The sequence below is a fragment of the Clarias gariepinus genome, chromosome 20, assembly GCF_024256425.1.
Source record: "Clarias gariepinus isolate MV-2021 ecotype Netherlands chromosome 20, CGAR_prim_01v2, whole genome shotgun sequence".
In the NCBI taxonomy this organism is placed as follows: domain Eukaryota; kingdom Metazoa; phylum Chordata; class Actinopteri; order Siluriformes; family Clariidae; genus Clarias; species Clarias gariepinus.
The window spans coordinates 4,821,236-4,965,414 of NC_071119.1; the positions used below are offsets into that span (position 1 = coordinate 4,821,236).

General features: G+C 40.5%; 2 protein-coding genes across 2 annotated transcripts; both read right to left on the reverse strand.

Moving 5' to 3' along the window:
- Positions 1 to 23,890: 23,890 nt before the first annotated feature.
- Positions 23,891 to 99,905, reverse strand: LOC128508224 (C-type lectin domain family 4 member M-like). Its single transcript, XM_053479449.1, has 6 exons — positions 99,803 to 99,905; positions 87,751 to 88,225; positions 46,219 to 46,382; positions 45,332 to 45,465; positions 24,561 to 24,685; positions 23,891 to 24,328 (listed from the first exon to the last, which is right to left on the reverse strand). The coding sequence occupies exons 1-6, from the start codon at positions 99,903 to 99,905 to the stop codon at positions 24,187 to 24,189; spliced, it is 1,143 nt and encodes a 380-aa protein (XP_053335424.1). The 3' UTR covers positions 23,891 to 24,186.
- Positions 99,906 to 110,682: 10,777 nt separating this feature from the next.
- LOC128508225 (C-type lectin domain family 4 member M-like) lies at positions 110,683 to 111,452 on the reverse strand. Its single transcript, XM_053479450.1, has 3 exons — positions 111,291 to 111,452; positions 111,059 to 111,183; positions 110,683 to 110,824 (listed from the first exon to the last, which is right to left on the reverse strand). Exons 1-3 carry the CDS (start codon positions 111,381 to 111,383, stop codon positions 110,683 to 110,685), a joined length of 360 nt encoding a protein of 119 aa, XP_053335425.1. The 5' UTR covers positions 111,384 to 111,452.
- Between the last annotated feature and the right edge of the window lie 32,727 nt (positions 111,453 to 144,179).

Consider the following 144,179-nt stretch of genomic DNA (forward strand, 5'->3'; position numbering starts at 1 on the left):
AAAGAATTAATGCCTTTATAATCATTTCACATTATGTCCCTCACTCTAGGAGCAAATACAATAAAATCCATCTCAATCCAGCTTTGCTTGAGCTCAGGCTTCTGCTGATTTAACAGAGACAGAGACACTGAGAGACTCTTAAATACAACCATCTCAATAATACGTTCATCACAAATCTACACAGCTGTAATGAGATACAGTAAAAGACATGAACAGTCTCTGAGCACTTTGTGTCATTGACTGATTACTGAGGGTAACTCTGACAAACCATGAAAGATACACTGAGATACAATTATTATTGAAATGCTGCATTTTATTTATGCAGTATTTCAATAATAATTTTTATTTAGCTTACTTTGTATAGAAATCTTTTTACTATAAAATTATAACCTTCACTGTGAAAGATGTTTCTCACAGATCCAGTTTATATTCTCAGAGCATTTCTTGTCATTCCAGAATTTCCTATTTGATAAACTATAAAACTCAGCACAGTCCTCATCACCACCTCCATCATTCGGTTCCCCAGAAGCCCAGAACCTGAAATCCAGAGAATCAGAATCAGACTCAGATCAGTGTTCAGGTTCCTTCAATTCCACACATTTAACTGAATCCTCTCAGCCTCTGTTTACTGAGATGTACATTGGGACACGACATCAATAAAAATATAATAAGGAATTCTTTGTAGTTTCCCAGCAGGAGAACAGTTTTAACATTGTGGAGTGAACTGCACCTTAAAATGAGATAGAAAGAATCTCAGTTCCTTACGTATTGCTCCGTGCTGTAGTCAGTGGTGTACCGTCCACCCATTTCCACTCTCCCTCTGTCTCTCAGACCAATCCAAGCCTGAACTTTGTTGTTTACCTGTTTAATGATGAACTCCTGTAAATAACAACACAAACTCTCACAAACTCTCACAAACTCTCTCACACACACACACACACACACACACACCTCTCTGCTGTTTATGATCACCAGGTCTGCTCCTCTGTCTCTGCAGTCCTGTCTGTCCAGCTCTTGTACTCATTAGACATGAAATAAAGACTGGAACTGGAGATGAAACACTGCTTGTGTTCTTTGTCTGTGGAGAAAAATTAGATGATGAGAGAGAATTAACAGAGATTAGAAACAACAATTCCTGGTTTATTAATTGTGTACAGCCACGGTTCATTTTTGTACCACATAGGCTATAAAATATGAGAAGTATATATATGAGTATGTGTAATACGTGCATGGATTGAGCTTTTAGGGGTTTGCTTTATTATTATGTAAAATAAGAAAGGTTGTTTTCACCCTATAATACATAAAATGTTGCGCTTTGACTATGCACACTGTGTTTTCACACACACACACACACACACACACACACACACACACACACACACACACACTCTAAAGAGAACTCTATGTGTGGACAATAAGCACTTATACAGACATTTATATTTTAGACACTGGGTGTGGAAACGGCGGCGGTACGTATATTATCTCCAGGAGGAAGGTAAGGTTTAGTGATTGGGAATTAATGTTGAGGTGATCAGTAATTAATCAGGTGTTATTACAATACAGACAAAGTTATTAGTTTTCCAGGAGAAATGTAAGACTGATTAACACTCAGTAATTACTGCACAGTGAACTAATGACTAATGATTACTAATTAGTTAATGAAGCAATTATCTAGTACTTAAGATCAGTAATCCATGTATTAAATGAAGAATTATTCATTCTTTCTCACTCCTTACACTCCTTGAGTTATGGATCAGGATTGCAATGTGTCACCGATATTAATGAGAAATATTAATTAATTCTAAGATCTTGGTGTAATTATATGCAGGAACATGTGAGAGGATGTGAGTTAAATCTCGATGATCCAGTTTTGACATGCCCCATGGATTTCCACCGAAGACATTTAACTGTAATGCAAAATCGCTCTACTTACACAAATCACAAAGTGTCCTTATGTATCTTTCTCTCTCTCTCTGTAACTCATCTCTCTCTTTAGTCAGTGTGTTGTAACTGGTCTGTAACTGGTCTCTCTCTTTAGTCAGGTTGGTGTAACTGGTCTGTAACTGGTCTCTTTCTTTAGTCAGGTTGGTGTAACTGGTCTGTAACTGGTATTTCTCTTTAGTCAGTTTGTTGTAACTGGTCTGTAACTGGTTTCTCTCTATAGTCAGGTTGTTGTTACTGGTCTGTAATTGTTTTTTTTGCTTCAGTCTGTAACTGACTGTATTCTGTGTTTAGGATGTTGTATTTGAACCACAACACTGTGATGGCAGCCAGCAGGAGAACACACAGCAGCACCACACACACTGCAGTCACTCTGTAACACCTGAGGCGTGTCTACCCCTAGAGGTAAATGAAGACAAATATACATTTTTGTCTCTCCTCATATACATCTACTGTAGCATTTAGTTAAGTCTCAACAGCCTCATTAATATCAAAGACCTTCAGCAGTGAACTATAGAACATCTCAGTTACCATCCACCCAGCAGTGTGAAACTCTTCCCGGTTCTCCATAAGGCGTGAGGTCTTACGGAAAAGGAGTGATTTTGTTAAGGATTATGGACGGAAATTGTTAAAACAAGGGAGGAGGAAAAAAGGGTATATATATATATATATATATATATATATATATATATATATATTTATATAATAATATATAATAATATATATATCTATGTTTTATAGTACATGGAGAAGCCAGAGATCCATTAGCTGGCGGTAACTACCAGCCGATGCCCTTTCTCTGGAGTACCTAGTGAGCTCCAGAGTGAGCGAGGAGCGATGGGAGATTTAGACGCATGCCACGATATATATATATATAAAGTATTCTGTATATAAATTTAGAGTGTGCAACATTTTTGGGCCAGACAGAGAATGTTATGTTATGTTTTGTACAGTATAGCATAGTATGTCCTATTCTTCTCACCTAGTGCCATTAAGAATTTAAAACTACTTTCAACCATAATAATTACCAGGTCCGTTAGTCGCAGTCTGTGGAAAGATATGTGTTGGCCGAGCAAATCAACTGGCTAAGTAAAGAAACAAATCATAATTTAGTTGCAAGCAACGATGAGCAGCACCAAGCACCCTGCGCCATTTCCACCTGGGTGCACCACACAACCTGTGGGCTTTTGAGCACAACTGCACACTTCACACAATATGATGTTATAGTTGATTAATACCTAATATATAGTTATTTATATAATTTAATAAATATAATGTGTGTCAGGTGACAAGTGAATGTGTTTGTGCGTCTTTGTACGTGTTGTGTGAGTCTATGACCTCACCAAGACCTCCTTCCCTTCACCACAGCCATCATCAACCATTCCATATCATTTGGTCATGTTCCTGCTGCTTTTAAGAAGGCAAGGGTTATTCCCATCCTCAAGAAACCCTGCCTGGACCCATCAGAAGTTAACAACTATCACCCAAGATCACTGCTCTCTTTTATTTCCAAAATTCTTGAAAGAGCTGTCTATAACCAAATGTCTCTTTATCTCTCCCAGAACAGCAGATGACACCCAACTTGTTCTCTCCTTTCCTCCCTCTGACACCCAGATCTCAGCATGTCTGGCAGACATCTCATCCTGGATGGCTGCTCATCAGTTGAAGCTCAATCTCAGTAAAACCGAACTGTTGTTTATTCCTTCTGACTTATCCCCATGTCAAGACCTTGTGATATCCCTGGACAACAACCAAATCACTCCTTTAGCCACCGCCCGCAATCTTGGGGTAACCGTGGACAACCATCTGTCATTTTCCCCACACATCGCTAACCTTACTCGCTCTTGACGATTTCTTCTTTACAATATCAGAAGAATTCGCCCATTTCTTTCTTCGCAGGCTACACAGGTGCCTGTTCAGTCCCTTGTTATTTCAAGACTGGACTACTGCAACTCACTCCTGGCAGGCCTGCCACTGTCCATGATTCGTCCTCTGCAACTGATCCAGAATGCAGTAGCACGTGTCGTTTTTAACCGTCCCAAGTTCTCCCACACCACCCCACTCCTCCGCTCCCTGCACTGGCTTCCTGTAGCTGCCCGCATCAAATTCAAAACACTGATGCTTGCCTACAAAGCTAAAAATGGCCCAGCACCCACTTACCTCTCTGCGCTAATTACACCACGCACTGCACCACGTTCCCTCCGATCCTCCAGCACTGCTTGCCTCATCCCACCATCTTTTAGGGATCGAGGGCGGCATTCATCCAGGCTCTTTTCTGTTCTGGCACCTAGGTGGTGGAATGAACTTCCTCTAGATGTCCGTACATCAGAGACTTTGAACATCTTTAAACGACGACTCAAGACGCATCTGTTTCTCCGGTACTTGGACTGTGTGTATGTTTGAGTGTGTGTGTGTGTGTGTGTGTGTGTGTGTGTGTGTGTGTGTGAGAGAGAGTGGGAGATGTGAGTTTTAAAATTTATGATGTCTGCGTGTATGGAACTCTGACCGACACAGTGAGGAGCTTCTCTTTTCCTAAACGTTTATCTCAGAAGACATCATGTGATCGAATATTTCCACATACAAATAGCTCCAAAAAAAAAAAAAAAAAAAAAACTCCTGTAGGAAATAATGGTCATCTAATCTATATTCAGCTAAACTTGGGAATTCTTCACAGGCCATGATGCCATCCTAGATGGTGGAACCAGAATGTGTTGGGAATGAGCAGGTCCTTCCAATAGTAATGGAGAAAAGAAAGGATTCTGTTGATCCAGGCAATTTTTTACCAGATTCTCAGTGGCAAGATGAATATTAGGTGTTTGGTGGTCAAACAAATAATAGAAAAACTGGGGATAATTAACAAACACCAGGGACTTGGAATCTATCTTGAAGACAAAAACATTTGCAGCTTGTCATGTTACTGAGAAACAGCAACGATTTTCTAATCATCTTACTATCTCTTCTGCAAAGAAATGTCTGCATGAACTCCAAATCTGGGAATGTTGCTTTAAATCCATATTTGTCACCGTTCTTAAATGCTGAATGGCCTCTGCTCTTAGTGATGGCATCAAACCACAGCTGGAACAGAAATCAGATATTGCAGGTGTTGCTGCTGACGGCTGTTAATGTTTATTTAAGGAATTGGCAGAAGGCAGTGTAGGCCTATCTGTGTAAACTGGTGAGAAAAATTTAGTTGACTAGCTTTAGCATACAGTGGTTACTAATCGGAATGTAGGTCCTACCGTCGCCGCGCTCGGCGGTACCGTTTGGCTTTGTGCGTTTGCTGGCTTTTACCTTTGAGTGGCGCTATATAACTACAGGCTGAAGCCTCATGCCTTAGTTCATTCTCTGCTGGATTAACGAGACACAGAGTTTTAGAACTGCATGTAGTAGCGGATAAAATCAAGTAAAACATTGTAGTTAAAGAAATTTATAATCACAGAACTAAAATGACGATACAAATGTAGAATTTAAATTAAATTAAATCTAATTAGGATCAAATTTAAACAAAATAAATTTTAACACAGTGAGCCTTTAAATTTTATCACGTGTAATTAGAAAAGACGCGTGTAGGGTTTTGTGTCGTCTTATATCTTGTGTTCTTTAAATTTATAGTAGATTTATTAACTAAAATAAATGACCATAAAATTTAAACAGTGTTAGGACGTTCTACTGCGTCAGCAGATGTCGGTCTTTCAGCCCCGCTTGTGTTTTTGCGTTATTATAAGAATGAAATGCAGTAGGCTGTTATGATCTGTAACGGGTTCGACCCATGTTACTCAAACAACTCAGTTCAGGTGTAAGTAAATGGATAGAAAGGAAATATCTGTGCTGTTTGGGGGAGGGACGTGCTAATGATTTGGTCGGCTCTGTGTGTGTGTGTGTGTGAGAGAGAGGGGAGCCTCAGATTCAAGAGGTTTTTAAAGTGGGGAGAAGTGCATTTCAGTTCCTTTGAATGTATAGGTGAGAACAGCCGATTCACACCTGGGGAGGGTGAATAATTTGTATTTGAATGTTGTCTGGCATTGTAAAGCACTATAGTGACACTAAAAGAACAACCCAGGATTAATAGGAATTCTTATTCTGCATAAACATTATTTAGCACAAAAAAATTCCTCGCGCTCGGGAAAACTATGCGTGCGGTTGAGCGCTTTTTAGATTATAGAAAATTAAAACGGAGGGTTTTTATTTTATTTAGACTATTTTTAGGCGTGCCAGCTGCCACTTTTTAGTTAGAAGTTTTCAATACAAAGCTTATAATGCCCACATGACATGACGGAATAAGGCACGGCTGGTGATGATTGGGGATTGTTGGGTTACAGTGGATTTTACTACGCGGTGTGAGTGCAATGGCCATCCGTCTGCTCACGCTGACTCTGCTCTCCGCGGATGGCCGTACCGCCCCCCTCCCACCTCTCGCTCCTTTGAAGTCCCTGGGGCGCGTTCCATTTGCCCTGCTTGCATGCCGCACTTCCGCGTTGTTGCACGCGCGCTGCATACACAGCGCGTAGTTAAATCCACTGTAGCCCAACAAACCCCGAGTATTTTATAGCGCGGTGTGCAAGCCCGGGCAACGATAGCAACGATAGCTCACCAGTCATGTGTAATTCTGCGGTCCCGCTGCTTCGCATGTCTGAAGGGGAGGCCGCCTAACTAGTGAGCGAGGAGCGATATTGATTTGGGCGCACGCCGTGACAGGCTGAAAAACCTGTGTCAGATTAATGTGCAAAAACTATATAATAAAACTATATAAGACTACATGCCTTTATAAGACTCAACTTTTATTTAAGCGCACTCACAATAACGAAAAAACGTTGTGATTTTGTAAGTGTTGTGATTTTGTAAGTGTTGTAAGCTGCACTGCTCTGTATTGTTTTTGGTGAACTTGAGCGCGTCAGAAAATGAACGCAAACGTTTTTTTAAATGGTCAGAGTCAGTCTGCTTGCTGTTTTCCCGACACGTTCATAATCATTAGTCTACTTCTGCCGGTGCGCTCTGGAAAACTCCATGCGTGCGGCTGAGCGCTGATTAAAACTATGGAGTAAATTAAAGAGGAGAATCACGATGCCGAGTCGAAGTCCTGAGCCCAAACCTCGTTTAAATTAAATTAACAAATATTATAAGTAAAAAACAATAGCCCACGTTTAGAAACCGTTTATAAATTCTTTCCGACATGAGTTGGCCCGGTGTTATGCGCAGAGCGCCGGGAGATTTCCTGAAGCTCCGAAATCACTGGGCATGTTTTCTAAATAGCCGCTATCTTTAATAACTGATGGAGGTTTTGAGCTGTATACACACGCATTCCTGCCTAAACAACTCTTAAAACTACACCTGTAACACAATAAACAGTAATATTTAAAACATTCTGCAGGCTGATATTTGGAGAAAGGAAAGAATAATGAATGAACCAGTTGTTGGGTCAAAATAACCCAACCAGGTGTTCATTTGTAAACTACATCTCATATGAGCCAACATGAGCAACCCAACAATGTGTTTAAAGTACCTGAAATAATCCAGAACTTAAATAACAATAAACCGATACAGAGATACGCTGTACAACGGTCACTGTTGTATTTACGGCAACGAGCGAAAATGTCACTTTGCGCCACCTGGCGGCCATTTTACGAATGACTTTGAAATGCAACTGATTTATTTTGGCCGCTGACGTTTTTACGCGGCGGTGAGCGCGACGGTAATAACCATTCCAATTGATCAACTACTGTAGCTTTTGTGTCTCTCACTCTGCATACGCAGGTTAAATACATCAAAATAGGCTCCACAAGCCTTAACAAGAAAAGCACATGCTGTGAACTTGACCAGAAAATGAGATCTCTGCATGTGGAAACACTTTGGCCACTTACAAACCTAAACACTGACCTGTGTGTGGTGCTGTGTCTGGGTCTTTCTTTGTGTTACTGCTTTTAGAGTTTGGGTCATGACCTCTAAAAGCATCTGCACTCTCATAGATATCCACCACTATTTCAATACGCTCAGAATAATGCTGAAACATCTCTAATCTATAAAAGACTAAAACTAAAACACTAAAGTACTGTGTCTCTGAGCACAAGCTGTAAACTTCCATCTTACTGTACGCTAATTCATATGTTCTGCTTTCAGTAAAGGAAGTTACACGTCAGAAAAGTGATATAACTGGCTTCTTGTTGTTGAAGTGGAAAGACACTTGAGCTTCACTTCTCACTCATATATGACATTTTCTTGGTAACGTCAAAGTTAAGTTAAGCCTTTATTTGTCACATATACATTACAGCACAGTGAAATTCCTTCTTCACATATCCCAGTGTAACTGGGGTCCGAGTGCAGGGTCAGACATGATACAGCGCCCCTGGAGCAGGTTCGCACACACACTCTCTCTTTTGTTGTCAGTGTTTGAGTGTGTGTGTTATGTGTGTGCGCGCGTGTAATTTGATACGGTTGCCGGTTCTCTCTCTCTCTCTCTCTCTCTCTCTCTCTCTAAGAGATTATGTTATCTTTTTCACACAGGGCCATGTAGGTTTGGATTGTTTTCTCCCTAAATAACAAAAACCATCATTTAAAAACTGCATTTTGTGTTCAATTATGTTATCTTTGACTAATAGTTAAATGTGTTTGATGATCAGAAACATTTTGTGGGACAAACATGCAAAAGAATAAGAAATCAGGAAGATGGCAAATAGTTTTTCACTCCACTGTGTATATCTATCTATCTATCTATCTATCTATATATATATATATATATATATATATATATATATATATATATATATATATATATATTATAATTATCAGAAATAAATATTATTACAGGCAGCACGGTTCGCAATTTGCACCTCCAGCGTCTGGGTTTGATTCCCACCCTGGGCCTGTGTGAGAAAATGCAGAGGTATAACAAATATATGCATTGTGTGTTGCAAATATATATTTTCTTTATGAGGAAAACTTGGCTTTCTCACACATGTGCAGACAGATTTTCTTACAAATGCACCCAATGTATTTTCTCACAAATGTGCCCAACCTATTTTCTCACAAATGCAATGGAGCAACTTCCTCTTCCAAAACAGCAGATGGCGCTATCAGTCAATTCACTCTATTCTCCCGAGACCTTAAACAACGTGTTTATATGGTTTACCCTTATGTCCCAGAGAAATATGAGCGGGGAACAGGTGAGTTTCTTCCTTTAATTAACCCGTTTTCAGGTGTCTATTATATATCCAGGGCAGTCAGATTATAGAGGAATACAGTTATATCAAACCACCCATCACTGCTTAACCCCGGCATTCGCCGAATGTTTACGCGCCAACTCATGGACCCGGAACAGTTTGTCCTTCAAGGCACAAAAGTAATCCAGCCCAGGCTTCGTGGGTAAATCTGGTTGGGGAGGTGGCCCGAACACCTGGTCCATGGGTTAGATATATGGATTACAAGATACTCATAATGACTGGACGGGGTGTTGAAGGCGGTCTTCCACTCGTCTCCCTCCCTGATTCTAACCAGGTGATAGGCACTGCGAAGGTCCAGCTTGGTAAAGATTTGGGCCCCCTGCAGGAGGTCAAACATCAAGGGTAGGGGATACCGGTTTTTAACTGTAATGTCGTTAAGCCTTCTATAATCGATACAGGGATGCAGGGACCCGTCTTTTTTGGCCACGAAGAAGAAGCCAGCCCCGGCGGGTGACGATAAAGGTCGGATGCTGCCAGCGGCTAATGATTCGGAGATATACTTGTCCATGGACTCCCTTTCGTGTTGTAAGAGTGAGTAGAGGCGTCCCCGGGGTGGACTCGTGCCCGGAAGGAGGTCGATGACACAATCGTAGGGTTCATGTGGTGGAAAAGAAGTCGCTTGGGACTTATTAAAGACTGTTTTGAGATCTGCATAGTCATTTGGTACCAAGGAGATGTCAGGGAACTCCTCGGAGGGGATTGTTACTGAAGCGGGGCTGAGCGAAGACTTGAGGCATGAGGCTAGACAAAGAGAGCTCTATCCCAGGATGGCGTTGTTTTGCCAGTCTATTTGCGGGTTATGGCGAATTAGCCAGGGGCGTCCAAGAACCAGGTGGGCTTGAGCCTTAGGAATGACTAAAAACGATATTTCCTCCGAATATTTCCCAGATGCCCTCAGGCTGACTGGAGCGGTTCTCTGGGTAATTGGGGGGAGGAGCGTCCCAGCGAGAGCTCAGACTGACAACGGTGGTCCCAGAGGAACAGTTGGTAATCCTTATTCCTTAACACTGTCTGAAAAACACTCTCTGGAAAACAGGTGCTTAAACCTGCGCACCTCTGTACTATGGATGTGTGGTTCACACATTTATAAAAATGTAACTACTGTGATTTAACGAGGCATTTGGCAGATTCTACATTCTACCTTGTTTCTGAAAACACTTTCAGAAAAACAAGCCTCGGGTGCGCCGGGCCGAGCTTGGTACGCCTCTATGCCAAGGAGAGCGATACCACAAAAAAACGAAATCATGCACATTGTAAGTTTATAACTGCAACTGCACGCCCCTCCCTGTTCCAAAGAACACTATAAGGAATATGGTTATTAGAATCAATTAATTAATTTATTTTTTAACCACGTGCCTCTACGCCAGGGCCAGCTTATACACCAAATGCATGCTACAAATGCCTCACTAAATCAAGCATACTGCTTATACAGAGTGTAAAGATGGAGCCACTTCAAATAGCCACGATCGTGTGAATGGTGTGTGAATGGCGTACGGCTGCCCTATGGACGCCGTAGTCCCCTCTCCTTTTCTTCTAGAAAGGCGTGTCAAGATTTTACAATAAACAGGCCCATTCAAGCCCTATTTATTTATTTACCTGGTTCCACCACTAGATGGTGCTTTGTTCTTAAGAACATGTTAACACAAGCCAGCAATTTAGCAGCGCTGAGTTGCAATCATGTAATTTTAACAACCTGCCCCCACTCCCGCCTAACTGATGTTACCAAACTGCACTATAGAGATAAAGATGTGGCTTAATGGGACTATTCGCAGTAAGTGGTGTTTTATTTTAAAAATTTGTTCGGGATAGTTTACAGTTTATTTCCCAGTTTAGTTTTTTATTGGCCGTTAAAAAAAACACTGGCAGATGTGACTTTAGAGAACCTAATGATCTGTTTACCAAGTCTGAAGGTAACATTGCGGGGGGGGGGGGGGGGGGCGGGGGGGAGTTTTGCATGTGTGGGGGCTTCAGTACTTGGCAAGTTAGAGTTTGGCTTCAGAGATGAACTAATGCTCATTGTTATGCTCATGTTATATCACTTAACTTATTTGTATGAAAAGCGAATTAAGTAAATTCTCAGTTAATTTAATGCAGACGATAATACATACAGACCGTGGCTAACGCTAACAAAGTTTACTGGTTAACAATAGCACAGGCAGTTTATTTACATTCCAGGAAACAGTATTTTACACACTCTGTGGTGTATGTTTACTGATATATTTTATATTTATTACAACTAGATATTCTGTAAAGTTTATATATCTTTGTCTTCACTAAATTCTCCTGTTCTCTTTAAGCAGAGCTCCGCTGTGGAGAATTGGGGGGTCAGACGGGTGACGGTTGGCTTTTTGAAGATACTGGAGGAGCCTGAACAAGCTGTTGAGGGAGCTGTAGGAGGGATGACATCACAGTGCAACAGCTTTAGAATGATTTGTGGTCAGGTCGACTGTATATTCTGAACATAGAATTGCAAAACGTCTGATACTTTAGGGGGAAACAAAGAATTAAGCTATTCCATTTTTAATATTTTTTAAAATCAATATTTTAATATAAAAGAACCAGATAGAGACTGATAAGCAGCTGGTGTTATCAGGGTATTTTAATGACCTTTAAGCAAAAATACAACATGTATTCACCTGTTTTATACAAATTACTGTTTTAACTTTGACTAGTTTTAATTGTTGGGGGATTGTTCGGGTATTTAAAAATACATTTACTTGAACTAACAACTTCAATGGCAAAAAATGGAAGACGACGTTGTTTTAAATAGTCAAAGAGTTGGGCTAATAATAATAATTATTATTACTGGTCATAGAAACAAATGAAAACAACAGTTAAACACGTGATCATATGTATCTGTGCTAGTTTGTGTTTGAGTTTATGTGACCCATAATCATTTTTTCTCAGTATAAATTTCTTTTGGGATTTTAAGAACTCCATCAAAAGAGCAAAGACAAACTTAAAAGGAGTGAATGGTGAGAAACCTCAGTGGAGAATACTGACTGACATGGTGCTAATTGCTCTGTGTGTGTGTGTGTTTTTTTTTGTGGGGGAGGGGTTCTTTAGACTTACTTGTCTACTTGCGCAAATGTATTTGTGTTAAAGCTAATGGAGAAATGCAGAAGCGCACACACATACCTCTCCACCCACAAATGCTTTAACTGTCGTCTTGTAAATCGTTGATTAAACCTTTGAACACAGCTGTTCAGCATCAGTCCTAAACACAAGCGCAGGGTCTGTTTTTGTCCTTAATTAAAAGACATCAATACGTTAATAATTTACACAATGATAACATTGTTTATTTTGCGGGAAAAGGTAATAAGCAATATTTAAATTAAAACAAACCAGGAAGTAAGTGTTTCATACATTAAAGTGCTGTAACCAAGTGCCCCAAAAAATACAGTACCAACAGTGTACAGAATGTGTGCGCTGTGAGGGATTGGAAGGTGAATGAGAATATTCATTTACAAGACAAAAGAAGTTCAGAGGTATGAAAACGCCCCCTTTTTTATCACTACTCTTCTCTTATGCAGCACGGCTAAAAAGATAATAAAAGTTGCACCAAAGTGCTGCAGGTTTGGTGTCTGTGAGCTTTTCCTAATCAGAGTTAGATGGGGGGCATTTTGTGGCTTAAGCCAGTTACACTCTACTTAAATATTGCACAGAGGGGAGTTCATTTCTGTTCTCTTCATTTTAGCTTAATTTTATCTGAAGAAATAATAGTAAGTTTTAGAAAGTCTGAGTTCATCTTCCCAGCCAGCGTTGTGTATGGGCAGGGTAGCATCATGGCAGGATTGGTGTAATTTTTATTATCATTTTAGCCATCCTGCGTGAGAGAAGAGTAGTGACAAATTCGTTACTTTCGTTACTAGACATGGTCTATGTTGTCCGCAAGTGAAATACATCAATACGTTAATAATTTAAACCATGATAACATTAGTGCAGAAGGACCGTTCACAGTATATTCGAACCGTAGACAGTGTTTATTTTGCTAAATATTACAAAACAGCCATGTCCAATAAAACAGTGCATCTTTAATAAGCCACACTGGATTCGAGTTAGAAGTAAAATTACCGAAAAAATGAGAAGCCCCGTAAACTTGACCCTGACACTAATAGTCGATTGTTTTTATATTTATGTTTTTATATATATTTTTAAAGTAGTAGTAAGCCAGGTTTAAGTAACCTTGGACAAATCACAATATAAGCCCTCTCTCGTGCACACGCTCGCTCTCTTTCTCTCTCACTCTCTCTCTCTCTCACTCTCTTACACACACACACACACACACACACCTGTTCCTCACTGCTGTTTATGATCATCATGTCTCCTTCTTTGTCCCTGCAGTCCCGTCTGCTCTCAGTCCAGTTCTTACCCTTATTAGTCATGAAATAAAGACTGGAGCTATAATTGGAACACTTCCCCTTGTCTGTGGAGTTAAATTGAGAGAATTTACTGAGATCTCAGTTTGTGTATAGATCTGATTTCTTTTTCACAGGATTGATTATATAATATAAGAAAACATTTTAGTATGCATGTGAATTCACCTTCTGTGTGCTTATTATTATTTTTAGTGGCTGTTTTATTATATAAAATATAACACATAACTTAATTCATAACATTTTTATCATGTGCTTTTTCTGGTTGATTTTCTGTCTTAATCCTTTACCATAAACCTATGATAAAAATTATAAACCCTTTATTTCTTTGTAAGTGGGCAAACTTAGAAAATCTGTATGGAATTAAATACTTATACTTACTGTATATAAGAATGCTTTTTATTGATTTTAGCTCTGCCTTTAACAAGTCATACCCTCTGCATTGTTTACCAAGCTGCCGACCCTGGGCATCAGCTCTTCCATTTACAGCTGGATTCTGGACTTTCTAAATTACAGTCTTCAATCTGTTAGACTCAGCAGTTACCCTCATATAAAACACTGGTGTTCCACTAGGTTGTGTGCTTTGTCCATTTCTATACTTCCTCTGTGCTTTTGCATAACTCCAACATGAGCATCAGGTGCTAGGCCATCACGGTTGGATGCCACAGAAACAGCAATGATAAGTTGGCGTAGAGGGAGGAGATTTGTAGCCTGTTAGCATGGTGTTCCTTCGGAAAACCCCTCCCTTAACACAAAAAATACCAAACAGCTCATTCGATGTTTACGTGCATGTTATTCACAAGTTCTGACGTGTATCTTTCTCGTTACACAGGGTTACTCACGACTCCAGACATCCGTTGATTTTTTTGTCTCTTGTTTTATTTTCAACATCAAAGTACAATTGTTGTTAGAGTTTCTTGCAAAAGTCCACTGTAGACACGACAAGTCGTTTGCTGTGTTCTGTAGCTTCGGTAGATTACAGTTACAACTACTCATTTTACTGTATCTTTTAGCTTACAGTATCACGGTCAAAAGCTTGTGTTCTCCACACCTTTCTGTATCCTTCCGTGTCTTAACAACAACTGAACAACTAACGTGCGTGATAGACATGCAGCTACACAACTGTGGGATGATGTCACAGAACAACTTATGAAATGATGTCACGATAAAACTTACGTGTATAATACTAAATGCTTAAACTAATAAACTTAGGGCCTGTCCACACGGAGACTCATTTCGCTGTATACATATAAATTTATCGCATTGGCGTTTCGTCCACACAGATCCGGTGTTTTAGGAGACTGAAACCGCAATTTTTTGAAACCGGGTCCCAAAGTGGATAAATCTGAAAACAACACCCTTGCAGTTTCGTGTGTACAGCCAATCTGTATAAATTGTAAAACAATGATGTCATCACATCACGTGTTGGCTGCGTCACACGTAACAGCAACAACAATAATGGCGGATTACATGATTGTGTTCGTGTTGCTACAAAGCCTACTAGCTTTATTACAGCAAAATCTATTGCTTCTATGCAACTGTTATGAGCAACAAGCGATAATGGACAACACCATCTTGTTCGTATACAGCGCGCAAGGTTATGTGCATGCTCAAAATCTTCTTCTCCGTGTATAGTGTATCTCTATGGTAGAATTACAGCGCCCCAAACTGGTCTGGCATATGTACTGCACCGTTTTCAGTGGTTTCGTGTGTACGCAGATATTTCTTGAGACAACGCCGTGTTTACGCAATTTTTTTTTAGAACAAGGAAAAAGATGATCGGATAGGGAATGCACCGGCTTCGTGTGGACTAACCCTAAGGCTACGTTTACACTGTCAGGTAAATCTGACCCAATTCCGATTTTTTAAATTCCGAGCAATTTTTTGCTTATATGTGACACATATCCGATATGTTCTATGTCCGTGTAAACAGGAAAAAAACGCATGCATTCCAATATTTCGAGAGGGTTTCAGGCCTCCTTTATATGTGGAAATAAATCAGATATAAATCAGATATGTGCTAATGTGATTGTCGTGTAAACAGACAGATCGGATTTCCTGAGTCATTGCGTTCTGTACGTCATTAAAACTGCGACTTCTTCGCGATTTAATGACGTAATGTTATTCTCCGGTGAAAGCGCGTGTGGAATTATACTGTAACATCGCAGGTGACATGGAAAAGGAAAAGCACCCAGCAACCCCCCCCCTTCTTTTTTTAAATGCTTATTAGCGCTAAATAAAATTAAGAAATCAGAATTTGGTGAATGAAGCATATGTGCAGGCTGCAATTATGCAGTTTTTTTCTCCTCAATTTTAAAACCATGGTGACGTTTCGCGAACTTTACATATATCGCAGAGCGTTAAGCCTACTTCACCTTCGTCTATCTTGGCTAGTGTGTAGCTCAAGAACCTCCCTTTAAGTATGCGCAATGTTTTAGATGGCATGGCAAGTGTAACCACATGTATCGGATATGAGTCATAGTTAAAGGACGTGTAAACAGACGGCCAAAAAAATCAGATATAGGCAACAAATCAGAATCAGGCATCAAGACCTGCAGTGTAAACGTAGCCTTAATGGACTTAATGTATAATGCTTAACCAGTAAATTAAAATGAAATAAACACAACAACAAATCACAAGAGTAAAATATGGCCCGTACACTAGGTTTCAGAAATCGAAAATTACTGGACACTTTTCTATTCACACAGGTAGAACTAAATTGGACCACATCCTCAGTTTTCAATTTCCTTAGGAAGATCTGTTCCGTCACCATAACACTTCACATAACACTAAAGCTTCCGCCGACCTACCCAGCGACCTGAGTGAGATAGTCCAAGCCCAACAGGAGGACCCTACTATCTTAAAGCTGCTTTCTACGGACCATCCAAGAAGCACCCTAGATCCGAGGGTCTCATTCAAACATTATCAAGGGGCATTATATCACCGGGTACCAGTAAAACGCGGAGAGAAGTTCCAGCTGGTGGTTCCCCAGGTATTAATTAAAACCTTTCTAAGTTTCTACCACGACAATCCCAGGGGAGGACACCAGGGGCAACTAAAAACCCTGCTGAGGTTGCTAGATGTGGCATGGTGGCCGACGGTGTGAAAGGACCTCTGGCACTACTTGAGAACATGCAGCGTTTGTCAGCGACACAGACCAGACAACCCTAGATCTAGCAGACCACTAGCAAGACGCACCAATATCCCGTCAACACCCACTCATACAAACTACGCATCACTGGACAGACACAGATTCATTACGGAGGAAGTGGAACACAGAGTAAAACATCCGAAAGCCCAACAAGCCAGATATCAGAATACCCGGAGGAAAGAAGCGCACTTTCTCCCGGGAGAACTGGTTGGGCTAAGAACTCACTCACTCGCCTCCCCAGCAAAGAGATTTTCTGCACAGCTAGCGCCCAAGTGGGAGGGACCAGCAGAATTAAAGAAAAGAAAACGACCACTTAACTACACAGTGTCTTGGGGCAATCCACAAAAAACTAATTTATGGAATGTGGTGAATCTGAAGCGCTTTTACGGACGTTCTCCTCAGACGCCGGAGGCTTGGGGGGGGGGGTCTATGTAGCGCAGCCACATAAAGGGGCATTTTTAATAGCAGGGAAAGGGTTACGGAGCTAATGCGGCTCACCTGCTCAATGAAGTATACCCTGTCTGGTTTTACTTGTCCCCATAGACAGTGTTGGTCACAGGGTAAGCTCTCGCGAGCATGCGCGATCGCAGGGCGAGAGAACCCAGAAGCGGCGTCGGGTCACGTGTGCCGGTATAAAGCCGGAACCGGCAAGCGGCTCGACACGGAGAGATGAAGACAGCGCGCTGCAGGTGTAATAGAGACAGAGAGATTGTTGTTTGCCGTGGATTACTTTCCCTTGGACTCACTACAATACCCATCTCATTCCGTTTTCTCGTGCTCCCGGATTAACCATCATATACCGGTGAGGCCGAGCCATCTCTCCCGTACACCATTTCACACACAACAATATCATTGACTCTGGACTATCATACACACACACACACACACGCTTACACTCCACCCCTTTGTTTATATTTGTATATATTTTGTATATATTGGTTTTTGGTGCACCTTGTTTGTTTGTTGGTTTGTTTTGTATAATACACTTTGGTTTGGTTTACATCTAGTTTTTGTGTCGCGTCTTATATTGTCCCGCCTCGGTTGCGCAATACCGGAAGAGCAGTTTACAAGCCCACATTTTGATTCTCGACCCCGTAGCATAGTAACTAGTGGTTTTAATAAATCCAAGTGTTACACACTCGATGCTGCGCGAAAGCGCTATGGGAAATGATCCCTCGTGACCAGTTGTGAAGCACGTCTGTGTCAAACATGCCAAATATTTTGGCATGTTTAACCTCAGGCAGTTGACGTCAACTGATGAAGTGCACCTAGAGGTTATAAATAGGCATGAACCGGAAACACCCTCAGATCATTTTCTCTTCAGGATCCATGTTGTCTGTGTGCGTGTGTGCAAGCATTTTATAACAGAAAGCGAAAATAGAAAATGTCTTACTACTCACCAGAAAGACCGTCCCTCCGTGTAGAAGAATATCTCGCTGAGGGCGATCTTCGCGTTTTCTGTTTGAGTGTTTGGGGGAGGAGCACGCTATCTCGGGCTTCAGGGAGCAGGTAAGTATTGCGATTTTCTCCCTATTAAAGTCCCGCGCGCTCGGGTTCGCCGTCTTAAAGCGAAACCGCGACCCGCGGCGCATTTCTGGTGTGCAAATCTGGCGAAGGCGCACGAGACTTTATTTTCCTTTTCTCTCGCTCTCTCGCCGGATCATGAGTCTTTTACCTTCCACTTCTCCAGCGCGCTTTGGCGCTTCTTGTGAAGGGGGGGAAGAACTTTCTCTCTCGCTTCCGCAGAGATGGAAACTATCACTCCAGAGCGCTCCTCTGGTGATGAGACAGTGTGTTAGTTGGTGTTAGACGTGGTAACGCACTGTCCAACGCGTACACCTCAATTCGCGGTAGAAATAAATAAATTAAATAAATCCCCCAAACGCTCAAGGTCAGCCGACAGGTGCCTGTCAATATGTCGCCCTAGCTCACCTCACTTCTTAGGGCGGAGCCCTAACGCCATAAAGCGTTCTCCTTCCTACACGAGGTATGAGGTTGAGTGTCATGTGGAATCCGAGCGCAATGCTTTTTGTCTGGCCAAATTCATTATAGCATACTCTAAAGGAGTATAAGCTAGTATAAGGTAGGCGAGGTGGTAACCTCACCGCTCCTAGAGTGGTTTCAGTGGTGGCTTAGTGCCGGGGGATTTCATCCAAGGATTTCATCCAAGGGCCAATCCCCAGAGGCATCGACATGGCATCGACATGTCATCGTAGCTCACCTCGTTTTCTTTAGGATTGAGTCTCAACGCCACGGAAAGCGTTCTCTTTTCTACACAAAGCATACATTGAGTGTCATGTGAGATCCGATCGCAATGCGGGCACAGCTGTCTCCTGCGCACGTCGAGTCCATTTTGAACACTCTAAAGGAGTTTAAGCTAAGCAGGAAGTAACTTTCACCACTTCTGTGCCTGGGGATTTCATCCGAGGGCCAATCCCCAGCGGTAATAAGGGTTACGCGCCGGGAGCTTCGTACCCTTTTTATGTGGTTCAGACCCTCGTCCTTGACCCTGGGTCCCACTCTAGGTCCGTCCTGTCGTCGCAAGTTGCTAACGGCAAACGTTTTCCCCTTAGGGGCCGGAGTGCGGCCATAGATGGCCGCCCAACCCAAGGGATCTGGAGAGGTCATCTGCTCGTGCGGCACATAAATTGCCCCGAAACGATGACTCTATTTCTGGCCCTGAAATACTCACTTCAGCAGTCAGGAGGTTAACATGTCCTAGCGTGGAAAACTACACTAGGACATGGCAAAACATGCAGACCCAGTCCACTGCCGAACCGCTTCAGTGCTGGAGCTTCTGCAAGAAAGTTGACCTCAGGCTTTTGCCCTAGTACACTCAGAACATACGTAGCCGCTCCTCGCCTACGTCCTGACTGATGGGGCTGGTGGAAAGCACCCCTTGGTTGCAGGCTTATTCACAGGCCTCATCAGCCTTTTTATTGTGCTTAGGTTTTGCCATTGGCTAGCTAGAGCTATTCTGCATCCTCGCCCAACTATCTTCCGCAGTTGTCTTCAAAGCTTCTGTTCTCCGCCGTTACAGCTAATGGGCAGTAAGACTTCATTAACTGTGTCTAGTTCATGCTCCTTAGGATTTACAGTACACCACCGCACTAGCCAGTGGCGTAAATCAGAGCAGATTTCATATGTCTTGGGCATTCCAGCCCAACTATCTTCCAGAGTCGAAGCCTTCTGTCCTTTGCCGTTAGCTCCGGAGCAGTAAAGACTTCATTCGCTGTGGCCAGCTCATGCTCTTCAATTTACAGCTCACCTCTGCATTAAACCAGGGCCGTAAATTAGAGCAGGGTTTCATACGTCTTGGGGCCGCGCCCGTAGGGCAGCCGCCATTAGACGAGTTGGGTTGGAGATGCTAGTGGCCTAGCCTAGGAGAAAAGGACAAATTCTGTCCTTCAGGATCTTTTACATTTCAGGACATTAAACATGTAGACCCAGTCCACTGCCAAACTGTTACAATGCTGAAAGTTTCTGAAAAAAAAAAAAAAAAAAGCCGTTTTGCATTCTTACCCAACTATCTCCCACAGTCGAAGCCTTCTGTCCTCCGCCGTTAGCTCCGGAGCAGTAAGTCTTCATTCGCTGTGTCCAGCTCATGCTCTTCAATTTACAGCGCACCTCTGCATTAAGCCAGGGCCGTAAATTAGAGCAGGGTTTCATATGTCGAGGGGCCGCAGCCCAAGGGCGGCCGCCATCAGACGAGTCGGGTTAAAGATGCTAGTGCTCTAGCCTATGAGGCGCGTGGCATACTTCGCCTCTAGTGATTAGGGCCCTTTGACCAGGAAGCTTGCCTTATCTATTGCTACGGCAAAAGGGGCTTCCAGACATGGCATGCGGCAGGCTGCCTTTCCGTAAGACATCGGTCAGGCATCATGGTTGGATGCCAGGCCCACAGGGTCTAGGACTCCTGGGGGGTACTGTGCGCACACGACACAACCCTCGGTGTCCAGACACTTGCAGTGCGGCGGAGTAGGTATTCTCGTTCCCATAGCGCTTTCGCAAATCATCGAGTGTAGCTTTTGAAAGGGAACGTCACGGGTTACTTTGCTGTAACCCTGTTCCCTGAAAATTCCCTGAGTATTGTGATGCTACTGTAGTTGGCACACATCCTCTGGTCCCCTTTTTTAAAAACGGGGAATCACCACCCAAGTCTACCACCCCTTAGGCACTGTCCTTGATTTTAGGTAATGTTAAAGAGGTTTGTCATCCAAGACAGCCTTTGCCATTGTAGAGTGTTGGTGCTACCAGAAAGTCCTTCTCCATGGCTTTTCTGTGGTATCTCCATACTTGTACTTTGCCTCTGCTACAGCTGAACATTTATGTTTAAATAACACATCCTTTATCAAAATTAAAGACATCATCTGTTAGACTGAAATTCCAGCCCCCCAACACATAGTATAACAATATAACACTTATAAAACAATTCATTTATTACCCAAATAAGGAGGGGTTCCCTGTTGAGTCTGGTACTGTACCTCTCAAAGTTTCTTTCCCTTCTTCTCAGCGAGTTTTTTCTTGCCACCATCACCCTTGGCTTGCTCATCAGGGAAAATCTAATCATTTTGATTCATACATATTCTCTCAAGTTTCATGCACATTTCCATAATTTTCTTTTGATTCTGTAATGCTGAATTGCAACAATAAATATTGTTAAAAGTGCTATACATATAAAATGTACACACTAAAAAACGCTGGGTTGTTTTTTCTACCCAAGCACTGGGTTGCCGCTGTTGGGTCATTTTTCTGGGTTATTTAAAAAGAGTTGGTTAGTTTTTTTCTGGCCTCTTTTTGGTGTACAAGTTTGGTAGCCCCTCCCCCAAAGTTCACCGGTGTATTCAGCGGCTGTCAGTCAGAGCTTCGTGTCTCTCTTGAGCTCCCACACCGCTGATGACGGTTCATTTAAGTGAAAATGACGTTAAATACAAGGTCTGTATACACATGTTCACTCACCTAAGTCACATATGACTAAAAAAATATTACTATATGTAAGATTTATTACTGTTACCGTGTTAAGGTTACACTCAAACTTTTAGGCTGGTCTGAGGTAAGATAATTTAGCTGACAATAGCTGCTATAGTTAGCCAAAAAACCCCACCTGTGTATGAAAGAAACGGATAAGATGTCTAAGCTTTTTATTTTTCTCTGTAGAATGTTTGCAGGGTGACAAAACTGTAACTGTAGTATTAGCATGACGCTAGCATTTAGTTAGGTTGCTAGCGTTAGCAACCACATTAACATTAGAACTTTATTAATCTCACTGTTTGAGACAATAAAATGCTGGTGTGTTACAAAAACTGACCCTCTCACAAATATACACACCTGTTAACCCTCCCGTTTTTCGCGTTTCTCCCGAATTATAACAATATTTTACACCTTTCCCCCTTTGGCAAGTAGTATGCAAATATGACGGCTGCATGTAAGCTAACCAGGTAGCCCTCTTTAACCAAAGTTGCTTGTGACTAAATTAAGTCAGCTGTACAGATAACTAATAGATGGACCCGCCCATCCATCCGTTAATATTTGGGTGATTGTAATGTGCCAGTATGACCCCAGCTATGACAATGCATCTCCTCGGTAATTAGCTTAAAATCAACGCAGACCACAAGATCAACTAGTCTGACTAATATATATATACTGTATATATTATCCCAAAAGCCATGCTTATTTTGCATATTTTATTTCTGGTAGTAGCTGTCTCCATGTTTTTGTTTCAGGTTACCTATACCCTAGCCTTGTGATTTTTTTATTTAGTATAAATCCTATTACACATTAAATTGATAGTCTCATTCAGTTTAATCTTTGTTATGCAACAAATGTTTAACTTTCTTTCATTTCTTTCTAAGGTTGGCACCAACATGGTGGAATACCTCCAGGAGGCTGAAGTGTCAAGGCCGTACCCCTACATCCTGACGTTGGGAGAGTCAGGCATTCTTTATTCTGGTGGGACAGGCTCTGGAGCAATGCACACTACTTGGGGCGGTTGATGTGTGCTTTAAGTTATTTTATATTTTTGACATTAACTATCCAAAGTAGTGTGCTCCTGTATAGGACTTTTTGTAATGTTTCTATAAAATAGCAAGGCCTGAAAAGTCATAGACAGTGTTTGTATGTTAAAACGAGACCAGGGCTGGATAGTTTTGTTCTGCAGAAAAGATATCTAATGTCAGAGAGATCCTGCTCTGTAGAATCTGCCTCAGCCTATTTGTGTTATTACTCCATTCTGCCCTTGTGAGTAATAGTATAGTAATAATGTTGCTGTTGATTATCTGCTCTTGTGCTTTTGAAAAAATAAATGTTTTTTATGAACATTTAATAGGATGTTGTTTATTGCATATATGTATGGTTTGCAAAACTTTTATTTTTTTTTTGTAATAAACCAGTATATCAAAGTAATTTAACTGTTTTATAGACGTGGGTAGTTTTTTTTTTTTTTACAGATTCACTGTAAAACATGAAAATAATAATAACCTATTTGTGTGGTAGAATTAACCTAACATTCCAGTTAAAATGAACCAACATCTGGGTAGAACATTTAACCAATTCATGTGGTAGAATTAACCCAGCATTATAGTTAAATATGACCCAGCATTTGGGTTGAATATTTAACCCATTTTGCTGGGTTAAAAAAATAACCCATTTTGCTGGGTTAAATTAACCCAGCATGTAGTTAGTCCAATAGTTACCCAGCATTTTTTAGGGTGTAGTTTAATTGAACTGAATATATTTCTTGCTGCATGTTATTATGTATATGACATAGAGGGCACCACTGGAGCCTCAATCAGTTATCAAAGATTGAAGTTACATTAGTCCAACTTATGTGGTTATTATTAAATTATCAAAATAAAAGCACAGCAAAACATACAATAACAAAATCTCTCCAAACCAGAAAACACACACGCACACACGCACGCACACACTCTTTCTCTCTCTCTCTCACACACACACACACACACACACACACACACCACACACACCACACACACCACACACACCACACACACCACACACACACACACACACACACACACACACACACACAAGCAGAAAATTCACCTGTGCTGTGAATGTATAAAAATGCAGTTGATATAAAAATCTAAATTATACATGAAATTGTTTAAAATTAAAAATACAGTATATATAATGAACTATTTATTCCTTTATATACTTTTTAAACATTTGTGTAGAAGTAGAAAAATTTTATTCAAATATCTATTTATCTATTATAATAATAGATAGTAAGTCATTATATATTCTATGGGGCACATACAGTAGAGGTAATAGACATTATTTTTAGTAATTATTTGTCACTGGCCTTGAAGGATTTCTCTAACTCACAATTCCACTGTTGTTTAATAACAGTTGTCTTAATTTAAATTATTTTTATTAAAATAAAATTCTTAAAATGGAATGTCCCTCACAAGCAAAATCAATACAATATACTGTATACAGTATGTCCAATTTGTGAAATGCCTTTCCACTATAAAATAATGAACTTCTACTCTGAAAGATGTTTTTCACAGATCCAGTTTAGTTTCACAGAGCATTTCTTGTCATTACAGAAGTTCCCAGCTGCACCACTATAAAACTCAGCACAGTTCTCACCAGCACCTCCATTTGGTTCCTTATTAGCCCAGAACCTGAAACCCAGAGAATCAGAATCAGACTCAGATCAGTGTTCAGTTTCCTTTAATTCCACACATTTAACTGAATCCTCTCAGCCTCTGTTTACTGAGATGTACATTGGGACACGACATTAATATAAATATAATAAGGAATAATCTTTGTAGTTTCCCAGCAGGAGAACAGTTTTAACATTGTGGATTGTACTGCACCTAAAAATAAGACACAGAAAGTACCTCAGTTACTTACTTAATGTTCTTTTCTGTAGTCAGTGGTGTACCGTCCACCCATTTCCACTCTCCCTCTGTCTCTCTGTCACTCAGACCAATCCAAGCCTGAACTTTGTTATTCACCTTTTGTTTACTGATGAACTCCTGTAAATAACAACATAATAAAAAAGGGTTTACTCTCTGTCTCTCTCTCTCTCTCTCTCTCTCTCTCTCTCACACACACACACACACACACACACACACACACACACACACACACACCTGTTCCTCTTTGCTGTTTATGATCACCAGGTCTGCTCCTTTGTCCCTGCAGTCCTGTCTGCTCTCAGTCCAGCTCTTCTCCTCATTAGACATGAAATAAAGACTGCCGAAGATAAAACACTTCTCTTTGTCTGTGGAGATAAATTGAGAGAATTTACAGAGATTGAAACACAGTTCATGATCTATTGCTTGTGTATACACATGATTTCATTCCCCCAGTAAATAGCCATAATATAACAAAAACATTTGAATATTTGAACATTTGATAAGTAAAGCATTAAATTATTAACTAGTTTAAAACATTTTGTGTTTTGTGTACAGAATTTATTTTCTCTCTTTATTTCTCAGTCCAAATATGAAGAGCACATGGCATTTCTGCAGCACTACAGCTTGTTCTTCTGTATAACTTGATGATAATTTATTGTTGTATTTCTCTCTTTAGACTTTGACTAAATAAATAAAAACAGCACACACACTCTATAGAGAACTCTATGTGTGGACAATAAGCACTTATATAGACATTTAGATGTTAGACACTGGGTGTGGAAACGGCGGCGGTACGTATATTATCTCCAGGAGGAAGGTAAGGTTTAGTGATTGGGAATTAATGTTGAGGTGATCAGTAATTAATCAGGTGTTATTACAATACAGACAAAGTTAGTTATTAGTTCTCCAGGAGAAATGCAAGACTGATTAACTCTCAGTGATCACTGCACAGGTAATACTAAACTAATACAAGCATGATTACTGATTAGTTAATGTCAATTAAAAACTATTTATTCATTCTTTATTACTGCTTACACAATTGAGTTATGCATCAGGATTGTAAAATAATGTCACAAATATTATTAAAATCATTTGAAGGAACATGAAAGAGGATATGAGTAAAATCTTGATACTCCAGTTTTAAGTCGGCTCTGTTGATCAGAAAATGTAATGTTAAATGTACTGTATTTACTTACACGAATCACAAAATGTCTTCAGGCGTTCATCTCTTTCTCTCTGTAACTGGTCTCTCTCTTTAGTTAGGTTTTCGTAACTGGTCCGTAACTGGTTTCTTTCTTTAGTCAGGTTGTTATAACTGGCCTGTAACTGGTTTCTTTCTTTAGTCAGGTTTTTGTTACTGGTCTGTAACTGGTCTCTCTCTATAGTCAGGGTGTTGTTTCTAGTCTGTAGCAGGTTGACTTCTGTCTTCAGGATGTTGAATTTGATCCACAGCAATGTGACGGCAGTTGTCAGAAGAACACACAGCAGCACCACACACACTACTGTCACTCTGTAGCACCTGCTCCATGCAGTGGCTCCACCTAGAGGTAAACTTATATACTGTAAATACACTTTTTTTTGTCTTTTCTCATGTACATCTAGCATTTAGTTTAGTCTCAACAGCCTCATTAAAATCAAAGCCCTTCAGCAGTGAGCTGGAGAACATTAAATGCATTAAATGTATGCAGCAGTATGTAACCCAGCTTTAGACTGGGTTAAAAGGAACATCTGGATCATATTACCTGTTACCTGTTAAATAAACTAAGACACCTGGGACTAAGCTCCCCTCTCTGCAACTGGTGCTAGACTACTATCAAAAAGACCACAGAATGTACGAGTTGGCTAAAAAACAGCCCCCTGTTCTTTACCCTGTGGACACATGATTGTGTACCAAGTTACAGTACCAACCACATCAAGGTTCCAAATGACACAACTTATCATCAAAACAGGCCTCATCACCAACAATGAGGCTAACTATAGGAGCCAAGTCAAGTCAAGTAGCCCTTTTATTGTTATTTCAACCTTATACAGTTTAGTACACAATGAAATGAAACAACGTTCCTCCAAGGTGCTACATACGACATAAATTAACAAAAAAACTAACTAGCTAACAACTATGAAATCTAGTTAGCTGGCTGACTGAGGCAAACCAGATTAACATTATAAATTAACAAAAACTAATCTAATGCTTATACAGAAAAAGATAACAAAGTGCACATGCAAGTGTGCAAACAAGAGTGACAACACAACAACATAATACCTATTCAACATTTTGTGGTAATAATTTGAGGTAGTGGAATAAGAAACAGTAAACATTTACTTGTAGATAGCAGCAGAAACAGAATAGATTTTTAAGCCAACTGTAACAACATCAATCTTTTTCGAAACGTGGGGAAGCCAGAAAAAATTGTGATCGACTTCAGAAGAAGACCTTCATAGGACCGCCCACTAACCATCAACGGTGCTGCAATGGAGAGGGTGAACAGCACCAAGTTCCTAGGGGTGCATATCTCTGAGGACTTCTCCTGGACCATAAAAACCACAAAGCTGGCCAAGAAAGCTCAGACACACCTCTACTTTCTCCACAAACTGAGAAAAGCACAAGTCAAACATCCAAGTATTCCTTCTACTGGGACACCATTGAACGCATTCTCACCAGAACCTGAATTTAAAAAAATAAAATAAAATCTACAGCTTACCACACACATCTTTTATTGCATATGACACTTTATACTTTCTGCAGGACTCTATATAAAAATAGTTTACAGTTATAGTTTTATTATTTATTTAATACATTTCTGCTGTGTCCACTGCACAGCTAGCATTGATGCTGCTTCGTATTCGGGGCCATTGTCCTGAATGTGTTCATGCTTCAACCATCTAGCTGATAGTTTGTTGCTTTGCTGAATAATTCTCCACTCTTTTTAAAAAAATAGAATATAGTTCTAATATATATTCAACGTTCGAGCTTCATCTGTAGTTGTCTAAGTGCTTACATACAGTACCTGGAATGTCAAGTTGTGCTTGACAGTGAGAGACATAAAGTACCTTTGTTCATGACCTGCCCTATAAGACTTTGTTTTTTTTGCTGAAAAGAACCTAGACATACCTGATCAGCTTCCCTGTGACTGTCCTCCCAAAGATTTTGTGCTCCCTTTAAGAAACAAAAGAATAAAGTGCATCCCTCATTTTATCCTTATTATACTGTCTTGTATACTACTTTGTTTAATGATTCCATTAATCCTTGTATACAGTATATGTGCAGAAAATGTAACACAAAATGTGCTATTTTGTTTTTTTCTTTTTTATTCTATTCTATCAAAACTTGGAAGGATAGTGCTAAACCGTCAAATTTGTGAAAGAGATGTGGTTAGAAAAAAAATCAGGTATGGAGATCACTTAAACAACAAAGAGTAAAAAAAAAAACATTAAAAAACATTTGCTATGTTGCACACGGACCCTTTTTTGTCATGATGCTGCTAAGAATCATGAAACAGGTAAACAAGTTAAAAGAAAAGTGAGTGTTCTCAAGAGAAGTTGGGTTGCGACAATTGAAAAGAAGCTATTTGTAAGGGGTTTTTTTTGTGTTTTTTCAAGTATACTCATTCCCTCCTAGTTACAGATCTGGCCTTTAAAAACGCACGTTTTCGGAAAAGGGATCCCACGACTTGCCGCGGCTGCACACGGCAAGCTGTGAAAATGCCCTTTAATACCTGTAGGGGGCAGTCGTGTTTCAGTCTAAAGTATTGTGTGTCTACTGATCCCGAAAAATGTTATGTCTCTTAGGCGCTATGAAACACATTAGCACTCACCTCACAGTTGCTATAATTTAATGATTATCATAAGCAAAAAGTGTAAAACAAAGGATTCACATTTATTACATTTTCACCCAGAGCGGGATTCGAACCAGGGTCTGGACGATTTTATAGGATATACAGATATTATACGAAAATTATTTAAGCAACGCCACACCACGTGGAAAGCGGCAAAAATGCTTCAATTTCATTGGCTGTCACTGAGTGTCAGCTATTCACGACTGGCCCCTGCGGAACACAGAATCCCCGGGCTTTGACTGCGCTTTCTCCATTCGTTGTTACAGGGGCGGACTGGGACCAAAAAGTGTCCCTGGACTTCCTGGCCCACAGCAGCCCACACCATAATACATTGGCTCATTAATGTAAAGATACATTTTTAACACCAGTTACTAGTATAAAAATATAACACAATACAGAAATCAATGCTATTTAAACGTTATTTGAAGTATCACTAAACATATATTGGGTCAAAGAAACAACATATAAATCTATAAAGACAATATTTTAAAAGGAATGGCAATAAAACTGAACAGGTAAGCTGAAATAAAATCAGTAGCAGCAGTAGCTCACGCTAGTAAACTAGTTACTTATTTTAATTATTATGGTAGTCAATATTAACACGAAATAATGCTGAGAAACATTATTTCAATTAATATTGACCACCATCATAATAACTAGCACAAGTTAATGCTGCTACTAATTTTATTCTGTTTGATTGCCATTTTTTTTACTTGGCTCTGGTAGATCAGGGGAGACGTGTTGGTCATCATCAGCATGTATTATGATGTGGGATGTGGTGCGCTGCTGGATCCAGCCTCACTGGTCCCTGACCTGTTATAGGCAGAATCTGTTCATTTGAAGCATTTCACAGCATTTACCTCTAAAGCTTTTTTCTTATTTTCGCGTAACCATTTCTACTTCCTCCTTTTTATTCATGTAAATTATTATTAATTTGCTCAGAAAATTCGCTGCATCGAGAAAGGATCAATATCTAAAAATTTTAAGATGCCCACGTGTATGGACAAAGAATACAAAATATTTAATAAAGTTAGCCTAATACAATATTGTTTCCAATGCTGAAGCAAACATGATTTTGTTTTAGTCTATTTATTGAATACAACGCGACAGCGCGCTCCGAGGTGAAGTGCACCCACAGTTACTGTAATCCCCCATCTCACCTTTACAACTGGTGTGAAGTCATCAAACCGGTTTCGCTGCTGGGGGAATTCACAGAAATGGGGGTTTTAAAACAAATTAACAAGACCGAGCAGACGTCAGACAGGGGGTTTGGTTGGTTAGAAGTGGCGCTGACGGGGGCGCCGGGAGGGAGTCTCGCCCGCGGAGCAATTCAGTGTAGAACCGCCACTGCCTATTTTCCACCACATCACGTACTTCCCTGATCTCCATCTCCGCGCTTTGCTTTTATAATGTGGAGCAAGCCCGAGATTATATTAACGTAGAATTCATCATTCAAAGTTATTCATATCAGTGTATAGTAAGTGTGATTTGAAAAGTGCTATAACTCCACCTGCCACAGTTTCAGCCTAGTGGAACAATCTGACTACATGTGAAGTGCCATGAAAAAGTATTTGCCCCTTCCTATTTTTTTTTCTTTGCATATTTGTCACACTTGTATAGGTGGAATTTTACCTAAACACTTTAGGTGAGAACGTATAGGTTAATATGTATAGGTGAGAACAGCTGATTCACACTTGGGGAGAGTGAATAATTTGCATTTGAATGTTGTCTGGCATTGTAAGCACACGCAGTGACACTAAAAGAACAATAGGATTAATAGGAATAGGAGGCACTAAAGAGGAGGATTTCAATTTAGACTATAAAAAAATTAACCTGCGTCTATTTTTAGGCGTGCCAGCTGCCACTTTTTAGTCCTATAAAGCCCACATGACATGCTGGTACAGAGCTGGACATAGCTTATCCATGCCAATGATCTCGGGCTTGCACCCTGCGCTATAAAATACGAGTACGACGGCCATCCGCGGACAGCAGCTCCTGCCTCCGTCCGCTCGCGCTTGCTCTTCTTTGAAGTCCCTGGGGCGCGTTCCATTTGCCCCGTTTGCATGCCGCACTTCCGCGTTGTGTGCGCACGTCTCACTCACACTGCGTAGTTAAATCCACTGTAAACCAACAAATCCCGAGTATTTTATAGCGCGGATTGGAAGCCCGGGATCTTTAGCAAGGAGAGCTCTTCTTCACTATTCGTGCCTAATTCCGCAGCCCTGCCTCTTCGCATATCTGAAGGAGAGGCCGCCAAACGAGGAGCGATATTGATTTGGGCGCACGCCGTGACAGGCTGAAAAAAAACTATTGTCCTCAAAAATGTAACAGATGAGCACTCTGATTAATGTGCAAAAACTATATAATAAAACTATATAAGACTACATGCCTTTATAAGACTCAACTTTTATTTAAGCGCACTCACAATAACGAAAAAACTTGATTTTATAAATGTTTGAAAGCAAATAAGCTGCGCTGATTTGTATTGTTTTTGGTGAACTTGAGTGCGTCAGGAAATGAACTCAAAGGTTTTTTTAAATGGTCAGAGTCAGTCTGCTTGCTGTTTTCCCGACGCGTTCATAATCATTAGTCTACTTCTGCCGGTGCGCTCTGGAAAACTTCATGCATGCGGCTGAGCGCTGATTAAAACTATGGAGTAAATTAAAGAGGAGAATCACGATGCCGAATCGAAGTCCTGAGCCCAAACCTCATTTAAATTAAATTAACAAATACTATAAGTAAAAAAAAAACAATAGCCCACGTTTAGAAACCGTTTATAAATTCTTTCCGACATGAGTTGGCCCGGTGTTATGCGCAGATCGCCGGGAGATTTCCTGAAGCTCTGAAATCACTGGGGCATTTTTTCTAAATATATGCTATTGTTAATAACTGATGGAGGTTTGGGGCTGTATACACACGCATTTTTGAGGGGTTTAAAACGAATTAGTCCGGGCAGACCTACATGAAAGGTGAGAAGTGAGTAACTGCGCGCGCTGTCGCGGTGTATATACTGTACAACACACATTTATCAACCTACATAAAAACGCTGCCTTTAAAAAACGCTTTATAAAAACGCTGCCTTTTGTAAAGTGAAAGTACTTTACAAAAGACAAACTGCTTTACACAAACAGCAAATATAATGATTATTATAAAAAGCCTGAAGAAGTTCGTGGTCATAAAATAATATTTACTTAATAATATAATATATATAGTTCATTCATGTCTTCTGATGATGTCGACACATTTTTTACGTTTTAAATAAGACATGTTGGCATATTCACGAATCAGGACATTCGCATAGTTAAGATTATCAGATAGCCTACTATCAGGAAATTAAATTAATTTCAACACCATGTAAACCGAGACATTGCCATGTCTTTCACTGTTTTGTCCCTGTTAAAACATTACAAAAAATATATAAGAAACTCATTAAGAATTTTAAAGCACGAATTTGGGCATCTCATTTCATCATTATAAAAAAAAATATGAAGCACATATACACACATTTATTATGAAAGATCTGTTGTAAAGCAAAATATAATTCATGTTTGCTTCAGCATTGGAAACAATATTGTTTTAGGCTAAGTAATTATACACAGTCCTTCGTTGTACAGTACTTGGTCCGGCGTTTAAATAAAGTCCTTCCATGCGCCATCTGGCGGATATTCAGTGAAGCACAACACATTTATTTAAATTTCCGAATGTTGCTTACGGCAAGTCGCGGCGCGCCGCACGCTAAATTGAGGCATCCCGCGGGAAAACACGCGCAGTCTTAATGGCCACATCTGTATATGCAGCCAGCATGTTTATTTATCTTTTTTTATTGCATATATTTATATTTGGTTTACAGTTTGTTTATGTCAACAAATGTGTGCTCATTATGTATATTTTGTTCATTTGTTTAATTTGATGGTGGATTTGACCATGAAGTGCAATAAGTAAAGATTAAATCCATCAGTAACAGCAACTATCTGAAGTCAGATGCGGAGCTAACGGCATGCAAAGCTGAAGTAAATAGCGGACGTGCCCAAACATGCCCTAACCGAAAAGCAAATCACAGATAAGATGCACTTTGCAGTTAATAAATGTTACATGCAAGTTCATAATTCATTTCTGATATCAATGTAAAACAAGTAATGAACTATTAGTTATTTTGTTATCTGTTTACAAAGTGTTTAAATGTAAAGAGTATATTAATGTAACATTTAAAGTAAAGTTGTAACAAATATATTAGGAGTGATAGTAGGGACTTTGAATGTTGGGACAATGACAGGGATGGCAAAAAAAGTTGCAGAGAAGAAAGTTGGATATACTGTACTGTGCATCCAGGAGACCAGGTGGAAAGGTACCAAGGCTAGAAGCTTAGGATTTCTTGTTCAAATTGTTTTAACCAAGGTGTGGATAGGAAAAGAAATGGAGTAGGAGTTATAATACAAGAAGAGTTTGCTAAGAATGTTTAGAGGTGAAAATAGTATCAGACAGGTTAATGAGTTGACTGGACAACTACAGCCAATGTGATCAGGGAGACAGGCAGGAGGGTACTTGCTGTATCATCAGGTAAGGCAAAAGTGGACAAGAAGACTTGGTGGTGGAACGAGGGAGTCGAGGAGTGTATACAGGAAAAGAGGCTAGCTAAGAAGAAGTGGGACTCTGAGGGGACTGAAGAGAGTAGACAGGAGTACAGGGAGATGCAGCAGAAGTTGAAGGTAGAGGTGGCAATGGCCAAACAAAGAGCTTATGAAGACTTGTATGCTAGATCGGATAGTAAGGAGGGTGAGGTGGATCTGTACAGGTTGGTGGGGCAGAAAGATAGAGATGGGAAGGATGTGCAGCAGGTTAGAGTGACTAAAGATATAAATGGAAATGTACTGACAGATGCCAGGTGGGTAATGGGAAGATGGAAGCAGTACTTTAAAGAGTTGATGAATGAGGAAAACGAAAGAGAACAAAGAGTAGAAGAGGTGACTGTTGTGGGGCAGAAAGTAGCAAATATGAGGTGAGAAGGGTGTTGAAGAAGATGAAGAGTGGAAAGGCTGTTAGTCCTGATGACATACCTGTAGAGGTATGGAAGTGCTTAGGAGAGGTGGCAGTAGAGTTTCTAACTAGTTTGTTTAACAAGATCTTGGAGAGTGAGAGGATTCCAGAAGAATGTAGAAGTGTATTGGTGCCGATTTTTAAGAACAAGAGAGATGTGCAGGCCTGTGGCAGTTACAGAGGCATAAAGCTTATGAGCCATGCAGTGAAGCTGTGGGAAAGATTAGTGGAAGCTAGGTTGAGGGCAAAGGTGAGCATTTGTGAGCAGCAATATGGTTTCATGCCTAGAAAGGGTAAATGAGATGCAGTATTTGCTTTGAGGATGATGGTGGAGAAGTGCAGAGAAGGCAATAAAAAGTTGCATTGTGTCTTTGTAGATCTAGAGAAGGCTGATAGAGGAGCTGTGGTGTTGTATGAGGAAGTCTGCAATGGCAGAGAAGTATGTTAGAGTGGTACAGGACATGTATGTAAGACACTGTAAGGTGGGTCTGCATCAAGGACCGTCTCTAAGCCCCTTTTTGTTTGCTCTGATGATGGCCAGGATGACAGATGAGTTTGGACAAAAGTCTCCATGGACTATGATGTTTGCAGATGACATTGGGCTTTGTAGCGAGAGCAGGGAACAGGTGGAAGAAAATTTGGAGAGGTGGAGGTATGCTCTGGAAAGCAGAGGAATGAAGGTTAGCCGCAGTAAAACAGAATACATATGTGTGAATGAGAGGAACACATAAGGAACGGTGAGGATACAGGGAGCAGAGGTAAAAAAGGTGCAGGACTTTTAGTACTTAGGTTCAAGAGTCCGGAGCAACGGAGAGGGGGGAAAGGAGGTGAAAAGGTGGGTACAGGCAGGTTGGAATGGGTGGAGAAAAGTTTCAGGTGTGTTGTGCGATAAAATAGTATTAGCGAGAATGAAAGGAAAGGTGTACAGGACAGTGGTGAGACAAGCGATGCTCTATGGCTTAGAGAGAGTGGCACTGAAGAAAAGAAAGGAGGCAGAGTTGGAGGTAGCAGAGCTGAAGATGTTGAGGTTCTCCTTGGGAGTGACGAGGATGGATAGGATCAAAAACGAGTTTATCAGAGGAACAACCCATGTTAGATGTTTTGGAGATAAAGTCAGAGAGGCCAGATTGAGGTGGTTTGGACATTGGACAGAGATGGTGAATATATCGGTAGAAGGAAGCTGAGGTTTAAACTGCCAGGCAGGAGGTCTAGAGTAAGACCAAAGAGAAGATTTATGGATGCAGTGAGAGAGGACATGAAGTTAGTTGGTGTGAAAGAAGAGGATGTAGAGGATAGGGTTAGATGGAGGCAGATAATTCGCTGTGGCAACCCCTGAAAGGGAACAGTCGAAAGACAAAGAAGAAGAAGAAGAAGTAGAGTGTCACTAAGAGACATTGCAAAGACTTGAGGCTAAGGACAAGCTTATAATCACAGACCAAGCAGCAGCTGCAACAACTTGTTATCTTCAATAAGAAAAGGAAGAGACAGCATGCATGTTAGAAAGAAAGAAACAAGAGGCTGTTCTCTTAAACAAACAGCAGTGGGAAAGTGCTGCAAGTAGACTCAACTCAACTCATCTTTATTTGTGTAGCACTTTAACAACATGAATGCCCCAAAGTGCTTCACATAAATAATAAAATAAGATTGTAATCTAATAAAATAATAAATAATAATAAATAATAATAATAATAATAAAATGAATAAAAATAAAATATTTTTGTAATAAATTGTAAAACAATATGTAAAATCAACATGTCATGTTGGTTTAAATGCCAGGGAAAACATGTGAGTTTTAAGATGGGACTTAAACACCCTCAATCATGTGGCCTCACGATTGGTCAATGGTAAATCATTCCATAATTTGGGAGCCGCCACAGAGAATGCCCGATCACCCTTGAGCTTGCATTTGGTCTTGGGTACCATCAGCAAACGTTTATCTGATGATCTGAAAGACCGGGGTGGGGCATAGGGCTGGAGCAGTTCTGAGAGGTAGAAAGGGGCAAGGCCATGTGAACATTTAAACGTGACCAAGAGAATTTTAAAATTAATTCGGTACTGTACCAGGAGCCAATGAAGAGAAGCCAGAACTGGAGAGATATGTTCTCTTTTACGCGTAGACGTTAATAGACGAGCAGCAGAGTTTTGGATCAGCTCTAGCCGATGTAATGCTGTCTGTGAAACCTTAAGATACAGAGCATTACAATAATCAATGCGAGTGGTGATGAAGGCGTGGATGGCTATTTCGAACAGCCTAAGGGACAAAACAGGTTTAAGTTTTGCCAGTTGCCTTAACTGAAAGAAACTGGACCGAACCACAGCACTAATCTGTTTGTCAAATTTAAGGCCATGATCAAAAATAACCCCTAGATTTGACGCTGTAAGTTTAACATACTGCTTCAAACCTCCTAAATCCAGGGGTGGAACTTTACCCCTGGCACCAGGACCAAATACCAAAACCTCTGTCTTTTTATCATTGAAATAAAAAAATTTTGGGCTAACCATGCCTTAATATCGTCTAGACATGTTAACAACTGGTTAAAAACAGCAGAGCTAGAGACAAAAATGGAAATAGATGGGTTAAATGCAGAAGATGTAATAAAAGCCCTTGTAGAAGAAACCTTATCAATAAAAAACTGGAGAAAGTTCTTACACACTTTATATGAGTTTTCGAAACTGGCAATTTGGGGACCATTAAGAATTGCATTAAAAGACTAAAATAAAATGCAATATCAAAATGCTTATGATAGTTTGCTAAAATTAACTCAGAGTAATGTTTGGTTTTTGCAACTTTTACAGTTTTCTGATAAAGACGCCAACTATCTCTCAACGAACTAAAAGACACTTGCAATTTGTCCTTTTTCCATTTGTGTTCCACTTTTCGACACCCACGTCTGGCAGCACGAGTCTCGTCGTTTAACCAGGGTTCGGATTTAACTTTGGGGCGCCTGATTTTTAATGGAGCCACCGAGCCCAAAGCAGCCTTACAGGTGGAATGGAACCAGGATGCTAATGCCTCAGTGTTGAAGCCAGCAACAGAAGTGTACTCCGAGATGTCATCATCACAGCTCCGGTTAAACACATCAGAGAACTGAGCAGCGGTGGAGGAGTTAAACATGCCACAGCACCGTGCACGCAAACAGGTTTTAACATCATTATTTGGTAGAACAGAGTTAAACAAACAGGCATATATCAGAAAAAACTGCATCACAGACTTTAATGTTAGAAATAGATAATCCATGAGATAAAACAAGATCAAGGGTGTGTCCCTGCTCCTGTGTGGGGCCCGACACTGACTGCACAAAACCAAATGAATTAATTAAACTTAAAAAATCTTTGGCCAACAAATTTTCAGGGCAACAGACATGAACATTAAAATCACCCACAATAAGGACACGATCATATTTCGGCATCATTTCAGGCAAAAAATCTGACAAGTCAATAAGAAAGTCCTTATTATACTTACGTGGACGATAAATCACTAGACACAGCACTGTGTGAGAGCGGCCAAGCTCAAATAAGTTCAGCTCAAAGCTGGAAAAAGTCAGTAACGACAGCTGCTTACAATAAAAGTTGTCTCTATAGACCACCGCGATTCCTCCTACTCGACCCGATGTCCTCAGGGAGTTTAAATAGGCATATGATGAAGTGAGAAGTCCAGAGAAGGCACTGTACTCACCAACACTCAGCCATGTCTCCGTAATAAAAAGAAAGTCCAAACCACGTGAGAAGATAAACTCCTTGAGAATGAAAGTTTTGTTGGTTAGTGACCTCACATTTACCAGGCCCATCTTGGTCATCCTGTTTAGAGTCGAGGGCGGGTTAAGATAAGGCCAGGGCGTCCGACCGAGCGAGCGCAGGTTCCCCGCATTTACCCCTCGCAGCCAGCGAAAACGCGCCGCGCTACAATGCGACCGAGAAAATTTACCCGAGCCAACCACAGGTACCAGCCAGGGTACCGCGTTCGTGACATCCCGAGACATAATACGGTACTGATCAGTTCCATAGATCGATCGGAAGGTCTCAGGAAAACATGCCAAACCACCATTCATGGTTTTGCTTATTATTCTTAAACCGTGTAAAATTTTCCACAGCAGGCCGAAGGTTCAAGAGTGTTTGGCGATCATACACCAACAGAGAGTTAACTTTTCGAGTGACAAGTGACAAAAACAATAATAATCCAAAGAACATTGTCAGTAGTAAACGGCAAGCCACACACACCGGCGCCATCTTGAATAATCATTACGGTCAATAAAAAACCTGAAAAGAGAGCTTAAGCGTTTGGAAGAATTGGCAGAATAATGAATGCAGCTAAAATTGGGATGTTTTTTCAATTTCTTTTTAATGGAAAAGACCTTCATGCATAACAATGCCAGAATTCATTGGGCTCAAAATTTGAAAGAGAAGTTTAAGGAGCATGAGACAATTTTTTTTACACTTAGATTGCTCACCACAGCATTCCAGAGTCCAGACCTTATGAGAAAAAGTTGTTGCAGCTGCTGCTTGGTCGGCAATTATAAGCTTGTCCTTAGCCTCAATTCTTTGCAATGTCTCTTGGTGACACTTTTGTTCAGCCATTATCTTTAATACAGCTTGTGTAGCTGCATATTCAGCAGCGGCTTCCTGCCTTTTTACTCATGATATGTTGGAATGAATGGAATGAATGAGCTTTAAAATGTTCAGAGGCAGTAGATATTTATTCATATTCAGTATGATGTGCTGTGCAACTGTATAAAGACCACCTAAATACACTGCCCAGGCATAATAATAATAATAATAATAATAATAATGTCACACATTCTAATATTTCATTGGACTGCCTTTTGCTTTCATTATAGCTGTGGCATAATTTTGATAAGCCTATATAACGTCACAACGTCTGCATTCGCTTTTTTCCACTAAGAGTCACAATAATTTATCTCTAAGATCATGTATTGATAATGGGAGAGAGAGTCAGTCCAATGGGGTATTGACAATCTTTGGGATATGTTTCACACACTAGTCCGACTCTCCCATGATCAATACAAGATCTTATTAGATATCAATAAAGTTATGTTATTAGATATTTATTAAACATTAGAATGTGTGACATTATTATTATTATTATTATTATTATTATTATTTTTATTATGATGATGATGATGATGTCTGGGCAGTGTTCTTAGGTGGTCTTTATACAGTTTCACAGCACATAATACTGAATATGATTAATAAATCTCATGTTTAGTTCAAAACTAAAGTAAAAACCAGCTGCTTATATGTTTTAAGAACAGTCACTACTCCTTCCCCATGTCCAGAAATTGTTGAAGAGTTAAAATGTGTGCAATCCTACAGTAAAACTTCAAGAAAAGAAGGAAAGTAAAGAAATTATTCAAGAAAAAAATTCCTGTGCACTATTGACCTAGTCTCCTCTTCCAAGCCCACAACAAATATCAGCCAGTTGTAAACAGCCTCCAATAAATTAGCTAGTCTATTTTTAGCCAAACTAAAGCGATTCCAGACAGGATTGGATTGTGAGCCATCAGCCATGATACAGCGCCCCTGGAGCAGACAGGGTTAAGGGCCTCGCTCAAGGGCCCAACAGTGGCAACCTGGTGGAGCTGGGGATCGAACCGCCAATCTTACAATCAGTAACTCAGTCCCTATAAGCCCTCTGAGCCACCGCTGCCCTAACAGTCTTGCAGTTACAGTTATATACATACCAAAATAACTGTTATAATGATGTATACGTTAGACTGATTTGTCTTGACTTTTAAGATGAATTTATTTACAGCACTTTTGAATATGAATTAGTCGATGTGTTCCTGCATTAAATCTGAAATTATTTGTAGATTTACTTCATTCAGAGGCTTTTATGGTGCTTTACTGTGGGGCTGTAAGGTAGAAGTTCCACTGGTCTATATTCAGCATTAACCACCGCCCTCTTTCACACATCAGTATGTGTAAAAATAACTCATTAGTGGCACAGAACACACACAGGATGTACATCACACATGGGGATACAGTTTCACACATGGGTATGCAAAAGGGGACAGGACATTTACTTAATTATTATAAAGTAACCACGAGTTACAAAAGTTATTGTTATCTTTGTTTTTTTCCTATCAACCTGGTGATGGAGCAACAGTCTAAATTTAAACATAAACAATAAAGGTGTAAGAAAATAGTGAAAACACTCTCATAGCATGTGTTGTACATCCCACACCAGAAGCAGTCTCTTTATGCTGTTATAATAAGCTCCATTTTTCTCCAGGGCTTTACACTAGACTTAAGAGTGTGTCTGTGGGGAATTGTGTTTATTGAACCGGAAGAACATTAAGCAAGGTTAGGCGTGCATATACTGTAATTTTGGGCATGAAGTGTATGTGTAATATAGATTGTAAGACATGAATGTTGTTTTAATTTTATAATTATATAATTTATATATCAATACATATACCGTAAAAGTAATAGCAATTTGAAATATCTATCCTGGTGTAACTAGTCTATTTTTTCTCTGGTTAAAACTTACATGACATTTAGTGGCTGAATAGTGAACTAGATACAGTAGAGTCTTCAACTTGACTAAATCATAAACTACTGTATGTAAAGAGAAGTGTTAGTGAACAGGAGGTTGTTTATTCCTGCCTTAAAAATTGCCTGCCTCAAAGTTTAATCAGTAATTTCTTATCATTATATATAAACTAGTAACCTGTAATAAACCGCACAATAATAAACTCTCTGTGCATCTTGTTAAATTAATCAAATAAATTATTTATAAATTATATACATTACAATAGTATACATTTTGAAAAGAATCAGTTTTTGTTTCTGTGAAGTTAATATTTAATTTCAGTCCGAGGTCTGTGTTGATGTCACAGGGTGTTCCTAATGCTGGAATTGTGTTGAGGGAAATGCTGACATTCCTCCTTTAACATTATCTCTACTCACTTAAAAACACACTAAAACAGACTAATCGATAAATGCCTAAATTACTGCATCTCTGCATGTGGAAACACTTTTTATCATACAAACCTAAACACTTACCTGTGTGTGGTGCTGGGTCTGGGGCTTTCTTTGTGTCAGGACTGTGAAGGTCAGGGTTGTGACCTCTAACAGCATCTGCACTTTCATAGATATCCACCACCATTTCCATTCGCTCAGAAGATCGATGAAACATCCCTAATTTATAAAAGACTCACTAAAACACTAAAATACTGTGTGTCTGTGTGAGCACAAGCAAACTGCTGCACTTACTTCCTAATTTACACTGAATTAAATGTTCTGCTGCCAGTAAAGGAAGTTACACATCAGAAAACAGACACGTCTGTTTTCTTGTGGTTTAAGTGTGTTGAGCTCCAGCAGTTAAACACATACCAAAATATCATTGTTCTAATTATGTATATACTGTACTATATATTGCACCAATTTGTCATATTTGTGTTCTGTATAATATTATTGTAAAAATGTATTAGACATTTCACCTGGTACTTTTAAGATGAATTCATTTACAGCACTGTAGATTCCTGACAAATGCATTAATCTACATGTTCCTGCAGTAGATCTGAAATTATTTGTGGATTTCCTTCATTCAGAGGTTTTTACGTTAGCTTTACTGTGAGGCTGTAAGATAGAAGTGCCACTAGTTTAAGATCAGCATTAACAACTGCCCTACTTTACACATCAGTATCTGAAAAAAATCACTCACACCAGGGACATACAACACACACAGGATGTACGTCACATATTGATATGCAGTTTATGAATGGGTATGCAAAAGGGGGCAGGACATTTATTTTATATTTACTTTGTAAGTGTAAGATTTTTTTTTTTTTTTTACTGTTGTGTTGTTATCTTTCATTAACTTTAAATTAATGAGAAAAGAGAACCTGCTGATGGAGCAACAGTTTAAATTTAAACCTAACAATAAAGGTTTAATAAAAGATTGTGAAAATCTCACTCACAGTATGTGTTGAACATCTCACCGCAGAAGCAGTCCCCCTGTACTGTTATAATAAGCTCTACCCTTCTGCAGGGCTTTACACTAGATTTGTGTGACTGTAAGGAATTGTGTTCATTCAGATTTGGAAAGGCACGCATATGCTTTTGGGCATATAGTGTATGTGTAATAGTTTAAAGACATACAAGTTGTTTTATTTTATATTTCATTACAGAACTGATATAATAATACATATACTATACAGTACATGTATACTAAATAGATATCAAAAATAGCATATCTATTCTGGTATACCCAGTCTATCTTTCTCTTTTTGAATCTTAAATGACATCTAGTGGCCGAACAGAGTTAAGTGTTAAGTGAAGATGAAGTTGTCTAAAATCTTGCCTTAAAAATACCTTTCATTAATAACTCTCTACCATTATATAGGATAGTAATTCTCCACACATCCACACATAAAATTATTTAAATAATTTATTTACAAATTATACACATTACAATAGTATATGTTTTTGTTTCAATAAATATTCAATATATAATTTCAGTAGCAGATATCTGTGTTGGTGACATCACTAAGAGGCGCCGTATAGGGCTTTAACCAAACTTCACTCATGCACACACACATAAAAACACTTGCATACACATATATGAAACAGGCACACATACATATATACAACTGCTCAAACAACTATATATGAAATGCGCGCACACAGACCCATAAGATGCACACACACACACACACACACAAACATGAAGAGAGTTTGTGTGTGTATGTGTGCGCGCGCATGGCATATATAGTTGTTTGAGCACTTAGTAGTATATATCCTGTATTCACAGAGGGATAAAGTTTAATGTCAGGGTATTGTGTACTGGTTAATGTGAGTTATATATATCCTGCAGGCACCAGCAAAGAAGAGCAGACAAGAAATGTGATACATAAACGGGCATGTTTTTATCAGAGAGTGCAGAAGCCAGAGGAAAACGCTGCATGCTACATCAGAGCACTGTACAAGCTTAGTGAGTACGTACTGTGAATTCAGAGCGAGCCGAAAAGAACACATAAGAGACAGACTCGTAGTAGGCATAAGAGATACAGTAGCACCTTGGTCCTTCGTTTCACTGTGTACTAACTTGTATATGGTTGAAGTGACAATAAAGCCTACTTAAACTTGAACTTGAACACCTCATATAATATGGCTAAAAAAAGATTATTTTTTCCCAATTAAGTTAATTCTTTGTCACATACTGTATACATTACAGCACAGTGAAATTCTTTCTTGGTACATCTCAGAGTAACTGGGGTAACCAAGCCAAGGATGACAAATGGCAAGAAGAAACTCCCTGAGATGAAAATAGGAAGAAGTTCGAGAGGAACCGGACTCAACAGGGAACCTAATTACATTTGGAGAGAAGAAAGGAGATTAGAGGGATAACAATTAGATATGATCAGTCACATAATGCATAAAGTGAATGTATGTTTATTTCAGAATGCAGTAGGAATAACATAAACTATAACTGTTAGTTATAGCATAACTAAAAGGGAGAGCAAGACAGAAACACAGACATTAGGGCTCCCTGACATTAAAAGCAACCAGTCACTTCACTATCAACAAACCTAAGTGATCAGTGAGAGTGAGGAAGACAGCATCCAAACATACCAGTTCACCATAATACTCTACGTCTACGAGTCCCCCAGATCTGCTCCTTTAGCTAATGCTTGGATAAATAAATAGGTTTTCAGCCTAGACTTAAACACTAAGACTGTGTCTGAGTCCCAAACATTAATTGGAAGGCTATTCCATAACTTTGGGGCTTTGTAAGAAAAAGCTCTGCCCCCAGCTGTATTTTTCATAATATGTTGTACTAACAAGCAGGCTCCACCCTTTAATCGAAGTAGGTGTAGAGGATCATAAGACACTAGCAGTTCACTCAGGTACTGCGACACGAGACCATTTAGTGCTTTATAGGTGAAAAGTAGTTTATTAAAATAAATGAGAAGTTTCACAGGGAGCCAATGATGTGTGTATAATATAGAGGTGCTGTGCCAGTATTTTATGGTTCTAGTGAGGACTCTTGCTGCTGCATTCTTGACTAATACATTTTGTTCAGGGGTTTAGTTATTTTTCATCCTATTTGTTTGAGAACATCTTTATAATTTTTAAATTGACAAAGTTCATACTGCATGTTATTGATGTAAGGATTTCTGTAGTGGTCTTATTCCTGGTTAATTTAAATGGGTGAATGGCTAATGAGTGATTTGACCAACATTAAATCTGCTGGAACAATGTTGCACATGCATTTTTCTTGTGTATACTGTACACAATCCGCTTCATTTTTCTTGTGTATGCACAATCAGCTATATTAGAACAGTATACGTTTGCCTTTATACACTACTACAGTGGATTTAAAATGAAGCAATCAAGACATGATGTTGCATTGTTTACAGCCCTGACTCTGTAGCACCATCTATTGTAATGAACATGAAATGTGCAGAAAGTTTTTTATAGTGTGTACTCTTCCATTGTAGCTGTTCCAGCTTTTAGAACCCATAATGAAATAATAATAATAATAATAATAATAATTATAATAATAATAATAATAAAAAAGGAAGACACTTGTAGTCAGTCTGCTTTCTTTTTATATAATGTATATATTTATAAAATGTATTAAAGTTTATATATATATAAAACAGTATAAGTGTATGAAATACTGTTTAGTGTAAGTGTATAGTGAAGTGTAATATAGTATAAACTGAGATGTATTAGTAAAAGAACATTCATTACACAAGATATACAATATCACTTAATATACAATATACTGTATGATTGATGGTTCCATCTATGGGCCTACATTATGGTACAGTGAGAATATACATGGAATACATTATAGTACAGCACTATAGCATCTATTATTAATAGCTCATGAATACAATAAGGTGTATTATGAGTATATTCTAACAATATAGTAATATGGTTAATATGTGAAACATAAAATACAAGGTTTATCATGATACATATACTGTAATGTGTATTATAAATAGTATTATAATATAGTAAATAAAATATAATATAATAATATATTATAATGACATAACCTTCATTTTTACTGTTACTCCCCCTATAGGTCTCCCCCCCCCCCCTCTCTCTCTCTCCCCAAAACAATAAAATCCATCTCAAAGACACTGAGATGCACTCCTAAATACAACTGTCTCAATGATACTGCTTTCATCATCACAGATCTACACAGCTGTAATGAGATACAGTAAAAAATCTCTGTGTACTTTGTGTTACAGACGAATTACTGAGTTCATGCTGACAAGACAACAACATACACTTTTATACTGCATGCATTTTATTCAGTTTATACATAAATAAACACCTACAAAATAACAAACTTCACTTTGAAAGACGTTTCTCACAGATCCAGGGTTGATCAATAGAGCATGTCTTATCATTCCAGACATTTACATTTGGAGCACTAAAAATCACAGCGCAGTCCTCATTACCTACATTATTTGGTTCCCCTTTAGCCCAGAACCTGAAACCCCAAAAATCAGAATCATAAGCCTCTTTTTACTGAGATGTACAGTGTGACATAAATATAAATATAAGAAAGAATAGTCTGTGCAGCGGGAAAACTGTTTAATGTTATTGTTTATACTTTAGCATAAAAAATAGTCATAGAAAGAATCTCAGTTTCTTACTCAGTGGTCAGTGGTGTACCGTCCACCCATTTCCACTCTTTCTCTGTATCTTTGTCACTCAGACCAATCCAACCCTCAAAGGTGCCCAGCTGTTTACCCATGAACTCCTGTAAATAACAACACGGTGAAGAAGGCTTTAGTCTCTCTCTCTACTCTCTCACTCACACACACACACACACACACACACAAACACACACACACACACACACACACACACACACACACACACACACACACACACACACACACACACACACCTGTTCCTCTCTGCTGTTTATGATCACCAGGTCTGCTCCTTTGTCCCTGCAGTCCTGTCTGCTCTCAGTCCAGCTCTTGGTCTCATTAGACATGAAATAAAAACTGGAGTTGAAGCTGAAACAATTCTCTTTGTCTATGGAGATAAATTTACAAAGATCAAAACACAGTTCATGATCTATTGCTTGCGTATACACATGATTTCATTCCCTAGTAAATGGCCTATATAATATAAGATTTTTTTAAATATATATGCATACATTCAACTTCCCTCTGTAACTGTTACCAAGCACAGAGACAGCAGTAAGTAAAGCATTAGATAAATAACTAGTTTAAAACATTTTGTGTTCTGTGTACAGAATTTATTTTCTCTTTTTATTTCTCAGTCCACACTGTGTGGACAATAAGCACTTATACAGACATTTACACACTGGGTATGGAAACGGCGGCGGTATGTATATTATCTCCAGGAGGAAGGTAAGGTTTAGTGATTGGGAATTAATGTTGAGGTGATCAGTAATTAATCAGGTGTTATTACAATACAGACAAAGTTAGCTATTAGTTCTTCAGGAGAAATGTAAGACTGATTAACACTCAGTAATTACTGCACAGGTAATAGTGAACTAATGACTAATGATTACTAATTAGTTAATGTCAATTAAAACCTATTTATTCATTCTTTATTACTCCTTAGACAATTGAGTTATGCAGTTGAGTTATGGATCGGGATTGTAAAATAAAGTCATTCATATTATTAAAATCATTTAAAGAAACAGGAAAAAGGATGTGAGTAAAATCTTGATGCTCCAGTTTTAAGTCGGCTTATGGATTTCCCTTGAAGACACTTAACTGTTGGTCATAAAATGTAATGTTTCATCTATCTACTTACACGAATTGCAAAATGTCTTCAGGCGATCATCTCTTTCCCTCTGTAACTGGTCTCTCTCTTTAGTCAGGTTGTTGTAATTGGCCTGTAACTGGTCTCTCTCTTTAGTCAGGTTGTTGTTACTGGTTTGTAGCAGCTTGATTTCTGTCTTCAGGATGTTGAATTTGATCCACAGCAACGTGACAGCAGTTGTCAGGAGAATACACAGCAGCACCACACATACTACAGTCACTCTGTTGCACGTTCCCCATGCTGTGGCTCCACCTAGAGGTAAATGTATGTACTGTAAATACACATTTTTGTCTTTTCTCATAGACATCTAGCATTTAGTTTAGTCTCATTAAAATCAAAGCCCTTCAGCAGTGAGCTGGAGAACATTAAATGTGTGCAACGATGGGCGGAGCTTTAGACAGGGTTAAAAGGAACATCTGGATCATATTACCTGTTAGCAGCTAATAAACAACTTAAGACACCCGTGACTTAGCTCCCCTCTCTGTAACTGGGTGCTAGACGGCTTATCAAAAAGACCACTGAATGTACGAGTTGGCAAAAAAAAAAAACAGTTCTTCACCCTGTTGACCCATGATTGTGTACTAAGTTACAGTACCAAACCACATCATTAAGTTTGCAAATGACACAACTCATCACCTCAACGGGCCTCATCACCAACAATGAGGCTAACTACAGGAGCGAGGTGAGCCAACTAGTACAGTGGTATAACGACATTAATCTCTTCCGAAACGTGGGGAAGACCAAAGAATTTGTGTTTGACTTCAGAAGAGGACCTTCACAGGACCTCCCACTAACCAACAACGGTGCTGCAGTGGAGAGGGTGAACAGCACCAAGTTCCTAGGGGTGCATATCTCTGAGGACTTCTCCTGGATCACAAACACCACAATGCTGGCCAAGAAAGCTCTCTACTTTCTCCACAAACTGAGGAAAGCACAAGTCACACATCCAAGTATTCCTTCTATCGGGACACCATTGAAAGCATTCTTACCAGAACCTGAACTCAAAAAATAAATCTACAGCTTACGTCATACATCTTTTATAGCAAATGACACTTATTACAGTACTTTCTGCAGGACTCTGCACACCAGGACCTGTTTACAAACACCTATTTAAAATGTTACATGTAAAAATATTTCAACCAGACACTGTTTGTTTTTTTTACACTTCACAATCTTTTATTTGCACTACTGTATTTTTTTTTTTTTTTTACAATTTGTAACCCTATTTGTTGTACACCATACCTTACAAATGTCTCCATAATTAAAAATACTGAACGTGTATTCCTCACATTCCTCAATGTGTATTCACAGTTTACATCTATTCAGATGTATATTCATTCAGATGTGTACTATATATACACATGGTTTATTTTTATATCTATTTATTACAAATATACTGCTCTTACCTTTATAGAACTGTTTTATATTGCACAGACTGTTTTTTTCACACTTTGAGATATTTATCGATATTTCGATTCCTCTGTATGTCTGCACAGATGGTGGCGTTGACAAATAAAAACCTTGAACCTTTAAAATTCTCCCTGTCTGCTTTGATTGCTGCAAAAGTTTTAGAGAAAATTTTAAGGTTGACTTTTGGGTAAAAGTTGGATAAAAGTTGTGGTCTAGTTAAAATACACTCATCATGAACACAAGACTCTTGTTAATATTGGACTTGGAATAACTTTTTAAAACTATTTAAAAACTATTTCTTTTAGTTTTATTTTATTATTTATTTATTTAATTTCTGCTGTGTCCACTGCACAGCTAGCTTCGATGCTGCTTCGTATTTTGGGCCATTGTCCTGAATGTGCTCAGGTTTTAACCATCTAGCTGATAGTTTGTGGTTCTGCTGAATAATTCTCCATTCTTCTTCATGATTCCACCCACTTTGAGAAATGCCACAGCTCCACTGACAACTAAACAGCCCAAAGGCAGGTTGCTACCAGAGGTGGGACAAAGTCATTGTTTGGCAAGTCACAAGTAAGTCTCAATTCATTACCCTCAAGTCCTGAGTCAAGTCCCAAGTCAAAGCCAACAAGTCTCAAGTCAAGTCCAAAGTCCTTCGGTTTGACTTTCGAGTCTTTTCAAGTCTTTTAAGCAAAAAAATAAAATGTATACAGATTATGTATGGTTGTAAGATCTGTATTTATTAAACAAACCTTTTTTTATGAAAGAACATTGCTCAGATACATAAAAATACAAATGTTAGTAAATGCTAGTAGCAATGTAAAATGGTAGCACATATTCTCAATGAAGTAGGCTACTTCATTCAAACAATAATGTTGTTTTCTTCACATAACATTAAAGAACTTTGCTCCCTACCTTGTGTGATACACTCACGTAGGCTACCTCATACAAACAATCCGGTGCTGTGTCGAAGTTGGTTTCCCCATCAGGATGCGTTTTTTTAGCACCACGCCCGTGAAAAGGGCACAGGGAACGCGCATTTACAGTAGGAGAAGGCTCGCCCGCGAAGGGTTATGCGTGGACCATAAAAAGAATAAAAAGGACAGTTAGTGTTTTTTAATCCCTGACGAACTCTAGCCATCAGGATGTGTTTCCCTTGTTATCTTGGACATATTTAGAATGATGAACCTCGGCTGAGTCACTTGTAGGCTGTAAACATGTCAGTATTTTGTCTGATATTTCATATCAAATATGCCTTTTCAGCAAAACCATAATGCCAAAATAGAGACCCGTCAGATACAGTCTCAAGACATTAATAATAATAGTAATAATAATAATTATTATTATTATATATAAATTATTAATAATAATAATAATAATACTTATTATTATTATTATTATTATTATATTATAATTAAATATTATACATTATAATATTAATAATAATAAGTATTATTATAATTAAATATATATTAATAATAATAATAATAATAATAATAATTATTATTATTATTATTATGCGACATAATTAGCATTTTATCCGTGTGATGTCAATTCACTAGGTCACATTATTTGAATAAACCCAAACTGCATATGAAAGAAATCAACAAATCATGGGTAGTGTATACCAGTGATTAAATATAAACAATACAACGCATGTACTGACATGTTTACAGCCTACAAGTGACTCAGCCGAGGTTCATCATTCTAAATATGTCCAAGATAACAAGGGAAACACATCCTGATGGCTAGAGTTCGTCAGGGGATTAAAAAACGCTAACAATTTCCTTTTTGGCCTTTACTGCGTTCTGTAGAAGCTCAGTGGTCCGCGCCAATTTTTTATAGCCAAACGGGAAGCTACCTTCGGTATTATTTCGCGAACTGGCGCGTTCACGTTGTTGTCACGTGTTGGACGCTGTCGAATCAAAAGAATCTACGGTACTTTGATTGGATGTCGTGCCGAATGCGCGCATGCGCTCTGTCACACACACGCGCACAGACACATAAACAGAGATAGAGTGGACCGTGTTAACATACTTTTTATCTTTGGGATTTTTATGGGAAGTAGCAAGTCTTTACAAGTCAATAGGCGCAAGTCCAAGTGAAAGTCCGAGTTATTTATGTTAAAGTCCAAGTCGAGTTGCAAGTCTTTTTATATTTTGTCAAGTCGAGTCTAAAGTCATCAAATTCATGACTCGAGTCTGACTCGAGTCCAAGTCACATGACTCGAGTCCAAGTCACATGACTCGAGTCCACACCTCTGGTTGCTACCACCACAACCATTCTTAAAGTGAATTCCTTACTTTTACTTTTCAAAACATACCTCTGGTCAAAGCTTTCTTTGTCGACGTAGTCACCTGAAACTTTATAGTGTGTTTTTTGGAGCGGGGGCATCATTCTTTGACAGCACTTTCATGGTGATGTAAAACTGGCTTGACTGTAGTCAGCCACACTGGTGATTTAGCAGCTTCCAGTTCATAGCAGGCATTTGCCATGGTGGTTCTTGGCAGTGTTGTGCAAGTTCAAGTTTACACTTTACCAGCACTAGCTCAAAGTTCACACACAGCAAAAGGAACTAGTTTAATAGTTCCACCATGCAATAACTCATCAGTACCACAAATCCAACATACAAAAGGGAAATGTGTAAACATACTGATTTGTTGACTGAAACATACTAAAGGTGAAACTCGAAAAATTAGAATGTATTGCAAAAATTCATTTATTTCAGTAATGCAGCTTAAAAGGTTAAACTAATATATGAGATAGACTCATTACATGCAAAGCAAAATAGTTCAAACTGTGATTTGTCATAATTGAGAGGATTATGGCTTACAGCTCATGAAAACCCCAAATCCACAGAATGCCAAGAGTGTGCAAAGCAGTAATCAGAGCAAAGGGTGGCTATTTTGAAGAAACTAGAATATAAAACATGTTTTCAGTTATTTCACCTTTTTTTGTTAAGTACACTCCACAACTCCACATGTGTTCATTCATAGTTTTGATGCCTTCAGTGAGAATCTACCAATGTAAATGGTCATGAAAATAAAGAAAACACATTGAATGAGTGAGGGTGTGTCCAAACTTTTGGCCTGTACTGTATATTGAAATCCTTGATAGTACATTGCAAATATACTAACAAAAAGTTGTACCATGAGTTAATATATAAAAAGTATACTAACAGCATGCTTTTACCAAATTTTGGAATTAAACTTTAAACATACTTCAAAATAATTGTATTATAGTACACTTTCCAAAAATATATTATTGGAAAATATACTTTAAGTGAAAGGTTGGTCTAATTTCCAAAGCACACTTATTTAAACATTGTTTTTCATATATTTTTTTTTGTTATATTTTTGTAAAAAAAATATGCTTGAAATAATCATTGTACAAATGTACAGAAAGTATACATTTAAATAAAATTTTTTTATATAGTAGTCTTGATATTGTGGCGTGGGTGGGGTTTGAGTAATGACCATCATGCTTTGCGGGAGGGACTGTTATGTGTTCACCGTGTTGGGGAAAGGTGTCTGGGGTAGTGGCTTCGGCCAGGGTGTGTGTGTGTGGATCAGAAGTGTGTCTTGTGTTGTGTGACTGTTATTTGAATGTGCCGTTGTGTCAGAGCGAATAAATTTCTCCCAGCCATTTTGCATTGGGCAGCCAAGAAGCTCACTCGTCTCTCCAAGTTCTTGCGTGGCGGTGAAAAACGCTACATTGGTGTCAGAAGTGGGATGGAGAGTAGCGGGTTACTGGGGGCGTTCGCCATGGACCTGAGGTCTCTCGCGCGCAGAGGCTACCCGGAGTTCGGGTCCGTCCAGCAGGAGGAGCTAGCGCGCCGTGCGTTCCTGCGGGGAATCCGGCCGTGGTGGCTGCGCGAGCACATCCGGTTAGCGGCACCGGCTTCCTTGGCTGAGGCGCTGCGCGAGGCTGAGCGCGCCGAACCCATCATGGCAGAACGCCGCGGCGAAAGAGCCGAGCGACCTCCCGTGACTCAGGGCCGCTCGGTAGGTGAACCTAGCCGGGGACAGGGCAACCTGTCGCGGCTAGGCCCCGACCCAGCTTCCGAGATTCCGCGACGTCGCCGAGGCCAGGGACCGCCGGATTACCGCTGCAGTGTTCTCAGGCCTGAGGACAACGTACCCCAGCAGCCGTTAAAACTAGCTTCAGGGGGCGCCGAGGTGAAGCCGCCTCCCACAGCTTTCTTTGTTTCCCCAACTACCGGCTTCAACCTCCGGTCAGGACGTGCAGGAAATCGCGCGGGGGTCTACGTTAACTGTGGCCTGGACAACGTTTCGCTGCGGGCGCTCGTGGACACTGGCTCCACAGTTTCGCTGCTGCGCTGGGGAGTACTAGGACAAGGCGATCGCGGTTGTATGCTGCCGGCCCCAGCCGTGAGCATCCGCACCGTGTCGGGGAGCTATCTAGAGATACGGGCCTGTCGCACAGTGCGAATACAAGTAGGTGCAATCATTCTTTTTCATCCATTCTTGGTGGCCGACATTGAGGATGATTGTATCTTGGGGTTGGATATTTTGGAAAGGTGGGGTGCAGTACTTAATCTCGTTGACGGAACGTTGCGTGGTAGCTTCGGGTTAGCCAGGTTGCTAGTGCCCAAAGCGCAGCCGGACATGTTAGTGGAGCACACCAGGGGGGCGGAACTTCCGGCGGGCACGCCATGTAAACATCCGGTAGCAGACCGAACGAGAATAATGGCCGAGCTTATGCAGCGTAGCAGCGTAGGGCTCAGTCAGACACAGGCCGACACCGTGAAATCCCTGCTACACGAGTTCGCAGACATTTTCGCGGTTGATGAGAGCGAGTGCACACATACCAATTTGGTGCAGCACACGATTAATACGGGTAACGCGGCTCCTGTTCGGTTACATCCGAGACGTCTTCCCTTAGCTAAACGAGCTATCGCCGAACAAAAGCTACGTGAGATGGCCGACTCGGGCGTCATGGAGCCAGCGTCCGGACCGTGGTCTTCACCGGTTGTGTTGGTGCGCAAAAAGGACGAATCGTGGCGGTTTTGTGTCAATTACCGGCGGTTAAACGAGGTGACGCGCAAAGATTCCTATCCGTTGCCGCGTATAGATGATGCGCTGGAACACGTTGCGGGCTCGGCGTGGTTTAGCTCGTTAGATCTGCGAAGCGGGTACTGGCAAGTAGAGCTCGCCCCGGAAGCGCGACCTAAAACTGTGTTCTCGATCGGGCAAAGGCTATGGCAATTCCGGCGCATGCCGTTCGGCCTATGTAACGCTCCAGCTACGTTCGAACGGTTGATGGAGAAGGTATTAGCCGATATTCCTCGCAACCGTTGTGTCATTTACCTGGACGATTTACTGGTGCACGGCAGGGAGTTTGAGGTCGCTCTAGCTAACCTACGGGAAGTATTTCTGGCTATCCGGCGGGCGAATTTGCGACTCAACCCTAAAAAGTGTCAGCTGCTGCGGCGAGAGACCGGCTTCCTAGGACATGTAATTAGTGCTAAAGGGAATGCCACCGATCCAACAAAAATAGCGGCGGTACAGAATTGGCCTGAACCGCTAAATGTGTCCCAGCTACGCACCTTCCTCGGGTTAGCTTCTTACTATCGCCGGTTCGTGAAGGATTTTGCCACGATCGCCAGTCCGCTACACGGCCTCACGAAAAAGAATCAGCCGTTTTGCTGGGACAGGGCGCACGCGCGTGCTTTCACTCGGTTACGGGAAGCTCTGGTCACGTCGCCCGTTCTCGGATACCCTGACGCGTCTCGTATGTTTATCCTTGACACGGACGCGAGCGATGTAGGGCTGGGGGCTGTCCTGTCTCAGGTGTCCGAGGGTAAAGAGCGTGTTATCGCCTACTTCAGCCGCGCATTGTCTGGACCTGAGAAAAATTACTGCGTCACGCGGCGCGAGCTGTTGGCGGTCGTCGCGGCCCTAAAACATTTTAGGCCATATTTATACGGGCAATCCTTCTCGCTGCGGACCGATCACGCTTCGCTGGTGTGGCTACTTAGTTTTAAAGAGCCCGAGGGGCAGTTGGCGCGCTGGTTAGAGCGGTTGCAGGACTACGACTTTACCGTCCAGCACCGAGCTGGAAAACTGCATGGTAACGCGGACGCTTTATCCCGCCGGCCGTGTAGCAAAGAGCGTTGTCGGCACTGCAAGCGGGTTGAAGAGCGCGTGCGTGGTCGCGACATCGAACACTCCCCGACCCCCGTGAATCGGAACATTCTCCCTGCGCAATCCTCTGGAGTCTCCGTCGGTAATCCGCCGTCCGAGCCAGCGTGCAGCCGAGTTACCGCGTCGCCTAAAGCATCGCCTGTAGTCGTTCCGCCTGTGCCACAGATGGACCGTGATCAGCTCATTGCCGAGCAGGAGAAGGATCCGGCGCTGCAACGGGTACTGGGTTGGGTTAACGCGGGCCAGAGACCGGATTATGCCGCGGTTGCTCACTTGGGACAAGAGGAAAAAGCTCTCCACTCGCAGTTTAATCGACTAGCGTTGCGGGGGGGTTTACTCTACCGCCACTGGGAACGGCCGTGTAGCGCTGGCGAATCTTTTCAGCTGCTGGTGCCGCGGACTCTGCGGGCACGGGTGTTGGGAATGATTCACGGGCATGCGGGTGCGGGACACTTCGGAGTCACCAAAACGCTGCAGCGGTTGCGCGCCCACTTCTACTGGCCGGGCTGTCACACTGATAGTGAACTCTTTGTTCACAGATGCGACGTCTGCACGGCAAAGAAGGGCCCTACCCAGCGCTCGCCAGCACCTTTGCAAGACTTTCGGGTGGGGGCACCCATGGAGCGTATGGGCGTGAACATTCTTGGGCCTTTTCCCATCTCCGATCGCGGGAACCGGTATGTGCTGGTAGCCATGGATTATTTCACCAAGTGGCCGGAGGCGTTTGCTGTTCCTGGCCAGAGCGCTTCCACCACGGCCCGAGTGTTGGTGGATGAGGTGTTCAGCCGATTCGGCGCCCCGGAGCAGTTGCACAGCGACCAGGGGCGTAACTTCGAGGCGGAGGTATTCGCAGCGGTGTGCGAGCGCCTCGGGGTGAAAAAGACCCGCACCACGCCCCTTCATCCGCAAAGTGACGGCCTTGTGGAACGTTTTAATCGAACGCTCACCACCCAACTCGCCGTGCTTACCAGCGACCGGCAAAAGGACTGGGACGAACATTTGCCTCTCGTGCTTTGGGCTTATCGCACAGCGGTGCAGGAGTCCTCACAGCTCACGCCAGCTGCGTTAATGTTTGGTCGCGAGTTGCGCACGCCCGTGGACCTTGTGTTCGGGCCCCCTCCACAAGTGGATTTACCCGCAAAGCCGGGGATGGATTACTTTAGTTCTTTAAAAGACAAACTGTTTCGTGTCCATGAGCTGGCGCGTAGACACTTGGCAGACGCCGGGGTGAAGCAGCGCCGCTTGTATGATACTCACAGCCGGGGGCGAGACTTTGCTGCTGGGGAGCAGGTTTGGGTGTATTCCCCCGGAAGAAAAAGGGGGCTCTCGCCTAAGCTTATGTCGCACTGGGTGGGCCCCTGCACGGTCGTTGCTCAGCTCTCCGACGTGGTCTACCGGGTGCGGTTGACGGGGCGGTCGCGATTGGTCGTGCTCCACCGGGACCGGCTCGCTCCCTACCAGCCCCACGTCAGCAAAACATCGAGCTCTGTGGAGGCCGGGCCGCCTCAGGAAGAGGGCTGCGCCCCGCCTTCCCCCGCAAAAAGACTCCGGCGTTCACAACGCCAGCGCCGACCACCGTCACGCCTGCTAGACTGAGTTCGCCATGGTGACTGGGGACGGTCACAGCTCGGGTGGGGGCAGTGTGGCGTGGGTGGGGTTTGAGTAATGACCATCATGCTTTGCGGGAGGGACTGTTATGTGTTCACCGTGTTGGGGAAAGGTGTTTGGGGTAGTGGCTTCGGCCAGTGTGTGTGTGTGTGGATCAGAAGTGTGTCTTGTGTTGTGTGACTGTTATTTGAATGTGCCGTTGTGTCAGAGCGAATAAATTTCTCCCAGCCATTTTGCATTGGGCAGCCAAGAAGCTCACTCGTCTCTCCAAGTTCTTGCGTGGCGGTGAAAAACGCTACAATAATTTTTCAGTTAAATTTAAATGTACTTATTCATGTGTACTTATTTATGCTTATATTTAGTGCCCTACTCTCTCATACACTCTTTCTCAAACTTGTTTTTGCGCGCTAAAAATCACTTTTGCCCGTTCAAGATAATTAATGTTCGCACTCTCTCTCTTCTGTGTGCTCACTATCATAAAGCTACACTTGCACAAACTGCAGCAGCATTATAACCCTGCAACTATTTCAGCCAACCAGAGACTAGAATCGGCACCACACCAGCCAATCAGAAACTGGAGGCGGGCAGATTCAGACTGTCTGTTTTCTGATTGGCTTCCCAGTTTTCCACTTCTAGTTTGAATTCAAGCCTGGAAGCTGCATCATTGCGTGCTTAGTTCGTATCGTTGTTATTTTATTTCAGTGGCATAAAGTAAACTTCATTTCATTTCATTGGATTTTGTTAGGTGATTTAAAATTAAGTACATAGTTTAAAATTTTTAAATGTAGTGTTTAATATTTTATTGCTTAACCTTATGTACTTTGCTTGTGGTATAATGGCTCTGTAGCTCTCGGCCTGTTTTCAGTCTCTGTGTAACAGCTAGAATCAACACAACAGGTTTAAACTAATACTGTACCTGTATACTCTAATACTAATGTCTGTCTGTGTCCACACACCAGGTTTAAACTAATACTGTACCTGTATACTCTAATACTAATGTCTGTCTGTGTTCACACAACAGTTTATATTTTAATTTGTGTGTTTGTGAACACGTTTTGTTGAACACAAATGAACTATAGTAGTGCTTTTTTGTAACCTTTTGCAGATTAAATCTGTAAAACTCATGAATAAAATCTCCGTCATAATTACTGATGTAATGCTTTTAAAAACATGAAATAGTGTAGAAAATGCATTTAGTATTTGTAAATAATCCTAAACACTTTTAGTGTACTGTTAATACATTTGCAATACTGTAGTATAGGAGGTTGTGTGTACTGTATGATACAATAAAGTATATTTGTATTAACCACAAAGTGTACTTTTTTAGTATTTGTAATTGATCAGAAGTATAACAGCATGCTACTGCTGCAATAAGAATATGCTCGTAGTATATTAATCAGGTATTTGTAACACAGTAAAAATAGCTGTAATGTACTTATAATACATTAAATATATACTTACATTTCATTAATTACTGTTAGGTATGTACGTTAGTACACACACAGCCATATACTTTAAGTGTACTAAGTATACTTAAAGTTGTTCCACTTTAGCACACAAAAGTATACTTAATACACTTAAAATTGTGCTTTTGTACAATGTACTTACAACTTAAATACACTTAGTACAAAATTAGTTGTTCCAAAATAGCAAACTTCAAGTATACTAGTCATTAGTCTGGCTGCAAGTACATTTAAATATGCTTGGATTTTAATATACTTAGCATACTTTTTTTCACTTGGGTTTATCTTATTTGCGTTACTTGTAATATTATTACATAAAAAAACTATTAAGTTTTTCACCTACTTTTGTTTAAATAAGTTTATTTTAGCACTGATTTTCTAAGGAATTAGTCGACATGTTCCTGCATTTATAGATTTACTTTCTCAGAGGCTAATGTAGCCAGGTGGGAATAGTGCATGCAATTTTGATGTACGCCACTAGATGGCACTGCCATTTGGGGGGGGGGGGGGTCACACTTGGGGATACGGAGCGATACCGGTGAATAAGAGAAAACACAGGAAGTCAGACCGTTGGCTGCAGAAATTGAAGCACGTTATGCTTGTTTCGGGTGCATCTGATTGTTTAGCCAGGTAAATATGCTGTAAAGTGTGCCTGTTGCATCAAAATATTTAATTAACAATGTTAAAGAGTGTGTTATACAGAAATACTGTTGGATGTTAGTGGCTACTATTGTTGTTTATGTTGGATGTTAGGAGATATGTCGAGAAATGTTTGAAGTATGACTCGTGCGAAGTCTGCCACCAGATAACCTGTGCTTAAGTGGATGCACTGACCAGTCAGTATTTTGAGAAGATTTCTGCATTCATTAATATAAAGTACATTTTATACAAACATTGTGATATGTAAGATTGTTGACAGTGGAATGTGTCATTTCTGTTGTTTTATTAGGAAGAGCCACCACAGTTATTTTTGTATTTTTTAAATGAACAGCATTTTGTTTTGTTTTCTTTTCTTTTAAAGGTTGCTGTTTGGTACTAGCAATTTTGGGTAGTTTTCAATTTGAAACGTATTTATACTAGGAGCTGAGGCTCAGTTGCTCAGCCTCTCAGGTTAAACTAATTGAAGAACACTAAATTTTACACTAGACTTCATTTTATTTTTATGAAACCCCAATTTTTATTTTCAGAATAAAAAAAAAACTCAAAAGACATTACTGTGTCCTGTGCTGGTTCATTTTCGCCAGGCTACACTTTTATGCAGCTTTACTGTGAGGCTGTGTGACAGAAGTGCAACTGGTCTAAGATAAGCGTTAAACACCGGCCTCCTCCACACATCAGTATGTGAAAAAAATAGCTCACAACAACAACAAAAAACACATACAGAATGTCCACACACATGAATATGCAGTTTCTATGTGCTTTTATAATAAGCTTCACTCTTCTGCTGGGCTTTACACTAGATTTTGCTGTGAGTGTAACTGGGAAATTGTGTTCCTTCAGCCACAAGAGTTTAGCCAAGGCTTAGCCAAGGTCCGTATACTTTTGGGCATTTAGGGTATTTAACAGCAAAGTAATAGACTTTTGTATGTAGTCTTTTTACTTAATCTAGTCTTGGAATACCTAATCTTTACTTTGGTTTAATCACAAATGACATCTAGTGGCCGAATAGTGAAATAATTCTAGTCTTATAATAAATCATATCCTACGTAGAGAGAAATGTTAGTGAAGAAAACCTTTGTTTAACGTTTAATAATAATAGTAATAATAATAAAGACACTATTATAAAAAACAGCTCTGTATATGCACTGGTGCTGCTGGGAAATATTATTCCAATGTTTAGCATAACCTGATGAATAGGACACTTAAGACAGGATAAAACTCAGATATTTTTGATGTATGCAAGTGGTATGTAGTGAATGAGAGATGTTAAATCCACTGGACATCCCAAAAGCACCATCGCACTCCTTAACATTAATCGATGTCTATTGTAACAGAATTGGTCTGGATCTCATCAGGCCATTAGATTAAACTGCATGTGGGCATCACCTTATGCTAGTTTTAAAAGACCTAATGTGATGCCTGAAAGAAGTGCTTCTGTGCAAGATTTCAACAGGAGGTGGTCTGTGGCACATTTCCACACCATCACCTGAGTTGGAATCAGTGGCGGCTACTGGTCTGTCAAATAGGGAAAGCTTACTTTCGGCCTACATCAAAAAAATTGTCTATTTATTTCAAAGTAAATTCTGCCCTACATTTCTTTTCAAGAAAATGGTCTGTGACCCTGTCGTACCAACTAGGCGTCTTTTCCAGTGACTTGACCAGTGTCCTCTCAATGGCCAGCAGAGCTAGGCTGCTTAAACGGCCTTGGCCCATTGTGTTTCGGGTGTAGGACTTGAGCCGCTTTAAATAGGAGAAGCTCCTTTCTACACCTGCAGATGTAGCTCCAATTGTTGCCACTAATGAGAACAGTTTGTAAAGCTGAGGCATTGCACTGTCCAACTCCATGTCTTTAAGGAACACCAAGTAATCACACAGCTTTCCCCTGTTACCCTGCAAGTCCTGATCTGAATACAGGACTTGAAGTTCTGACCTCAGTCTCCCTGAATCAAAGTGATGGCCATAACTTTTCAGGACACTTTGGAAGGCCTCCTCTGGAAATACTTGTCTCATGTCATCAAATTTCTCTAGATTGGCTAATTCTAAGAAGAGCATGCTTTCCAAATTTGAAAAACGTAGAGGAATCTGCTCCAAGATGTTATCAAGGATGGGCATGTACAGATTTCTGTATCGCTCTTGGGGGTCCTGTAATTGGGTCAGGCGCTTTCTCATGGGCTCATCTCGTGGGTCTGATGTGAGATCTGCTGTTTTGGCATAAACGGCTTGGAAAGCCCCTTCTGACCTCTTCTCTTTGACAAATGCAAGAAGAGATTAAATTCTTTTCTTGCAGTAAAAAACATCCATCGCCCTCTGCTGGACAATATCAAAGACCACATCAGTCTCAGAGAAGATTTGTTCATATGTGTACAACATGAACACAAACTCAAAATCCTCCAGTTTCCTCACAAAGCCTTTGGCATAATCCAGTGTATCATCATCCATTGTTGTATTTGCAATGATGTTCTCAAATGTCTGCAGGAGGCCATCTTAATTGAGTGCTCACTATCCGTGATGTGAAATTCCATCGAGTAGGAGCGTTTCTGGGCAACCCTGAACCGCCTGCAGAGCCCAGAAAAGATGTCCTCTTTGTGGATTTTGAAAAAAAAAGTGGCAAATCCAGAGAGTGATGCAAAAAAGATTCTGCACTCAGGCAAGCATTTAGCCCCCTGTGACAGCACCAGATTCAGTCTGTGTGCATAGCAATGCACAAACATTGCACTGGGGGCTATTGCTTTCACTTTGGCCTGCAGACCATTGAGATCTGAAGCCATGACAGCAGCCCCATCATAGGTCTGTGCCACAAGCTTATCCTTAAAATTGTAGCCCTGCATGTTCTCATTTAATATTTCAAAAACGGACTTGGCATCTCGCCCCCCAGAAACATAAAAAAAATCCAATAAAACGCTCCTGAATTTTACCTGCACTATTCACATAGCGAACAATGACAGAGAGTTGGGCATGGCAGGATATATTAGTTGTTTCATCCACCTGCCATCCAAAAAAGGGAGCATCCTGAATTTCATCTCTGATCTGATCAGAAATGGTGGCTGCAAGAGCAGAGATCAAGTCATTTTGAATAGTATGGGACATACCAGAAAACACAGTTGAGGACTCGAATTGTGTGGACAGGAGAGAGTAATATTTACCTAATGTTTCTGTGAACTCCCTGTAATTCCCCTTGTTGGATGATTCACTACTCTCATCATGTCCCCTAAATGACAGCTCCTGCCGGCCTAGCAAGGATGTCACATCAATAAGGCAGTTTAGGAAGGCCCTGTTTTGTTTGACTGTTTCATTATGTTTAGCCACTTGAATGCGAGCACCTTCATTTACTGCATGCTCAACCCTGATCCTTCCCATGCAACTTAATCTTGCACATGCACTCACATGTTCATAGCTCTTTTCATGTCCTTTATATGCCCTGTCAAAGTTAGACAGATCTCCAAACCCTACCTTTGACCAAACAACACATCCGTGAGATGGTTTCATCAAGAGGCATGGCCAGCAGTACATTTTATTTGTCACAGCACTTCCAGTCAGCCAGCTAACTTTGTCATACCAGGAGAGCTGAAAAGACCTGTTATTTTTCCCTATCTTTTGCACTAAATCAATCTTAGGTGTTGATCTGCCCTGCTGTTTAATTCTAAGTTTTTCCTCGTAAGGAACACTTTCAAATGGCTTCGCCAAAATCAGGTCGACAATATTAGCACTGTCTGCCATCGTGTGCAGTTTCACCCACGACGCTAGCCTAGCCTACTATATGAATGAATGAATGAACGATTTAAAAAATATATTAAACTCTGTAAAAGTGAAACAAGGAATGTGGTGTATAATTGCGTGAAATGTATGATAAAAAATCAAGCAATTTTGCCAAGCAAATATAAAGAAATAGGTTGCAGCAGTTTTTATTTTGACTGAACTTGAGAAATCCGCGATGGGACTGAGCGCGAATAGCTTCAGCGATTCCTTATAGTACAAAATCGCTGTCAGTCAAAAGGAGATGCAATCTTTCGACAGACCCTCCAATCATCACGCAGAAGCTCAGAGTCCAGGACAGCCCACTCCTCATTTGCTCCTCATTTACCCCCAGAGACACTGAGCATCCGTGGGCGGGACATAATCGCAGCGTTTATCCAATGACCGTCTAGTTTCGAAGCACTGAAAAAAAACGTTCAAAGCAGCCGCATTGAAGTCAATTGACGCTGGGCTTCAACGGGGAAATGCACTGTGACGCTACGGGAATGTATGAGAAGAAAATCAAGTCAGCCGACCTGCTATATCTAACTGATTCTGAACGAACTCGTCTTTGAGATGAACGTTTTCTAACGCATTTTTAGTCAATAAAATGTTAATACAATAGTACATAATTTGACTATTAATTTTGTGACTGAGCTTCCCTTGCAGTCTTAAAGAAATCGCCACTGGTTGGAATCCATGAAGAGATTCTCACTCAAGTCACAGCATTCCCCTTTCACAGGCTTCATGATCTGTACTAATTGTTGGAGATTAAATTGATTCGTCTTAGCATGTACCATCCACAAACGAATATCTTTGTCAAAGGTTTATTGTCTTAAGTGCTTAAACACATTATTCAAAAGTTTAGAAAGAGCTTTAGTGCCAATTATGTTTGCATGTACAAGGAATTTGTTTTGGTGACAGACCTTCTAGAGACGACACAACAGCAACATAAGGAAAACAGTTAACAACAAATAGAAAAGGATGTGGGGTTTTATAAAATTATTCAAATAAATATCAGTGGTATTATACAAGATATTGCACAGTAGTATTGCACATAATATTGCACATATATTTTTTTGCACCGTGAGAAGAGCTTTAACTGTTCTTGAGGTGTATTGTCTGGGGGAAAAAGAGTATATGTGCCTGACTCCCCTGGTGTTCAGAGCTCTGTAGCACCGACCAGACAACAAAAGTTCAAAGAAAAGGCGGCTTGGGTGTGAGGAGTCCAAAGTGATATTCTGAGCCCTTTTTTTCACTCTGAATATCTACAGTTATTGCAGTGTGGGCAGAAGAGCACCAATAATCCTTTCAGCAGTCCGTCCTTTGTAGTCTTTTAGAGTCTGATTTTGTGGCTGAGCCAAACTAGACAGTTATTGAAGTGCACAGGACAGATGGTGATGGCTGAGTAGAACTGTGTGAGCAGTTCCTGTGGCAGTTTAAACTTCTTCAGCTGGCCAAGGAAATACAACCTCTGATGTTTTTTTTTTTTTTTTTTTTAACAATTGAAGCAATGTGATTGTCCCACTTTAGGTCCTGAGAGATTACTGTTCCCAGGAACAGGGATAGCTCCACTGCTGTCACAGTGCTGTTTGTGATAGTAAGTGGAGGAAGTGCACGGGTTTAGCTCCAGGATGTTGTGACTGCACCAGAAAGCCAGCTGCTCAACCTGACTTCTACAGTATATACAGACTTGTCACCGTCCTGGATGAGGCAGATGATTGTAGTGTCATTTCAGAAATTTCAGGAGCTTGACAGAGGGGTCTGTACAGGTGCAGTAATTTGTGTAGAGAGGGGAGAGTATGCATCCCTGGGGGGCTCCAGTGTTGTTCGTGTGGCTGTTAAAATACCCTAGTTCCCTGTCTGTCAGACAGAGCTAGGAACAGAGAGCTAGGTTAGTTTAGTTTGGAGCAGTGCTGGGATAATTGTATTAAAAGCTGATGTTAAATCTACAAACAAGACCTTTGCATAAGTCTAAATTCAGATAAGACAGAGATATTATTTATTGGCGCAAAAACCACACAACACACAACAGCTCTCACAGTTCAGCTTGCATTTAAAAGGATGTACTTGTAATACCAGCTCGATAGTGAAAGACCTGGGAATAATATTAGACTGTAACTTATCCTGTAAAAATCAAATTTCCAATATAACAAAGAACAGCCTTTTTCCATGTTAGAAATATTGCCAAGCTTAGGAACATTCTATCCATATCTGATGTAGAAAAGCTAGTTTATGCATTCATGACCTCCAGATGGTATTGTAATGCATTACTAGGTGGTTGTCCTGCATCCTCAATAAACAAGCTACAGTTAGTCCAAAATGCAGCAGCCAGTGGCTACCTGTTCGGTTTAGTATTAATTAAAAATTAATAGCATTACTTACGTACCAGGCTTTAAATGGTTTAGCTCCCACATTTTTCAGTCTTTTGACACATTACAATCCACCACGCTCCTTAAGATGGCAAAACTCCGGACTTCTGGTAGTTCCCAGAATATTAAAATCTACAAAAGGGGGTAGAACATTCTCATATTTAGCTCCAAAGCTTTGGAATAGCCTTCTAGACAGTGTTTGGGGCTCAGACAGTGTTTGGGGCTCAGACACTGTTTCCCAGTTTAAAAGTAGACTCAAGACACATCTCCCAAATCTGGCATTCACATAATTTATCACATATCCTCATACTCCAGTATATGTAAATGCACACTCTTATCTAGTGCTGCTAATATCCTGAACGGCATCTATGCTAATTCTTTCCCACCTGTTGTTCCTTTCTCTACCCATCCCGAGGTAACTGGAGATTGTGCCAGCTCCAGTAGGCAGAGGACAACCCTGCGAAGATCTTGAGGCATCCAGAAAAGGACCACCTCTAGCTGGATTCTGCTTCATGATAGTTTGGATCTACACATGCTGCTCCTGAGCTTCTAGTGATCCAGACCCTCCTCTGTCCTCTGCACCTGCTGACTCGTCCCTGTGCTGAACTGGACTTGTACAACTTTTGTTATACTGAACTTCCAGCAGCATAACACATGATGTCATCATATAATTTCTGTTATCTGTTCTCACCCAGATGGTTCCCTATTGAGTCTGGGTTCTCTCAAGATTTCTTTCTATTGCCATCTTAGGGAGTTTTTCCTTGCCACCGTCGCCCTCGGCTTGCTTATCAGGGACAATCTCACAATCTCATTATTATCCAAACACATTTTTCCTCACTCATACACACTTCCATAAATTTTCTTGTCATTTTGTGAAGGTGCTTAGAGACAATGACCATTGTTAAAAGCGCTATATAAATAAAATTTGTAATATTACATTTGACTGAGTGTACAGTAACTGATGTGATCATACACAACTTGACAAAGAGAAGCTCTCACTAGTGTGTGTGTGTGTGTGTGTGTGTGTGTGTGAGTGCACTGGGAGCTCAGAGCCAAATACAGTGAAAAATTTGAAATTTGTTTTCCTTTCTCTCTCTGTGTTTACATTCTCACAGATATCCACCATCATCTCCACTCCCTGTAATAAAACACTGAATTACCTGTGTGTTGTGCTTCTGGGTGTGTTTTAGCATCAGCATCTTCCTCCTCTGTGTCAGAGTTGTGACCTTCAACATCATCTGCAATCTTATAGATAACCTTCACCATCTCATCCTGCTCAGAAGAACACCAAACCATCTTTAATCTATAAATGTCTTAATAAAACATGAACTGACTGTGTCTCTGTGTGGTCGTGACTGACAGGCTGAGTCTCTGTACTCTGTATAGGGAATTAAATGTGATGCTGTCATTAAGTTGGAGGAAGTGAGACATCAGAGGAGGAGCATCAGTGGCTTCTTGTGTTCAAAGTGTGAGATTTCAAATACAAAACTTACTCATGTTCCGGATGTGCATGTTAAAGTACAGTAGTTCTATAAATACCAAATGAATGTTATAACTGCACCATGTACAGTACTTTGGTATACTAATGTTATACTAAAGTTACAATGTTATACCAGTGCATTATATTTTGTTCCATATAATGACTTTCCGCAGACATTTTGTATGATGCCATTAAGATAGTCACATGTTCCACTGATCTAAGAGCATCTCAGCATTAACCACTACTCTCTCTTTCACACATCAGTATGTTAAAAAAAAAAAAAAAAACTCACAGCAACAACCACATACACACACACTCTTTCACACTATGTCATAGGCATGCACGAAGGGCAAGGTTTTTTTTTCTTATACATTTTGTAACAGTAAATTTTGCCTTATGGGAGATTCTTCAGGACAGATCTGTTTTGTTTGGAATTATGGTGTTTGTGCTGTATGATTTCTAAGGTCCATACCATTGGTTTGGTCTTTCTTTATTAACATAGAGCGAGAGAGAGAGAGAGAGAGAGAGAGAGATGGAGGAAGCTGCAGAGGACATTATTGTTAAAATGACTACATGTCCAAAATTATGTGGACACCTGACTGTCATGACCATACAGTATGTACTATATTCCTTACTTAAACATTATTCTGTTTTTCCAGTCCATAGACTCACAAAGCACTAGTACAGGCGAATGAGAATGATGTAGCTGTGAAAATCATTTTATTACTTTGACAGAGAAGGACGGGGGGGGAGGGGGTGTAAGGATACTGATTTTTTTTAATAATGATTAGCTCTGTATGCAGTAAAGGCTGTTAGTTGTTAGCTTCTACAAAATTACTGTATGTCGTTTATCTACCTTATATATCATTGAAAGGGCATGTTCTGATCATACACATTTTTTATTTAAATTAATTATTGCTGTGTGTTATTATGTGTATGACACACAGGGTGCCACTATCAATCAGCGATCAAAGAGGGAAGTTACATTAGTCCACACATGTGGTTAAACAATTATCAAAATAAAAGGACATCAAACACACACACGCACACACACACACACACACACAAGCAGAAAATACATGTCTTGTGCCAAATATTACAAATGAAAATAGAGCACATTTAAATCTATAAAATAAAATATTTATAATTATCCAAAATTTAAAAACAAATATATTTTCCTTAAGATATTTACATATAAGAAGTACAACCCTTTTTTTATTCATAATTAATACTATACACTGCAATATCTGTATAGATAACTATAGAGCCATGTGACTGATTACTGTGTTCACCCTGACAAAACAACAACATACACTGAGACACAACCGTCAATAAAATATTTTAATGATAAAAACTGAATTTTACACTCTATATATTTGACTCAATTTATATAGAAATGTCTTTTTACTGTAAAATAATAAACTTTACGGTGAAAGATGTTTCTCACAGATCCAGTTCAGTTTCTCAGAGCATTTCATGTCATTTCAGAAGTTCCTATTGCCACCACTGTAAAACTCAGTTCTCACCAACACCTCCATTCGGTTCCCCTGGAGTCCAGAGCCTGAAACCCAGAGAATCAGAATCAGACGCAGTTCAGTGTTCAGTTTCCTTCCTTGACGGAGAACGACAGAATCTTAAGAAGATGCGCAAAGTTCTGGCGAGAGGAAGTACTGCAAAGACCCTTCCTCCTGAAAAAGCTGCATCATCTGTGGAGAAAGAAATGGTTTACAATTGCAAAGCTGCGGGCAGCAAGGCTGATGTTATCAGTGATGTTCTTCACACCTAAGATTTACTATGTGATGTAATGTCCGGCAGTCAGCAAGACATAAGACAAGAATATGTAATCTGTTAAATCTAGTTAAAAGCAGTAGAGAGCAGCTTAGTTCATCAGTGTTTGCTGTATAAGGTTGGAACCTGCTTATAAGTTAAGTAAAGCTGCTAGAACATGAGTCACAGGACCAGGGTATAAAAGAGTTCTGTTGTACTTTAATAATGTTCTTAGGCATTGTTAACCATGCATTGTTAGTTTAAGTTCACAGGACTTTTTGTTCTTTTATTTTCCTTTGAACCCTTTGCTTAGTTATACTTATTTACCATTTATTGCTTTTATTTGCTAAAGTTGTAGTTGATTGCAATATAAAATAATAAAAGGACTGCCTCTTATTGCTAGGTTAGTACCACCAATACTGTGCAGCAGCTGTGAGTTCTTTGTGTTTGGGAACAGACGATTTCGGGGACTACATTTCCAAGGACACTTTCTAGGGTGAGTCTTGTGCTGACCTTTACAGAATTTGACACCGGTAATGATTCGTCCTTTGCAGAAAGATGTATCCATATTTGGGTCGGTGATTAGGGAATGTTTATCGAAATGTAACGATTCATCTTGGGTTACTTTGCTGTAACCCTGTTCCCTGAAAAGGCGGGAACGAGATGCTGTGTGAAAACGCTATGGGAAATATCTTGTCATGTTGCCGGTTGTAAAGCATGTGTGCATCAAACACGCCAAATTTTGGCTTATATAACCTCGGTCGGGTGACCTCATCTGATGAGACGCACCCGCAGGTTATAAATAGGAGTAAACCGGAAACATTCCTCAGATTGATTTGTCTGCACGGACGTCCGGTCACATAGGCAGTGCGGCATTGGGACGCAGCATCAAGTTCCCGCCTTTTCAGGGAACAGGGTTACAGCAAAGTAACCCGAGATGTTCCCTTTCAAAGGCTACACTCGATGCTGCGTGAAAACGCTATGGGAACGAGAATACCAACGCCGCCGCACTGCAAGTGTCTGGACCTCAAGGTTGTGTAGTGTGTGCGCACAAGGCCGAGAAGGTCTCAGAACTATATCTGGGAAGCTGACTCAAGGACCTGTGAGCCCGGAGTGGCATGAACATCCAGATTATAAAATCTAACAAATGTGTGCGGAGAGGACCACGCCGCCGCGTTACACACTTGCTGCAGGGGAATACCTCCTGCTAGTGCAGTAGATGAGGCGATACCCCTGGTTAAATAAGCCCTGATTCCTAGAGGCGAAGTGAGCCCACGCGCCTCATAGGAGAGGGCAATAGCATCTCTCACCCAGTGTAGTGGCGGCCGCCCCCCCTGGTTACGGCCCCAAAACCTGTAAAAGCTGCTCTGACTTATGCCACTGACTGATGCGGTGGGCGTAAATCTGAAGAGCATGTACTCGACACAGTAAGTCTCTCCTGCTCCAAAGCTGTAAAAGGCGGAGAACAGAAGGCTTCAAAAACAATAGGGTGCATGTTGAGAATGGAACTTTCGGAAGATTCCGTGAGGATGAAAAATGGCCCTGACTAGCCCAGGGGCAAAGTCTAGGCAGGATGGGGAGACTGACAGATCTCCAATCCTCTCAGAGAGTTAAAGGCCTACACTAGGACATGGTAGCCTCTTAACTGCTGGAGGAAGTGCTTTAGGGCCAGAAATAAAGCCATCATTTCAAGGCAATTGATGTGCCGCGCGAGAAGATGGCCTCTCCAGCTCCCTTGGGCTGGACGGTCATCTAAGACCGCACCCCAGCCCATGAGGGCATCTGCGACGACAAGACGAACTTAGAGTGGTACCCAAAGTCAGAAACCGGGGTCTGAACCACATAGGAAGGGTACAAAGCACCTGGCACGTAACCTTTATTGGGGATTGGCCCTAGAGTGAAATCCCCTGGTTCTTGGCCACAACTAAAATGCTCTCATGTGCAGAAGGCCCAAAGGTGTCACCGTGGATACAGCTGCCATAAGAGCTAAGATCTCTGAAAGTGATGGTCACTTTCTGGTCTAGCTTGATTTCCTTGAGGGTGTTGAGAATGGATTCGACACGTGCGGGAGACAGCTGTGCCCGCTTACGATCGAATCCCATGTGATACCCAATATGCTGTCCTCTGAACAGGAAAGAGCACGCTTTTCGTGGCGTTGGGTCTCAATCCTAAGAAACAAAGATGAGCTAGGATGACATGCTGATGTCAAAGCGCTAGCTACTGAGACTGGGCCAGCCAGTCGTCTATGTAATTCAAATACGGATGCCCTGGAGTTGTAAGTGCCAGAACTACATCCATGCATTTCGTATATGTGTGGGTGAGAGAGCTAGACCAAATTGAAGGACCCGATACTGGTAAGCTTCGCCCCCGAAAGCGACCTTAGGAACCTCCTGTGTTGTGGCAATATTTCTATATGAAGTAAGCGTCCTTCAATCGATTGTCCCAAATCAATTGCTTGGTAGGATTTAAGAGCAATCACTTTGACAGTCAACATTTTGAAGCTGTTTTTAACAGCCCGCAAAAATCTAAAATTAGACGTAGCCCCCTCGTTCCTCTTGGGAACCAAGAAATACCGACTGTAGTAGCCTGACTCACTGTCTGGTAGGGGAACATGTTCCATGGCCCCATTCCCCAACAACTTCTGTCAGCAGATGCGCACTTTCCGGTTTCACGGAAGTGGAGGCCACGCCGTTGAAACACGGAGGGTGATGTGAAAACTGCATCCTGTAGTTTCTCTCTACAGTGCTTAGTACCTGCCAGTTTCTCTGAAAGGGGCAAAGCTCAGCGGCTTGGTTAAACGGGGGGGATGTTAGATGTTAGGCATCCTGAAACACGGCAGGAAAAACCCAAAAAACTAACATTTTATTGGAGACTGGAGTTGCCCGAAACACCAGTGGTGGCGGAGCAAGAACACCAACCTCCTGGGGGTGCCAGGGAGAACACTTCATTCTTTAAAAGGAATTCTGCGTGCCTCTCCCTATTGGGGGGCCACCCCACACGGTCCTGGGCACATGAACCTCAGGGCTTCTTTGTAAAGACAATATGCCGGTCTGACCTCTTTTGAGGCGGATTGCGTGACGCACCCCAATCTTGCGAGGGGGTGCCCAGCTCAAAAACACTCTCCTTGTGTGTTTCACGCCTCGCAACAGTCAGACCCGATCGAGACTGGGTGGCCGACAGTCTCGACTCTTGAGCAAGGCGGAGAAGGAATTTCCCGAAGGCTTGTTATATAACTTCGCCTCATGAACCTAGTGGCGACCGAGTTAACGACATCGCCAAGTAGGCCGGGAGGCGAGATGGGGCATTGAGGAGGAATACACGATCCTTCTCCTTAATGCCCCTGAGATTCAACCACAAGTGCCTCTCCACGGAGACCATAGCAGCCATAAAACGGCCGATAGCATGAGCCGTCTGCTTTGTTGCACGAAGAGACAAGTCTGTGGCCCGGCGTAAGTCCAACACGCCTACCTTGCAGAGCCCCGCCAGTACTCAAGTCTTTCAGCAGGTCAGTCTGGTAGGCGTGCAAAACCGCCATGGTGTGCAATGCGCCAACCTGACCTGCTGCCTAAAAAGCTTTTCCCTCCAGGGAAAATAAAAAGTCTACACAGCTTGAAAGGAAGTAATAGCTTTTCAGGAAGGATGATGTCCCAGAAGAGAGATAGCCTGGAAGCGTCTCTTCTGTCTGGGTGTCATCATATAACTCCGCGTTTCTACCTCAATTATATTTAAATAAATAAATAAGTTGATGGCAGGAAAACACGGGATGAATACAGCTTACTCCATGAAAGGGTTAACTCATATGGAGATTGCTAAGAAAAGGGGAGAGAACGTCGTTGAGGCTCCGCCCCCGGCCACCCGACAGAACCTGCCGTCTATGTTTTTATTTATTTGTTTTTAAGTGCTTAGAGGCTATTACCATCTCCGCGGAAGCAAGAGAGGATGTTTATCCTTGCCCATTCACAAGAAGCGCAGCGCGCGCTTGCGAGCGGACAGAGGGATTTCCCGATCCGATGAGAACGCGAAAGAAAGGAGTTTTAAATCCGTCTCTCACTGCTCTGCCGGATGCACGAGTTTAAGTCCCAGGAATGCGCAGCGGCTCGAAGATTCTCAAGGAATGCGAGGCGCGCGCGTAGCACTTAATCGAAGCAGTAAAGTGTAGAGATCGCCCTCCGATATGGATTATACACACGGAGGGACATCTCGTTTAAACTCTGCCATTATCGGTAAGTTAAACACTTATTTTTGCTGGTTAGACACGACACGCTCACAACTAGGTGAAGACAAGAATCTGAGAAATGTTTCCAATTCACTCCTATTTATAACCTGCAGGTGTGTCCTATCAGATGACGTCACCTGACCGAGGTTATAAAAGCCAAAAATTTGGCGTGTTTGGTACACACATGCTTCAAAACCGGCAACATGACAAGATGTTCCCATAGCGTTTTCACGCAGCATCGAGTGTAGCCTTTGAAAGGGAACACTTTGTCCCTGCAAACCTGAACACTTACCTCTGTGTGGTACTGTGTCTGGGTCTCTCTTTGTATCACTGCCTTTGCAGTTCCATAAAAATCCACCACTATTTCCATTCGCTCAAAAGAATGTTGAAACATCTCTAATTTATGAAAGACTCACTAAAACACTAAATTACTCTGTCTCTGTGTGAGCATAAGCGAACTGCTGCACTTCCTTCACAGTGTACTGTACACTAAATAAAATGTCCTGCTGTCAGTAAAGGAAGTTGCACATCAGAAAAGAGATATGACTGTCTTCTTGTGGTCAAAGTGTGAAAACATTTGAGCTTCAATATTCATTCATACATGATGTCCTTTTGTTAAAGTCTAGCAGTTATAACCATAAATAATGCACTATTATGTTGTAAAGACATTGCATAATATTGCACCAATCTATCATATTTGTGTTCCTTATACGATAATAGCAAATAAATAATAATAAACAAATTATGCTTTTATTACTGCTTTTTTAATCTTTTGCTTTTAAGATGAGTTTATTTACAGCACTGTTAAATTTTATCATATGAATCAGTTGACATGTTCCTGCAGTAGGTTATTATTTACTTTTTTAAAGGCTTTATGCAGTTGCATGACAGAAGTGCCAAATAACCCCTGCTCTTTTTCACACATCGTAAATGAAAAAAAAAAAGGCTCGTAGCAACAGCTAAGACACACAGGGTGTACATCACACATGGGCATGCAGTCTCACACATGGGCATGCAACAGGGGGCAGGACATTTATTTAATTTTTGTTGTAACTGTTAACAGTAAATAAACTGTTATTTATTTACTGTTTTTGTTCCTATTACCTTTGAAAAAAAGAAACAAAAAAGAGAACCTGGTGATGAGGAGCAGATTAAATTTAAACAGAAATTTGTAAAAATTAGACTTATAGTATGTGTTGAACATCCCTCTGCAGAAGCAGTCCCTCTGTGCTGTTAGAATAAGCTCCACTCTTCTGCAGGGCTTTACACTAGATTTTAGAGTGTGTCTGTGAGGATTATGTTCATTCAGCCACAAGAGCATTAGGCATATACTTTTGCTCATATAGTGTTTATGTAAGTATTAAATAGTTAAAAGAAATACACATAATTTTTTATATTTGTTTATGTAATTGATATATTAATATATCATATATTATACTGTACAAGTAATACATGTAGCAGTGTATATATCTATCCTGGTATAACTAGTCTAATCTTTTCTCTGTTTAAATCTAAAATAACATCTAGTCATTGAATAATGAACTACACAGAGTTTTTAACTCAACTAAATCACAACCTATGTGAAGAGAAGTATTAGTAAAGAGGAAGTTACTTAAAATACTGCCTTACAGTTTACTTTATTCAGTAACTCCTTACCATTATTCACATTGACTCCATTGTTAAAAAGGCCCACCAGAGGTTGTATTTCCTTCGCCAGCTAAAGAAATTCAACCCGCCACAGGAGCTGCTCACACAGTTCTACTCAGCCGTCATTGAATCTGTCCTGTGCACTTCAATAACTGTCTGGTTTGGCTCAGCTACGAAAACAGACATCAAAAGACTACAAAGGACGGTTCGGACTGCTGAAAGAATTATTGGCACTGCCCTGCCCACGCCACATGAACTGTATACATCCAGAGTGAGGAAAAGGGCTCGGAATATCACTTTGGACCCCTCACACCCAGGCCACTTTTTATTTGAACTTTTGCCGTCGGGTCGACGCTATAGCGCACCTAACACTAGGACAGTCAGGCAGTTTTTTTTCCCCAGGCAATCTCCCTCATGAACAGTTAAACATCAACTGTCAATAAATATATGTGCAATATTGTGTACAGTATCACAGTGCAATATACTGTATAATACCACAGATTTCAGATATTTATATAACTTATTTAAAAAAGTATCTCACACCCTACTCCATTTGATGTCAAACTTTTTTTTTTTTTTTTGGTGTCGTTTTGTCTTGTCATTTGTTTTATGTTTTGGAAGCTCTGTCACTAAAACAAATTTCTTGTACGTGTAAGCGTACTTGGCAATAAAACTCTTTCTGATTCTGATTCTGATTATATAAACTAGTAAACTGTAAATAACTACACAATAATAATTTCTCTGTATTTGAAAATTAATTCAAAAAGTTATTTATGAGTTAAACATATGGTACGAGGAAGTGATGTCTGTGTTGGTGACGTTACAGAGTGTTCTGAATACTGGAATTTTGTTAGGAGGTTCAGACATTCCCGGCACAGGGAGAAGGGAGTAGGGAGAGGGGAGCAGGGAGCAGGTTCCCACTTTTTTAGGGAACAGGGTTATAGCAAAGTAACCCGAGACGTTCTTTTTTTTTTTCTCCAATACACTGTTATACCTGGCACAGAGGCAATGTCCACACGCTTCAGAGTAAACAAAATCCTCACAAACCAGGTGCGCGGATTTAAATTTTAAATTTTATCATATCAACTACAATTCCGCGCTACACCTGCTCGCGCTTCTCAGTGACTTTACTCCGTGTGAGGACATTGCCTCTGTGCCAGTTATAAGAGTGTATTGGAAAGAAGAAAAAAGAACGTCTCAGGTTACTTTGCTGTAACTCTGTTCCCTAAAAAAGTGGGAACGAGATGCTGCATGAAAACATTATGGGGACGCTCTTTGCGCAACTGGTTGTTAAAGCATGTGTGTCAAACACGCCAAAAATTTGGGCATATATAACCTCGGTCAGGTGACGTCATTTGATTAGGTGCACCTGGAGGTTATAAATAGGCATGAACCGGAAACATCCTCAGGTCAATATTGTCTGAAAGGACGTCCAGTCACACATACAGTGCGGCATTGGAGCACAGCATCTTGTCCCCGCTTTTTCAGGGAACAGGGTTACAGCAAAATAAACCAACACGTTTCCTTTTAAAAGCTACACTCTATGCTTCGTGAAAACGCTATGGGAATGAGAATACCAACGCCGCCGTACTGCAAGTGTCTGGACCCCAAGGGTTGTGTAGTGTGCGCACAGTCCCCCAAAGGGGTCTCAGACATCATACTGGGATGCTGGAATTGAATGGACATCCAACTATGCATTACACACTTGCTGCAAGGGGACGCCTCTTGCAAGAGCAATTGATGAGGCAAGCCCCCTGATTAAATGGGCCCTAATTACTAGAGGCAAAGACTGCCTAATGCCTTATAGGCTGGAGCAATAGCATCTCTCACCCAATGTGACAGCATTTGTCTAGTGGCAGCCGCCCTTCGGCTGCCGCCCTTCGGCTGCTGCCCCCATAACATATAAAAACTTGCTCTGATTTACGTCACTGGCTAGTGCGGTTAATGTACTGTAAATCTAAAGAGCACAAACTAGAGACAGTAAATAAAGTCTTTCCTGCTCCGGAGCTATAAATAGCGGAGAAAAGAGGCTGTGAGAACAACTGGGTGTATAGTCGAGAATGGAACCTTCGGAAGATGGTTGGAGTGAGGATGCAGAATAGCTTTGACCAGCCCAGGGGCAAAGTCTAAGCAAGATGGGAAGGCTAACAATGCCTGCAAATCTCCAATTCTCTTCAGAGAATTAACGGCCATGAGAAAAACCATCTTAAGGTTTAAAAGGTGTCAACAACCCTTCTGGCACAATAGCTAGATCCCAAGAAGGGACTGTTGCTCTAGTGGGCAGCCTCAACCGTTTAGTTCCACAAATAATCGGGCAACTAAAGGGTGCTTTCCACAGAAACCCCATCAGTCAGGACTTGACAAGGCGAAATAGTGGCTGTGTACGTTCTGAGAAACTCCAGCACTGAAACAATTTGGCAGTGGACTGAGTCTACATCTTTTACTATGCACCAATTTTCAATACATTCCATTTGAGGGCATAAGTTCTTCTCGTGGAGGGAGTATTAGCACTTAGTATAGTTTCAATTACACTGGCTGGACGACCAGCCTCTCTTTACTGGTCCCCTTGACGTGAAGGTAGAAAAGCTCGGGCCGGGATTGGAATGTCGCCCCTGCGCCTGAGACAGAAGCTCCCTTCTGACAGAAGAGATATTAGATATGAACACCACACACTGGTCGGCCAACGGGGCACTATCAATACGAGGTCGCAAGCCTTGTTGACAGACCTTCGCCATGAATCCTGAGAGCAGAGCTACGGGAGGAAATGCATAAGACGCAGACTGGGCCACATATAGGCCATCGCATTCAGACTCAGAGGAGCTGGAGGATCGACTACTATGGGGTGGGGTTTTCAAACCCCGTGTGTCACAGCTTGTCTGGACAGCAAGTCTGCTCCCATATTCATATGCCCTGGAATGTAAATCGTCCTGAGGGACTGGAACTTGTCCTGTGCCCCAAAGCAGAATCTGGTGCGCTAGCTTTTCCCAGCGGCTCGAGCACAGTCTGCTCAGGGCGATTATTTATGAGACTACCGTAGTGTTGTCCACCCGCACTTGGACATGGACATTTTAAGCTGCTGGAGCGAGTAATTCAGGGCCAGAAATAGAGTCATCGTTTCGAGGCAATTGATGTGCCACTTGAGAAGATGACCTCTCCAGATTCCTTGGGCTTGGCGGCCATTTAAGACCGCACCCCAGCCCTTAAGGGAAGCATCTGTCATTAGCACGGACCTAGAGTGGGACCCAGAGTCAGAGAGCAGGGTCTGAACCACATAGAAAGGGTACGAAGCTCTCCCTCATTGCCTCTGGGGATTGGCCCTTGGATAAAATCCCCTGGCTCTTAGCCACAACTGAAGCGATCTCATGTGCAAAAGGTCCAAGGGTATCACCGTGGATGCAGCTGCCATAAGACCTAACACTCTCTGAAAGTAGTAAAAAGTTACTTTCTGGCCTAGCTTGATCTCCTTTAGGATATTGAGAATGAATTAGACACGCACAGGAGATAGGTGTGCCGCATTGCATTTGGTTCCGTCCGCCTGGTGTTTGGTTCCTTCCTGCCATTCTGAAACATGTTTTTTTTTTTTACTTTAAGCACCGCATTGAAATTGCGTTTTCATGCAGCATCGAGTGTAGCTTTTGAAAGGGAACAGAAACTACCGGAAACTTGACTTTTAGAAAGTCACTCTAATAATATATATATATATATATATATATATATATATATATATATATATATATATCAAAGATTGTTTTGTGTTGTTTGTGTGACTGTCTGCAAAGTGTTAAATTAAATAAATGAATAAATAAATAAATAAAATCCCACTGTGTTCTTGTGAGACACGCACATAGAGCAACAGAGCATTCTGTTGCAGTGAAAACTCGATTTTATCCTGTTTTTCCAGAGAGGGATAAAGTCATATTTTGTTAATAAGCATTGCCTCCCGATACCTAGTGGTGGCAGTGTTTACAGCATCGCCAAAAAGGCCGGGACTCAAGATGGGGGCATCAAAGAGGAAAGCGCGATCCCTGTTCTTGATGTCCATGAGGTTAAGCCACAGCTGTCTCTCCGTGGCGACCATGGCAGCCATAGAATGGCCGATAGCACATGCCGTCTACTTGGTGGCACAAAGAAATAAATCTGTGGTTCAGCGTAGCAAAACGCAGCGTCATCAATAGACCCGCCAGTTCTCAGATCTCTCAGTAGGTTAGCCTGGTATGCCTGCAAGGCCATGACCTGCTGCCTAAAAAAGCTTTTCCCATCAACGAAGATGCTGCGGCTTGGTGGGAAGTGTGGACTTTTTCAAAAGGGATGAGCTTTCAGGAGAGAGATAGCCCGCAAGCATCTCTTTAATCTGGGGCATCATCATATAAAACCGCGCTTTTCGCATCAACGACATTTGAACAAGGACATTTGAACAAGGTCCAGAGCGTGCTTGAGAAGTGGACGGTAAAGGCTCATGATCGCTTCCGCCAGATCCGCACGCGAGGAATGCACCACGGCTTGCGGTTTTGTTTTAAAGACGGCGAGCCGAGCGCAAGGGACTTTAATAAGGAGGAGATCGCAATGCTCACATGCTCCCTCAAGCCCGAGGATAGCGTGCTCTTTCCTCAAACACTGAAAACAGAAAGCGCGGTGATCGCCCTGAGCAAGATATTTTTTACACGGAGGAACGGCAGCCTGTCTAACTCTGCCATCTTTCTGGTGAGTAATAAGACACTTTCTATTTTCGCTTTCTTTTTGCTTTAAAAAAGTGCTTGCACACACACACAATGCGGTCCTTAAAGACAAAAAGACCTGAGGATGTTTCCGGTTCATGCCTATTTATAACCTCCAGTTGGTCTGTTTAATGAAATAAATACACAGATGTTTATGTGAAGAGTGGGAGGAAACTGGAGTACCCGGAGGAACCCACCTAGCACAGGAGAACATGCAAACTCCATGCACACAGAGTCAGGAATCGAACCCGGACGGTTTAAGGCGACAACGCTAACCACTACACCACCATGCCGCCACAACTACATATTCAATTATATTACAATTCTAAATAAACAAAACAAATAATCTTCCCCCACCACAGAGGATGTTGTGCTGTAGGAAAAGTTAAGAGCGCCACCCGCAGATTCATAGTGGAATGGCAACATTTTATTGCCTCAAATACAAATACATATCAATTAAAACCTAAAATCGATTTTGGAGACAGACTACATTTGCTGGACAGGCATCCTCTTTACTGGATAGGAGAACACACTGATCCTGGTTAAATAAATATGAGGCAGTCTGATATTATTTCTTCATTGGAACCAAGACATTTTCATACCAGACATTTTATTGATTTTACATTTATGACACAATATCAGCTGTAACACTTAGAGCCTTGTAACGCTCAGGTTTTATTTTAAAGCTAAATACACAAAAATGGGGTCCTAAATTTACAAATGGGCTGATAACACTTACTTCCGGTGTTGTGCAATCTTCGCGGAGCAAGGAAAGACACGACACAACAACAATTACCAAAACAAACCAACTTAACCCCGGAACCAAAACACAGTCATTCTGGGGAACAAAATAACTGTATAGGGGTCGTTTAAAAGACCTGGTGGTTTAATTTTTTATCCTTACCACTTTATTTGTGGCCTATAAAAACAATCGCTACAGCCTGTCTACGATTGTGCAGGGTTAGGATAATTATTTAGTGCTTTGGCAAGGTAATAGAGTTAAAAATTAGGTAACACTGTAGCATTTATTATTTTCATGTTGTGAATTGACCATGTTCAAGATAATGAAAAAGAAACAGGCAATGTTGAGGCCTGTGGAAACAGTGATTGGCCGAGAAAATACCCTTTTAAGCCTCCAATTCCAACATTACTTCCCTTAGATATCTAAAAGTAGACAGCCAAACCACAGCAAAGAACTGCCAGAAGCCGATGAAACCAAGCAATACTCATCTACTGACTGGAGAAGTCTTTCCAGAAGTGGTCTTCACAGAAGAATTTATTACTTTATCATTTGAATAATCTTTTCTTCCTTACTAAAAAAATGAACTACAAATGTTTCTAGCAAATCCTTTTCTGCACCATCTCCTGTCATACATCATGTAACACACAGCTCCATATAACCTCATACAGTATCATTCTTAAAGAGAAATCTTTTATCTACGTGTGAAAACATCAAAACACCATACTGTACTACGAGGCATGTGTTATTATACAAATGCCTTTAGCTTGAGCTACTGTCAGATCTGCTGTTATAGAAAGTTCATATCATAAGATGAGATGAGATGTGTGTCCAAACATACAGTAAAGCAAATCCATTCAGTATAATAAAACGTTAAATAATTTAACAGTGTTTAAATAAATTGTATTCATTTGTCAGCATCATCACCATCATCATCATCTGCTCAACAGATACTTTACTGTCTGTGGACCATGGTTGTAGCAGCATGAATCGTGTTCATGACAAAATGTAACCAGAAATGTTTATTATTTATTAATCTGTGAACATAATAATGTTAACTAATCAATGTCTGTTTTTTTCACCTTTCTAATAAACATATGTAACATCTGATAATGCATCGGGCAGATGTGTGATGGAGCTGCTTCACTGCAGATCAGTGAAATTATCTTTAAATCATCATTCATAAATTACGGGTGAATCGGGGTAAGTCTGGTGGCCACATGACTGTGTAGTGACTGTGTAGTGACCGCATTAAGGCCTTCCTGCTTAAGTCAGTTTTACACATGTCTTGTAGCATGTTTGAAATTAATAAAACAATTAAATTCAATTTATTTGTATAGCGCTTTGAACAATTGACTTTGTCGCAAAGCAGCTTTACACAATCAAAAGAATTATTTAAGTTTGTATGAAATGTGAATGTGTATGAATCAAAATGATGAGATTTTGATCCTCGATTTTAGATTTAGATCGATTTCAAAATCCAGTTCGTCATTGCAGGCTAAGGTAAACTGTACAAAACTCTAGTCCTTAACTATTGAGCGACTGATGTCACAAGTCCTCTGAGAACAGCTGTCTGCATCAGCCAAGGACAGGATCGTCTTCGTGGGAAAGTGGAACCATCCCCATTCACCACACGCATCCCAGACAGACCACACAAGGCATCCATGTGACGAGATCTCCAACCAGAAGCAGGACTCCAGGACGAGTCCAACAGGTCCAGAGGGCAGATATGAACGTAGCTGCTGTGATACTACCTTTTCCAGAATTTTAGAGATAAAGGGGATGTTTGATATTGGCCTGTAATTGGAAAGCTGACAGGGGTCAAGGCCAGGTTTCTTGATTCGTGGTTTAATAACTGCTAATTTAAAGGATTTGGGAACATACCCACTGCTGAGTAAAAAGTTAATTATTTTCAACAGGGGTTCTGTTATAGCTGATACTATCTGTGGGAGAAAATGTATCGGTATAGGATTTAATTCACAGGTTGAAGATTTTGAAGAAGAGATGAGTGAAATTAATTCAAAAGGAGTAAAGTATTCTAGTTTCTGATGTGGTGTGGTTAGTTTATCATCTTGATCACTTAAATTGTCTAGTTTTAAAGGCTGAATTTTTTGCCTAATATTTATGATTTTCCTATTGAAAAAGTTCATAAAGTCCTCACTACTGTATGTTGTTGTTGTGGAGATTTTTGCAGTGGTCTTGTGTCTAGTTAATTTAGCTACAGTATTAAATATAATTTTAGGAATATTAGATTATAAGAGTGGAGAGATACATTGATCTAGCAGCACTGAGAGTTTTTTTTTTTAAATAGTTCAGGATGCTCTTCTTCCATGAAAAAAACTTTAGTTTGACGCCATTTGCGTTCTAGTTTCTGAGCGGTCTATTTTAAAGTCCTTGTATGATCGTTATACCAGGGAGTGAGTTTCTTATCTATAATAATTTTTTCTTTTAACTGGAGCTACATTATCTAAGGTATAACGAAATGTTGACTCTAAATATTCAGTTGCCTGATCGAGTTCTGTGGAGTCAGACGGTAATCGAATCAAAGTCGATAACTCATAGAGATTATTGAGAAAACTCTGTGTGGTATTTGATGCGAACGTATGTTCAATGTGGTAGTAGTGTGGTGCTGTGTGTTCATTATTACTATGACACACTATGACATCACAAGACAGGGATCTGTGATAGCTTCAGACTGTGAAATTGTGGTTTTATTTCTTATACTTAATCCGAAGTATAATATTAAATCAGCTTCAGCGACCATAACCTGCTGTAAGCTACATCATCATGGCGCATTGAGATAAGACCAGAGCATACTACTTTCTGCTTGTTTTTCTTAGACGAAGAGATACGCGGGTTCTCTGAAAATGCGCAAGAAATGAAACAAGGCAAAAATCTATTAGTATAAGAACATAAAACTAATTATTATTACTATTATTATTATTATTATTATTATTATTTTGTGTAAATGTAAAAAAAACTGTACACTTCAAAATGCCGATAAATACAAACACAAAACAAACTTCTTGATGTTTTCCATTAAGGAAAAGGTACAGGAAAATTTGCACCACAATAAGCGGGTTCAGGTCCAACTTCTTTCTCACAATCATCAACCTGCTAAATGCTAAATTAGTAAACAATTTAAACAACTTATGCCTTATCTGTAATTTTGTGTAATTGCTTCACAGTTACACCCTGCAAATGTATATTATAAACAATCATATTTGGACAAGTACTGTAAAAATAAACAGAATTCAGAAAAACATGCTGATCCCTAAGAAGTTTAAAAAATTAATATTGATTAGAGTTGATACCTCTTCCCATCCCTTCCCCCACATCATATATACAGTATTGATATACTGTATAAAAGGAAACGTGTAGAAAATGTGTTGTGGTTCATTTTGATGCAAAGAAGAGCAAAAGAATATTAAAAGATTGATATTCTACAAAATATTAAAGCATGTGAGGGCAATGTACAGTATATAAATTATAGAAACAAATGAACAGAATGATAGACTTTTTAAATAAATGTACATATATTTTGCTTAATTTACTTCTGTATCTCAAACAGATTAATTGGTGAAGGGTGAAACTTTGAAAAAAAAAGTTTTTATCTTGTATTTGTCCTTTTTTTAAAGGCTTTAAATACATCATAGTATGGGCTTTAGTATATCTACCAAATTTTAGGTTGGCAGGCAAAAGGGGCTTTAACCCATCACTGTTCAATGCACAGTACCCACCAACCCGAGGAGGGGGCTTTACAGCAACTCACAGCCACTCAATGATGGCAGATCCTTTAGACATAGATGTGGCTCAAAATAATCAAATGAATGTATTACATTTCAAGGAAATGCATATGTTAGTAAAAGACTCAAAAACCAGCTTTTTTATTTTAAATATCAGCACACACCACATATAATATGACTGAACCAGATTCTTTATTTCCAATTGAATGATCATCAGAATTGTGATTCTCACTCACTCACTCACTCATCATCTATACCGCTTAATCCTGTATTCAGGGTTGTGGGGACCCTGAGCTTATCCCAGGAGACTTAGGGCATGAGGCAGGTGCCAATCCATCGCAGGGCATCAAAATTGTGATTATGAAAAAGATAAAGGGATTAAAATGTACATATTTTAATATATAGATATAATATAACAAATACTACAACATATAGTATGTAAGCATGTGATATAAATAAAGTGTAAGCAGATGTCAATGATCAGAACTGCATAAAACCTTTCCAGTCACATGAGAATCAAGAAATACCAAGAACAGATCTAAATAGATCTTTTTAACCTGAATGTTTATCAAACATTTGTTGATTCAGGCTCAGGAAATTTAAAACATATAAATCTAATTTATAAATATAATATATTGAATAATATAACATTTACATAATATAAACATGGGCTCCCATGAGTTAGGAAATGAAATGGAGCAGAAGTTACCATGTACACCTCTCCTCATCTGCATTTTCTTCTTAAACATGAACACAGCTCTCATTTTTTGTGGAAAGAGATTGGATGGCCCTGAGCAGAGACCCCTGCACCCCATACTGCCACAGTACCTCCCACAGAATATCCCAGGGGACCTGCTCATACACCTTCTTTAACACATGTAGACCAACTGGGCCTATTCCCAAGCCCCTTCAGGATTCCTACAAGAGCAAGAGTAAAACGTTGGTCTATCGTCACACGACCAGGAAGAAATCCACCTTGTTAATCTTCTGAGGTTTAACAATTTGCCGAACTCTCCAACACCCTAAAGTACCCTTTCCTAGGGAGGCTGAGTATTGTGATGCCCCTGTAGTTGGCACACATCCTCTGGTCCCCTTTTTTAAAAAGGGGAATCACCACTCAAGTCTACCACCCCTTAGGCACTGTCCTCGACTATAAGTAATGTTAAAGAGGTTGGTCATCCAAGACAGCCCCTCAACACCCAATCCCTGGGGCTTTGCCATTGTAGAGTGTTGGTGCTACCAGAAAGTCCTTCTCCATGGCTTCTCCGAAGTATCCCCATACCCACTACTTTGCCTCTGCTATGGCTGGAACTTTATGTTTACATAACAAATCCTTTACCAAAATTAAAGACATCATCTGGTATATTGAAATTCAGGCTCCTAACACATAGTATAACAATATAACACACAAAACAATTCCTGCGATCCGTTATTACCCAAATAAGAAGGGTTCCCTGTTCAGTCTGGTTCCTTTCAAAGTTTCTTCCTCTTATTCTCAGGGAGTTTAGTCTTGCCACCATCACCCTTGGCTTTTTCATCAGGGACAATCTGATCATTTTGATTCATACATATTCTTTCAAGTTCAATATACATTTCCATAATTTTCTTTTGATTCTGTAATGCTGCTTTGCAACAATGCATATTGTTAAAAGTGCTATACATATAAAATGTAATTTAATTTAACTGAATATATTTCTTGCTGCATGTTATGCACCACTAAGCAGAAAATACACTGCTGTGGCAAATGTTTCTTCTAAAAATACAGTAAATATAAATATTTAAATTATACATGACATTGTTTAAAAAAATCCCTTGTTGCTTGATAACAGTTGTCTTAATTATAAATTTATTGTATAAATTATTTAAATTATAATAAAATTCAGGCTTCTGCTGATTTAACAGAGACAGAGACACTGAGAGACTCTTAAATACAACCATCTCAATGTTACTGCTTTCATCATCACAGATCTACACAGCTGTAATGAGATACAGTAAAAGACATGAACAGTCTCTGAGCACTTTGTGTCACTGACTGATTACTTACTATTGACAAACCATGAAACATACACTAAGACACATCCACCATCCATCAAAATATTTTCATCATAAAAATAAAATTTTACATGTATACAGTATGTCCAATTTGCGAAGTGCATTTCCACCATAAAATAATAAACTTTACTGCGAAAGATGTTTCTCACAAATCCAGTTTAGGTTCACAGAGCATTTCTTGTCATTCCAGAAATTCCCTTTTGCATCACTGTTAAACTCAGCACAGTCCTTATCACCACCTCCATTCGGTTTCTTATTAGCCCAGAACCTGAAACCCAGAGAATCAGAATCAGACTCAGATCAGTGTTCAGTTTCCTTCAATTCCACACATTTAACTGAATCCTCTCAGCCTCTGTTTACTGAGATGTACATTGGGACACGACATCAATATAAATATAATAAGGAATAATCTTTGTAGTTTTCCCAGCAGGACAACAGTTTTAACATTGTGGATTGTACTGCACCTTAAAATGAGACACAAAGTATCTCAGTTTCTTACGCAGTGTTCAGTGTTGTATTGTCCACCCATTTCCACTCTCCCTCTGTCTCTCTGTCACTCAGACCAATCCAAGCCTGAATTTTGTTTTTTTTCTGTTTAATGATGAACTCCTGTAAATAACAACACAATGACAAAGGCTTTTACTCTCTCTCTCTCTCTCTCTCTCTCTCTCTCTCTGTGCACATGCGCTGGGTGTGAGGGGGTGTGTGAAAGACTGTTTGGTGTCTTCTTAAGGTTTTCTGAAAAACTTTAAATTTTTTTCCCACTTCTTTATTCTTCTTTATTTATTACCCTTCCACTTAATTATCTTTTAGTGAATGTTGTTAAAAACACATATAGTTTAAAACATTATCGTGAGAGAGAGTGAGCGGGGCACCATGGCCTCTGAGGCCGGTGGGGAAAGTTTGTCTCTCCAGAATGGCATCAGGTGGTTAGCGGTGGGAGAGCAGGTCGGGTGTGAGAACATCTACTCAGCTTCCCGGATGAACAAAGCGGTGGTGGTGTTTATAAAAAAGACAAACCTCATAAGTGCACTCATAAAGACCGGAATAACCGTGAGAGGATCAGGTCCCTCCTCTGTTTGCCCCCGCAACGAGAGTGGTGATCTCTAATGTGCCTCCGTTTATACAGGACGAGGCGATCATGAGGAAGCTGGCCCGATTCGGGAGGTTCGTCAGCCCCATGAGAGCCATCCCGCTCGGGTGTAAGAGCTCCAGCATGAAGCACGTCCTGTCATTCCGGAGACAGGTCCTGATGGTTTTAACTAAGAAGGCACACTAAATGTAAACTTTAAGTGTAAAGCGGGGGACAGTAGCTACACCGTTTTCGCTACAACGGAATCACTGAGGTGTTTTGAGTGTGGGGACGTCGGACACAAAAGGCTGAGCTGTCCACATGGAGCCATGCAGCCGGGGAGCTCGGGGGGCGACTCGGCCGGGAAACAGTGGCAGCAGCGCGGGGACAGTCAGCCGGAAAACACAGAGGAGTCCGAGTCCGCCGCGGGCCTCAGCGACACACCCGAGTCAGGACTCACGAAGATTAGTCCCACACACACCGCCACCAAAGAGACACACACCGCACCTAGCGCTGATCCGAACACTGTCACTACTGTACTGTACACAGCGCGAGTAAACATCCCGACGCGTGTACAGTAGTCAGCGCTGACCAAGCCCAAACGCTAACTCCGCCCCCAAAACCAGCACCGGAGAGGCACAGGAACCTCAAACCTGCACACCGCCACTGACACCCAAAAAAAAAACTCCAATAAAACCCAGGAGAAAAAGAGAAGAGACGTCCATCACAGAACACATTAGCAAATGGAAAATCCACAGTGTAAGGGCCATATTTCATTCTTGTGATTTGTTGTTGTGTTTATTTTATTTCAGTCTATTAGTTAAGCATTAAGCACTAAGTATCATACTCGTAATTTGTATTGTGACATCATTTCATGAGTTGTTCTGTGACATCATCCCACAGTTATGTAGCTGCATGTCTATCACGCACGTTAGTTGTTTAGTTACTGTTAAGACACGAAAGGATACAGAAAGGTGTGGAGAACACAAGCTTTTGATCGTGATGTTGTGAGACAGTAAGCTAAAAGGATACAGTTAAATGAGTTGTTGTAACTGTAATCTATCAAAGCTACAGAACACAGCAAATGACTCATCGTGACAACAGTGGATTTATGCAAGAAACTGTAACAACCGTTGTACTTTGATGTTGAAAATAAAACAAGAGACAAAGAAATCAACGAAACGTCTGGAGTCGTGAGTGACACTGTGTAACAAAAGACACGCGTCAGAACTTGTGAATAACATGCACGTGCACGCAGCCAAACACTGAACACAGACGTCGAGGAACAAATAAACTAATTTTTACAGTTAACGGAAAAAGAAAAAAGACAAGTGGTCAATAAACTGTTCCCGGGAGACAATAAAATGTTAAAAAATCTCACATCGGCAAACAAGAAAAATTAAACATAAATAAACCAGACTATAAAACATAACAAGGTGACACAAGACTTTAAAATACATTGGAGTTGTCGGTGGGGTGGAGGGGCACGGGGTTTTCCTTACTAAAAAAAAAAAAAGTACATACAGTATGTTAATACATTGTCTGTATGTGTGCATGTGTGTGTGTATGTATGTGTGTACACGTTAGTATGTGTGTATGTGAATATGTGTATAGTGTGTGTGTGTATATATATATATATAAAATTGTAAAACAGTCCTTTCCTTAATTTGTTAAAATAAAGTGAGTTTAAAACCTCTCTCTCTCTCTCTCTCTCTCTCTCTCTCACACACACACACACACACACACACACACACACACACACACCTGTTCCTCTTGGCTGTTTATGATCACCAGGTCTGCTCCTCTCTTTATACAGTCCTGTCTGCTCTCAGTCCAGCTTTTCTTCTCATTAGACATGAAATAAAAACTGGAGTTGAAGCTGAGACAATTCTCTTTGTCTATGGAGATAAATTTACAAAGATCAAAACACAGTTCATGATCTATTGCTTGCATATACACATGATTTCATTCCCCAGTAAATGGCCTATATAATATAAGATTTTTTTAAATATATATGCATAAATTCAAGTTCCACTCTCCCTCTGTAACTGTTACCAAGCACAGATACAACAATATGTAAAGCATTAGATAAATAACTAGTTTAAAACATTTTGTGTTCTGTGTACAGAATGTATTTTTTCTCTTTATTTCTCAGTTCACACTGTGTGGACAATAAGCACTTATATAGACATTTACACACTGGGTGTGGAAACGGCGGCGGTACGTATATTATCTCCAGGAGGAAGGTAAGGTTTAGTGATTGGGAATTAATGTTGAGGTGATCAGTAATTAATCAGGTGTTATTACAATACAGACAAAGTTAGCTATTAGCTCTCCAGGAGAAATGTAAGACTGATTAACACTCAGTAATTACTGCACAGTTAATAGTGAACTAATTACTAATGATTACTAATTAGTTAATGTCAATTAAAAACTATTTATTCTTTCTTCTTACACAATGCAGCTAAGTTATGTATCAGGATTGTAAAATAAAGTCTCTAATAATAATAAAATCATTTGAAGTAACAGGAAAAAGGATGTGAGTAAAATCTTGATGCTCCAGTTTTATGTTGGCTCATGGATTTCCCCTGAAGGCATTTAACTGTTGGTCAGAAAATGTAATGTTTAATTTATCTACTTACACAAATCACAAAATGTCTTCAGGCATCCATCTCTCTCCCTCTGTAACTGGTCTCTCTCTTTAGTCAGGTTTTTGTTACTGGTCTGTAACTGGTCTCTCTCTTTAGTCAGGTTTTTGTTACTGGTCTGTAACTGGTCTCTTTCTATAGTCAGGTTTTTGTTACTGGTCTGTAACTGGTCTCTTTCTATAGTCAGGTTTTTGTTACTGGTCTGTAACTGGTCTCTTTCTATAGTCAGGTTTTTGTTACTGGTCTGTAACTGGTCTCTTTCTATAGTCAGGTTTTTGTTACTGGTCTGTAACTGGTCTCTTTCTATAGTCAGGTTGTTATAATTGATCTGTAACTGGTCTCTTTCTATAGTCAGGTTTTTGTTTCTAGTTTGTAGCAGGTTGATTTCTGTCTTCAGGATGTTGAATTTGAACCACAGCAATGTGAAGGCAGTTGTCAGGAGAATACACAGCAGCACCACACACACTACAGTCACTCTGTAGCACCTGCCCCATGCAGTGGCTCCACCTAGAGGCAAATATATGCAAATACACATTTTGTTTTTTCTCATGTACATCTAGCATTTAGTTTAGTCACAACCTCATTAAAATCAAAGCCTTTTAGCAGTGAGCCGGAGAGCATTAAATGCATTAAATGTATGCAGTGATGGGCGGGGCTTTAGACTGGGTTAAAAGGAGCATCTGTATCATATTACCTGTTAGCAGCTTATAAACAACTTAAGACACCTGGGACTTAGCGCCCCTCTCTGCAACTGGTGCTAGACGGCTTATCAAAAAGACCACAGAATGTACGAGTTGTCAAAAAAACAGCCCCCTGCTCTTCACCCTGTTGACCCATGATTGTGTACCAAGTTACAGTACCAACCACATCATCAAGTGTTTGTGAAGGGGGCTTCACACACACACACATAGCCGGCACAGTGTCAAATTACGCTCGCGCACACACACACACACACACACACACACACACACACACACACACACCGCGATAAGGAAGAAACTAGATTTTTAACCTCTGTATTGAGAATTTCTTTTGCTTTACTCGCGCGCACACACTTGTGTCATAAGAAACAGTACACGCGTTTTACACACGCGCTTCTGAACACAAAATAAAATATGTTTTACACACACATGTGGTCACAGTGTTATAGTAAACAGTACATGCGTGCACGGATGTTGATTATACCAGTAAGAGACGCGCACTAAAACCCAGCAGGGGAGACGTTTCCGCAGCGCAAGAGAGAGAAAAAACGTTGACTCAGTTGTGATCACGTGACGCTCGGCGTCAAAACAAGAAGCGCATGCGTGAAACATGATACTCGGTGCTCGTAATCAAGACAATGCTCGTTATTCAAGTCAAAATTTATTAAAAATCTTTGTTCGTCTTGCAGAACACTTGTAAACTGCGTTACTCTTAATCTGAGGATCTACTGTAGTTTTATAGTTCCACCATGCGATAACTAATCAGTACCACAAATCCACCGTACAAAAGGGAAATCTGTAAACATACTGATTATTTGACTGAAACATACTACAGGTGAAACTCGAAAAATTTGAATATAGTGCAATATATTGTGGATTTTTGTGGAGATTGTGGATTTGGGGTTTTCATGAGCTGTAGGCCATAATCATCTCAATTATGACAAATCACGGCTTGAACTATTTTGCTTGGCATGTAATGAGTCTATCTTATATATTAGTTTCAACTTTTAAGTTGTATTACTGAAATAAATGAAATATCCTAAGTGCTTACATACCTGGAATGTCAGGTTGTGCTTGACAGTAAAAGACATAAAATACCTCAGCTCATGACCTTCTCTATAAGACTTTGGTTTTCTGCTAAAAAGAACCTTGACATACTTGATCAGCTTCCCTGTGACTGACCTCGCTAAAATTTTGCGTTCCTTTCAAGAAACAAAAGAATGAAGTGCATCCCACATTTTATCCTTATTACACTGTCTTGTATACTACTTTGTTTAATGAGTCTATTGAACCTTGTATATTTGCAGAAAATCTAAATCCAAAATGTGCTATTCTATTTTATTTTATTCTATTCTATTCTATTCTATCAAAACTTGGAAGGATAGTGCTGAACTGTCAACTTTGTGAAAGAAATGTGTACAGTAAAAAAAAAAAAAAAAAAACTGTAAAAAAAAAAAAAAAAAACATGCGCTATGTTGCACACTGACCTTTTTTATTTGGTTTGGACGCTGCTAAGAACCACGTGAAACAAGTAAACAAGTTAAAAGAAAAATGAGTGTTCTCAAGTGAAGTTGGGTTGCAACAAGTGAAAAGAAGCTATTTGAAAGGTTATTTTTTTGCGTTTCGTTAAGTGTACTCATTCCCTCTTTATGCAGCCAGCAAGGTGTGTTTATTCATCTTTTTTTATTGCATATATTTATATTTGGTTTACAGTTTGTTTATGTCAACAAATGTGCGCTTATTATGTGTATTCTGTTCATTTGTATAGTTAGACGGTGGATTTGACCGTGAAGTGCAATAAGTAAAGATTGAATCTATTAGTAACAACAACTATCTGAAATCAGATGTGGAGCTAACGACATGCAAAGCTAACTCCATGCGAAGCTAACAGCATGAGAAGCTGGAGTAAACAGCGAACATGCCCAAACCGGACAGCCTTTCGAGAATCACAAATAAGCCGCACTTTGCAGTTAATGAACGTTATCATGTTGCAGTTTTTAAATGATGGTTTTTATTATTTGGGGAGAAAAAAAATCCAAACTTACATGGCCCTGTGTGAAAAAGTAATTGCCCCCTGAACCTAATAATAACTGGTTGGGCCACCCTTAGCAGCAATAACTGCAATCAAGCGTTTGCGATAACTTGCAACAAGTCTTTTACAGCGCTCTGGAGGAATCTTGGCCCACTCATCTTTGCAGAATTGTTGTAATTCAGCTTTATTTGAGGGTTTTCTAGCATGAACCTCCTTTTTAAGGTCATGCCACAACATCTCAATAGGATTCAGGTCAGGACTTTGACTACGCCACTCCAAAGTCTTCATTTTGTTTTTCTTTAGCCATTCAGAGGTGGATTTGCTGGTATGTTTTGGGTCATTGTCCTGCTGCAGCACCCAAGATCGCTTCAGCTTGAGTTGACGAACAGATGGCCGGACATTCTCCTTCAGGATTTTTTGGTAGACAGTAGAATTCATGGTTCCATCTATCACAGCAAGCCTTCCAGGTCCTGAAGCAGCAAAACAACCCCAGACCATCACACTACCACCACCATATTTTACTGTTGGTATGATGTTCTTTTTCTTAAATGCTGTGTTACTTTTACGCCAGATGTAACGGGACATGCACCTTCCAAAAAGTTAAACTTTTGTCTCGTCGGTCCACAAGGTATTTTCCCAAAAGTCTTGGCAATCATTGAGATGTTTTTTAGCAAAATTGAGACGAGCCTTAATGTTCTTTTTGCTTAAAAGTGGTTTGCGCCTTGGAAATCTGCCATGCAGGCCGTTTTTGCCCAGTCTCTTTCTTATGGTGGAGTCGTGAACACTGACCTTAATTGAGGCAAGTGAGGCCTGCAGTTCTTTAGATGTTGTCCTGGGGTCTTTTGTGGCCTCTCGGATGAGTTGTCTCTGCGCTCTTGGGGTAATTTTGGTCGGCCGGCCACTCCTGGGAAGGTTCACCACTGTTCCATGTTTTTGCCATTTGTAGATAATGGCTCTCACTGTGGTTCGCTGAAGTCCCAAAGCTTCAAAAATGGCTTTATAACCTTTACCAGACTGATAGATCTCAATTACTTTTGTTCTCATTTGTTCCTGAATTTCTTTGGATCTTGGCATGATGTCTAGCTTTTGAGGTGCTTTTGGTCTACTTCTCTGTGTCAGGTAGCTCCTATTTAAGTGATTTCTTGATTGAAACAGGTGTGGCAGTAATCAGGCCTGGGGGTGACCACAGAAATTGAACTCAGGTGTGATAAACCACAGTTATTTTTTAACAAGGGGGGCAATCACTTTTTCACACAGGGCCATGTAGATTTGGAGTTTTTTTTCTCCCTTAAAAACGTAAACCTTTGTTTAAAAACTGCATTTTGTGTTCAATTATGTTCTCTTTGACTAATAGTTAACGGTTTTTGATGATCAGAAACATTTAAGTGTGACAAACATGCAAAAGAATAAGGAATCCGGAAGGGGCAAATAGTTTTTCACACCACTGTATGTAATATTTAAAGTAAGGTTATTGGTTTTTTGCGTAAGATAAGAGAACTTCCTTGTAAATATAATTTGATATATTTTAAGTTCAAAGTAAGTTATGATATTTTTTATATAATATTCAATATTCCATGCAAGTTTGATGTGTGACAAAGGGCAGTAACCTCATTTATGTCAGCATACTCACTGCTGACTATATAAGTTAAATACAGTTAAATTTTATATAACTAACATGTCACAAACTAGTAAAAAATATCAGGGTGTAGTAGCTACCAGTAGAGCAAGAAGCAAAAACAGAACAGCTAGATGAGCTTAATATTACTCAGCAACCACGAACACAATCTGCAGAACCCCGTAAAAGTGACAGTGCCCACATGTTAACAGAAAAAGGAAAGGAGTTTCAGAAAAAAAAAGGATGAAAGGGCTATTGCTATGCTTGACGGCATATATAAGCTCTAAAGCTCTAATTAAAGTTGCCAATAAATCAGCATTGAAACAGGATCCTAGTGACATCCTACAGGAACACATTAGCAGTATTCAAACAGAATTATCTGATCTAAACAATGCTTATAATGTCGAAGAATTAACCGTCCAGAGCATGAGATGCACCGCAAGTTAGATACAGTAACTGCATATCAATCCCTTAGATAGTTGTGCAGAATGCTCAGTCACAAATGCAAGGCACAACAGAGCTGTTGATTTTGCCTGATCATAGCTCCATATTTGCATCTTCTGCCTCCAGTGTTTTGTCTACTGCCTCTGAACATTTTAAAGCTCATTCCATTCATTCCAACATATCATCAGTGAAAAGACAAAAAGCTGCTGCTGAATATGCAGCTACACAAGCTGTATTAAAGATTATGACTGAACAAGAGTGTCACCAAGAGACATTGCAAAGACTTGAGGCTAAGGACAAGCTTAGAATCGCAGACCAAGCAGCAGCTGCAACAACTCGTCATCTTCAAAAAGAAGAAAAAGAGACAGAATGCATGTTAGAAAGAGAGAAACAAGAGCCTGTTCTCTTAAAGAAACAGCAATGGGAAATTGCTGCAAGAAGAAGGTCAATAGAAAACCTAAAAAGAGAGCTTGAGATTTTTGAAGAATTGAAAAGAATATATGCAGCTAAAATTGGGATGTTTTTTCCATTTCTTTCTAATGGAAAAGGCCTTCAAGCATAACAATGGCAGAATTCATCGGGCTCAAAATTTAAAAGAGTGGTTCAAGAAGCATGAGACATTATTTTTACACTTAGATTGGTCACCACAGAGTCCAGACTTTAACCCCATTGACAAACTTTGGGATGTGCTTCACACACTAGTCTGACTCTCCCATCATCAATACAAGATCTTAGAGAGAAATTATTGTGACTCTGGATGGAGACATATAATGTGGTGACATTATATAGGCTTAAAATGATGCCACGGCTATAATGAAATAAAAAGGGCGGTCTATTAAAATATTGGAATGTGTAACATTATTATTATTATTATTATTATTATTATTATTATTATTATTATGCCTGAGCAGTGTATTTAGGTGATATTTATACAGTATCACAGCACATAATACTGAATATAAACAATTCAACTTATATTTAGTTCAAAACTAAAGTAAAAACCAGCTGCTTATTTGTCTTAAGGAACAGTCACTGCTCCTCCTCTACGTCAAATTCAAATTCAAATTTTATTTGTCACATACACAGTCATACACAGTACGATATGCAGTGAAATGCTTAGACAACTGCTCGTGACATAAAAATAGAAGACTATGAATAGAAATAGGAAATAAATATGAAAATTAAAATAAAAGGGTAAATTTAACTAGGAAAGAATAAAATAAAATATAAAAATTAAAGTTAAAAATAAAATAACTGTACAACAAAAATACACAATATAGAAAATATATGAAGAATGTATAAAGAAATATAGAACGATAAGAGCAGCTGAACGGATATGTATATATTTATGTAATTTTTGTGTGGAATGGATTTAGAATAAATGGTTACATTTACATTTAGGCATTTGGCAGACGCTCTTATCCAGAGCGACTTACATTTTTATCTCATTATACATCTGAGCAGTTGAGGGTTAAGGGCCTTGCTCAAGGGCCCAACAGTGGCAACTTGCTGGTTGTGGGGTTTGAACCTGGGATCTTCTGAACCGTAGTCCAATGCCTTAACCACTGAGCTACCCCTGACCTTCAAACTACCACCATTTTGTAAAAAATGGTAATGAAAGAATGATAATGTCCAGCGTTTGTGCAATCCACATATTTAAACTGACTTGTGCAGTGTCCAGAAATTGTTGGAGAAATAAAATTTGTGCAATCCTGCAGTAAAACTTCAGTAAACAAATAAGACTTACCAACAACCAACCAAGTCTCAATTATACATAAAAAATCAAATTCCTGTAAAGAAAAGAAATTAGTCAAGAAAAAATTCTTGTGCACCTTTGTCCTCTTCCAGGGCTATAACAGATATCAGCCAGTTGTAAACAGGCTTCAATAAATCAGCTAGTCTAGTTTCAGCCAAACTGGGAATTTTTCCCAGGCCATGATTCCAGGCAGGATTTTATTCTCACATGCACGCCTCCATACATTGGAACCTTGGATTGTAAGCACAATTTGTTCCAGAAGTGTGCTTGTATATCAAAACACTAAGAAATAATGGAAACTTAGATTTTTTATTCCACAACTTAAAAATATAAAATTCCAAAAATAATTAATACAAAATAAAAATAAAACAAATTAACCTGCACTTTACCTTTAAAAAAAATATAAATAAATCCGGGCAGATAAGTGTTTCCATTAATGCATTTGTGTATGTGTGTGTGTTTGCGTGAAGCTAAAGTAAGACAAGAGGAGGAATGATGTTGTCCCCCCTCCCTTCTCAATCAATGCTTTTTGACAAAGAGAGAGGATCTTTAACAAGAAAGTTCTCCACAAAACACACACAGTATAAAAGATGCTTTATGCGCACATGCGGTCACAGTGTTGTAGTAAACAGGACACGGCCACACGGATAAGACTGAGCATGGGAGGCGATTACCTGCAATTCCACAGTGTGAGAGAAAGAAAAGAACCATTGGCTCAGTTGATCACTTGACGCTCGGCGTCAAAACAAGAAGCATGCGTGTCACATAATACTTAATGATAATTGGTACTGGTAAATCAAGACTCACTCATTTAAAAAGGCAAAAATTTTGTTCCTCTTGCAGAAAACTCACAAACCGGTTTACTCGCAATCCGTGGTTCCACTGTCTAGGATGAAGCGTCACAAATGCTGAAGTAAACACAGTAGAACCTCGGTTTGCGAGCGTTCCTCAAGCAGAATGTGCCTGGGACGAGCAGGAATTTTTTATAGTAATGTAGAAAAGAATTGATCCAGGTTGTGTTTTACTAGATTTTCAGTGACAAGATGTATATTAAGAAGTGTTTGGTGGTCATGAGACAGCAGAGGGGTAGACTTCTTAATAATGCATAACAGAGACAAATAATAGACAAATTGGAGGTAATCAGCAAACACCAGGGATCTTGGAATCTATTTTGAAAACAAAACATTTGCAGCTTGTCATGTTACTGAGAAGCAGCAAAGCTTTTCTAATCCTAATCTTACCACCTCTTCTGCAAAGAAATGTCTGCAGGAACTCCATTGGGAATGTTGCTTTAAATCCATATTTGGTTCTTGTTGGGCTGTATGAGAGATAGTTTGTCACCATTCGTAAAGGTCCTACACATCCCATTTTTCATTAAATGTTAATATGATCTTTAGGGTCCTAATCAAAAGTTTGTATTATACGTTAATTAAAAATTCAAAAGGATTGTGTTTTTTTACACAATCCTTTTGAATTTTTAATTAACGTATAATACACTACTTTTACCTGGTAAAAACTAGCTCTGTTCTCAGCAACCTGTTTCAGTACATGCTAATTTAAATGCTCATGACCTCTGCTGAGCCCCCCCCCCCCCCCAGTTCTGTGGGGCGTGTCTTCACAACACACGTGGGGTCACGGAAGCCACGGAAGTGTAGTCCAGTGCGGGCAATGCTTTGGACTGCATTACCCACAAAGCATTGCCCACAACACAGTGCTTTGTGGGTAATGCAGTCCAAACTGAAAAACGCTGGAATATAGAGCCTGTTTTCTTCAGTCGTTTTTGGTTTGATTTAAGTACGGAACCTACGCGGAAGTTTGTAATATCGCCTGACAACGCAGAAATTGAAAAGAATGGACATGCATCGACTCGATTTGTCTTTCTCATTACTGCATGGGCATGAATTAACGGGCTGTTGCGCTGCCGCAAGCAACAACAACATAAAGCGGAGAAGCTTACTGAGAGAGATACGGACGCGATGTGTTTACTGATGTGTTTACATGACTTCTTAATTTTCGACAGACATCGTTATAAACCATCTAACATAACAAAGGTAAGCATAATATAGTTTTCCGACTACCCACACAGTTTGCAACTAGACAATCACCTTAATGCATTGTTTATTATAAACGGGCGATTAGGGATTATATAGAGTCAGCTGTACATAGAGAAGAAGCCATAACCATGTTTTATGAGAATATAAGTTACACTCCGCATTCATCGTGATTATTAGAAAAGGCAATCTGCAAAGAGTCATAGTAAAAGGAATTACACTCACCGAGCCTGGTGAAGATGAAGCAGGAACACGAAGCGTTAGTACAGATCCGATTTTCAGGAGCAGCTTCCTAGTAAAACCAGCTTTATATTGACCCGTGTTTATAAAGCAGTCTGGTGAAAAATGATTATCGCAAACATGAACGCATTTAGGTAAATCGGCGGGGACGTTAGCTTTAAAAACTAAATTCAGCCACTGCGTCCTCAGTGGCTCATATACCTGACCCTAGGTAGGTACCCTAGGTCACTAACCCTAGGTAGTGAATGACGACTGCTGTGTTCGCTATTACACCCAACAACTGTACACAACACTCGCTTAGGCGCCATTTTGCTCCAGCGGCGAAAAACAATGGCCGACAGCTTCTTCTCACTCACGGCGGGTCTTTGCTAAAACACCAGTGTCAATCAACTAGTGTAGGAGCGGCCTCTTGTGGTGTGGCGTCACATCGACAGGCATTTGCGATTGGCCTGATTTCAGAAAGGGGCGTGTTATTGTAATAAACGAAAAGAAAACCACTGGGTGGCTCTTTATCATCGTAGGGTGGTTGTGTACGCACTCTCCTAACACACAGTTCAGTCCAAACATCTTAAAAAAGTGCACGTAGGCCTGTATGACCCCTTTAAATCCTGAATGGCCTCTGCAATAAGTGATGGCATTAAACCTAGAACAGAAATCAGGTATTGCAGGTGTTGCTGCTGATGGCTGTGAATGTTCTTTTAGGGAATTGGCAGAAGTCAATGTAGGCCTATCTGTGAAAATCGGTGAGCAACATTCAGCAATAGAAAATAGACTAGATTTAGCATAGCTTTTGTGTCTCTCACTCTGCATATGCAATTTGAATACATAAATACATCAAAATAGGCTCCACAAGCCTTAACCAGAAAAGCACATTATTTAGGTAATTGGCAGAAGGCAGTGTAGGCCTATCTGTGTAAACTGGTAAAAAAAAATTAAGTTGACTAGCTTTAGCATAGCTTTTGTGTTTCTCACTCTGCATACGCAGGTTAAATACAGAAAAATAGGCTCCACAAGCCTTAACAAGAAAAGCACATGCTGTGAACTAGACCAGAAAATGAGATCTCTGCATATGGAAACACTTTGGCCTTACAAACCTAAACACTGACCTGTGTGTGGTGCTGTGTCTGGGTCTTTCTTTGTGTCACTGCTTTTAGAATTGGGGTCATGACCTCTAAAAGCATCTGCACTTCTATAGATATCTACCACTATTTCAATACGCTCAGAATAATGCTGAAACATCTCTAATCTATAAAAGACTAAAACTAAAACACTAAAGTACTGTGTCTCTGTTCAAGTACTGTGAAATTCCATCTTACTGTATGCTAATTTAAATGTTCTGCTTTCAGTAAAGGAAGTTACATGTCAGAAAAGTGATATAACTGGCTTTTTGTTGTCAAAGTGGAAAGACACTTGAGTGTTACTTCTCACTCATACATGACATTTTCTTGGTAACGTCTAAGTTAAGTTAAGCCTTTATTTGTCACATATACATTACAGCATAGTGAAATTCCTTCTTCACATATCCCAGTGTAACTGGGGTCAGAGTGCAGGGTCAGACATGATACGGCGCCCCTGGAGGAGACAGAGTTAAGGGCCTCGCTCAAGGGCCCAATAGTGGCAACCTGGTGGAGCTGGAGCCAATCTTACAATCAGTCACTCAGTCTCTTAGCCCTCTGAGCCACCGCTGCTCTAACAGTCTTACAGTCAGGGACGTGCACAGACATTTTGAGGGGCAGGGGCTCAAGTGAAATAAAGGGCACTTCTCATAATTACGTTTTTTTTTTCTTTTTTTAAACAAAAAAGTATATATATTAACGCAACACTGACTTCCTTTTAAAAAAAATAATTTAAAAAGTAAATTTTATCTTCCTCAAACTCATGCAATTGTTTAATTTTCAAAAGATGTCTACAAAATAATCAGGTCACACAGAAACCATGGTCTCCTTAGTATTCACTAGGTTTATAGAGCAGCAAAGGAAACCATTCCACAATGTGCATGTTTTGAAAACATTTTCTATGCTACTAGTTTCAAGTATATATTTGGATTAGAATAACCAAAATAACTGCATCAAGCAGAGGGGTGTGTTTTACTAATAATTTGTTTATTTTTTTGCACAAGGCACTACATCATTTTAATTATTTTGCCATTGTCATATATGTATTTGTGATTGTATGGATTACTATTTTATAAAGGTTCAGAGGAAATTAAAAAAAAGTTAAATTACTCATAAATAAAAAGTTAATTTATAAATATTGTTATTTTTAATGTTTAATGTTAACTTATTTCTACTTAGTTTTATTGATTAATGTACCAGATGCAGTTACTCAGATTTACTACATTTTTAGAGTGTATCTATTCTCCATCTGTTTGCATCTGTATATTTCTTCTAAATTTACCAATTTATGCTATGATATACTGTATGCTTATTAGTAACTTTATTAAGCTTATTTAGTAAGCTTAGGGAATGTTAGGGGATGTTAGCTTCAGAACTCCTGACCTGATATTTAGATATACTATTCTCCAATAAATATATTTGTTTGACAGGGAAGCTGTGCGCAAACAGGAATATATATTATTTAAAAAAAAAAAAAAAAAAAAAAAAGCACCCCAGAAAAAAGGGCACCTTCTCTCCAGGAATAAAAAGGGCAGGTGCTCAAGCCCTCTTTGATCTCTATGTGTGCACGTGCCTGCTTACAGTTATATACATACCAATATAACTGTGTTATAATGATGTATACATTAGACTGATTTGTCTTGACTTTTAAGATGAATTTATTTACAGCACTTTTAATATGAATTAGTCGATGTGTTCCTGCATTAAATCTGGAATTATTTGTAGATTTACTTCATTCAGAGGCTTTTATGGAGCTTTACTGTGGGGCTGTAAGGTAGAAGTGCCACTGGTCTATAATCAGCATTAACCTCCGCCCTCTTTCACACATCAGTATGTGTAAAAATATTTCATATCAGCGACATAGAACACACACAGGATGTACATCACACAGGGGGATACAGTCTCACACATGGGCCTGCAAAAGGGGTCAGGACATTTATTGGAGTCTGTGTTGGTGATGTCACAGGATGTTCCTAATGCTGGAATTGTGTTGAGGAAAATGCTGACATTCCTCCTTTAACAGAATCTCTACTCACTCAGAAACACTAAAACTGACTAATCGATAAATGCCCGAACTACTGCATTTCTCCATGTTGAAACACTTTTTATTATACAAACCTAAACACTTACCTGTGTGTGGTGCTGGGTCTGGGGCTTTCTTTGTGTCAGTACCTTCAAGGTCAGGGTTGTGACCTCTAACTGCATCTGCACTCTCATAGATATCCACCACCATTTCCCTTCGCTTAGAATAAAGCTGAAACATCTCTAATCTATAAAAGACTAAAACTAAAACACTAAAGTACTGTCTGTCTGTGTGAGCACAAGCAAACTGCTGCACTAACTTCCACACAGACACTGAATTAAATGTTCTGCTGCAAGTAAAGGAAGTTACACATCAGAAAAAGGATATAACTGACTTCTTGTGGTCAAAATGTGAAGACACTTGAGCTTCACTTCTCACTTATACAGGACATTCTCTTATTAAAGTCTAGCAGTTATATACATACTAAAATATCATTGTGTTATAATGATATATACATTAGACTAATTTGTCATATTTATGTTCTGTATAATATCATCACTAAAAATCTATTAGACATTTCATCTGCTGCTTTAAAATGAATTTTTTTACAGCACTGTTGATTTTTTTTGTCACATTAATTAGTCGATGTGTTCCTGCACTAAATCCGGAATTATTTGTAGATTTACTTTTTTTTTGAATGATTTTATGCAGTTTTACTGTGGGGCTGTAAGAAAGAAGTGCCACTGGTCTATAATCAGCATTAACCTCTGCCCTCTTTCACAACTCAGTAAAATAGCTCACATCAGCGACATAGAACACACACACAGGATGTACATCACAGAGGGGGATACAGTCTCACACATGGGTATGCAAAAGGGGACAGAAAATTTATTTAATATGAGTTCATAATTATTATGTTGCTTTTTCCCCCGTAAACCTTTTGAAAAAAAGATTTTAAAAAAAAGCAAACCTGCTGATGATTCAGTTTAAATTAAAACCCATATTTTCTCTGGTTGAATCTCACATGACATTTACTGGCTGAATAGTGAAACTTTAAATCAACTAAAACATTAACTATGTAGAGAAAATGTAAGTAAAAAGAAAATTGTTTAAAATCCTGCCTTAAAAATAAGTTTAATCAGTAAGTCCTTATCATTATATAAACTGTAATAAACCGCACAATAATACATTCTCTGTACATGTTCTAAAATGAATCAAATAATTTATCTTTAAGTCATAAACCTTACAATAGTATATATTTTGTAATGTATTAGTTCTTGTTTCTGTAAATAGTTAATATTTAATGTTAGTAAGCGGAAGTGATGTCTGTGTTGATGACCTCACAAGGCCTTCCAAATTCAGGAATTTTGTTGAGGGAATTGCCGACATTCCTCCTTTGACAGAAATTTATAAAAGCCTAATGTCAGGCACGGAACTGAAGAAGGGTGAACCCAATAGCAGACTAATAGTGTTTCTTTCCTAATTGAAAAGCACAAGGGAGTTTTAACATGTAGAAGAGATAGGAGAAGGGGAGAATAAGGTGCTTGTGAGAGAACGGGATAAATGGGGAATCTCCTGTGACGCGAAAGGAGGCGGGTCGATGACGTAGAGGGATCCGGAAGTCGAATGTGAAGCGGGAGTCTCCTGTGATGCGTGGGTGGAGGATGAGAATTTGTGTGTGTAAATGCAGTGTTTGGTGTTTTAGGAGTTTGTGTCTGGCAGAAAGTGAATCCCCGCTCATGTTGATAAAACTCCTTTGTCCGATCTCCGCGAACACGGAAGTGCACGCAAGCACACACACAGCTTGAGAGGAATAGTGCAAGTCTAGGTCGGAGAGGCAGGCGAAATTGGTGACCAGTAATCCAGCCGCGAGAGAAGTTACATGATCCAAAACGTGATCCAAACTCGGAGTAGATAAACAGACGAGGTCATACACATAGACGAATCCAAAGCGAGCAAATCCGGAGGGCGAAGCACGAAAGCGAAATCCAAAACAGGCAAGGTCGAAAACACAAATCCAGGACACTAGGAAATAAGTAAGTGGGCTTGATCGTATGAGCTTAATCTGGGAGACATGGAATGAGGGGTTGATGCGGCGCATAGTGGACGGTAGAAGCAATCTGACTGTGCATGGGTTGATGATTTTGGAGACAATAAATGGGCCAATGAATCTGGGAGAGATCTTACGTGAGATAGTGTTAATAGGGATGTTCCGGGTGGCAAGAATTACTCTCTGACCAACACGATACCTTGGGGCGGTGGAGCGGCGGCAATCCGCCTGATGTTTGAAAAGAGCTATAGAATGCCAAATGCTAGTCCTTGCCCGTAGCCAGGTCCTCCTGCAACGGCGTATGAAAGCTTGGGCTGAGGGGACTGCTACCTCCTCCTCTTGTGACGGGAACAAGGGGGGCTGGTAGCCCAGACTGCACTAAAATGGTGAAAGGCCCGTGGAAGCTGTGGGTAGCGAGTTATGAGCGTATTCAGGGTGATACCCAGAGGAGAGGTTGGGGGATGCCCCGACGAGCTTGCAGAACGCCCTCCCAAACTGGGCAGAGAACTGGGGTCCACGGTCAGAGACAATATCTGAGGGGATGCCATGGAGACGAAAGACAGACATGCAGGATGAGAAGTTCCGCAGTTTCCTTGGCTGAGGGAAGTTTGGACAAGGGGACAAAGTGTGCAGCTTTGGAGAAGCGATCCACAATGGTTAAAATGCAGGTGTTGCCTTCTGAATTTGGGAGTCCTTTGACGAAGTCTAGAGCGATATGTGACCAGGGTCTGTGGGGCACTGGAAGTGGTCTAAGAAGACCTGCGGGTGGCTTATTGCTGGGCTTGTTCCGAGTGCAAACGTCGCATGCGTTGACAAACTGTCGAGTGTCCTCTCTGACCGAGGGCCACCAGAAGCGTTGCTGGACAAGGGCGAGGGTGCGAGACCCACCAGGATGACAGGCCAAAAGTGAACTATGGCCCCATTGCAGGACTGGAGGGCTGGGTTCCTGGTCCAACGCTTGCTTAACCACGGCTTCAATGTCAAGAGAGGTAGCCCCAATGAGACAGTGTGATGGCAGGATGGTAGATATTGGAACATTATCTGCAACCGAGTCAAACTGACGAGAAAGGGCATCGGGTTTAACGTTTTTAATACCTGGTCGGAAGAATAGGGAGAAGTTAAAACGAGAAAAAAAATAAAGACAATCTGGCCTGTCGAGCATTCAGGCGCTTGGCTGACCTGAGATACTCGAGGTTCTTGTGGTCCGTCCAAATGAGAAATGGGACTTCTGTCCCCTCGAGCCAGTGTCTCCATTCCTCAAGCGGCAGTTTTATGGCCAGTAGCTCCCAGTCACCGATACCTTAGTTCTTCTCTGGGGCGGAAAGCCGATGAGAGAAAAAGCTGCAGGGGTGCAATTTACCGTCTGTTGAGGTTCTTTGAGAGAGTTGGCGAACCCAAGAAAGCGCTGGAGGTCCTTTCGGGTGGATGGTCTTGGCCAGTCGGTCACTGCCTTTACCTTGGCTGGGTCCATCTGAATCCGAGACGGGGCTATAATAAAGCCCAAGAAGGAGATGGTGCGGCGATGAAATTCACACTTCTCTGCCTTTACAAATAATTGATTTTCCAGGAGTCTCTGGAGGACTTGGCAAACGTGCACTCGGTGTTCTTCCAAGGAACGTGAGAAAATCAGGATATCATCTAAATAAACAAACACGAAGATATTTAGGAAATCCCAGAGAACGTCGTTTACCAAGGATTGGAAAACCGCTGGGGCGTTAGCTAGACCGAAGGGCACTACCAGGTATTCGTAGTGTCCCGACGGGGTGTTAAATGCCGTCTTCCATTCGTCACCCTCTTTAATCCTGACCAGATGGTAAGCATTTCGCAGGTCGAGCTTTGTGAACACATTGGCTCCCTGCAGGAGGTCGAAGGCTGTAGACATCAATGGGAGAGGGTAGCGGTTCTTTATAGTGACCTCGTTTAGACCTCGATAGTCGACACTCCCATAGATATCCACCACCATTTCCATTCATTTAGAAGAATGCTGAAACATCTTTAATCTATATAAGACTCACTAAAACACTAAATTACTGTGTGTAAGCATGAGTAAACTGCTGCACGTCTTTCATACTGCACACTGAATGAACTGTGCTGCTGTCAGTAAAGGAACTTACACATCAGAGGAGGAGCATCAGTGGCTTCTTATGGTCAACGTGTGAAGACATTTGAGCTGCACTTCTCACTCATACATGACATTCTCTTGTTCAAAGTCCAGCAGTTACAGTATATACATACCAAAATAACATTGTTGTGTTATAATGATGTATATATTGTACTGCACCAATTTGTCATATTTGTGTTCCTAAAAATATCATTGCAAAAACTATTAGACATTTCACCTGCTGCTTTGAAGATGAATTTATTTACAGCACTATTGATTTCTGTCATATGAATTAATTTACATTAATTCCAGCAGTAGAGCTGGAATTATTTGTAGATTCACTTTATTCAGAGGCTGTTATGCAGCTTTACTGTGAGGCTGTAAGACAGAATGCCACTGGTGTAAGAGTATTAACTCTGGTGTATTAACCAATGCCTATTTCACACATCAGTATGTAAAAAAAATAGCTTACAACAGCAACATACAACATACACACAGAATGTACGTCACACATGGACATGCAGTCTCATGAAAGGTCATGCAAAAGAGGGGAGGACATTTATTTAATATTTACTTTTTAACTAAAAGATTTTTTTTTTACTGTTGTGTTGTTTTCTCTTATTAATAAAAAAAAGAGAAAAGAAAAAATCCTATTGGAGCAACAGTTTAAATTTAAACATAATTTTAAGTTTAAGAAAAATTGTGAAAATCACACTCACAGTATGTGTTAATCATCCTCCTACTCAAGAAGCAGTCCCCCTGTGCTGTTATAATAAGCTCTACTCTACTCTGGGTCTTTACACTAGATTTTAGCATGTGTCTGTGTGGAATTATGTTCCTTTAGCCACATGAGCATTAGGCAAGCTCAGGGGTGCATATAATTTTGGGCACATAGTGCATGTGTAGCATCGGTTTAAAGACAGACAAGTTGTTTTATTTTATATTATATTATATTAATACACATACTGTACATCAAAGTCATATAAATTGTGGAAATATATTCTTGGCATAACCAGTCTTTTTTAATCTTTTCTCTGGTAGAATCTCACATGGCATCCAGTGGCCAAATAGTAAACTACACATTAGCAAGTAAGCAGATTATCTTTCCTGGTATAAAGTTCTTTCCCTCTTTGAAACTTAATTACATCTAGTGGCCAAATAGTGAACTACATTTCTTCAGTCTTTAGCTGAATTAAATCATATTCTAGGGAAGTGTTAGTTTCAATTTGCTTCAATAAGTATTCAATATTTAATTTCAGTAGGTGATATCCGTGTTGATGATGTCACAGGATGTTTGTATGTTTAAATGTTATTGAGGGAAGTCCGTCATTCTCGGGATGGGATCACCCCTGAAGGGGCGCTGGGCGCCTGAAATCTTGGTATGTGTGTTTTGTGTAGTTTTGTGTTTTTGGACTCAGTTTCCCAGAAGGCACCTCGGTCAGGTGATAAGAGCGCTCACCTGAACCGAGGTGGCTCATTAGTTCCTTTATAAAAAGCTGTTTGTTCTGGCAAACTGGGTCGAGCATTTGTTTTGTAAAGTGGGCGTTTGTTGTGTTATGTTTTAGTTCGTTCTAGTTTAGTTGGCATATGTTTTGTGGAGCTGTTTAAGTTAAGTTTACATCTGTTTTGATTTAGTATGTGTTGGTAGTTTGTCTCTTTAGTTGTCTCTTTGTTAGTTTGAATCTTAGTCTGTTGTGTCTCCCCTGTGTAAGTACTGCTGTAGTCTGTTTAGTTCTTAGTCTGTTTTGCTACTAACATGTTTAGATACTAACCTGCATAGCTCTTAGTCTGTCTAGTTTGTTTAGATCTTGGTCTGTTTAGCTAGTAACCTGCTTAGTTCTTATTCTGTTTGATACCTAGTCTGCTGTGCACCTAGTCTGTTCGTCCATTAGACTTATGGTTACTAGTCTGTTTCGACTTGGCAGCTAGTGTGCGTAATAGCTAGTAGGCTTAGTCCCTGTTATGTTTAGTCCCTTGTGATTAGTCCCAAGTCTCTTTAGTTTGTTTAGTCTTCTTGTCTGTGTTGTATGTTTGTAACCTATGCATCTTTGCCCTTACTCCAAAAAGCCCACAGCAACACCACACGATCATGATGGTGGGGAGTAGGGAATAAAGCACACTTTAAAGTACACTGTGGAATGGAAGGCAACCTAAGTTATTTAATTTTATAGTTTGTGCGCTGGTAGGTCCTCCAAATACCCAAATACACACAAGCACTGAAAAAAAAACCCATTCTTAGTTCGATTTCATTGGACAAATCATATTTTTTTCTGCATTTAGAACACTTGAGAATGAGTAAAATCTTCACAAACCCGAAATTAAGTACAAATTTGGTCATTATGACACTAACAGTTCACTCAGATACTGAGGGACATTTAATGCTTTATGTCAAGAATAGTATTTAAAAACTAATGCGGAATTTCACAGGTAGGCAATGCAGTGTGGATAAGATAGGGGTGATGTGCTCATATCTTCTGGTTCTAGTGAGGACTCTCACTGCTGCATTCTGGACTAGCTGAAGCTTGTTTATGCACCTAGCTGAACAACCAGAAGGTAAGGTGTTACAATAGTCCAACCTAGAGATAATACTAGTTACACTTTCATCAAGTGCAACTCACTGTTGCACTTGATGAAACAGAAAGGCCATCTAAAGTTACAGTGTGATCAAAATTTTTGCTTCTAGCTGCATGTGGTTCTATGACTAGAACTTTTTATCAGGATTAATCTTATCAGGATTAAGCAGATGGAAGTTAACATCTAGTCCCTTATGTTGTGCACGCATTGCTTAATATTATCTGGTTTTGCTGGGACATATAATTGTTTCATCAGCATAACAATAAAAAATAATACCATGCTTATGAATTATGTTGTCAAGAGAAAGCATGTGAAGAGAAAAAAGCTAAATGCATTTTCTACACTATAACATGTTTTTGAAACACATTACATCAGTAATTATGAGGCAGATTTTATTCATGTGTTCAACATATTTGCACAAGGTTACAAAAAAGCACTACTATAGTTTAGTTGTGTTCAACAAAACCTCAGATTGTCTTACAAACACACAAACCAAGTGCTAAACATAATGCTAATGTCTGTCTAAACCAAGACAGACATTTGCATCAGAATAAACAGGTATAGTATTAGTTTAAACCTGGTGTGTTGATTCTAGCTGTTACACAGGGACTGAAAACAGGCCGAGAGCTACGGAGCCATTATACCACAAGCAAAGTACATGAGATTTAGCAACAACACATTAGACAATACATTCTATAGTTTAAACTATGCACTTAATTTTGAACTACCTAACAAAAGCCATTAAATTTACCCTATGCCGATGAAAATAAAATAACGATACAAACTAACGCATAAAAATGATGCAGCTTCGAGGCATAAATTTAAACTAGAAGTGGAGGACTGGGGAGCCAATCAGGAAACAGACAGCCTGCCTCCAGTTTCTGATGATGTGCCGAGTTTAGTCTCTGGTTGGCTGGAATAGTTGCAGACTGCAGGGTTCTAACGCTGCTGCAGTTCGAGCAAGTGGAGCTTTATGATAGTGCGTGCGCAGAAGAGAGAAAGTGCAAACACTCAACTATCTCAACAATTATTTTGAATGCGCAAAGTGATTTTCAGCATGCAAAAACGCGTTTAAGAGCGAGCGAGAGAGAGATTCATCATGCAAAAATGAGTCTAAAAGTGCGCGCACAAGAGAGAGTATTAATATATACCAAATATATAAAATATACACTAAATATAAGCATAAATACCTACATACGCATAAGTATATTAAAATTTTACTGAAAATATACTGAGACTACCGTACGGTGAAAAAAATTAAATAACAATTAAAATTTGTTTTTCTTTTACTTTCTGTGTTCCCTTCAACAGTGTTTACATTTTCACAGATATCCACCATCATCTCCACTCCCTGTAATAAAACACTGAATTACCTGTGTGTTGTGCTCCTGGTCGTGTCTTAGTATCAGCATCTTCCTCCTCTGTGTCAGAGTCGTGACCTTCAACATCGTCTGCAATCTTATAGATAACCTTCACCATCTCATCTTCGTCAGAAGAACACCAAGACATCTTTAATCTATAGTCTTAATAAAACATGAACTGACTGTGTCTCTGTGTGGACGTGACTGACAGACTGAGACGCTGTACTCTGTATAGGGAATTAAACGTGCTGCTGTCAGTAAGTTAGAGGAAGTTACTCATCAGAGGAGGAGCATCAGTGGCTTCTTGTGTTCAAAGTGATTTGCAAAACTGCAAACTCACTTATATTTCATGTTAAAGTAAGAGAGAGTACTAATATATAGTACAGCATGTATATAAATAAGTAATGTAATAACTGCACCATTGGTATACTAATGTTATACCAATGCATTATATTTTGTTCCATATAATGACTTTCCACAGTCTTTTTGCCTGATGCCATTTAAATAGTCAGTATACATGCCATTTATACATCAGTATGTAAAAAAAAAAAAAAAAAAAAAAAACTCATAAACTCGCCTTATGGGAAATTCTTCAGGACAGATCTGATTATGATTTTCATTGGTTTGGTCTTTTATTATTAGCATCAAGAGAGAGAGATGCAGGAAGCTGCAGAGGAAATTACTGTCTAAAATGACTATGTCCAAAATTATGTGGACACCTGACTATCATGATCATATGTATTTTATACCTTACTTAAACATTATTCTGTTTTTCCAGTCCATAGACTCACAAAGCACTAGGAAGTGCAGGCAAATGAGAATGATGTAGTTGTGAAAAAAAAATTTATTATAAGAGAGGAAGTGAAAGGACACTGATGTACTGGCCCCATGACCCCAAAGATCTTAACTAGGCTCCAGGCCTTCGGATAAGCGGTATATAGAATAAGTGAGTGAGCGTTTCATTTTAGATGTGATCAGTTGCCATTTAACATGCAGTGTGAGCGGCGTCCCGGCACCTGATTAATCACCTGAATGACCAACAAACTGGCTCCTCGATGATTGGATCAGTTCTTGGCTTGTCAGACATTTCGGTCATCTGTCTTTTGCAGTATGAATGGGTTTATGGTCTACTGTTCCACAATTTTGCGTGAACTCACCTTGTAGACACCACATTGCACAAGATCATTAAATCGCACACAGTGTCTACCATCTTTAAGTAACAGGAGGTCAGGTGTAGCTCATTGTAGCTCATTACTTTAGAGCAACCCTGTGCCTCCCATTAGGTGAGACAGATTTATTTATTTTTATTTATGTAGTTTAGCTACCTTGTGTGTGTATCCACCATTTTCTGTAGTGCTGTAGAGGTGCATGACCTTGCCAATGAACTGATTTTTAAACAATCAGATTTATCTCTGATTTGTCAGAAAGAGGCTAGAGAGATGTGAAGTTGCTCGCTTCTTCCACAGACGGTTGCTTGGAATATGTACAGTAAGTGTGGCGTGAGAGCATGTGAAGATGAGCCTCGTTGCTCATAGTGGTGCTTTACATTACTGTTTTTTATTAATGCCACGGTTTCAGAACCTATGAGACATACTGGTTTTAAACTTTCCACATGAAAAATAAACATACTTTGTTGTTTCCATTAATCTTTGTAGATCCAGTTTTTATAATCTTTCCTTTACTTTTTTTGGAGTAAGCCATGCTGTGTCATGATTTTGTTTCTGTTTCTTGATCATTTGAGCGGCTGTTGTTGCATTACTGTCCTTGCAGTGAACTTCTTCCACTTACGGATGATGGAGGCGACTGTGCTCATTGTGACCTTTACAGCAGCAGAAACTTTTCTGTAACCTTCCCCAGATTTGTGCCTCGACACAATCCTGTCTCTGAGATCTGCAGACAATTTCTTTGACTTCATGCTTAGTTTGTGCTTTGACATAAACTGTAAACTTGGGGACCTTACAGTGGCTTGCAAAAGTATTCGGCCCCCTTGAACTTTTCCACATTTTGTCACATTACAGCCACAAACATGAATCAATTTTATTGGGATTCCATGTGAAAGACCAATACAAAGTGGTGTACATGTGAGAAGTGAAACGAAAATTATACATGATTCCAAATTTTTTTTTTACAAATAAATAACTGAAAAGTGCACCTGTGGTAAATTCAGTTGATTGGACATTATTTGGAAAGGCACACACCTGTCTATATAATTAGGCTGCAGAAACATCTCGAGGATGATCAGGGGAAACAGGATGATCAGGGGACACAGGATGCGCCTGAGCTCAATTTTGAGCTTAATGGCAAAGGCTGTGAATACTTATGTACTGTACATGTGCTTTCTCAATTTTTTTATTTGTAATAAATTTGCAAAAATCTCAAGTAAACTTTTTTCATGTTGTCATTATGGGGTGTTGTGTGTAGAATTCTGAAAACAAATAATTGAATCCATTTTAGAATAAGGCTGTGACATAACAAAATATGGAAAAAGTGATGCTGTGAAAACTTTCCGGATGCACTGTACTCTGTGTATCGCATCATTTTGATGCAATTTGTAATGCAGGTTTAACTTCAGGCAAATATGCCAAAGTGTGAATAAATTCAGACATGCAGAAAATACTGTACATGTCTTGTGGCAAATATTCCCAATGAAAATACAGAACATTTATATCTATAAAATAATAATCTTTTTTTATTCATAATTAATACTATACACTGCAATATCTGTATAGATAACTATAGAGCCATGTGACTGATTATTGAGTTCACTCTGACAAAACAACAACATACTGTACATTGAGACAGAACTGTCATTAAAATATTTAATGGTAATAATATAATTTTAAACTCTATATATTTGATACAATTTAAATAGAAATGCCTTTCACTGTAAAATAATAAACTTTACTGCGAAAGATGTTTCTCACAGATCCAGTTTAGTTTCACAGAGCATTTCTTGTCATTACAGAAGTTCCCAGCTGCACCACTATAAAACTCAGCACAGTTCTCACCAGCACCTCCATTTGGTTCCTTATCAGCCCAGAACCTGAAACCCAGAGAATCAGAATCAGACTCAGATCAGTGTTCAGTTTCCTTCAATTCCACACATTTAACTGAATCCTCTCAGCCTCTGTTTACTGAGATGTACATTGGGACACGACATCAATATAAATATAATAAGGAATAATCTGTGTAGTTTTCCCAGAAGGACAACAGTTTTAACATTGTGGAGTGTACTGCATTTAAATAATAGACTTCTTTAAGAATCTCAGTTTCTTACGTATTGCTCCGTCCTGTAGTCAGTGGTGTACCGTCCACCCATTTCCACTCTCCCTCTGTCTCTCTGTCACTCAGACCAATCCAAGCCTGAATTCTGCCATTCACCTTTTGTTTAATGATGAACTCCTGTAAATATTAGCATAATGATAAAGGCTTTAGTCTCGCTCTCTTTTTCTTACACACACACACACACACACACACACACACACACACACACACACACACACACACACCTGTTCCTCTCTGCTGTTTATGATCACCAGGTCTGCTCCTCTCTTTATACAGTCCTCTCTGCTCTCAGTCCAGTTCTTCTCCTCATTAGACATGAAATAAAGACTGAAGCTGGAGATGAAACACTGCTTGTGTTCTTTGTCTGTGGAGATAACTTGAGAATTTACAGTGATAAAAACATAGGTTCGAATTTATTTTTCTGTTATGACTTTTTTTGTACTACAAAGGCCATAAAATAAGAAAGATATGTGCAATATGTGCATGGATCGACCTTTCATGGCTTCTTTTTTATTACGTAAAATAAGAAAGCATGCTCTTACCCTTTGGTTTTTTTAAAAGCAATATTATTATCCATGGTTTATAAAATATTGAGCTTTGACTATTGATCAGGATTGTAAAGTGTCACCAACATTAAATAGATGTTTTCATTTTAAGAGCTTGATGAAATTAAATGGAGGAACATAAGAGAGGATGTAAAATCTTGATGCCCCAATTTTACGGCGGCTCATGGATTTCCACTGAGGACATTTAACTGTTGGGCAGAAAATGTAATGTTAAATCTACTTACTCAAATCACAGAGTGTCCTCTCCTTCTGTAACTGGCATTTCTCTATAGTCAGGTTGTTGTAACTGGTCTGTAACTGGTCTCTCTCTATAGTCAGGTTGATGTAACTGGTCTGTAACTGGTCTCTCTCTTTAGTCAGGGTGTTGTAACTGGTCTGTAACTGGTCTCTCTCTTTAGTCAAGTTGTTGTAACTGGTCTGTAACTGGTCTCTCTCTTTAGTCAAGTTGTTGTAACTGGTCTGTAACTGGTTATTTTCAGTGATCAGAATGTTGAATTTGATCCACAGCAGTGTGACAGCAGCCATCAGGAGAACACACATCAGCACCGCACACACTGCAGTCAGTGTACAACACCTATTCCATGCAGTGGCTCCTCCTAAAGGTAAATGGACACAGAAACACATTTTGTCCCTACATATACAGTTTAGTTTCGACTTAAATATGATCGAAGCCTTTCAGCAGTGAGCCACACTGCACTTAACTTTTTCAAGGTTTTTTTTTTTTTCCTTGTCCATTCCAGAACGAGCTTTAATGTTTGTTTGGGGCCTTTTTCACCAAAACATATTGTACTTTGAGGTAAAGTGCATTTTTTTTAATTTTGCGTTCTGTAACAGAAGTCCTAAATGTAAAGCCCTGCCTATTAACTGCAAGACGAAGCAGTATGTATGTGCTCTCTCCTTCTCTCTTTCTCCCTCGTTTCCTTATACGGCCATGTTTAAATCAAATTTAATCAATTTTAAAAGCCTTAGTGCTATTATTTTCTATTTCTTCTTATGTTTTTTTTTTCTTTTATGTAAAGCACTTTGAATTACCATTGTGTATAAAATGTGCTATACAAATAAACTTGCCTTGCCCTGCTGTTTAAGATGTCATGTTTAGTTCTCAAGCACACCATGTGTACCCTCAATAAGACTGAAGCTCCACAGAAACCATTTTCTGCAGTCATTTTAAAATCGTCATCGTTAATGACACTCGCATGAGCGCATACCATTGGACCCACTGCTGTACAGTAAAAATAAAACAAATTAACTTGCACTTTAATTTTGAAAAGCATTGTGACAGAGCAGTGTCTCCATTAGAGGTTTTAAATACACTTTATTGTGAAACAATAAAGAAAAACCTGTTGTACATATTTTCATATATATATATATATATATATATATATATATATATATATATATATATACACACACACACCTTATTACATACATACAGACACATACATACAGATGTGGCCATTAAGACTGCGTGTGTTTTCCCGCAAGATGCCGCAATTTAGCGCGCGACGTGCCGCAACATTCGGGAATTTAAATAAATGTGTTGTGCTTCACTGAATATCCGCCAGATGGCGCATGGAAGGACTTTATCTAAAAGCTGGACCAAGTACTGTGCAACGAAGAATTGTGTATAATTACTTAGTCTAAAACAATATTGTTCCCAATGCTGAAGAAAACATGAATTTTATTGTGCTTTACAACAGATCTTTCATGATGAATGTGTGTATATGTGCTTCATATTTTTTTCATAATGATGAAATGAGATGCCCAAGTTCGTGCTTTAAAATTCTTAATAAGTTTCTTATATATTTTTTGTAATGTTTTAACAGAGACAAAACAGTGAAAGACATGGCAATGTCCTGGTTTAAATGGTATTGAAATTAACTTAATTTCCTGATAGTAGGCTATCTGATAGTCTTAACTATGCGAATGTCCTGATTCGTGAATATGCCAACATATCTTATTTAAAACGTAAAAAATGTGTCGACATCATCAGAAAACATGAATAAACTATATATATTATATTATTAAGTAAATATTATTTTATGACCATGAGCTTCTTCTGGCTTTTTATAATAATCATCATATTTGCTGTTTGTGTCCAGCATTTAATAATTATTTCATCCATTATTTAACCACGGCTGGAAATAATAGCTGGAATGTGATGTGATTGTGAATTCATGACTGAAATAAAGCAGTTTGTCTTTTGTAAAGTACTTTCACTTTACAAAAGACAGCGTTTTTATCAAAAGGTTGATAAACGTGTGTTGTACAGTATATACAACGCGACAGCGCGCTCAGTTACTCACGTCTCACCTTTCATGTAGGTCTGCTCAAACTTATTAATTCGTTTTAAACCCCTTAAAAATATGTGTGTATACAGCTCAAAACCTCCATCAGTTATTAAAGATAGCATCTATTTAGAAAAAATGCCCCAGTGATTTCGGAGCTTCAGGAAATCTCCCGGCGCTCTGCGCATAACACCGGGCCAACTCATGTCTGAAAGAATTTATAAACGATTTCTAAACGTGGGCTATTGTTTTTTACTTATAATATTTGTTGATTTAATTTAAATGAGGTTTGGGCTCAGGACTTCGATTCGGCATCATGATTCTCCTCTTTAATTTACTCCATAGTTTTAATCAGCGCTCAGTCACATGCATGGAGTTTTCCAGAGCGCACCGGCAGAAGTAGACTAATGATTATGGATGCGTTGGGAAAACAGCAAGCAGACTGACTCTGACCATTTTTAAAAACGTTTGCGTTCATTTTCTGACGCGCTCAAGTTCACCAAAAACAATACAGAACAGCGCAGCTTATTTGCTTTCAAACATTTAAAAAATCACAACGTTTTTTCGTTATTGTGAGTGCGCTTAAATAAAAGTTGAGTCTTATAAAGGCATGTAGTCTTATATAGTTTTATTATATAGTTTTTGCACATTAATCAGAGTCCTCATCTGTTACATTTTTAAGGACAATAGTTTTTTTTCAGCCTGTCACGGCTTGCGCCCAAATCAATATCGCTCCTTGCTCACTAGTTAGGCCGCCTCCACTTCAGACATGCGAAGAAGCGGGGCTGCGGAATTAGGCACGAATGGTGAAGAAGAGCTCTCCATGCTAAAGATCCTGGGCTTCCAATCCGCGCTATAAAATACTCGGGGTTTGTTGGTTTACAGTGGATTTTACTACGCGGTGTGAGTGAGACGCGCGCACACAACGCGGAATGCGGCATGCAAACGGGGCAAATGGAACGCGCCCCAGAGACTTCAAAGAAGAGCCAGCGCGAGCGGACGGAGGCAGGAGCTGCTGTCCGGGGATGGCCGTCGTACTCGTATTTTATAGCGCAGGGTGCAAACCCGGGATCATTGGCATATGTCCAGCTCTGTACCAGCATGTCATGTGGGCATTATAAGACTAAAATGTGGCAGCTGGCACGCCTAAAAATAGACACAGGTTAATTTTTTTTATAGTCTAAATTAAAATCCTCCTCTTAGTGCCTCCTATTCCTATTAATCCTATTGTTCTTTTAGTGTCACTGCATGTGCTTACAATGCCAGACAACATTCAAATGCAAATTATTCACTCTCCCAAAGTGTGAATCAGCTGTTCTCACCTATACATATTAACCTATACGTTCTCACCTAAAGTGTTTAGGTAAAATTCCACCTATATAAGTGTAACAAATATGCAAAGAAAAAAAATAGGAAGGGGCAAATATTTTTTCATGGCACTTCACATGTAGTCAGATTGTTCCACTGGGCTGAAACTGTAGCAGGTGGAGTTATAGCACTTTTCAAATCACACTAACTATACACTGATATGAATAACTTTAAATTATGAATTATACGTTAATATGATCTCGGGCTTGCTCCACATTATAAAAGCAAAGCGCGGAGTTTAGTCCGAGATCAGGGAAGTACGTGATGTGGTGGAGGCAGTGGCGGTTCTACACTGAATTGCTCCCCGGGCGAGACTCCCTCCCGCCCCCCCGTCAGCGGCACTTCTAACCAACCAAACCCCCTGTCTGAAGTCTTCTCGGTCTTGTTAATTTGTTTTAAAACCCCCAATTCTGTGAATTCCCCCAGCAGCGAAACCGGTTTGATGACTTCACACCTGTTGTAAAGGTGAGATGGGGGGATTACAGTAACTGTGGGTGCGCTTCACCTCGGAGCGCGCTGTCGCGTTGTATTTAATGAATAGACTAAAACAAAATCATGTTTGCTTCAGCATCGGAAACACTATTGTATTTGGCTAACTTTATTAAAGATTATACACTTTTGTATTCTTTGTCCACACACGTGGGCATCTTAAAACATTTTAGATATTGATCCTTTCTCGATGCAGCAAATTTTCTGAGCAAATTAATAATAATTTACATGAATGAAAAGGAGGAAGAAGAAAAGGTTACGCGAAAATAAGAAAAAGCTTTAGAGGTAAATGCTGTGAAATGCTTCAAATGAACAGATTCTGCCTATAACAGGTCAGGGACAGTGAGGCTGGATCCAGCAGCGCACCACATCCCACATCATAATACATGCTGATGATGACCAACACGTCTCTCCTGATCTACCAGAGCCAAGTAAAAAGAATGGCAATCAAACAGAATAAAATTAGTAGCAGCATTAACTTGTGCTAGTTATTATTATGGTGGTCAATATTAATTGAAATAATGTTTTTCAGCATTATTTCATATTAATATTGACTACCATAATAATTAAAATAAGTAACTAGTTTACTAGCGTGAGCTACTGCTGCTACTGATTTTATTTCAGCTTACCTGTTAAGTTTTATTGCCATTCCTTTTAAAATATTGTCTTTATAGATTTATATGTTGTTTGTCTTGATGTTCTTTTTTTTGTTTGTTTCTTTGACCCAATATATGTTTAGTGATACTTTAAATAACATGTTTAAATAGCATTGATTTCTGTATTGTGTTATATTTTTATACTAGTAACTGGTGTTAAAAATGTATCTCTACATTAATGAGCCAATGTATTATGGTGTGGGCTGCTGTGGGCCAGGAAGTCCAGGGCCACTTTTTGGTCCCAGTCCGCCCCTGTAATAACAAATGAATTAAGCGCAGTCGAAGCCCGAGGTTTCTGCGTTCTGCGGGGGGCCAGTCGTGAATAGCTGACACTTAGTGACAGCCAATGAAATTGAAGCATTTTTGCCGCTTTCCACGTGGTGTGGCGTTGCTTAAATAATATCTGTATAATATCCGTATATCCTATAAAATCGTCCAGACCCTGGTTCGAATCCCGCTCTGGGTGAAAATGTAATAAATGTGAATCCTTTGTTTTACACTTTTTGCTTATAATAATCATTAAATTACAGCAACTGTGAGGTGAGTGCTAATGTGTTTCATAGCTTAAGAAAAAAAAATTCTCAATTGCAAACATGCATTTAGTACTGAAGCATAACTTGATAATGTAATGGCTATATCGTGGTATTTTAGCGAACAGCACTGGAATTTTGAGCACTGGCTGGGAATCGAACCAGGGTCTCCCGTATGGCGGGCGAATCACCTACCACTGAGCCACCAGTACCCGTCTGCGTTTAAAGCGCATAAAAACAATAAAACAATACTGTTATAGGCTAACGTCATACATCTTTGTAGTCCTTTTGCACACGCGCGGGTGCGTTACAATAATAATAATAATAAATTTGGAGAACTAATACTAATAATAATAATAATTCTGAATGAAAATGAAGAATAAATACATATCAGTTTGAGCTTGACACGTTTATGAGCTCTGTCGCTTGCCGTCAATGGGCGCCTAAGAGACATCAAATTTTTCGGCTTCAGTAGACACACAATACTTTAGACTGAAGCACGACTGCCCCCTACAGGTATTGAAGGGCATTTTCACAGCTTGCCGCGCGCACTCGCGGCAAGTCGTGGGATCCCTTTTCCGAAAACGTGAGTTTTTAAAGGCCAGATCTGTAGCTCATCCAAGCGGTGCGAGCACAGTTTGATCCGGCAATTATGTACGGGACTACCCTAGTGTCGTCCACTCGTACCAGGGCATGGTTGCCTCTCAACTGATGGAGGAGGTGTTTCAGGGCCAAAATAAAGCCATCAGTTCGGGGCAATTGATGCGCAACACGAGAAGATGGCCTCTCCAGCTTCCTTGGGCTGGACGGCCATCTAAGACCGCACCCCAGCCCGTGAGGGAAACATCTGTCGTTAGCATCTGCGACGACAAAAAGACGCATGTAGAGTGGGACCCAAAGTCAGAAACCGGGATTTGAACCACATAGAAAGGGTATGAAGCCACCTGGCACTTAACCCATATTTGCCTCCGGGGATTGGCCCTTGAGTAATCCCCTGGCTTTAAGCTATAATGTACATCGCCCTGCGGGACAGGAACTTGTCCTGTGCCCCCAAGGGGAACCTGGTGCGCTAGCTATTCAAGCAGCGCGAGCACAGTCCGCCCTGGCGATTATGTACGAGACTACCTTAGTGTTGTCCACCCGCACTAGGACATGGTAGCCTCAACTGCTGGAGGAGGTGTTTCAGGGCAAAATAAAGCCATCATTAGGGGCAATTAATGTGCCACGCGAGAAAATGGCCTCTCCAAGCCTGTAAAACCAGCCCGTGAGGAAAGTTCTGTTGTTAGCATCTGTGACGACAAAAAGACGCACGTAGAGTGGGACCCAAAGTCAAAAACCGGGGTCTGAACCACATAGAAAGGGTTCAAAGCCCTTGGCGCGTAACCCTTATTTGCCTCTGGGGATTAGCCCTGAGTATAATCATCTTGCTTTTAGCCACAACTGAAACAATCTCATGTACAGAGGCCCAAAGGTTTCACCGTGGACACAGCTGCCATGAGACCTAAAAATATCTGAAAATGATTAACAGTCACTTTTTGGCCTAGCTTGGTTTCCTTCAGGGTGTTGGAATGGATTTGACACGCGCAGGAGATGCCTGTGCCCGCATTGCGATCGCATCCTAGGTGACACCCAAAATATTGTGTTCTGAGCAGGAAAGAGAACGCTTTTATGGCGTTGTGTCTCAATCCAGGAACAAAGATAAGCTAGGATGACATCCCGATGTTGAAGCACTACCTCCTGAGACTGAGCCAGCATAGCTAGTCGTCTAATGTGCGGGTTAGCTAGACCAAATAAAAGGACCCGATACTGGTAAGCTTCGCCCCCGAAGGCGAACCTCAGGAACTTCCTGTGTTGTGGTAATATTTCCGTGTGAAATATATGAGTCCTTCAGATCGATTGTCACAACCAATCCCTAGGTTGGATTGAGAGCAATCACTTTGACGTTCAACATTTTGAACCTGTCTTATTTTGGATAGCGGTTCAGGCCGCGAAGATCCAAAATCGGACGCAGCCCCCACGTTCCTTTTGGAAACCAAGAAAAAAACGACTGTAGTAGCCTGACTCTCTGCCTGGTAGCGGAACATGTTCTATGGCCCCTATTACCAGGAACGTCTTCTATTCCTGCGCTTAGCGCCTTGCTTGAGTCGGACTCAGTCGGGGCTGGGTGGCCGACAGTCCCGACCCTTGAGCATGGCGGGAAAGGACTTTCCCGAAGGCTTGTTCATATGATTTCGCCTCCCGAACCTAGTGGCGACGTTAACAGCGTCGCCAAACAGGCCAGAGAGCAAGATGGGGCATCAAGGAGGAATGCACGATTCTTATCCTTGATTCTCCAGTAAGATTTAGCCACAGGTAACTCTGCGGAACACCATCGCAGCCATAAACAGCCGATAGCATGGACCATCTGCTTTGTTGCACAAAGAGACAGGTCTGTGGCTTAGCGTAATTCCAGGAACGACGTTGTAGAGCCCCGCCAGAGCTCAAGTCTTTTAGCAGGTCAGCCTGGTAATTCAAAGATGATGGCATGAAAACATGGGATAAATAAGGCTCATTATTCCATGAAAGGGTTAACTTGTCATAAAGGTTGCCAAGAAAGAAGGGAGAGAGAGCGCCGTTTATCCGAGGCTCCAACCCGCGGCCACCCGACAGCAATCTGACTTTTTTTTTTTTTTACGAAACCCGATCGCTCGAAGTGCGGAAGCGAGAGTAAGTCTTTCCTATTCATTCACAAGAAGCGCTGAAGCGTGCTTGAGAAGTGGACAGAAAACTTCCTGATCCGGCGAGGACGCGAGAGAAAGGGGGATTCCCGCCTCGTGCACGTCTCCCGGATTGCACTGTTTAACCCAGGAATGCGCCGAAACAACAGTGTGGAAATCGCACTTCGAAAGAGCGGAGGCATGGATCTCCTAACAAACTTCACCATATCGGTGAGTTAATATTTTTAAATTTGCTTGCACACATCACACGCAAACACAATATTCGTTTCTTTGAAGACAAAAATATCTAAGGAATGTTTCCGGTTCACTCCTATTTATAACCTGCAGGTGCGCTTTATCAGATGACTTCACCTGACCGAGATTATATATGCCAAAATTTGGCATGTTTGGTACACACATGCTTTACAACTGGCAACACAAAAAGATGTTCCCCAAAGCGTTTTCTCGCAGCATTAAGTGTAGCCTTTAAAAGGGAACATCGCGCATACTTAAAGGGAGGTTCTTGCGCTATACACTAGCCAAGATGGACGAAGGTGAAATATGCTTAATGCTAGCTCTGCAATATATGCAAAGTTTGCGAAACGTCACCATGGTTTTGAAACGGAGAAGGAGGAAAAGGGCCATCATTACAGCCTGTGCATATGCTTCATTTATTGTGTCCTCGATTATTCAGAGAAATGTATGGGTGCGAGGAAGATCTCATGACTGGTGGGAGCATGTTGTGGCTGGCTTTAACGAGGAGCAGTGGGTCCAAAATTTTAGGATGAGCAAGCCAACCTTTGATATGTTGTGTCAACATTTGTCCACATTCCTCTCCTACGACGACAACGTTTCGTTGGGCCATTCCTTTGCATATGCGTGTCGGGGTTGCTCTCTGGTGGCTTGCAACAGGTGCGGGCTACCGCACACTGGCGCATCTGTTTGGGATAAGCAGCGCGTCGGTGTGCCTGATCGTCAGCGAGTTCTGTCAAGCCATGCAAGACGAGCGCTGGCGTGAGTACATCCAGCTTCCACAGCTGGATGAGCTTCAGAATGTCATTAGAGGTTTCAAAAACCGCTGGGGATTCCCTCAGTGCGCTGGGGCTATCGATAGGAGCCACATATCGGTCATCGCTCCATCTGAGGACCACAATACTTTAATCGAAAGGGATGACAGTCTGTGATTTTGCAAGTTGTTGCAGACCACAGATTTTGATAAGGACAGCATTTTAAAAATAATTACACACTATGTCAAAAAATACTCTCATCTGTTACCCAGCATCCCAACTTCCATTGCATCCTTAGCATAGCCTGTCCAGGTATATTATCTAACCCTAGGAATAGATCACCCAAATGTATTCTGTCATCTGTCATCAAACCTGTATAAATTTCACAAAAAATATATTTGGAAGAATGTCAGTAACTGATCAGATCTCACCCCTATTTACTACCATAGTATTTATGTTACAACCTTTTCATCTCAATAGTTTTACAAACATCAATGTTGGATGGCCTGGAAGTGTCCATGACTCCAGAGTTCTCAGGAATTCAGACATTTATGACAAGGCAGAAAGAAGAGTGCTTTTTCCCTACGTGAGTTACTTTCTGTTATTGAGATTTACAACCATGAGTCATATGCTAAACATACCATATTATAATTTTGTTGATACAAAATGATGTGTACTGCAATATACTTAAAACATGAACCTGAATTGTAAATACTCATGATCTGTACTTTTAATCTAGCATTGACTGCAGTTACACATTTTCCACACAGATCACAGATGATATCCAAGGCACACAGGTGCCCATCATGCTGAATGACCCGGCCTACCCACTTCGACCATGGCTCATGAAGGGTTACCCTGATACAGGAAACCTAACTGAAGACCAGCGCTACTTTAACCAGAGGTTAAGCAGGGCTAAAAAGGCAGTGGAAGGTGCATTTGGTCGATTAAAAGGTAGATGGAGATGTCTAGCCAAACGACTTGATGTTGACATAGCTTGGGTCCCCACTGGTATTGTTACATGTTGCACTCTGCACAATATATGTGAGAAGCACAATGAAACATATGGTGAGGACCTCCCTGCAGTTGGCCCTCCTGAAGCAGCAGGTGGAGATGGTGACGCAGTGGGTCCTGTGGACACTCACCTGAGAGTTCGGGAGGCACTGACCTAACATTACCCACTACACAGCGGTGAATATGGCAATATTGCAAGATAAGAATGTGTAAATACTGTAAAAATTCAATTAAATATAGTATGAATACCTTTAAATTATTATTTTAAAAACTTTTACACTGTTGTGGCGGTTTACAGTCCCTCTTAAATTACCGAGTTATCTTGTTCCAATAAAATCAAGACCACATTTATTCTTGTTGAACATGTATTTATTTAAACTGTATCAGAAACATGTTGAAAAATGAAAATGACAAGTGGATTCAGGTCATGTGAGATCAAAACAAAGCTAAATTCCTCTAACCTGAGACAGCTCAAATGAACAGTGGCTACACATTATGACAAAACAAAAAAAGCCATTCTGAACCTACAATTCCCTGAGTACTGATAAAAACAAAATGGGATGCAGTATCAATTGTGGGGGTAAAAAAACACTATCAATTGTGGGGGTAGGGCTGGGTGCTGAGGCTGAACACTGTTGGGGGCTGCCTGGCCTTGGCTGAGTAGAAACGATGGGCTCAGAGTGTGTGTGGCCCTGGGAAGAGGTCAAAGGTTGGACATCATGGTGAGAGGAAGAGATGTGTCTCTAAGTAGAAGCATAACCTTCATACCAGATATGAAAGCTGGTAGCTTCACTTTGATGAGGTGTTACTGTTGTGCGTGTTTGATCTGGCTGATAAGGTGCAGGGTGGGTATAATCTGGGTGAAAGGGAGGAGGGCAAGTGTGATCTTGGTTGAAGTGATGAGCATTTCTATGCTCTGGGTAGAAAGGTGGAGTGTGTGATTGATCTGGGTAGAAGGGAGGAAGACGTGTGTGTTCAAGCCAAGGAGGTTGATCTGGGAATGACCTTAGGACAGAAGGTCTGCTGGCGAGGAACTGGGTGAACATGTTCATCATGCGTAACTTGTGGGCATGCTGGGCAGCCTGCATTTTGAGCTGAAGCTCTGTGTTATCTGGGTGAGAGTATTGCCAATCTTCTGCACAAACAGCTCCATCGTGGATTCCATCTTGTTTTTCCATTTTCTCTGTGTTGTAGTAGAACCTGTAAAAAACAAAACAAAACAAAATTTCTGGTAAAATTTTCAATAAGCTGTTAACGCTTTAACAATAGTTAATTTATTAATGTACATGAACTAACAACGAACAATCCATTTGTTACAGTATTTATTTATCTTTATTAAGGTTAGTTAATGAGAAAAAGTTATTTGTTAGTTCACAGTGCATTAACTAATGTTAACAAACCAGTCATTTGATTTTAATGTACTATTTTAGTAAATGTTAAAATTATCATTAAGATCAAGAAATGATGTAGAAGTCTTGTTTATGTTTAGTTTATGTTAAATAATATAGTTAAATAGTTTTAACCAATAAACAGTATGGAAATTATTTATGACACCTACTACATTTTTACTTTTTCCATTTAAACAATTATTTATAAAGTGGACACACAGTGACTGGTAAAACCCTACCAATTCCACCACCCACCTTGCGTGAACCAGCTGCTTCTTTGATGGATAAGGTAGGCCTATTGTCGCTTGAAGGAGTTGAGTCACTGAGTGAGGTCTCAAGAGAATCATGAGAATCATGAGATGCATCATGAGGATCATCTGGATAAAAACAAATCCATTATTGATACATAACAATGACAATTACAATATCAGAGAATTGTGCTATTTAAAAAGGTCAGTTTTGGGCATATAAACAGTGGCAATATATGAATAAAGCAAATAAAATTTTGGATGTAGAATATGGGCAAAGCCTTTTTAACTGACATATTTTAGACTAGCTTAGGTACAGGATGGTTTACAAATCAGAAATGTTATCTTTTTAATGTTTTATATACAGCTCTGGTATAATGTGACCCATGTCTGGAATGTGAAAAACTGGTGGAGAGCATTCCAAAATGCAGGGAAGCTGTAATTGCAAAAAGGAATTATTCCACCAAATACTGATTTATTAATGTTATTTAGCCTAAATAAGCATTAACACAATTTGTTTACAAATTATTTGTATTTTGGTTTATTTAAGTTATTAAAGTTCTGCAACAACTACTTAATCTTGGGTTATTTTCATGTGTTGTGATGTCATTTCCTTTAAAAATGCACTCTAAGTAACAATAGTTTTAAATTCAGGAGAAATATTGCCAGCAGTTCTAAAAAAAACCTTAATCTCACCAATACATGCAGTGTAAGAAAAAAAAACATGAGAAAAAGATTATTTTGCAGTGGTCTCTTATTTTTTTTCCAGAGCTGTATAGCGTAAATTACATCCCTTTTTCTCCTCTGGCAAGTAAACGACCACATAGGCTAGCACACATTAATGAGTAAAGTTCTTACCGCTAGGAATATCGGTGTCTTCCTCATTTACAAGTTCTTCTTCGCGGGAACTGTTCAGAACATTTCTTGGTGTGATGCTGGACTTTACCGGAGAATAACATTATGTCATTAAACCGCGAAGTTGTAGGTTTAAGTCACAGTTTTAATGACGTACAAAACACAATGCCTCAGGAAATTGGATCTGTCTGTTTACACGACAATCACATTAGCACATATCTGATTTATTTCCACATATGAAGGAGGCCTGAAACCAATTCCAAAATATCGGAATGGATGCGTTTTTTTCCTGTTTACACGGACATAGAACATATCCAATATGTGTCACATATGAGCAAAAAATCGGAATTGGGTCAAACTTACCTGACAGTGTAAACATAGCCATAATGACATGTAGTTGACTAATTACAATGTACAAACAAAATGGTGCCAACTGCCTCCCAAATCACTATCTACTGTATATAATGTAAATAAAAGAATGGTTTTGTCTGAATATTGGTCAGAACTTGCACTTTCAATTATATCTTTCTGCTTTATACTTTGGAGGACCCGAAACCGGTCACAGAAACAATTCTGTCTGTCTGTCAGATTTAGTGTAATTTAAGATGTCAGATTCAGTGCTCAAGAACACCATGTGATATTTTGGAGGAGGGTCATCTACGATGCAGATACACAGTGGAACTAGAGGATTCTGTTTCTCCAGGTCGTATTTTACCAGAATCTCAGTAGCAAGATGAATATTAAGAAGTTTTGTTAATCATAAGACTGCATAGAGGTGGACTTCTTAATGATTCAAAAAAGGGACACCAATGGAGCAATAAGCATCAGACTGCAAGCCACAAACACATGCACCGTCTTAGAATCCATCTTCAAGGAAAAACATTTGCGGCTTGTCATGCAACTGTACTGAGAAGCAGTAACACTTTTCTGAGTAAGAAAACCTAAGTTACAGCCTTATAGCCGATAGTTAGAGTGCAAGCTTGTTTTTAATAGAAGAAACTAATTCTAATGTTACCATCTCTTTTGCACAAAATTGTCTGCACAAACTTCAAATCAGAAAACATTGCTTTAAATCTATTATTGGGTCTTGTTATGTTTGGACTGTATGAGAGATCATTTTCTCAATTCCTAAACCCCAAATAACCTTTGCTCTTATGGCATCACAACTAGAAGTCAAATGTTGTTGGTGGGCAGAAGGCAATGCAGGCCTATCTGTGTAAACCAGTGAGCATAATACGGCAATAGAAAATCGACCAGCATACACATAGCTTTCATGTGTATTGATCTGAAGATGCAATTTAAATATGTCACAATGGACTTTGACTTAAACCTTTTCTTTAAACCCGCACTGTCAGAAATCTAGCATCATCTCCACTCACTCAGAAACAGACACTAATCTATAAAATCCTGAATTTCTGCATGTGGAAACACTTTATCCTTGCAAACCTAAACACTTACCTGTGTGTGGTGCTGTGTCTGGGTCTCTCTTCGCGTCACTGCCTTCAGGGTCAATGTTGTGATCTCTAACAGCCTCTGCACTCTCATAAATATCCACCACCATTTCCCTACGCTGGGAAGAATAATTAAACATCTCTAATCTATAGAAGACTCACTAAAAGACTAAATTACTGTGTCTCTGTGTAAACATGAGTGAACTGATGCAGTTCCTTTTTAGTGTACTGTACACTAAATAAAATGTTCTGCTGTCAGTAAAGGAAGTTGCACATCAGAAAACATCAGACTGACCACAAGAAACAAGACTGTTTCTTGTGGCCAAAGTGTGAAAACATTTGAGCTTCAATATTCACTCATACTGTACATGATTTCCTTTTGTTAAAGTCCAGCAGCTATATGCATAAATAATACACTGTTATTTTATAATGTCATATTACATATTGTACTGTATATATTGCACCAATTTATCATATTTTCGTTCCATAGGAGAATACCAAATAAATAATAATAAAAAAATGTTTTTCATCTTCTGCTTTTAAGATCAGTTTATTTACAGCACTGTTGAATTCTATCATATGAATCTGTTGACATGTTCCTGCAGTGGGATATTATTTACTTTTTCAGAGGCTTTATGCAGTTCACTTTGAGGTTGCACGACAGAAGTGCCACTGGTCTAAATAACCCCTGCTCTTTTTCACACATCAGTATGTGTAAAAAAGGCTTGTAGCAACAGAACACAAAAAAGGCTTGTAGCAACAGCACACAAAAAAGGCTTGTAGCAAAAGCACACAAGATACCTACATAAAGGATGTACATCACACATGGACATGCAAAAGGGGCAGGACATTTATTTAATTTATGTTGTAACCATAAGTTATTTACTGTTTTTTTTCCTATTAACTTAAAAAAAAGAGACAAAAAAAGAGAACCTGGTGATGGAGCAGCAGTTTTTTAGACTCATAGTATGTGTTGAACATTCCACTGCAGAAGCAGTCCCTCTGTGCTGTTAGAATAAGCTCCACTCTTCTGCAGGTCTTTACATTAGATTTTAGAGTGTGTCTGTGGGGTTTATGTTTATTCAGCTACAAGAGCATTAGGCAAGGTCAGGGATGCATATTGTAGTGTCGTCAGCCGCCGCCCTGCCCACACCACACTGCATCCACCCGAGCTGTAACCGTCCCCGGTCACCATGACTCTCTCAGTCTTGGAGGCGTGAAGGCGGTCGGCGCGGCGGGGGCTGGCGCTGTGAACGCCGGGGTCCTTTTGTGGGGGAGGGAGGAGCGCAGACATTGTGCTGAGGCTGTCCGGCATCCGCAGAGTTTGACGTTTCGCCGGCGTGTGTCAACGCCCATACGCTCCATAGGTGCCCCCACCCGGAAGTCCTGCAGCAGTCCTCGCGAGCGCTGGGTGGGGCCCTTCTTTGCCATGCAGAGGTCGCATCGGTGAACAAAGAGTTTACTGTCGGTATGACAGCCCGGCCAGTAGAAATGAGCGTGCAACCGCCGCAATGTTTTATTGACCCCGAAGTGTCCCGAACCGGAATGTCCATGCAACAAACCCAGTACACATGTCCGCAAAGCCCTTGGTACCAGCAGCTGAAAGCATTCGCACATGCCGCGTGGCCGTTTCCAGGGCAGTAGAGTAACCCTTCATGCAACGCTAGGTGAGTAAACTGGAAGCGAAGAGCTTTTACCTCTCGCCCAAGATGAGCGACGGTCTCAGGCCTGCTTAAACCCAACCTAGCACCCTATGCAGAACCGGATCCTTCTCCTGCTCGGCAATAAGCTGATTACAATCCAGCTGTGGAACAGGCGAAACGACAACGGTTGGCGCTCTAGGCGACGCAGTAACTCGGCTGCACGCCGCCTCAGATGGCGAATTACCGCTGGAAAGCCTGGAGGACTTCACGGGGAGGATGTTCGGAGTTGAGGGTTCTACAGACGTCGCAACCACACACACGCTCTTCAACTCGCTTGCAGTACCGACCACGCGCTTTGCTGCTTGGCTGTCGGGATAAAGCGCCAGCGTAAGCGTGTAGTTTTCCCGCTCGGTCTGCCACCGGATATTTACATGCCGCGACTACTAAGAGTTCCGCCCCCCGGGTGTGTGCTACTAACACGTCTGGCTGTGGTTTGGGTATTAGCAACCTAGATAACCCGAAGTTACCATGCAGAGTTTCGTTATTTAAGTCTAGCACCGCACCCCATCTTTCAAAAATGCACTCCTCCTCGATATTACCTGCAAAGAAGTCATGTGAATAAATCCGCTCACCTATTTTTACTCGGACCGTGCAACAAGCCTGTACCTTCACATAGCTCCCAGAAATGGTGCGAATGTTGAAGGCTGGATCAGGCAGTCTGCAAACGTGCTTGCTTTGTCTCCGTGACCCACAGCGCAACAGCAAAACAGTAGAACCAGTGTCCACGAGCGCCCGTAGTAAGATGTTGTCCAGAACACAGTTCACATAAATTCCCGCGCGATTGCCTAAACGTCCCGACCGGAAGTTGAATCCACTAGTTGGGGGAACAAGAACGGTTGTGGGAGGCGGCTTCCCCTTAGCGCCCACTGGAGCTAGTTTAACGGCTGCTGGAGTACCCTGTCCCTCAGGCCTGGGAACGTTGCAATGGTAGTCCCGAGGTCCTGTGTCTCGGCATCGCCGCGAATCTTCTGTGACTTGTTTGTTGTCTAACCGTGACCCTGTCCCTGGCTAGATTCACCTACTGGGCGGCCCCGAGCTGCTGGAGGTCGCTCAGCTCTTTTGCCGTAATGTTCTGCCATTATGGGTTCAATGCGCTCCGCCTCGCATAGTGCTTCAGAAAGGGAAGCAGGTGCTGCTAACCTGATGTGCTCGTAGAGCTGCGGCCTCTTCCTGCTTATCGGGCTTGAACTCTGGATAGCCCCGCCTCACGGACTGCCAGCTCCTCGCACGCTGCCACTTTACAGTCACCCGCGCCGAACTGGACGTGGAGCGACTCGCGACCAGTCCTTCCACTCACCGGCCCTGAAGTTTTTCAGCGCCCGCAGCGCTTCGCCTTCTAGCGTGAGTGCTACTCAAACTGCGGTTTCCGCGGGGACCAGCCTGTGAAGTCGGTGGCTAGCTCTACCTGCGCAAAGAATGCGTAGGGTTCGACGGCGCCATTGTGGGCTGGAATATTTATTTTGCCACTCTGCTTCGGTCACCCTGGTTTGGTCGCGCTAGCCCCGTCAGGAAGATGCTCTTTCTCCCTAGTAATTGCTCCGCTACTCGGCGGCCTGTTTGGATCTTTTGTAGGTCCTCAATAGTGTGCTCGAACTCGTTACTCTCCATTGCACTTTTGACACCAATGTAGCGTTTTTCCGCCCGGAAGGATGTTGGAGAGACGAGTGAGCTTAATTGCTGCCCAATGCAATGGCTAGGAGTACTTTTTTTCACACAGCTTTGTATAGCATGAGCAACACATTCACACAAAAACTTAGACCCAATTCAGCCTTAGCATGAACCGGAGCACATTTAACAGGTCACACACAGTCTAACACACAAACCAGGAAGTAGCAAATATTAGTAGAAGTGAGGTGAGAAGGGCGTTGAAGAGGATGAAGAGTGGAAAGGCTGTTGGTCCTGATGACACACCTGTGGAGGTATGGAAGTGCTTAGGAGAGGTGGCAGTAGAGTTTCTAACTAGTTTGTTTAACAAGATCTTGGAGAGTGAGAGGATTCCAGAGGAATGGAGGAGAAGTGTATTGGTGCCAATTTTTAAGAACAAGGGAGATGTGCAAAGCTGTGGCAATTATAGAGGTATAAAGCTAATGAGCCAGACAATGAAGCTGTGGGAAAGAGTAGTGGAAGCTAGGTTAAGGCCAGAGGTGAGCATTTGTGAGCAGCAATATGGTTTTATGCCTAGAAAGAGTACATCAGATGCAGTATTTGCTTTGAGGATGCTGGCGGAGAAGTACAGAGAAGGTAACAGGGAGTTGCATTGTGTCTTTTTAGATTTTGAGAAAGCGTATGACAGGGTGCCAAGAGAGGAGCTGTGGTATTGTATGAGGAAGTCTGGAGTGGCAGAGAAGTATGTTAGAGTGGTGCAGGACATGTATGAGAGCTGTAAGACAGTGGTGAAATGTGCTGTAGGGGTGACAGAAGAGTTCAAGGTGGAGGTGGGTCTGCATCAAGGATCGGCTCTAAGCCCCTTTTTGTTTGCTCTGGTGATGGACAGGATGACAGATGAGGTAAGACAGGAGTCTCCATGGACTATGATGTTTGCAGATGACATTGTGCTCTGTAGCGAGAGCAGGGAACAGGTGAAGGAAAATTTGAAGAGGTGGAGGTATGCTCTGGAAAGCAAAGGAATGAAGGTTAGCCGCAGCAAGACGGAATACATGTGTGTAAATGAGAGGGACCCAGGAGGATCGGTGAGGCTACAGAGAGCAGAGGTAAAGAAGGTGCAGGATTTTAAGTACTTAGGGTCAATGGTCCAGAGCAACGGAGAGTGTTCAAAGGAGGTGAAGAGGCGGGTACAGGCAGGTTGGAATGGGTGGAGAAAAGTGTCAGGTGTGTTGTGCAATAAAAGAGTATCAGCAAGAATAAAAGGAAAGGTGTACAGGAAAGTGGTGAGACCAGCAATGCTCTACGGCTTAGAGACAGTGGCACTGGAGAAAAGACAGGAGGCAGAGTTGGAGGTAGCAGAGCTGAAGATGTTGAGGTTCTCTTTGGGAGTGACAAGGATGGATAGGATCAAGAATGAGTTCATCAGAGGGACAACCCACGTTAGATGTTTTGGAGATAAAGTCAGAGAGGCCAGATTGAGGCGGTTTGGACATGTTCAGAGGAGAGATTGTGAATATATCGGTAGAAGGATGCTGAGGTTGGAACTGCCAAGCAGGAGGTCTAGAGGAAGACCAAAGAGGAGATTTATGGATGCAGTGAGAGAGGACATGAAGTTAGTTTGTGTGAGAGAAGAGGATGCAGAGGATAGGGTTAGATGGAGGCAAATGATTCGCTGTGGCGACCCCTGAAAGGGAACAGCCGAAAAACAAAGAAGAAGATAACCTCGGTCGGGTGACATCATCTGATGAGACGCACCTGCAGGTTATAAATAGGAGTGAACCAGAAACATTCCTCAGATCTTTTGTCTTCACTGACCTTGTTGTGTATGCATGTGTTTAAACCAGCAAAATAAGAAAGTGTTTAACTCACCGATATGGCAGAGTTTTAATTGAGATATCCCTCAGTGTCTAATAAACACATATCGGAGGGCGATCTCTACACTTCACTGAGGGAAAAGCTTTTCAGGCAGCAGGTCTGGTTGGTGCTCCATTGCACACCATGACGGTTTTGCAGATCACCAGGCTGACCTGCTGAGAGACTTGAGTACTGGCGGGGCTCTTCAAGATAGGGCATTCTGGAATTACGCCGGGCCACTGACTTATGGCTTGAATCTCAGCGGCATCAAGCATAGGATCGCGCATTCCTCCTTGATGCCCCTATTTCGCCTTCCGGCCTGTTTGGCGATGTCGTTAACTCATTCGCCACTAGGTTCATAAGGCAAAGTTATATGAACAAGCCTTCGGAAATTTCTTCCCCGCTGTGCTCAAGAGTCAGGACTGTCGGCCACCCAGTCTCGACCGGGTCTGACGCTTGCAAGGCGTAAAACACACAAGGAGAGTGTTTTTAAGCTGGGCACCCCCTCGTAAAGATTGGGGTGCGTCGTGCCTGCGTTTCGCAATCCGCCTCAAAATAGCTCAGACTGGCATATTGTTTTCTTCACAAAGAAGCCCTGAGGTTTATGTGCCCAGGACCATGGGGGTGGCCCCCCAATGGGGAGAGGCACACAGAATTCCTTTTGAAGTGTTCTTCCTGGCACCCAGGAGGTCGGTGTTTTTGCTCCGCCACCACTGGTGTTTCGGGCAACACCAGTCTCCAATAAAGTGTTAGCTCTTCGGTTTTTCCTGCCATGTTTCAGGATGCCGAACATCTAACATTGCGCCCCTGTTTAACCAAGCCGCTGAGACTTTTGCCCCTTTCAGAGAAACTGGCAGCGTGGAAACTACTGCCAAGCATATCTCCTTGGGTACTAAGCACTGTAGAGAGAAACTACAGGATGCAGTTCTCACATCACCCTCCGAGTTTCAACGGCGTGGTCTCCACTTCCGTGAAACCGGAAAGTACGCATCTGCTGACAGAAGTTGCTGGGGTATGGGGCCATGGAACATGTTCCCCTACCAGACAGTGAGTCAGGCTACTACAGTCGGTATTTCTTCGTTCCCAAGAGGAACGGCGGGCTACGTCCAATTTTTAGATTTTTCGCGGGCTGTTCCACTATCTAAAATAAATAAATACAGCTTCAAAATGTTGACTGTCAAAGTGATTGCTCCCAAATCCTACCAAGCGATTGATTTGGGACAATTGATTGAAGGACGCTTACCTTATATAGAAATATTGCCACAACACAGGAGGTTCCTAAGGTCGCTTTCGGGGGCGAAGCTGTCTTCCGCTCGTGTCGAATCCATTCTTAACACCCTCAAGGAAATCAAGCTAGACCAGAAAGTGACCATCACTTTCATAAATCTTAGCTCTTATGGCAGCTGTATCCACGGTGACACCTTTGGGCCTTCTGCACATGAGAGCATTTTAGTTGTGGCTAAGAACCAGGGGATTTCACTCTAGGGCCAATCCCCAATAAAGGTTACGCGCCAGGTGCTTCGTACCCTTCCTATGTGGTTTAGACCCCGGTTTCTGACTTTGGGTCGCACTCTAAGTTCGTCTTGTCGTCGCAGATGCTAACGACAGACGCTTCCCTCATAGGCTGGGGTGCGGTCTTAGATGACCGTCCAGCCCAAGGGAGCTGGAGAGGCCATCTTCTCGTGCGGCACATCAATTGCCTCGAAATGATGGCTCTATTTCTGGCCCTAAAGCACTTCCTCCAGCAGTTGAGAGGCTACCATGTCCTAATGCGGGTGGACAACACAATGGCAGTCTCATATATTAATCGCCAGGGCAAACTGTGCTCGCGCCCCTAAATAGCTAGCGCACCAGGTTCCTGTCCCTCAGGGCGAATTACATTCCAGGGCATATGAATGTGGGAGCAGTTGTTCTGTCCAGTCAATCTCTGACACACCGGGAATGGAAACCCCACCCCAAAATAGTCAATCTGGGAGAGATTTCAGGTAGAAGAGGTGGACCTCTTTGCCTCGCAAGATCAGCAAATGTCCACTTTACTACTCTCTGACTCTTCCAGCTACCCCGGGTCTGGACGCCGTGGCCCGTACATGGCCCTGGTTACGCGTTTATGTGCTCTTCCTAATAACTCTGCTCCCGGGAGTCTTGGCGAGGGTCCATCAACAGTATTTGCGCCTCTTATTGATAGCGCCCTGTTGGCCGACCAGAGTGTGGTCCTCGGATCTAGTATCCCTCTTCAACGGCTCACAATGGGTGATTCCAATAAGGTGGGATCTTCTGTCTCAGGCGCAGGGGACGATATTTCATCCCCGGCCCGAGTTTTGGAACCTTAACGTTCAGTCCCTGAACAGGACCAACTAAGTCAATCTGGTCTTCCAGCCAGCATAATTAAGACTATTCTAAGTGCTAGGGCTCCCTCCCCTAGAAGAGCTTATGCCCTCAAATGTAATGTATTTGAAAGTTGGTGCATGACGAAGCAGGTAGACCCAGTCCACTGCCGAAATGTTTTAGTGCTGGAGTCTCTGCAGGAAAAACTGTCCTCGGGCTTGTGCCCTAGTACCCTCAGGACGTACGTAACTGCTATTTCAGCCTGCCACGTCCTGATTCGTGGGGTTACTGTGACACGGTCCCTTTTGTGGGTTTTATCTATCGTTCTCGAATAGCCAATTGACACCCTTTTTTTTAACCACTAGAGTCAGCACCTCAGGTTTCTGACCTTTAAGATGTTTTTTCTAATGGCCGTTACCTCTCTGAGAGGATTGGAGATCTGTCAGTCTTCCCATCCTGCCTAGACTTCGCCCCTGGGCTAGTCAGGGCCATTTTGCATCCTCACTGAACTATCTTCCGAAAGTTCCATTCTCAACATGCACCCTATTGTTTTTGAAGCCTTCTGTTCTCCGCCTTTTACAGCTTCAGAGCAGGAGAGATTTATTGTGTCCAGTACGTGCTCTTCAGATTTACGTCCACCGCATCAGCCAGTGGCATAAGTCAGAGCAGCTTTCACATGTTTTGGGGTCGCAACCGGGGGGGGCGGCCGCCACTACACTGGGTGAGAGACGCTATTGCCCTCTCCTATGAGGCGCGTGGGCTCACTTCGCCTCTAGGAACCAGGGCTCATTTAACCAGGGGGAACGCCTCATCTACTGCACTAGCAGGAGGTATTCCCCTGCAGCAAGTGTGTGACGCAGCGGCGTGGTCCTTTCCGCATACATTTGTTAGATTTTATAATCTGGATGTTCATGCCACTCTGGACTCACAGGTCCTCGAGTCAGCTTCCCAGATATAGGTTTGAGACCTTCTCGGCCTTGTGCGCACACGCTACACAACCTTGGGGTCCAAACACTTGCAGTGCGGCGGCGTTGGTATTCTCGTTCTCATAGCGTTTTCACGCAGCATCGAGTGTAGCCTTTGAAAGGGAACGTCTCAGGTTACTTTGCTGTAACCCTGTTCCCTGAAAAGGCGGGAACGAGATGCTGCGTCCCAATGCCGCACTGCCTCCGTGACCGGACGTCCGTTCAGACAAATCAATCTGAGGAATATTTCCGGTTCACTCCTATTTATAACCTGCAGGTGCGTCTCATCAGATGACGTCACCTGACTGAGGTTATATTAGCCAAAATTTGGCGTGTTTGATACACACATGCTTCACAACCGGCAACATGACAAGATGTTCCCATAGTGTTTTCACGCAGCATCTCGTTCCCGCCTTTTCAGGGAACAGGGTTACAGCAAAGTAACCTGAGACGAACCCCCGCAAGGCATGACGGTCGTCAGCCGCCGCCCTGCCCACGCCACAATATACTTTTGCCCATATAGTGTATATGTTAATAATAAATAGTTTAAAGAAATACACATTATTGTTTTTATATTTGATTATAGGATTGAAATACTCATACATATACTGTACAAGTAATAGCAGTGTATATATCTATCCTGGTATAACTAGTATTTTTTTTCTCTGTTTGAATCTAAAATGACATCTAGTGGTTAAATAGTGAACTACACAGTCTTCAACTCAATTAAATCACAACCTATGTATGGAGAAGTGTTAGTGAAGAGGCAAGTTACTTAAAATCCTGCCCTACAATTTACTTTATTCAGTAACTCCTTACTATTATATAAACTAGTAATATGTAAATAACTGCACAATAATAATTTCTCTGTACATCTTGGAAATTAATTCAAAAAGTTATTTATGAGTTAAACATATGGTACGAGGAAGTGATGTCTGTGTTGGTGACATCACAGAGTTATCAGGATACTGGAATTTTGTTAAGAAGTTCAGACATTCCCGGCACAGGCAAAAGGGATTAGGAAGCAGGGACGGTACACTGTGGAATGAACACAGCCTAACTTTTTTTTTTTATTTCATAGTTTGTAGGCTGTTAGGTATCCAGATACCCAAATACAGTGAAACCTTGGATTGCGAGCATATTTCATTCCAGAAACATAATTGTAAAAAGTACCAAAGCACTAATATTTTAAGGTAAAGGTCTCTATAAGAAATAATGGAAACTCCCACTATTTGTTCCACAAACCGAAAAATATTCATATAAAAATAATAATAATTAATACAAAACATAAAGTAAACATAAAACAAATTAACCTGCACTTTACATTAGAAAAGAATCGCAGCTGGCAGGGGGGGGCAAGTGCACACACACAGACACATGTAGACACCAGCTCTCACCAAAGCCAGAGAGGGGAGACTAGGGGCTGCTGTTTACGACGACTTTTACACACACGTGCACACACACACACACAAGTTTACTGAATAAAAGACTCTTACAGTACTCACACAAGCGTGTGCATGCACACACACACAATCTCCTGACAGAGTAAGAAAGTGGACACACACACACACATCTAAAAAATGCTTTATCTACAGACATATGTATTACATGTCACAGTGTAATAGTTAACAATATGGTGACAATACGAGTGACACACGTGCACTGAGACTAAGCATGGGAGATGATTACCCACATTACTGCTTATATTTCAAAACCTTAAAATTTATTACAAATGTTTGCACATCTGTCGAAACACTCACAGACCAACGTAGTTGCAATTCGAGGTTCCACTGTATACACACAAGTACTGAAAAAGTGGGTTTGCCATAATGGGTCCTGCCTATTCTTTAATGTCTTGCCTACTGTTTAATTTCATTGGTCCACTTGTGGACGAATCATATTCCTTTCTGCCCGTAGAACACAAGAGTGAACAAAATTCTCACAAACCAGGCGTGCGGTCAACTACAATTCTGGTTGCTAGGCGACGACCTCGTGCAGGAGACACGCGCTTCACCTGCTTCGCACTTCTCAAAAAATATATTAAAGATTGTATTGTGTTGTTTGTGTGACTGTCTACAAAAGGTTAAATAAATAAATAAATAAATAAAATCCCACGGTGCTCTCGTAAAACACACTTTGAGCTATAGAGATGAAAAATCATTAAACATTCTGTTGCAGGAAAAACTTGATTTATCCTGTTTTTTCAGAGAGGGATAAAGTCTACAGTACTATCATATTTCGTCAATAAGCAAACAAACAAACAAATAAAATACATTTAGAACGCAAACCTTCAGGTTAAATCCTGCTAAATGGCACAATGTTTTACTTATATTTAACAGTATTATTAAGGGTTTTATTGAACATCTTGGGCTTGTAGTTTAGAAACATAGAGCAGATAATTATCCTAATAAGACAACTGATCCTACTCGCATCTTTATACAGTGGGTAATCAAGCAGAATGCCAATTACCATCGCGCTCACCACCACAGCAAAACGACAGAAGCCTAAATAAATCAGTTGCATTTCAAAAGCATTCGTGAAATGACGGCCAGGTGGCGCAAAGTCACATTTTTACTTACCGCAGTTTTAAAATATAATTTAGCCATAAAAAAAATGTTGTATTGAAGAAGTACAATAGTGATGGTAATTTACACATGAGTACTTTATACAACAAACAGGAAAAATCTGAACCAGAGCTATTGATATTTACTGTACAATAATAAGTAAAAAAAAAAACAACAACATTGGTTAAATCATAATTCTCCTCCTTAATTCCCTACCATACTATACGTAGTCTAATCAGTGCTCAAACGCACGCATAAAGTTTTTCAGAGCGCACTGGCAGAAGTAGGCTAATGATAATGAATGCATCGGAAAAAACAGCAAGCAGACTGACTCTGACCATTTAAAAAATTCATTCATAAATTAGTTATGTCTTTGGTTTAAGCTGTAGTGATGAATTACATCGCCTAATTTTTTCCCATTAGTTTATATAAAAGCAGATATTTCGCTTTCTATACATATATATATTTTCACGTCTGTAAGGCAAGTAAACACAGAGTTTCGGTTCATTTTCTGACGTGCTTACCTTAACAATACGGAACAGCGCACCCTGTTTGCTTTCAAACATTTACACAAAATCGTAACGTTTTTTCTTCATTGTGAGTGTGCTTAAATGAAAGTAGAGTCTTATAAAGGCTCTGTAGTCTTATATATTTTTATTATATCTTTTTACACATTAATCTTTCTGATGCATACCCAGTCTGTTTTCTGAAAGGCTAGATATAAAGGTATACATGTACTTTGCTTAAATTCGATGCAAATAAGAAACATATTTAATTAAAATTCTAAATTTGTACTGTAATTTTAGTACTCACTCACTCACTCATCTTCTATACTGCTTTATCCTGTATTCAGGGTGGTGGGGGCCTGGAGCAATTTGGGAGCATCAATTAACCTAACCTACATGTCTTTGGAATGTAGGAGGAAACCGGAGTACCCGGAGGAAACCCACCAAGCACAGGGAGAACATGCAAACTCCATGCACACAGAGACGGGAATCGAGTCTGGCCGGAAATTGAACCCGGACCCTGGAGGTGTAATTCAACAGGGCTACCCACTACACCATCCTGCCGCCTAATTTTAGTACTGTGAATGTAAATTCGTTTAATGTTTCACTTGTATTCCATTTTGTCAGCAGTGGTACAGCGCAACGGGGGTCATCATTTATTAAAGAAAATGATGATGATCATAACAGCCCCCAAGTGAAAAAAAAGTATGCTAAGTATATTAAATCCAAGCATATTTAAGTATGCTTGCAGCAGACAAATGATTAGTATACTTGAAATTTGCTATTTTGGAACAACTAATTTTGTATTAAGGTTATTTAGGTTGTAATTAAATTGTACAAAAGCACAATTTTAAGTGTCCTGTGCTCTGAGATGATTTTTAGTATGGGCCAATTGTCTCTGACTACTGGAGAGAGGGAATGACGCTACGAGTGATTAAATGATCAACACAGTTGATTCTGATTTATATAGAAGTTTATAAAGATAAAACTTTTTTTTTTTTTTTGTTTTGTGATTTGTTAATTTAAAGAGTCACAAAACTAATTCGCAGTAGTCAAAAAATCTGGACAGAAATAACTAAATAGCCTTCACTAAACAGTTCACTTTTCACACAGTGTAACAAAGAAAAGTTCTCAAAACCAATAGTCTACCTCTTTCACCTTGACCAAATAAATTTACAATTATAAACCTCCAAACATAATATTGCATTGAATTATTCTAATTTGCAAAAGAAATCCTAGGCAATTGTTCAATTTGACTCAGAATACAGAACACAAATAAACATTTCTTAAAATAACACTTTCCTTTCAAAATTAAACAGTATTGTTCAACAGTATATGTTGAAAATGCAATTAACAATAAATTAGCTCATTTGAGCAAAGTTTGTGAATCAAAAAAACTAGTTCAAAGAATTTATAATCATTTAATCAGAAGAAAAAAAAATAGTCTCTCCGTTTCATAAACAAAAATGAAAAAACAATTGAGTTCAAGGTATCAAAAAGGGGATCTTTCGAATCCGAAAAAAAACAAGAAAATTGGAATTCTCCTACTAGTTAGTAATCTCAAAGCATATTTTTAAAGGTCCGTGAATGGCTCACCATTTGTGCACATATAATCGCGTACGATGCGTGAACGATTCCTCATCATGGGTTTACATTCGGCACAAAGCAATGATGGGAAGTTTGGATCATTTTAGTGACTTGTTTTTTTGTATCTCGTTCATCAAAATGAACAAATCTTTTTTTGAGTCATTTAGTTCATTTGATCAAAAAGAAAATAAATGTTAAATTTTCAATAAACAGACCCCCAACACGTCTACATACATACATTTTGGCTATAGTTCCATTAATGAAAATATTACAATGCAGCTAAGGACATTGTATGAGCTTTCCCTGTTTCAAAAGCTAGCAGCCGCCACTGCTGCACTGGTCATTGTTACGATGGTTGCTGACCTAACCGGGTTAGTATCTAAATTGTTAGTGGCTAACCATCTTAGTTACTGAACTAACATGCGAACGGAGACATAAAAGGCTAAGCACACATGAGGCTAATTCCTACTAGAAGTAAACTCTACTGGCTAAGCTCTCATGTGGCTAGACAAACAAAAAACTTAACATCTTCTTCTTTGTCTTTCGGCTGTTCCCTTTCAGGGGTCGCCACAGCAAATCATTTGCCTCCATCTAACCCTATCCTCTGCATCCTCTTCTCCCACACCAACTAACTTTATGTCCTCTCTCACTGCATTCATAAATCTCCTCTTTGGTCTTCCTCTAGACCTCCTGCCTGGCAGTTCCAACCTCAGCATCTTTCTACCAATATACTCACAATCTCTCCTATGAACATGTCCAAACCACCTCAATCTGGCCTCTCTGACTTTATCTCTAAAACATCTAACATGGGTTGTCCCTCTGATGAACTCATTCTCGATCCTATCCATTCTTGTCACTCCCAAAGAGAACCTCAACATCTTCAGCTCTGCTACCTCTAACTCTGCCTCCTGTCTTTTCTTCAGCACCACTGTCTCTAAGCCGTAGAGCATTGCTGGTCTCACCACTGTCCTGTACACCTTTCCTTTTATTTTCGCTGATATTCTTTTATCGCACAATACACTTTTCTCCACCCATTCCAACCTGCCTGTACCCGCCTCTTCACCTCCTTTGAACACTCTCCGTTGCTCTGGACCGTTGACCCTAAGTACTCAAAACCCTGTACCTTCTTTACCTCTGCTCCCTGTAGCCTCAACGATCCTCTTGGGTCCCTCTCATTTACACACATGTATTCCGTCTTGCTGCGGCTAACCTTTATTCTTCTGCTTTCCAGAGCATACCTCCACCTCTCCAAATTTTCCTCCACCTGTTCCCTGCTCTCGCTACAAAGCACAATGTCATCTGCAAACATCATAGTCCATGGAGACTCCTGTCTTACCTCATCTGTCATCCTGTCCATCACCAAAGCAAACAAAAAGGGGCTTAGAGCCGATCCTTGATGCAGACCCACCTCCACCTTGAACTCTTCTGTCACACCTACAGCACATCTCACCACTGTCTTACAGCTCTCATACATGTCCTGCACCACTCTAACATACTACTCTGCCACTCCAGACCTTCTCATACAATACCACAGCTCCTTTCTTGGCACCCTGTCATATGCTTTTTCTGAATCTACAAAGACACAATACAACTTCCTGTTACCTTCTCTGTACTTCTCCGCCAGCATACTCATAGCAAATACTGCATCTGATGTACTCTTTCTAGGCATAAAACCATATTGCTGCTCACAAATGCTCACCGCTGCCCTTAACCTGGCTTCCACTACTCTTTCCCACAGATTCATTGTCTGGCTCATTAGCTTTATACCTCTATAATTGCCACAGCTTTGCACATCTCCCTTGTTCCTAAAAATTGGCACCAATACACTTCTCCTCCATTCCTCTGGAATCCTCTTGCTCTCCAAGATCTTGTTAAACAAACTAGTCAGAAACTCTACTGCCAATCCTCTTAAACAACCTAAACTTAACATACCGGGACTTAAACACACCGAAATCTAAACATACAAGAAGCTAAACATACAGTGTCCTAAACACATAGGAAGCTAAACAAACAAAAGCTGAACATGCAAGGGGCTACACCAACACTAGATACACAAAAAGTTCTTACAAAACCTTGAGACAAACACAAGACTTCACAAGACCAAATTAGCTCCACACACACTGAAACACAAGGGACCTACATATGACTACAAACTAGAGGCTTGGGGCATGCCCTTTTGTAATGTAACCAATGAGCATGTCCTTTTTTTGCCTGTGGCTTTTAAGATCGAAACAAACCAAAATACAAAGCAAAATACAAAACAAAATGCCCACATAAATGACAGAAAATAAAAACAATGCTCAACCCAGTTTCCCAGACTAAAGAGCTATTTATAGAAAATCTAATGAGCTACCTTGGTTCAGGTGAGCACCCGCATCACCTGACCGAGGTGCCTTCTGGAAAATTGAGTCTGCAAACAAAAATTACAAAAACAAAACAGTGCCCTCTAGCGGCGAACCCTCACAGACATAATAAAAAGAATAAGTAGTTCACCTCTCATATCTTCTGGTCCGAGTCATACAGTATAAGAGTCACATGACAAAAGATCGAATGATTCGGACCAGAAAAACTAAAACGTAACGACTCATTTCTGTTTCCTGTATATAACATACGGAGGTTTTGCGATGCTTTGCGCATGCCCTTCCAGTAGAAAATTAACGAATCACCCTCCAAGACTCCTCGTTCTTTTGAGTCACGTTAAAGACTCGTTCAAAAAGAGTGAATCATTTATGAACGACTGATCACTAGTACAAGGCAGAAACTCTCACAGGAGATCGTGTTCACAAAGACACAAACGTAAGGGAAAAAACCCAGCCTTGCAAAACACAAGGCAATATAAATGATTAACTTCTAATTCAACCACTTTTATTATAATACATGCACACAGGTCTCAAATGTAACATTAATCCACCTTTTTAACATGCTTCTCTCTCTCTCGCTCTCTCTCTCTCTCTCTCTTTTCCCTTTATCTCTTAATATGATTTTAACTTTTTTACTGATTATCTGGGTTACACAGGTTACAAAAACACTGAATTACCTGTGTGTTGTGCTTCTGGGCGTGTCTGAGCATTAGCGTCTTCCTCCTCTGGGTCAGAGTCGTGACCTTCAACACTGTCTAAAGTCTTGTAGATAACCTTCACCATCTCATCCTGCTCAGAAGAACACCAAACCATCTTCAGTCTATAAAAGTCTCAATAAAACATGAAATGACTGTGTCTCTGTGTGAACGTGACTGACAGGCTGAGACTCTGTACTCTGTATAGGGAATTAAATGTGCTGCTGCCAGTAAGTTAAAGGAAGTTAAACATCAGAGGAGGAGCATCAGTGGCTTCTTGTGTTCAAAGTGTGAAGACATTTGAACTAAAAAACTCACTCATACACCAGTTGCGCATGTTAAAGAACAGTAGTAGTATATGTATAAGTTTATGTAGTGTATTTTATAATTGTCTGTATTACATCATATATAGCATTTTATATATAATATAATTTCACAAAGCTGTAGGACTTTTTGCCTGCGCTTTTAAGATCGACACAAGTTTCACTGATCTAAGATCAGCGTTAGGCACCACTCTCTGTCACACATCTGTACTGTATGTGAAAAAATGGCTTACAACAACAAACACATAAGACATTGTGTACGCACACACACTCTTGCACACTTACACACACAGGCATGAAAAGGGGACAAGGCCTTTATTTAATATAAACCTTATATTAAGATGCAAAGCATCTTTGTCAAGACAGATCTGTTTTGTGGGTTTTGGAATTATGAGCTATGGACTTCAACAGAATAAATGAAGCTTAGAATAGTGTATACTGTTCTTGTTAGCCTACCCCAGGAGTCTGGTGGGGTATAAGAACATGCAAACTCTATGCAGAGAGGTTGCAGCTTCAGGCCACACAGGAAGCTTAAAATGTTTAGTGTGATTTAACACATTGCACATGATCATTAAAACCCATACAGTGTCTCCCAGCTTTAAGGAGCCAGGAAGCCGGGTGTAGCTCTCTATGTAATCTGTGGAGCATCCGTGGGTCTCACTTTAGTGGATGCAGCTTTTTTTTTCAATAATAGTTAACTTTGTATGCAAAAAAAGGCTATTAGTTGCTCGGCTGTCAGTAAATCAAGACACCAAACTGCAGTAGCTTCCTGTGTTTAAAGTGTGAAAGAACAGAACACTATGTGTACTAAAAGATAGGCATTATTATACAAATGACTTGCAGATTGAACTACTGTCAGATCTGCAGTTTTATATACACTCACCCAAAGAATTATTAGGAACACCTGTTCAATTTCTCATTGATGCAATTATCTAATCATCCAATCACATGGCAGTTGCTTTAATGCATTTAGGGGTGTGGTCCTGGTCAAGACAATCTCCTAAACTCCAAACTGAATGTCAGAATGGGAAAGAAAGGTGATTTAAGCAATTTTGAGCATGGCATGGTTGTTGGTGCCAGACGGGCCGGCTTGACGGGCTAATCTGTTCAGTTACTGGGATTTTCACTTACAACCATTTCTAGGGTTTACAAAGAATGGTGTGAAAAGGGAAAAACATCCAGTATGCGGCAGTCCTGTGCGCAAAAATGCCTTGTTGATGCTGTAAAGTTAAATAAGTGAAAGACTCAACATACAAGCACCATCTGTGACACCTTACAGTATTTACTATGATGTAGCTTTGATGTAACAGTATAGGGTCTGTGTATAAAAAATCGTGTGTAAGAGACTGCAGTCAGTAACATGTGAGACAGGGAAGCGCATCGGCTGCTGGTCATCTCAGGGACACTGATGGTATAATAATACCGCTCTTTACTTATACGAAGGACTGATCACTTGAATCTTGATTGAGGTACTTGACATTTAATTAATTCACTATTGTGCTCATTACAAGAAAAAGAGTAACTTATGGTATGCTGTGATTGTTGTTTAAGTTTTAAATGTATTCACAAAAAATGTAATATGATGTTGTGTATTACATGTCCTTTAAAGGATTAATAGAATAGTATGTGTTAATTGTGTTAGAAGCTTAGTTAAATAATTTTGTTGGTGTATTCGTTTAAATTTTATTTAACTGTTGTGGTTTAGAAGTAGTGATTTAACTGTTATTTATCAGGAACAGTGATGTACCTGTAAGGGCCCGCCACTAGAGGTCACTGTTTTTATTTTGTAGGTTTTGTTGGCCGACTCAGTTTCCCAGCAGGCACCTCGGTCAGGTGATGCGAGTGCACACCTGAACCGAGGTAGCCATCAATCAATCTATAAATAGCTGTTTAGACTGGGAAACTGGGTCGAGCATTTTTGGTATCATCACTGTCACTTGTGTGGGCATTTAGTTTTAGTTTATTTCAGTTCTGTGTTTAGTTTATTTTGATTTTAGTTTAGAGTGTTGACTTGGGCTCTCTTATTGGCAATGTTTCTGTGTATGTTTTGTGTGTCTGTGTTAGTGGAGC

Excerpts from the sequence above, each read along its gene's own strand:
- LOC128508225 (XM_053479450.1), bottom strand. The coding sequence starts at position 111,383 with ATGTCTAATGAGGAGAAGAACTGGACTGAGAGCAGAGAGGACTGTATA. Across the intron at positions 111,184-111,290 it reads TAAACAGCAGAGAGGAACAG|GAGTTCATCATTAAACAAAA; the intron begins GTGTGTGTGTGT and ends TAATATTTACAG. Across the intron at positions 110,825-111,058 it reads ACTACAGGACGGAGCAATAC|GTTCTGGGCTGATAAGGAAC; the intron begins GTAAGAAACTGA and ends TCTGGGTTTCAG.
- LOC128508224 (XM_053479449.1), bottom strand. The coding sequence starts at position 99,905 with ATGGTGGTGGATATCTATGAGAGTGCAGATGCAGTTAGAGGTCACAAC. Across the intron at positions 46,383-87,750 it reads GAGAGAGACCAGTTACAGAG|CAAATTCAACATCCTGAAGA; the intron begins GGAGAGAGATGG and ends GTTGCTGTGGAT. Across the intron at positions 24,329-24,560 it reads ACTACAGAAAAGAACATTAA|GTTCTGGGCTAATAAGGAAC; the intron begins GTAAGTAACTGA and ends TCTGGGTTTCAG.